Source organism: Gigantopelta aegis, chromosome 12 (assembly GCF_016097555.1).
Source record: "Gigantopelta aegis isolate Gae_Host chromosome 12, Gae_host_genome, whole genome shotgun sequence".
NCBI lineage: Eukaryota > Metazoa > Mollusca > Gastropoda > Neomphalida > Peltospiridae > Gigantopelta > Gigantopelta aegis.
In genome coordinates, this window is record NC_054710.1 from 37,942,585 (window position 1) to 38,086,763 (window position 144,179).

Sequence of the window (144,179 nt, forward strand, 5' to 3'; positions counted from 1 at the left end):
GAATACGGAAGACAAAATGATGTTAACGCTAGAACTCCAGTTTACCCCCCCCCACCCCATTTGTATCAGTAAACAAGCTTAGATTAAGTTGACAAGGTTTATTGGGGGGGGGGAGAGGGGGGTGGGGGTGGGGAAGGGGAACAGAAAAGATTGATTAAAAATTACCAACTGTAAATTAAATTACATTTCATTTTAAAATATGGGGTGAAATAAAAATTCTGAGGTATATTCAAAATTCTTAAACGGCAAAGGTAGACAGTTTTACCGGAATTGTTACTTATAATCAATAAAGCAATATACGAACATTAAAGTCAGAATTACACTGCAATTGCTTTTCCTTGGAAAGTAAAGGGACAGTCCTGAGTTTGATGTCATTGTAAAATGTTTTCAACTGGTGGAGGATTTTTTTTTATCACTAAAATTGCATACATATATTCGTGCTTATAATATCAATTAAATACAAGGCTTTTGCTGTCCTAATGTTTCTGTCAACACAAACCGGATTCTGCCTTCAAATAACTTCGTACTTCAGAAAAATATAATTGAAAAACGATTGCTACAAACAGTAGTACACTTACACTAGATATACAGACACGGGTATTCTAAACAAGAAAATGTATTTAATGTGTAATTTTAGTCAACAAAAATATTCTGTCGGAAAAATCAGACAATAAACTCAGGACAGTTTCTTTAATGACAGTATGTTAAGAATTGTTTTATTTATTTACACTGACAATTTTTAGAAAGAAACCCAAGAATCATAGTAATTGTAATAATAATAGGAATAGGAATAGTAATAATACTAAAAATAATAGTAAAAAAACAAACAAAAAAACAACAAACCTTATTTGGTAGAGGTCAAAACGTTTCGATATGTTTTAATATTCATTAATGCCAATTCATGAGTTCATGGTCAAATATATATATTAACAGAAAGAGATTTTGGTACAAGTTAATTGAAGTGATCTTACAGGAAAACGATTAAAATGTATTAGATCAATTAGATCAGTTTACAACAATGCACATTTTGTGTTAAACATCTAGGTATTCTCCCTCACTTCGTTTCAACTAGTGTTGGTTTAATGCAGGGAGATACTTATGTCCTGTACTCTTTTCTCTTTTGTTAGTATATGCTGATCAAAGGTTTTTTCTGAAAGTGTAGAAGGGTTTTAAAGAAATAATAAATAATATATTTTGTATTCCTCAAAACGAGTCTTATTCCTGCTTTTGATTTCACAAAATACCTAAAAAACATGTGTTCGAAACTTTATCCAAAAACAAGAATGTCTTGTATTTAACGTCATTTTAACTTTTATAAGATCGAACTATCCTTTATTGGAAATAAAAGCATATAATGTTATCTTCCGGTATTTGACTACGACTTGGCAAAGCACTTTTTTTTTGTCTGGTTAACCTTTTACTTAAAGGGGATGTCCAGAGATGTACGTTACTATGACATTTCTGGCTAATTCTCGCATCTCCAAAGACTAAATATATGTGCGTTTATTCAACTTTAAAGCTTTGAGCCCACAGTACATGTCTTTTGCTCATTTCTAAACTTTGCATACATTCAAGTTTACCTGTTAAATATAGAGATTACGTTCATTAAAGTGTTCATGAATGGGCACAGAGACACCTCTATTTTGCAGCGAGCAGTACTCGTATTTCCCCTAGTTGCAGTATTTAGGACAATCAGAAAAACATTGGATGTACAGACACTAATATTCAAAATAACGAAATGTATTAAATATGTTATTTTAGTCGTCAGTAAGTGTCTGTTAATTGGAAACATTATTAACCGTCTCTGTAATAGTGTTTGTGTGTTTCGTATGTACACATTTTAATAAACAAGTAAATATAACAAAATTTAAAAGCGCACGTTCGTCTAAGAAATAATGGTTAATGAGAGAAGTTGAAATTATTTTTAACAGTATTCCCCTGTTTAAACATCACAGACTTTAGCTTCTCTCTGTTACAATCATATCGAAATTTTGTGTTGCAGGTTTGTAGATTAACTAAACTTGGTGTCCATTTTTACGGGCTCAAACTAGGGTCTACGCCTTTAAGATAGTTTACGAGTTTTATTGCTCCTCTGTGTCGTTCATCGGTGGAACTTCTGTTTTTTATTTTTTGTCTGACGTCCGTCCATCAACGCTTATTTTAAAGTCGGTCTTCTTGAGTTCACATTGGATTGTTCTGAAACGTATGGTCCAGTTTCCACAAATAGAGATATTTCAAACATTTTAAATGTTTGAACTTTAAAAAAAATTAAAACAATTTAAATGGGCATTTAACACTGACACTTTCAAAGTATCTTTGCCTAGAGTATTAAAATGATATTTCTGGAACTCTGGAACAATTATTCCCTGGGGTATTTTTAAAGATTTTAAAGCCTCGGTTTTGATCGGATAGTTGTGAAACTTAATACTACGATTCTCTTGCAACATCCACAAACTAACAAAGTCATATTTTAGAAGTTTCAAATTTGTGATTTTAAATTAAAAAGAAAAAAACTAAATTGATTGATTGAAACCTATTTTATTGCTTTTTAAAGAACAAATGGATTAGGCACAGGTTATACAACTTACTAGGCCTTCTCCATAATACATACATTTTACGACAATAATATATTTTTGCAATTTAAATATGAACAGAAATAAATATCATTGAAAAAGAGAAAGAAGCTATAATTAGCTATAGATTAAGATGGTTTACAATTGTTAAACGTTGTATTACTGTTGTGTGTTCCACTGTGTTATCTCTGTTCCTTCAAATAAACTCAAAACTTGTGTTTGTCTTTGTCTATGAAGATACCAAACAAACAAATGAGAGAGAGAGAGAGGAGAGAGAGAGAGAGAGAGAGAGAGAGAGAGAGAGAGAGAGAGAGAGAGAGAGAGAGAGAGAGAGAGAGAGAGAGAGAGAGAGAGAGAGAGAGAGAGAGAGAGAGAGTTCGTAACGAACATTTTTTAATATGGAAAATATCAACCGAGTCTATGTTAAACGGTGTTTGTCGAGGCTCTGTTGAAACAAATATCGATTAACTAGACGAGGATGACATTTTACATAGCGAATTCTATTTATCCTATAACACTTCTGAAATAAAGTTTTTTAATTCAATTGTTTTAATAAATCACAGTACTAAAGTCGCCGCCATCGGTAATATAACATCATCACGATTAGCACAAATTAGTTTGACGTCAAACATTTTAACTACATTTTTGAAAACGTTATGCTCAGGTATACAGATCTTCTTGGCTTGTAAGCAAATGACCCATCCACAGCAACACATTACCTAGAGACATTGCAAATTTGCATACCATTATTAACCGGTTTATACACTAAATTATCACATGGGTTTATGAGAAAGATACAATTTTTTTATTTTAGAAGTGTTATAGAATATATATATATATATATATATATATATATATATATATATATATATATATATATCTATATATATATATATATGTCCCGATTCGGACATTTTCGTTTATATATATGTAACACATCTGTATGTTTCCGGTATTATTTCACTTGGTTAAAGGTGCTCTGTCACGGATGGTTGACCTAATTTATGACCTAACAAAGTATTATCTGAAAATATATACATTTGATTTGTCGCTAAAAGTACTTTATTTAGCCATCAACATAACTACCATAACCCACTTATTACTGATATTTTGTAAAAATAATTGATATGTCGATGGTCCATAATTCTGGAAAAAATAACGGCTATTTGGATCGAAGAGGTGTGACGTATTATTTTTGTAGTCACGTGATGGGCAACCCCGAATAACCGCAGTGTCAAAACGATTTGCCAAGCTCGTGTAACGAGAACGATTGACCGTCCTCTGCGACGTAGGATAAATCGAAAGAAAAACAATGAAAATAAGTTATAAAAAATTATATAAACATGTACTGAATGGTAATAATCTTATACAGAAGCATTTTAAACGGCGACGATCCCGACTAGTTAGGCCTTTGCATGTACAGGTAAATGTATCGTTTGTTGTACGCGGAAATATCTAAACTCCGCATTCATTTTTCACTTTGTCAAATTTATTATGATATAAAATGTGCCACAACCCCTTGGGTAATTATTACATGTTTAAAGATGGGACCAGTGAGATCAGTTAGGCTGACGTCAGACCTTCCACCTCTCGGAATTTGAATGGTACCGACTTGAATGTTGAAAGATACATCCAACAGCAAATCTTCATGGCTTTGTAAGACTTTTTCGACCATTCATTTACGGAGCCACCTTTCTTGCCCACTGGACAGGGTTATCCAGCTTTTACAAGTGCTAAGAAAATCCATCTGACCCTAGAGCTAGATAAATCTGTCCGACCCGAGGGCTAGACAATTTCTACATATGCGTGACTCATGGTTTTCAAAATTATGTTTGCTATTACACATTGTATCAATGTTTTAAAAATATTTAAACAAATTAATATTTTCAACTTTATATTTATTGGTAAGTTGTTACATACTTATGTCGTTGCATAAGGTGGACTATATTTTTCGGCATATGATTAAATGAGTTTTACAATAAACAAACCCTAGCTTACAAAATTAATGTTTTGTTACTGTAATTAAATGGACACGAAAAAGAATCAATCACCGGTGTGAGGTATAAGTAGTATAAGGGCCTGTATACATCGATGACCTTCTTTCCTGTGACCGTGACCTACTTTCCGGTGACCTAGACACTGAGGGTTAGTGACCTACTGGCCCGGCCCCCGTCCTACTGACCCGACCCCGTCCTACTGACCTGGCCCCGTCCTAATGACCCGGCCCCGTCCTTCAGGCTCCGTCCTACTGACCCGGCCCGATTTTGATAAGAACACGATAACACGAGGTATTATTTTTTAGAAATTTAGGTCCAACATATTAGGTCGGGCGTTTATTTTTCTTAGATGGATCGCTTCGCAATCAACACCATGGTGGACTCCTTCACGAGCAGTGACGACGTGCTTGCCTGGGCCAAACAATATGGTTTGGAGGATGACGAACACGTGAATTTAAAACTCATAGAGCTACTGTGTCAAGAAATTAAACAATCTGAAGAACTCGTTGCGATGGAGATCAAACAAGTTGAAGAAACCACTGTGTTGGAGACTCTTCCTGGTCCCGAGGTTGAAGACTTTTGGTCTCCCTTAACAGCTGAGGAATACGACGAATTGGCCAGAATATGTATAAACGATGGTGACTGGCAACTAGAGGAACCTGTTGCTACCTCCAAAGAAGACAAAGGGAAAGGGCTACCATGTTCGTTTTGCAGTGCCACGTTCAGAAGAAAGCCCGATCAAATGAGGCATAAAATAATTTGTGAACAGAGACCATCGCCACTGCCTTCACCATATACTTTTAACAAAGAAAGTGTGAGGATTCACAAAAAGATGGCGGCAATGGACACAACGTTCAAAATTAAATTTAAAAAACAGTGGCAAGGGGAAACCCCAAAACATCTACACCAAGATCTACATACCATGTTCGAAGACGTTTTGGAAAAAGCCACCATCACTCTACAAGGTAGCGACCTTGGACAAGTGATTCTTCATCATGATGCCCTGAACTCGCCGATCGTCGTACCCCTACCACCACTGTCTGAAATGAATGCCGACATCATCTTGGCTCACAACGAAAACGTCTTGCAAAGCCACGAAGATTTGCCGTTGGATGCATCTCTCAACATTCAAGTCGGTACCATTCAAATTCCGAGAGGTGGAAGGTCTGACGTCAACCTAACTGATCTCACTGGTCACAACAACTCAGTGCACAGGAAAAAGTCATTGGTAGAAATCGTGAACAACGACGATTTGTGCATGCCTAGTGCGATCGGTGTTGCCTGGGCAAAAGTCAACTGCATATCAAGCAAAGACTGGCAAGAGCTCGTGGGCGGTCCTTACCTCCAGACGCCACCGATGGACTTGATTCTACAACATAAGAAATGTCCCCAATCATTTTATGTTCACTTGAGAACCAAAACTCGTCGAGAGCAGAAGACACTGGCTTTGAAGTTAAATGAGTTGGCAGGAGTGCCCACCAACCGTCCATGCAATGTGAATGACATCCCTGCCTTCGAGAAAGTATTGGGATGTCAAATCCTTGTGGTGAATGCAGAACTGGGTAATAAATTCTTCTGAGCATCTTATTTTTGTCAACGCTGCTTAAAACCATACAACGACAAGAAAAATAATTCCTGCTCATTAACCTGCATCGTGTGGCACAGCCAAAACTGTCCAGAAACCGAAGTGCAGATGACGTGCCTCCACTGTCACATGACCTGTTGATCCATAGATTGTTTCCAGCGTCACAAGGAACAGAAGCAAGACAAAAAGGGATGTCCCATCCCCTCCAAGTGTGAGAGGTTTTAGAAATGCACCATATGCCAAAAAATGCTTAATAGAAGTGAGAGGGATCCTAAACTCCACACTTGTGGAGAATGGAACTGTCCTTGCTGTAACAACTACGTGGGTCAAGGCCATCTGTGCTACCAGCCTTCAAAAGAAATCAATGATGCCCATACCAAGTTGATCTTTTACGACTTTGAATGCCACCAGGAACGAGCTGTTACAATGCCAAGAAGGTTACTCGCCCAATGCAGTCTGTCCCACCTGCCCAGGACAGAGCTATATTCATCAGTCTCGGTGTCAACATTGCCAGCAATCGTGCTGCGGCAAACAACAACACTTGCCAAACTACCTGATGGTGCAGACGGCCCGTGAAGTGTGTAAACACCAACCAGTCACAGAAACATCCAAATGTCATGCAAGCGGGTCAAGGTGTCCATGCTGGAACAAGCGTGACAAGAAGAATAATTACCTGAAGAAACCATGTGAGCACACCTGTGGATTTCGTCAAGTCATCTTTCAAGGTGACGAAGCGCACATTCGGTTTTGCCAATGGCTGTTCCAAGACAATCACAAGGGTTTTTCAGCCATCGCCCACAACAACAAGGCCTATGATGCCTACTTTATCCTCGAGTACCTGATCGAACAATCAATGTATCCTCAAAAAGTCATTTACAATGGATCCAAAATTATGTGCATGCAAGTGGAGAAAGGTTTGAACATCAGAATTATAGACAGTTTGAGTTTTCTACCTATGAAGCTCGCTGCTTTCCCCAAGGCCTTTGGTTTAACAGAACTAAAGAAGGGATACTTTCCACATTATTTGAATACCAGAGAACATCAGAATTTCTGTGGACCGTTTCCAGAACCTAACCTGTATGGTGTTAACTACATGGGATCTAAGGACAGAATCGATGTTGTCTCTTATGTTTTTTGATGTGGCATGCCGAACAGCACAGGGAGTGTTCAACTTTCAGAAAGAAACGGAATGAATGAATGAATGAATGAATGAATGTTTAACGACACCCCAGCACAGAAAGAAATGGAGTACTGTGTCTCTGATGTCAGTCTGTGTGGGGTGTTCTGTGAAAACCTGATTTTAAAGTTTCAGCAGCTCATGCTGGAAGCCACTGTTGAAAAGCAAATCGACCTCGACACGTCCAGAGCAGTCAGCTACATCAATGGCATCGACCCTTTGCCAAGTATATCACCATTGCCTCGGTATGTATAAGCATTTTCAAAGGCAAATTTCTCAAGAAACACCAGCAGTCAAACTCACAGATGGTCGAAACTCCAGACTGGATGACGGTCAGAGCGATGGATCCATCCTGAAAATCACAGACTGATTGTGGGGGGGTGACGGTCAGAGAGGAGGGATCCATGCTTAAGGTGACACAGGCTGGTGGGGGGGACCGTAACAAGAATTAAGATGGGGATCAGGGGGGGACCATAGTGGGGGGAAAAAGATCAGTTCAGCAAAAAGTGTCCATCCAGTGGTTGAAATGGCTTCAACACCAAACTCAGAACAAGTACCAGATACTCTGAATGGGGGGGGGGGGGGGGGGGGACATTAGTACCAGGAACTCACTACCGACTGGATGGATATTGTGCTAAAACAGTCTTTGAGTTCCATGGTCGTTTATGGCATGGTTGTCATCAATGTTTTCCACATGAACGTTTTTCCACCATCCATCCTAGAACCAATCAGTCCATCGATGAACTTTATGCTCTGAAATGTAGAAAGAGAGAAGAACTGAAAGTTAAAGGATACAAAGTCATCGAGATCTGGGAACATCAATTCCACGACCTTCTGAAATCCAACCCAAAACTGTCTCAGTTTGTGAACTTGTTAGATCTTCAAGACCGAACTAAATTCCAGAGATTCTTTCTTTGGAGGAAGAAAGAATGCCAGCACGTTACATTACAAAGCAAAAGAAGGAGAAGAAATAAAATATGTGGATTTCACGTCTCTATACCCTTGGATCAACAAATATTGTCAGTATCCCGTGGGTCATCCTGAAATCATACACAGGAATTTCAAGCCATTGGATGAATACTTTGGAATCGCAAAGGTGAAAGTCATTTCACCAAGAAGACTCTACCACCGTGTTCTGCCTTACCATTCCAATGGGAAACTCAAGTCCCTCCTATGCAGAAGCTGTTCTGACCAAGAGGTACAGAAACCATGTCAACATACTGATGACAAGCAAAGCATCTTATATTGAAATTCTTAAAGCTGAGTCTACGAGATCTACCATTGGCCTGAAACAACACAGTACGACCCAGCAACATGCGAGGGTGGTCTTTTAGCCGAGTACATAAACACCTTTCTCAAATGGAAACAAGAAGCCAGTGGATGGCCAGCATGGTGTGTCACCGAGGAAGACAAAGACAAATATATTAGGCCATACAGAGACAAAGAGGGTGTACAGCTTGACAAAGAAAATATTTATAAAGAATCCGGGACTTCGTTCGCTGGCTAAACTGTGTCTGAACAGTTTCTGGGGGAAGTATGTATATGAAGCAGTCTGCCTTTATTCACGAAAACAATGCAGAAGTCTTCTTCCAGATGTTGGCTACCCCACCAAAGACGTCATCGATTTTCACGTGCTGATAGAGTCCATTTTGCAGCTTGAATACCAACACAAATCCACCTTCATACCAGAAGATCTGAAAACCAATGTTTTTTTGGCAACGTTCACTACCTGATGGGCGAGACTGAAGTTATACAATGTGCTGGATAAGATGGGCGAAAATGTGTTGTACTACAACACGGACTCTATCATGTTTGTGGCCAGAAACTATCAACACCCTCTGGGAGATTATCTTGGAGAACTTACTGACGAACTTGATGGCCAATTTATCACAGAATTTGTCAGTGGAGGTCCCAACAATTATGGCTACAGAACCAACAAAGGTTCAGAAGTGTGTAAAGTTCGGGGATTTTCCCTGGACTATGCCAATACACAGCTCATTCACTTTGAAACTATCCGTGATATGGTACCCTGACTGTGACTAACCTATGGAAAATTTCAAGAGAGAAAAGAAAGAGAAAGATTTGTAACAAAGTGGAAGAGAAAACCTGCAAGATCGTGTACACCAAATGCGTCATTCAAGATAACTTGGACACTCTTCCTTATGGCTATTAAAGTTCATGTCAGTTAAATCAAACTCAGTTTGAAACATCAAACTTGGTATTTATCTCCCAAAATCAAACTCGGTATGAAACATCAAACTTGGTATTTTCCCACCACTTCAGTCTCCACAAAAACATCAAACTTGGCATCAAAAATCAAACTTGGTATCCTTTCCTCCACTTCAGTGTCCATAAAAACAACAAACTTGGTATGTTCTTCAAAATCAAAATCAAAATCAGGGCAACACAGGACCACACTCAGGGCCACATTAGGGCCATTCAGTGCCATTCAGGGACACACTCAGGGACACACACGGACACATGAGGATCAGTCAGGGCTGCACAGGGCCACTCAGGGCAACACTATAAAGTAGTTGTGATTTGGACAGTAGTTTAGTTTGACAGATGCATTTGTGGCTATGGGTCGTGTCAGAAAAGATTGTCCGGTTCCAGGATGTCTGGCCAAGAATTTGTTGAGACCTCCTAACCATCTGTCTCAAGTACACAATTTGGAAAACAGAGTATTGTGGTTGAAAAATTAAACATTTGAAGTGATAAAACCGAGTCTACCTAAAAGTGCTATTTAGTGGAGTCCAGAAGCAGTGGTGGATCCCACACGTACTTGGTGGAAGACACAGTTTGGAGCCATTTGAACCTTGCTCGCGTATGTGTGTGTCAGGCCCAACGGGTGCTAGAAAGACTCAGTGGGTATACAGACTTCTGAAAAACCTGAATGGTATGTACGTCAAAGACCCTCCAAAAAAAATCATGTATTGTTATGGCGTGTACCAGCCAGTTTAGACGAGACTGTAGCTAACCTTATGGGGGGCAGGGTGTAGCCCAGTGGTACTGCGCTCGCTTGATGCGCGGTCGGTCTGGGATCGATCCCCGTTGGTGGACCCATTGGGCTATTTGTCGTTCCAGCCAGTGCTCCACAACTGGTGTAACAAATACTATGTACTATCCTGAATGTGGGATGGTGCATATAAGAGTTCCCTTGCTGCTAATCGAAAAGAGTAGCCTATGAATAACCGTAAATAAAATGTGTTGAGTGCATCGTTAAATAAGACATGTCCTTCCTTCTAATCTTACATTTCATTTGGGGTTACCTACACAGGTGGACATAGAATAAAGCTGATGGGCAACATGGACTCATCATTTTTCAAAATGAAGCTGCTCATAGGTTGTCATGAGATTCCCTCAATCGTGGTTCAATTGAAATGTTTTGGGCGATACAGTAGCGAGGTTTGGTGTTCCAAATTAATGTAATTGTCATTTATAATCCATATTTAGAGAAATAAGGCCCACTAAATCTGTGACTGAGTGCCTTTAATCAGATTCAGTTGCTGTCCTTTTTCTGAATTTTTTTTTCTGAATTTTATTCACCGTCATCTCTGTAAAGGCCGATGATGATGTTGTTTAGCTTAGTTTCAATAGTGCTAAGGATGAGTAATCCTACCAGTTCACACACATTTGCGCCATCATAACCGCCCATTGTAACGTCAAATGCATTCAGGTTATTAACCTTTTCCAATGGTTTACCTTCATTTTCAAATAGTAGTGACTTTCTAGGATGCATTATGGTTTTGCGTTCTAATTCTGTGATGTTGGTGTATAGCTGTGCCTATTATAGTGCTTTAATAAGGAGGTCTGCTGATATAGTTGGGTAGACATCTACACTGTCAAATACCAGGAAAGATACGTTTGTTTTATCTGGGAGGGCTGAGAACTTTTCCAGGACAGAGGATGTGTTTCTCCACTGGTTTGTTTGGAGCTGGTGTCGTATTGCTTTATTTACATTACTTACTTTTCCGAGTTCATATGAAAAGAATAAAACAAAGAACAGAACACGAACTATCATCTGATTTACCCCCCTCCCCCCTCCACACACACACACACACCTATATAGGAAGACTGTAAAAATAAATGTTGGAAAAGTATTCCTCAATTTCATATCCTGGCAGTTCCCACGTGGCCATAAATATCACAAAACGTTCAACAGAAATAACATTAATGTAAGTTTCAGTTGCATAAAAAACTTAGCTTAGTTTCAATAGTGCTAAGGATGAGTAAACCTACCATGAGAAAACACTGGATCAATCATAAGAAGACATAACTCCAAAGTCAAACAAAATCACCAGAGAATTACTGTAACTGCAGAATCAAGGAACAATGTCCACTAGGTGGTAAATGCTTAAAAACTCACTAGTTTACGAAGCCAACGTAACGTGACTACCTTCAACAGGAAAACGTTACCTTAATGCCATGGCCAGCAACGAGCCCTGACCTTTCCCCCACAGAGCACGTCTGGGACATGATCGGGAGACACCTAGACAGTGATACCTCTTGATACGTATTTAACTGGCTTTTATTTCCTACGTTCCTATATTTCCCTACTTCGACAGTGCCACCTAGTGCTGGAGTAAATCATCAAATTCGGGTAAAACCGATAGATTTATTCCGACAAAATATGCTAACCTGATACCTTTTCAACATGTATTTCCATCATTCTACCAGCATAATTATGTAGTTGTAACCCATGTGAAAATGCGTGGTGATTAGCACCCCAAGCTGTTTGGCAGTAATGATAATTAATATGAATAAATGTTGTTACCCAGATTCGAACATTTTCGTTTAATTCGGGCAAAACCCTGTCTGTACCCTACAAAAATGGGAGCCCGTACGCCTGTGAAGACATCAAGACTACTTTTTGTCAAATTTTCAAACCTGTAATCCTGGTTTTGTTCTCGTTACACATACAATAGCAAAAGCACACAAAATGGTGTGAAATGCGTTCACTACATGTTCAATCATGCTGCATGCAATGCACGTGAAATGTCAACACATAAAAGTCACGTAAAGGTGTCATATTCCTCGTCACATTAAGAAAGAAAGAAAGAAAGAAATGTTTTATTTAATGACGCACTCAACACATTTTATTTACGGTTATATGGCGTCAGACATATGTTTAAGGACCACACAGAGTTTGAGAGGAAACCCGCTGTCGCCACTACATGGGCTACTCTTTCGGATTAGCAGCAAGGGATCTTTTATTTGCGCTTCCCACAGGCAGGATAGCACAAACCATGGCCTTTGTTGAACCAGTTATGGATCACTGGTCGGTGCAAGTGGTTTACACCTACCCATTGAGCCTTGCGAAGCACTCACTCAGGGTTTGGAGTCGGTATCTGGATTACAAAGCCCATGCCTCGACTGGGATCCGAACCCAGTACCTGCCAGCCTGTCGACCGATGGCCTAACCACAACGCCACCGAGGCCGGTCGTCACATTAAGAATGCTACGACTCAGAGAAGAACAAAGGGAGCGAGCGTTGGGCATAGTTCAAGGGGGGACTTCGCAAAGCCAAGTTGCTAGGACCTTCAGAGTCCATCCATCAACTATTGGACGACTTGTTGGACGTCATCAACAGATCGGGAGTGTCCGTAATCGACCTCGACCTGGTCAACGTCCCGTTATGACCCCACGCCAAGATCGGCAGATTCGACACCACCTCCGTGACCGGTTCAGAACTGTGACGATGACAGAAAGCAACACGATAGGACGTCATTGAAGGCCTATCCATCCGATGACGGTCATCCGTCGACTCAGAACGGCTAGACTCAGATGCAGACGCCCGTACAACGGTAACATCATGACACCGCGACATCGTGCTGCGAGACTACAGTTTGCTCTCCAGAATGTAATCATCCACCAGCCTTTTACCGGAGCATTGTTTTCTCAGATAAGTCCCGTTTGTCTGTCTCCTTTGCCGATGGAAGAGCACAGGTGTACAGGAGACTCCATGAACAGTACGCTGACTGATGTGTGAGGGAACGTGGTCGGTTTGGCGGCGGTTGTCTGATGGTATGGGGGGCAATCAACTGTGATTTCATGAGTGATCTCATCGTTGTCCACAACGCCCTTACAGCCCAGCGTTATGTTGACGTTATTCTAACTGTTTCAACTTTTCGATTACGAATGCAATTCGATTACTGATGATAACTGGCCATGTTTCCATGTGAATGTATCTCTTGAATACCAGTCATTAATGTCATATTACATTATCCATCAATTCATTAACAGTTTGTCGTTATTTGCATTGAAAAGTTGTTTTTGCGTTTTCATTGTCTGTCAGTAAATATATATATATATATAATATATATAATATATAAATATATATATATATATAATATATATATATATCTATATATATATATATACATACATACACCAAGCGTAGTTGTTGTTTAAATTTGCTACGACCACAGGCCCGTAGGACGGATTTTCAAAGTGTGTGTGTGTTGGGGGGGGGGGGGGGGCTAATTTTTATGGTTGTTCTATCATCAGATTTCCGTATTAGTATTATAAAACAGTGTGAGAGTTGTGTGAATGGGTGGACCAGGGGAGTAGCGTGACCTGGACCTGGGGGGGGGGGGGGGGTTCGAATATGAAACCAGTAGATATAGTGGGACCTTTTTTCTATAGATTTCGGTCTTTTGCACCTCCAGAAACTCCATATATGTATAAACCTGGTGGAATGCCAAGGGAACTTTGGGGGAAGTTTGGAGGGGGATCGTAATAAAATGAAAATTAATATATAATAAAACTATAACTATCGCAAAATTTAGGGGGGGGGGCTGGGCCCCTGAGCCCCCTAGATCCGTCTCTGACAGTCGTGATAAATAAAGGGCATCTTATCTCAAGGGGGGGGGGGGTCGAACCCCTCGAACACACACACACCCACCCATACCCGCTACTTATGTCTAGAATGCCGAAACTTCAAGGGGTTCTGCCCCTGGAACCCCACCACGACTCAGCCCCTGGAACTGGCCGGGGGCCCCCTGGACTCCCGACAAGTTCACCCCATCCCGATCCAAGCATCCCCTTCCCCCACCCCCAACCTTTTGTCAAATATATCGTATCAAAAAATTACTATTAGATAAATTATGTTATATTTAGACCTATTGTGTACGAAGCCAAAACAAGGGTGGTAAGAGGTAAAAACTTTAAAAACAAACAATTTGTTCTGGATTTACGTGTTAATATTGTATTATTTTCGTAAAACTTGTTTGTCAGAAAAAAAAACCCATTCCGCTAGATTTTTTTTTTTTGTTTTAATTATTAAAAACATAACGCATGGAGGCGCGAGAGCACTCGTGAATTTCACGGAAATAGCCGAGTTTCGAACTCTGGCCAATTATAAAATAATCATATTAAAATAATAATAATTGTAATAATAATAATAAAATAATAATAATAATAATAACAACAACACGCACACATATATAATAATACACATTGAAACGAGTGGTGACGTCATTTGCACCATGACGTATCATGATCCCCTTTCTTTCTGCTTCCATATTGAAAAGGGAGAATTGTTCATTCCATTTATGAAAAACCTAAACAAGAGTGGAGAAATTGTGTTTCTCTTTAATACAAATATTATTTTCTATATTTCAGTTGAATTCTCTGCAAAACTGCTACACAAGAAATAACACAGTTCTGTCTACTCCATGGAATGGGTTGTTACTGATCACAACAGTTGTGTTCCAGTGTGACGTCACTTTGGTATGGTTGAATAGTTTACTTACTGTATCGTCTCGGTATGTATACTATTATTGCGCGGTATGTATTTTGGCGCGCTATCTTTAACTAGGTTGATTGAAAACATATTTTATTGCATATAATATATATATATATATACAAAAGGATTCGGCACAAGTTATCCAACTTACGAGGTCCTCTCCTAATTAGGCCTACAAACATTAAATTGTACAATAATGTCGACTGCAATTTTCAATACAATAGATAAATCAATCAATTAAAGTAAAAGTTTGTGAAAAAGACTGAATACACTGAAAGGACAGAAAAGGAAAAGAAATAGAAGTAATCGATGGTTTAATAATATTAATTATTAACATTATAAATAGCTACTGTCTGAACCAAAATGTTCTACCAAAAATTGCTGTCCTACCTTTATTTTTCGTTAGATTTTACTCACATTTTGTCCTGACAGAAATCTAGGAAAAACCACTGCAATGACACAGATTCCACATACTAGATGATAACCATGTCACCAATATCGACTTCGCAGAGATCGCATAGGGCAAAAAGCATGTAATTTTGTGCCAGCTGCCATTTTGACTTTTTATGGAATATTCTCCAAGAGGGGTGAAAAGATATGACTTAAGCTAGCAACGTCATAACATGTTATGATATAAAAGCAAATGTGATGACGTCATATTAATTTTTTTATGTATTTTTTTTGTTTGTTTAATATACCACTAAATATAATTTATTTTATATTAATTATGTCACATACTTTGGAGGCTTTCACCCCTCTTGAAGAGTATTCCATAAAAATGGCAGACGGCAGAAAACTGCATGTCTTTTGCCCAATGCTATCTCAGCAAAGTCGATACTGGCGACATCGTTACAGTCTCATATGTGGAATCTGTGTCACTGTAATGTTTTTTTCATAACTTGTGTGTGGACAAAATTTGGGAGAAATGTAACGGTAATTAAAGGTAGAAGAGTAATTTTTTGTAGTTACCATTTTGGTTCGGACAGTAGTAGTAGTGTGTGTCGTCAAAGAAAAGCTATGACATCAAGAAAGAAAGAAAGAAATGTTTTATTTAACGACGCACTCAACACATTTTATTTACGGTTATATGGTTAAGGACCAAACAGATTTTGAGAGGAAACCCGCTGTCGCCACTGCATGGGCTACTCTTCCGATTAGCAGCAAGGGATCTTTTATTTGCGCTTCCCATAGGCAGGATAGCACAAACCATGGCCTTTGTTGAACCAGTTATGGATCAATGGTCGGTGCAAGTGGTTTACACCTACCCATTGAGCCTTGCGGAGCACTCACTCAGGGTTTGGAGTCGGTATCTGGATTAAGACCCCCATGCCTCGACTGGAATCCGAACCCAGTACCTACCAGCCTGTAGACCGATGGCCTGCCACAATGCCACCGAGGCCGGTGTATATGACATCAAATGCAGACGTTTTTGTTGACGGAAGTATTTTTTATTGATAAAAATAAAGCAATGTCTAAAATTTGTCAGTTTGCGGTAAGTATAAACAATTAAAAATACCATGTTACTTGTAACTCAAAGTACTATTTTCCGTAAGGCACTTTTTAACATACATAAACATCTTTGTATCTCCTACTCACCTAATGCACGAGACATGTTCGTCTGCTACTAGTAAAATAAACACAAGATAATTAGACTATCCCTACGTCAATCTATTTCTATAGACGTTCGAATGAGTGCCCCGTCCTTATTTGACACGCACTGCATACTCGGTCAGGATTAAACAACGTTTAAGTGCATACTACATCTTAAAATAATATCTATTCAACATGACGTGTAGTGGACATTGTTTTGAATGAAGGGGGCGGAACGAAACCCAGTGGTAAAGCGCTCGCTCGATGCGCTTTCGGTCTGGGATCGATCCCCGTCGGTGGGCCCATTGGGCTATTTCTCGCTCCAACCAGTATGTACTACCCTGTCTGGGATAGTGCATTAATAAAAGATCTCTTGCTGCTAATCGAAAAAAGTAGCCCATGAAGTGGCGACAGCGGGTTTCCTCTCTCAGTATCTGCGTAGTCCTTAACCATATGTCTGACGCCATATAACCGTAAATAAAAAGTGTTGAGTGTGTCGTTAAATAAAACATTTCTTTCTTTCTTTTTCTTTCTGGTTTTAAATAATAGTAATAATAATCATCAAATAAAACACCTCGAAGTGTTGTTAAATTTACCCCACTCTATCAATGTACAAATACTTACTGTTTGCACTAGGATATATGGTTTACATGTGACGATAGGGTTAAATTTTTCATTTTAATGGTGTTATTTTTGACGTGTATTATTAATATGGAATGTATGGACCACCACACTACATTTCCAGTTGTTTGGAGTTACTTTTCTTGAATATTGGTCATTCAGTTCAAAATATATACCACATCAAAAAGGTGACTATTACATTATACACAAGTAAACTGAAATTAAAACTAAAAATCTGACTATAATTATATTGAATTTAATGTTTATATTTTTTAGTGATATATATATATATATATTTATATATATATATAATTGATATATATGTAGTCTATGACAACAATAACGAGAAAAACATCGTTATTTTTACACTATGCTAGATCGTTGCTTATCCGCGCCAAAACCCATATCGCGAGGATACATATTACATCTTCCCGTGTTTTCAGCCCTGAAGTTCAAACCACATCGTTAACAACTAAGATAAATTACAGAAAGAAAAGGGATTAGTTAGGATTAGGGTTAAGACAATCATACAGTAATGATAGTCATTAATTTTGTCAAAAGGTCAACTTAAAAAAATAAAATTGCAAAAACACACAAACTAAAAAAATGGTATGGCGACATTACCCTCTGGCAAAAACCCTGATAGTAGAAATTAATCCGCTAAAACAATAAAACAAAATCGGAGGTAATGTTTTCAAGACAGCGATGTATCTACGATGATCTCTTCTGCTGTTTAGCTTGAGATTCTGTTATATTTTAATTCCTTAAAGCTCTAAACTACATTTCAGAGGTGTTAATTTTTTACACTATCCCAAGCACTCCCTTCACCTCGTGCTGTTGTATTTTCAGTAGACCATATTCGTTTTCTTGGCAGGACATTCTTCTTTTGACTTGGTATCTAAAAAAACCTATAATAACAGGAACCCACATTTTACTTCATATTTCTAGCGCTGTATATCGACGTCGGTGAGATCTGAGAATAAAAACCATGTAATTTTTCGTCGCCGTCCATTTTGCTTCCTTTTTTATTTTTTATTTTTTTATAGAATACTCTTCAAGAGGGGTGGAAGCCTGCAAAGTATGTGACGTAATTAAATGACAGGCTGTTATTTTTTATCCTAGATCTCAGCGAAGTCGAAATAGGTGATTTGGTCACAATATGGTCTGTAAAAGCTATTTATATCTGGAGAAAATGTGAGGAAAACATAACGGTAATTAAAGGTAGCAGAGTAATTTATTGTAGTGATTAACAAATTTAGCAAGTTCCAGTTTTAAAGTTGTTTTGGTTTTGTTTTGGGGTTTTTTGTTCATGCTGTGTTTACACACTATCTTACCTTTGAATGTTTTAAATACACAGCAGTTAGCAGGGACGGATTATGCTTTAGGTAAGGGGGTTTCCGAAACAATATGTAAATATACAGCAGTTAGTATATGAACAATCGAATTAAAATTAGCTCCACTATTACATGTGGATCTAACAGCAGCCCGTTGGAGCTCATGTCCAGTTCACCTTTCCTTCGACCAATCAAAACCTTACTTACAAAATCATGCCAGTGATATGAAAAGAAATTGAAAACATTCTGGATTATGCCGAGGGTATACGAAATCTTCCGGGTGAATTACGAAGTATACCGGAAACTAATTTCAATGTAAAATTTTATATAAATTCTTTTCAAGACCCAAACCAAAAACGTGATGGTATAGCCATAAAATCTGTATACAATCCAGTTTATTACTGCACTTTTTCACTTATTTTTTCAATGTTGAAATAGACCAACAATTTCGCCTATTGCATAAATTCTTCTCTCTTCACTATTCTTCACTCTTCACTATCGATATATATATACATTCGAGTTTGACATCATTTCCATTCAAAAATACACCGCCCCACATATTCTTACGTCATTTAAATATCTAGTAATGGCGGACTGGAATTAAAGTTGAGTGTACAGTTTACAAAAACACGTTGTATTAAGCTTGAGATTATATGATAAAGAGATTATTATCCACGTGTATTTCGGTATCGTCAATATCATATATTAGGAATAAAAGTAATGTATTATGCTTGCCAGAGGCTCGAATAATACAATTTTTATTTCTAATATATGATATTGACGATACCGAAAAACACTCTGGTAATAACCTCTCTCTCTCTCTCTCTCTCTCTCTCTCTCTCCTCTCTCTCTCTCTCTCCTCTCTCTCTCTCTCTCTCTCTCTCTCTCTCTCTCTCTCTCTCTCTCTCTCTCTCTCTCTCTCTCTCTCTCTCTCTCTATATATATATATATATATATATATATATATTAATGAATGAATAATTATATTTTCATTTTTCCTTCCTTTCTTTTTCCACCAGGTATGTTGATTGGCTACTGCTAAAAAGTGACAAATGTATTGGACGTACCAAATCACACTGCTGTTGTTACTCTTTTGCCCCAAATATATACAAGGTTAGTTGTACAGTATCAATTTTCTTTGTTAATGTTTTTCTTAATTTTAATTTTGTGCGTTTGTGTGTGTTGTTGTTATTGTTTTGTTCTATTTTTTTGTTTGCTGTGTTGAGTGGGTTTTTTTCTGTGCGCCATATCATATTGACATAGAAGTTGTTTAATCAAGGTTATGACATTCAAAAACCCACTGTTTTTCAAAAACCCACTGTTTTTCAAAAGTGTTACGATACACATTTAGATACTTAAATGATGGCTGATGCTATACACTGTTGTGATTATATACAAGCCTTTTCATGTTTGTGGTGAAAATATTGTACCATTTTCCATTGTTAGGAGTAATGCAATAGATGTGACAACTGACGGATGTCAAAGTTGTGGAACAATATGCTCATCTTTTGCAAACAGTTGTTGTTACAGATAGTCCAGGGCCAGTTGTCAACATATAATTTAATGAAGAGAGCAGGCAACATACACCATTTTGAAGCTTAAGCCTTGGAGATTTAAAAAATGTTTGGTGCCATTTTGTTTTCTGACAGTTTCAAGGTCATATGTCACGGTCAAAGGTCAAGAATTTTTAAATTCAGAGGTTTGATAACAGAATCAATCCAAGAAAAACATGTATATACAATCTAATTAAAATTAGCTCCACTATTACATGTGGATCTAACAGCAGCCCGTTGGAGCTCATGTCCAGTTGACCTTTCATTCGACCAATCAAAATCTTACTTGCAAAACCATGCCAGTGATCTGAAAAGAATTTGAAAACATTCGGGATTATGTCGAGAGGATACGAAATATTTCGGGTGAATTACGAACTATGCCGGAAACTAATTTCAAAATAAAATTTTATACAAAATTCGTTTCAAAACAAAAACCCCTAAAACGTTGTGGTATAGACATAAAATCTGTTTATACTAGTATACAATCCAGACTTTATTACTGCACTTTTCCCCCTGTTTGTTCAATGTTGAAATAGACCAACAAGTTCGCCTATTGCATAAATAGTCTCGCCCGATATTTTTAGAATTTGTATGCTCCCGAATAACGCTATAAAAGGCGAAGTGTAATTGATCGATATACAATTAGAACGACCATCAAAATTGCGCAATATCACCCTCACCTCTTTCTTTTTTGGCATAATCCTACGGGACACTCAAATTTCCGTAGCACCAATTACACTCTGCCTGTTACCAATACTTGGACTGCTGGTGCTCCCTTGCACTTGACAGTGCAGGCGTCCCTTCTCTACCCCCCCCCCCCCCCCACCTTTTCCTGTCCTGGACAGAGAGATCCGGCCAAGGCCGGTCCCTGTGCCCAGTATAGGCGTGCGCTACAACAGCTTGCTCTGAATGTGCACGTAAAGTCCTTTTTAGCCTTAGATCGATATTTAAATTGTTACCAGTAGAGCTAATTTTAATCAGATCGATGTATATATTGAGTGAAATTAATAATAGGTGACTATTCTAAAATATTTACATATATCTATTTTTTTCCGATAACTTGAAGGTCACAGGTCAGGGTCAAAGTTCAATAATTTTTAAATACAGCTTCAGGGGTTTGATAATTGAATCAATCCAAAAAATAAACCATGTACATATTGAGTGAAATTAATCGTACATAATGTATTTATTCCTATCCTAACATATTTACATACTACATAGTATATCCATTTTTTTTCTGACAACGTCAAGGTCACATGTCAGGGTCAAAGTTCAAGAATGGTTAAATACAGCTTCGTAGGTTTGATAATGGAATCATTCCAAGAAAAACATGTACTTATTGACTTAACGTACAGAGCTAGCTGTGACACTCGCCAAATTCACGAATTGCAAACTTTAAAATAAGTTGCCGAATTTCATTTGGCGAAATAATTAAGTGTAATTATTGATATTGTTAAAAAACTACGGGTTTCTGCTATTTTGTCCTTGTTTGGTGAAGTTTTCTGCTCACCCACTGCTAACCCTAACTTAATAATACATGATGTATTTACCTCTATCCTAACATATGTACATATATCCATTTTTCTCCCTGATAACTCCAAGGTCGCATTTCTAGCACCAAGATCAAAATGTATTTACTTGTGTTCTAACATATTTACAGTGATACAAATGGTTTATAGCAATTAGGTTTATATAAATATATTTATCAAATAACATATGACCTGTTCGAAGTGTCATTAACTTTAAATAGAACATTAAATACTGCCATGACTAATATTGATGATACATTTCTCATGACTTAGGGTGACAACCATTACGCTGAATTAGCAGAGGCACACGCTTCCTGTTATATTAAAAAATAGCATATTCACACCCACCCAATTTTGTGATTTATTTGAGGCTAAGAATTTGTACATTATTTATGTTTAAGGTTTTAATGCTGATTAAAACGTTGCATGTGGTGGATGTCAGATTTGATTTGGTGGGTTATGCCCAGATATATAGCACATATATTAGCAAAAAGTGTTGTTTTCTGCCATTCAGTGTAAATAAACCATACCGAATGCTCACATGCAATATAGCTCACTCAGTTCACTCAGTCCATATATATATATATATATATATATATATATATATATATGTGTGTGTGTGCATGTGCATGTGTATGTGTATATATATATATATATATATATATCTCTGTATATGTATATATATATATATATATATATATATATATATATATATATATATATATATATATAAGAGATGGGGCGATTACTTAACAAAAGTAATCGATTATGATTACAATCACTTGAGAATGTCACGATTACGTTTACAAGAAAATTGAAAGTAATCGATTACGATTGTGAATACATTGTTCAGTAATCATAATTAAAATCATGATTACATTTCCACAAATACGCACACATAGTGAAATGATATTACCAACATGAAATTATTCACTTTAGGCAAGTTGCTAACTGAACAGGGAGACCTTGCTATGTACGGGAACCATGAAGTGGATTCACTGGTTGACCACTTTGCGCATATCCTGTCTTCTCAATGTGATGCCAGTGCGGTACATGGGGAATGGATGATGCTCAAGTTGTATCTTTCAAATCCTCACAAAATCATAACATATGTAGCAATCTGGGGGAAAATATTCACTGAAAACAAATTCTGTACTCAAACATCCTCCAACTTGTACAAATCATTTTGGTCTTGCCCGTTACTACATCACAAGTTGAAAGGCAATTCTCTTGCATAAAGATAATATTGGGAAACTGGTGAGTCAATTTGAAATTGAGCACTATGGAGCACTTTTTGCGAATCTGCTGAGATGGCCCAAAGCCAGTGGACTTTAATCCATTACCTGCCAGCAGTGTTTAATTTTTTCAAAAGGTTAACTTAAAAAAAAGAGAAAAATCTGCATACCCATTTTACCCATTTTACCCTCTGGCAGAAACCCTGCCTGCTGTGATGAGATGGAGCAGCAGCAGTGTTTCTCAAAAGAGACCAGATATGTCTTAATCTCCACCAAAGTTGGGTTTAACAACACCACTAAAAAGTTAAAAAATTGTTTTGTTTAATGATACCACTAGAATACATTGCTTTATTGATTAATGACCAATTTAACAGAATTACTGTTAAAAGTTGTTTTCTGGTTAAATTGACTTCCTTAAAAAGACTGCCTGGGTGCGCTTTGAAAATGCGTGAAAGTAGCCTTGGTCCTCTTTATTTCCTAGATTTTTAAAGGCTATCACAGCCTGCCCTTCTAACACCGAATTTCGAGGCCTGATATCTACAGACAGTAGAACAGCACATACTATGTCCTTTGATATATCAGACATGGGGGTACTAGTTTACAAAGTACCATTAAATTAAACATATTAAATCTCATTTTCAATTCAGGGTAAAGATAATGCAGTAGAAATAGACTAAATGTAGAACTGTGTGTGCTTTAGTAAACTAGTTTGAGAGTGACAGTCCTCTTTGTGACGATGCATATGATGCGACGAATAAACTTTGTGGTGATACAAGAGAGGTGAAATTCCTAGCAAATGATTTCCTCGGGAGTGGCTGTTCTCCTAGATAGAATGAATCAATGAATAAATGAATGAATGAATGAATGTTTAACGACACCCCAGCACGAAAAATACATCGGCTATTGGGTGTCAAACTATTGTAATGGTGATGATCAACATCAACAGAAAAATTCAAGATATAAATAAAAACAGTGTACAGAACTGTGCAAAAATACAAATACAAATATCAGAGATAAGATACTGACTTTTACTCTAAGCTTCAATTTGTGCTGTATTGGCCATTCTCAAAGAGAATGTTACACCCCTGCACCACGGTGAGGTTACAGCACGCGCAGGGGATTCTCCTAGATAGAGATCCATGGAATCATCCACTGTTTTGCCAAATGCCCATTCGACTCTGCTTTGTGCAGAGATACGGCCCTGATCATGTATTAAGGTCGTATCATTCAGATTACCTTGGATGTTCCATCAATTGCCTTAAAACTTGTGTCACAAAAAAAGAGTTAGCGTATGCCAATAAAGGTCGGCACTGGCTACCGGGGGACTGCTAATTTTAAACCCTGCAATTTGTTGTGTTGTTTGGTTTGTGTGTGGTATCCCTTGCTGCTAATCGAAAAGAGTAGCCCATGAAGTGGCGACAGTGGGTTTCCTCTCTCAGTATCTGTGTGATCCGTAACCATATGTCTTACGCCATATAACCATAAAATAAAATGTTTTCAGTGTGTCGTTAAATAAAACATTTCCTTCTTCTTCTTCTTTTTTGGGGCGTGGGTGGTGGGGTGTTTCTGCCAGTTTTCCCTTTTTCCATTTCAAAATTACATATTACATTCACACTGCTATACATCAGTACTTTTTTGTCTCCTCTCTCTCTCTCTCTCTCTCTCTCTCTCTCTCTCTCTCTCTCTCTCTCTCTCTCTCTCTCTCTCTCTCTCTCTCTCTCTCTCTCTCATGAATTGGAAACGATGGGTTACGAATATGTACTGAACTACTCTGGGGAATACCTTGACCTATAATATTTTCAATATCCTATCACAAAACATTCTCGTTGTGTGTCACACATAACAATTATTTGTCGACACCTGTTTTATTACTATTATTATTATTATTGAAATAAGATTAATAGTGTGGTAGGCCTGTGGCAGAATTAACTATGACCTAAACAAATTGGTACACAAGATTTTTTGCTGTAACACTATGACAAAGACCATATCTACGTATGGCAAAAGTTAGAAATGTGCGACAGCATCCTTTTTTAGTATTGATTTAAAGCTTCTGTCCCTGGAATATTTTTATTATTTAAGCATTTAAAATAGATTATTCAGTTCTGTTTGGTGCATATAAGGTCCACCACATCGCTATAGTTTGGCAATGCTCGCTTATCTACATTATCTAGGTCAACTACAAACGCAATGGTCAGCTTTGTGTTTCTTCATTTAGCGGGACGCCAGTAGAACTGGAACTGTACGTGATTTGCGCAGGCGCTGAGCTTCTCACGTGATTTTCAACACATTTAACTGTCACGATTGAGGGGTCGTCTCATATCTCAAAAAAATATTTGTATCCATGGAGATATGGTACATCTTTCCAGGGGTCGGTGGGGGATTTGCCTTGACATTTTAACAGTGGCCATCGGTTGGCATACGCGTTACATGTAAGGGGGTGTCAATAATTATGTAACGCTCTAGGGGGAGAGGAAGAGGTCGGTGTATTCGATTTACGTATCATTTATCAAGACTATTTGTTATTTCTATTCATTACTTAAACCTAAGAAGGTGTGTGTGGTGGGGGGGGGGGGGGTAATTGCGCGGTCGGTCTAGGATCGATCCCCATCGGCGGGCTCGTTCCAGCCAGTGCGCCATGACTGGTATATAAAAGGCCATGGTATGTGATATCCTGTTTGTAGAATGGTGCATATAAACGGTCCCTTGCAAAAACAATGTAGCGGGTTTCCAAGGCACGTGTGCATGGATTTTAACGGGATTGGGGGTTATAGACTGTTGAGTGAAGTTTATATGGCGTCATGCTCCCCCAGAAAATACATTTCAATTTTGTTTAGCTTGGGCAGGTAAGTGTTTCGACCCCCAATACCCTCCCTCTTCACATATACTCTAAGATTTTATGTGAAAATTACCAAATGTTTGACATCCAATAGCCGATGATTAATAAATCAATATGCACTAACATTGATGTCGTTAAACAAAACAAACTTTCCATACGAAAGAATATTTATTTGAATTTGTTGATTATAACACAAGTAAAATTAAGAAGTGAAAACGTCCAATGTCTGCTTTAGTATATTTTATATAAAATATATACATGCCCAATGTGTTATACAAACTAAACTTTGCAAGCTCTACTAACACTACATAAAATATTAATTCTGAAATAGGAAGGTACGATTGTCGATAACACGTTGTCAAGATCAAACCGGTTTTATCGAAAGGCTAGTACTCTATCTTCAACCGAACGTTCTTGATACAGCGCAAGATTTCTCATTTCATTTTTTTGGATGACCGCTACAATTTCAAATCCGCAAACGCACGTGTTGACTGAAATTGACAACAGGCTGTCGCTTGTGCTTTGTCGAGCAATGGAGGCACAGGCGACAAATCGAGCGTATACTTTTGAGGTTCTACGTTCATAGGGAACAACACACAAGTTTTTTAAAAGTGCATTTGAGCTTGTATTTCATATTTGTACATGCTGTTATAATATGGTAACCAGAGACTAACTTTAATGACGTCATTGTGTAAACAACTACCATCGACTTCGCAAACTGCGTTCGGCTGATGACCAAAACATGAATACGATACTTGCGGAAAGAATATTATATATTTTTCAATTAGGGTACATGAAATAAAATATATTCGAATCAGTTAACGAACAAACAAAAAAAATCAACAATATGGATGCAAAACGAATCTATTATAGTAAACACAAGTGTAACACCATCCAGTAAACAGGAAACGTGTTTATTAGATCAATTCTAGAAACATACATTTGGAAAAATAACCCTGTCACTCCTGCGCGGTTTGTCATTTTTAATTTTTAATACATTACATAAAATACATTTTTTTTCAACTAGGCACAGTTAACGAACACTGATAAATTCCGTTGGCCAAGTGTAATCAGTTCACCTCGTAACAATACAGACAGGCAGTACGTCCATACCAGTTGATAGTTTGTAAAATATCATTTTTCTAATGACTGATTCTTAATTAAAATAATTTATACACTCAGAATTATTTTTCATTGTTGTAAATGGACTATGTCTACTATTCACTACAGTAGGGGTAAAAAAATGCACCATACCTTTTGGAATTCGAATATAATAATTGAAAAACGTTCTAACAATAGGCCGTATAAAAGTCTTAAAACTAAATGATTTGGCCGTGTTGATCTGGCACGCATGAGGTCATGTGACACGCACCTAATGTTAATTCAGCTTTCTCCATTTTAAGTCAATTTCTTCTAGTCAAGTGGACCGAATATCAGTAATTTTAATGAATAAACTAAATTACTTAGTAAAATTAATCGTTTTAGGGGTTTGTAAAGTTTTATATTTAGATACTTACTTGTCTGAACTTTATTGTTAATGAAAATGTTCCAGAACTGTGGAGAAAAACCTCACAAGTGAACGACAAGCTTGTTTGTCCCAATAAAATAAAACGTCATGTGAGTCGGTGCGAGTGTGATGTACTAACAAAATGAACAGATGGGTGTCTTCTCCAACCATTGCAATAACATTGCTTTTTGCACACTCTGTTGCTGCAGTGACGATCTGCAAGTCAGTATCAGCTTTTGTATAAATGATTGTGCTTGTCTTTTCCAAAGACTACCAAGGGCACACAAGAGATGCTGCTTGTTCTTTGTTTGATAATAACTGTTGTTTTGTAGATCGGAGTATCATATGAGCACAAAATAAACAGCATTCCCTTTCCGTCCCATGGCATGCCTTAGGTGGATCATGTATGTTGTTGATGTCCCTGACATGTATCCTCCAAGAACAGCTTTAGAATCGTGATGGGTAACAAACAATGATGACATGCTACCAAAGGTATTTTTATGCCACGATGATGTATTCAGTAGTTGAAGTAAGGAGCCTTCACCAATTACTAACTGTACGTCATTTGGTACTGACGGACTGGGAGCTTTAACATTGGCAAGAACAAATTTCCAAAGCTCCATCTGCCAGTGTTGCCTTGTTTTATGTCACCAGGTATGGTATTGGCTGCTGTCATAAAGCGTTGCAAACGAATTTGCGGTCAACTGTTACTGGCTTGCCATCCACTTTGACAGATTTGTTTGACCCCAACGTCTGGAATTCCTAAGGGTAATCTCTGCTGCTGTTTGACCTTCTATGGCTTTGCCTTGTTAACGTTGACAGATGAATCTCTGATCACTCCAGTAGCAATGTTTTTAAGTGTGGAATTGTCAGCAAATGGATTCTATGTACAAATCGTTCGTAAGTCGCCAATATCCAGTGACTTCCTGCATGACATATCTAGGTTTATATCAGCACATGCTGGCATGGAAAGCAACTACTTTGCATGTTGTAACTCGGTTATCCCTGTCCCTCTAATGACGCCACCTCGCATCAGGGTCTGCTCAATAGTAAAGTCTGACGAAATGCCAGCCCAGTATCTGTTGCTTCGTCTCACAACATAGTGTCCATCTGTTAATCTTTTATGAAAAACGGTGTTGTTTTGTCAATTATTTCTTATCCTGCAGGTACAGATGGGCATATTTTGTATATAGGTTGTGTCCAGCTGCAGCAAGATATGGGCGCATCTTATGTATAACTGACAGGTGAAGAAACCAGCCTCCAGAAAGTAGTCCATTGTATCAACTATAGATAAATACTGAAGCCATAGTTCACTAGTTCCTCAAGTCAATGTCAGTTTCTTCGTATGCAGCGTTCTGCTGATCCTGGTGAGATAGTCATTGTGTGTCACAGAGCCTGGTGACTATTCACCCATCAACAGTTGTCGTGCAAGAAAGATATTATGGCAGCTGACATTTCACAAAGAACTGTTGTTATCGAACATGCTTGCTGTTAGCGGAAAGAGCCGGAACTGGAGAGTGGTTTGGTAACTGCCTATTTTTTCTCACTAATTTTGTAATAGAGGCTATACTGCAGGTGCAGGGAGGGAATCGGTTTCCAAAACCAGATTTATTATTCTTAAATTTGGATTATTGACGAAAAGGTACCCACAACCATGGGCATAATTATTGTATCAATGCATAAAATATATATTATTTTGTATTACTGAACTAAGCCATAATTAGTAATTGCAAACTTTCTTATCACTATTATTTGATTAAGAACACTGTATTCATCAAGTGGTTTTATACTAAACATAAATAAGATAGATACCATTATGTCAATGTGTGGGTTAATCCACTGGGGTGGGTGTGACGTAGTCCAGTGGTACAGCGCTCGCTCGATGCGCGGTCGGTCTGAGATCGATCCCCGTCGGTAGGCCCATTGGGCTAATTCTCGTTCCAGCCAGTGCACCACGACTGGTATATCAAAGGCCGTTGTATGTACTACCCTGTCTGTGGGATGATGCATATAAAAGATGCATTGCTGCTAATCGTAAAGAGTAGTCCATGAAGTTGCGACAGTGGGTTTCCTCTCAATATCTGTGTGGTCCTTAACCATATGTCTGATGACATAACCGTAAATAAAATGTGTTGAGTGCGTCGTTAAATTAAACATTTCCTTCCTTCATCCCCTGGGTTATATTCATTTCATAATCCAGTCATTATGACACCCTGTTTCTCAAGGCAAATGTTAGTTCTACTGTGAGAGCAGTAGACAATGGGAGATCTTCTTCTTCTGCGTTCAAGCTATAGTTGATCATGCTTTAGATTTGGTTGTGGTGATAAAAAAACGCTTTATCCTGGCTTCATTGTAGAAGGGACAGAATTGCAGGATGTGCTCTGGGGACTGTGTTCCTTTTTGACATGGACATTCATCAGTGTCTGCCAGTTTCAGGCGGTACATATGGGATCTGAGATTGCCTTGACCGGTTCATAGCCTGAAAATGGTTGTCTCTTGGTATCTCTCCAGACGATGTATTGGATCCTTTGTTGTAGCGTGAGTGCATCAGAACTTTCTCTTAATTATGTTTTTTGTCTCTCTGAAAGAGATTGGATGATTTGGATGTTCGATTGTGCATCCTTCCTTTGCCAGCCTCTCAGCATGTTCATTGCCTGCAATACCCACTGGACTACAACGTACATATTTAGGTCAGGCAGTCCCTGTTGAACTGCTATTACTAGGTTTTCTTCGAGTGACTGTGCTCTGAGTGACGGATTTGCAATCTGTCTGGAACACAATATGTGATGGAAGTGGATTATCCATTGCCAATAAAGACATTGTATTGTGTTGGGTGCCCAGCCATGTTGGCATCAGGGGTAATGAAAAGGCAGATCAGCTGCCAAGTCTGCTTTGGATTTGCCTCATGCCAGGGTTGGTGTGCCTTATACTGATTTTAAATATAGTATTAACCAATTTATCTTTTCAACGTGGCAACAATATTGGGACGGTGCGGTTGCGAACAAGCTTAATGCTATCAAGCCAGTCTTAGGAAAGTGGCAGTCCTCCTATAGACAGTTCAGGAAGGATGAAATAGTCTTGTGTCATGCTCGCATCGGTCATACCTACTTGACCCATTCATTTATCTTGAACAAAGATCTCCACCTCAGTGTGCACTGTCAGTGTACTCTAACGGTGCGCCACATTTTGGTGGAGTGTAAGTATTTGATAGAAACTCAGAAAGATATGTTTGGTCATAGAAATGTGATAGAACCATTTCGATTTCATCCAGAATTTATTTTACAAGTTTTACGTAATACTGACTTTTATTCTAAATTTTAATTGTATCTGTCTGTGATATTTGTATTTTATGCAGTTCTTTACACTGTGTTTTTATTTGACTATTGAATTTTTATATCGATGTTGATCATTACTATATTTGTATGCATTACCATAGTTTTGACACCCACTAGCTGGTGTATTTTTCGTGCTGGGGTGTCGTTAAACATTCATTCATTCATTCAAATTGATGATTCAGGTGGCTGAAGAAAGGCATTTGTTTCTGCTCTGAAGTTTGTTGACTGTTTTCCATCTGGGTATTATCTGGAAGTTACTCGTCAATCAGGAAATTGTACGTGGACACCACTACCAGCATTTTTGACTGCCTCTTCAGCTGGGCCATCTGTGTAGCCATGGGTCCACTGTGAGGTGTTGTACTTGTCTTGAAACATTTCCAGTGTGACAGACTTTATGATGGCATCTGACTGTTCTCCCTTTCTGGTGATTCCTGGAACATCCTCTACAATGGTTATGTCGTTTGATGATGTTATCCAATCCTTTACATCTACCAATGGTTCGTTCTTCATGTGTCCTTGGTAGGATATCAGAGTTTGTGTGTCCAAGCTGTCTGGCAAGATGGTTTATGCTGCTTTGTTTTAAAACTTTTTTCTTCTTCTTTTCTTTTTTCACTCTTGGAGTTGTTGATATGCTGGGTGAGATGGAAGCATCTTTAGTTTCTCGGCCGTGATTAAGAGTTTCTCCTCTCTGCGTGTGTCTAGTGGCAGCAGTCCTGTTTGTTCCAGTGCACTGATTAGAATGGTTTTCATACCACCTGTTATAAGGCACATTCTTGTGTTCTGTATCTTTGTCAGTCGGTTGGCGTTTGTCTTTGCAGTGGTTGCCCAGCCTGATGATCCATATTCCATAACAGGTCTGACAGCTCCTGTGTACACTTGTAGGATCTTGCTGTTTGCTCCCCGTGTGGTGCCGGCCTGCTTTTTCCTGAGAGAGACTTTTCTTGTGGCTCTGTTCTCAACCTCTTTTATGTGTGGGTTCAATGTTAACCGTTTGTCTAGCTTGATTCCGAGATAACTTGGGGTGTTGTCCTGGGGTAGCAGTTTTTCACTGACAGTCAACTTGAAGGTTTCCTTTGGAGTAGAGAGAGAAACAGGTGACTACAGTAGTTTTGCTGTTTACAGTGACATACCTGTCTGATGCCCATTTGCTGACAGAATTCAAAGCATCTTGCATGCGGATTGTGGCATTGTTGGGTGTTTTCTGCTACATTCCAGATTGCGAGATCATCTGCATGAAGTGCCCTGGAGACATGTTTGGAACGATTTTTAGTGATGTCATTGATGAAGACGCTATGATGTTTTTCTTCTTCTGAAAGGTATTTTCAATTGACTGAGTTAGGATTATAAGCCGGTCTTCAGTGTTTCTGTTCATTCTGTAGGTAGGCTGTTCTTTGCCGATGAGACCATTGCTTTCCAGATGCCATCTAAGCCTTCGGTTGATCATTCTCTCCAGAATCTTTCCCAGAACACTTAAAAGACTTATTGGTCTGTAGCTTGTTTTGTCTTTCCTGCCTTTGCCTTTTTTTCAGGATGGGGATAATTATGGCCTCCTTCCAGGGGGGGGGGGGGGGGGGGGGGGGTAGGGGGTAAGATTCCATTTGTTCCATAACTGGTTGTAAAGTTGCAACAACCTTTCCTTGGCTATTTGTCCCAGATGTTGGATCATTTCATTGGTGATACTATCTTTGCCTGGTGCTTTTTTTTCCCTTGAGTTTCCTGATGTCATCAGTCAGTTCCGACATTCCTAAGTTTTAGTTCATTGATGGGTTTGGGTTTTGATTTCTGGTCTTTTCTTGGAGACTGTCTTTGATCTTTCTGGTGAGATTTGGAGAAAACATTCACTTCGGAATGCATCTGCCAGAATATCTACTACTTGCTTTCCCGTGTGGGGCGTGCCAGCTTCTTCTATGATGGTATTCCATTGTGAGAGTGTGACATCTTCATTGAGCAACTTTGTGAGGCGCCATAGCTTTTCTGTGTCTCGATCTAGATTGAGAGAGGAGAGAGGAAATGTTCTCATGCCAGCTGCAACAGAGTTCCTTGATGTTTTCTTTTATGTATTCTTATGTTAACAGGTGTGGGTACCTGTTCCATGTGGGATCTTGCATCTGACAGTTTGTTGTGGATTTTCCTTAGTTTGCCAGGCCAGTATGGCTTGTAATCCTTTCTGAATCCACTTTTTTTTTTTTGGCTGCATTCAGAATGGCTTCTGTGAGGAGTTTGACATTTTAGTTGATGTCTTCTGTGAGATGCACTGTCTTGCAAAGTTGGTCTGTGTGATATTAGAAACTGCTCCAATTAGCTTTCTTGTAGTTCCAACTGGGTTCTTTTATTTTATATTCAGTATATTTCCTGTTAGTAATTTCCAAAGTCACTGGCTGGGAGATCAGTTCTACTAATTGAGACAGCACTCCTTCTGCTAGGCACTGTTACTGGACTTGATGCTAAGTTAAGTAAATAATTACGAGAATCATTAAAGTAATCACTAATTTACAATTACATTAGCAATGTAATTGATTACAATGGCGAATACATGGCATTCTCAAACATTGTAATCAATTACCATTACGATTATATGAAAACAGGTAAAATTACAATCGAATACGATATATATACATATATATACATATGTTTTGACCACTGACATCCTAGTAAAGTAAAGAACGTTCAGGTCTGTTTATCAACACACCGAAACACATTTCATAGTTTTCACGTGCATCACGCAGTTGCCCCGTACACATGCGTGGGGTGTCATTCTCGATTTTGACAATTTCCTGGAAGGTCGATATCACTGTGGAACATTATTTCTCTCAATCTTTTTAATTATGTTGATCATACAGTTGTTATTGTTTTGTTTTTAGCCCTTTTTATTGTTTGAATTTGCGATTTACTGATAAAAAACGTCAACTTTCAAATTTCAATTTTGACCGCAATAATTTTTCAAAATCTTTGGTGGTCATAAAACCTACTGTAATACTGAACTACCGGTTGTAACATTTGTCCAATTAATTCACTATTATCACAAACCATTCCCCTCAGCTAATATACCTTACACTTTTGGCAACTGTAAATTCTTATTAGAGTTCCCCTACTTCTTTTTAAGAATATATATCTTTATATCTATACATGTATATATTATATATATATATGTATATGTATATGTAATGTAATATATGTGTATGTAATGTAACTTAATGTGGCAATTTGTTGTAGTTTCAGTCAAATTTTACAAAGTCAAAGTTATATAGAGAAATGCAATTAAACTGTAATTTTTACAGATCTACTAGACCATTTCCAACTGAATTTCGTGGAAATTCGTGGATTCAAGAGAAACAAAATTGTAAATTTGGTATTTCTGATTCGCATCCACCATCCACATCCATGGGGCCAGAGGGGTCAGGGGGAAAAAACTAAGACAATTTTATAAAATATGAAGCCTTGGCACATGGAATAATAAATATGTTAATTTTGTCATTGTGCCTTTGCCATGATGCCTAAAAAATGGCAGTTACTTTATGGCTATGAATAACCGTTCCTTTTAGATATCTGCCGTGGTGCCCCTTTTGTGTATCATGTGTTTGGTTTTTTAAAACTTGACAAGTGTATAAACCTAACTTTTATTTTAAAAACCCCCACAAAAAAACCCCAACAACATTAACGAATTGGAAGTTCCTCGGTAGTGTTTGTATACAGTTTCTTGGTCATGTATTATAACTGAACATGGAACATAACAAATGATAAATTAGTTGAAACGTACAGCATTATCAAAATAAAAAACCCGTGAGTCGCCGTCGTACAGTTACGAAAAACCCTGTGAATTGCCGAAACAGATTCCCGCGGCACTTTTGTTTTTGAAATAAAACATACCTACAAGAAAACGAAGACTAAAAGAATAAGAAAAATCAGGAAAAGTGGAAAAAAAATCCAATTTTTCATTATTTCAGGTAACTATTATTATTATTACTATTAGATATTTAAATTTACCTGTGGTTATTTATATTCTTCATGACAAATTATTTTAATATGTTTATTAGTCTACCGGACGGACCCATGATGAAATCACCCAAATTAATGTATTCACAATTAATTGAAACACAAGTAAATATGAACTGTTTGTAGCTACTGCAATGGTTTAGATTTTATATGGTATATATATATATATATATATATATATACATATTATAATGTTTAATAGTCTATCGGACGGACCCATGATGAAATCACCCAAATTAATGTATTCACAATTAATTGAAACACTGAAGTAAATATGAACTGTTGAATTTTTGTGGTTATTCTTGAATCCATTCATTACTCATTCTCAGCAGTTCATATATATCACTGGCGTAGGAAGCGGGATGGGTGGGTGGGACTTTGTAGCTACAGCAATGGTTTAGATATATTTAAATTTTAGACATGCATATATATATGTGTGTGTGTGTGTGTGTGTGTGAGAGAGAGAGAGAGAGAGAGAGAGAGAGAGAGAGAGAGAGAGAGAGAGAGAGAGAGAGAGAGAGAGAGCGAGAGAGAGAGAGTGTGTGTGTGAGTGTGAGAGTGTGTGTGTGTGTGTGTGTGTGTGTGTGTGTTTCCATCCAACTCACTTTTTGGCACCTTTATACTCCCGTTTACATTAAGTGATATGTACTCGATACTAAGCAGTAGCCAACAACGAAAATTGTATCATGGCTTCTTCCAATGACCTTCAGATTTGCAAGCGGAAAAGGCTGCGATGACCTTGATTGTTTTGTTGAAATCGCACCTGCTGTTTTTGAAAACTAAACCGACAATGTATGAGATTAGTGGTGTTACGAGTATATGATATATTTTTCTCTGTAAGCCTACAATACTTGGCAGCTTGTAATGAAAGCCGTGTAATCGCAGAACACGTTACCGTACCATAATGCGATCTCGTTGGTAACCAGTTACCGTGGAACCTAATAAGAGCACAGGTTAATCATTCCAATTTCAAAGAAATTAGTTATGCTCATATCCATTCAACGTCCAGGCATGTCTAGGCTGGGTGCAGGACCTGACAACGCCAATAATTGAGTCCATGGCACGGGCATAAGAAGGTGCCAAAACGGGTGTGTGGATCCCTTAAAAACTTTTAAATACTCAATAAATACTGAAAACATACTTAAGAAAATAGACAAACGTGTCCTCTGACAATGTTTATGTTTTTGTGGATAAGGTCACATGACAGAATTGGATTTCCCTCTACTTTTTTCATTCTATAATTAAATGGGCCATTTGGGTAAGCCTGCTAAATAATTATGTTTGTTGGAGAAAAAGCTACAACCAAAATAATGTAAAGATAAAATTGAAAAAAAAAAAAAAAAATCAAAACCCAAATGATTTTGTTTGAACATTTATTTATTTAATTATTTTATTTCAAGTAATTTAACACTAAAAATGTAAGCCCTTTTCCTAAAGCTTCGATTGGATTATTTTGGAACTTTTTATTTTTTATTTTTTTTATTTTTTTATAAACGTTTATTACCCCCAGATCACTGGCAATGTCAAGGCCGGGGTGCCTTGAATCATCGTCTTACAATATACAACAATAATTATTATGTGTACCTGTATAGCGGTATGGTAAAGGTTTTATATTTCATATTATGTATATAAACAATATGTGATATGTATGGGAGTTATATTCATTACATTTCTTATCATATACTGCACAACCGTATTCATATACATACATATACCTACATACATACCTACATATATGCGCATTTTAAAATGATCTGAGGGCAAGTATGATAGGTGAAACGATCTTGCATTGGAGGGGGGGGGGGGGGGGGGGGAAGAAGAAAAAAAAGAGGTGGGGACCGAGAGGAAGGGGGAAAAAGAACATAAAGAAAGGTTTATCGACAACCGAAAGGTTTTGTTGTTGTTGTTTTAAACTGTTTTACGTGGGTGTCTATTTTGGAACTTAACACACAGATTCTCTTGGCAGTCTCCACAAATAATAAAGATGTCTAAACTTGTAAAAACTTTAATGTCATAAAATTGAAATAGAAGTCTTGATTGGTTTATTCTGAAACTTAGTGCCTGTAGGCTACAGCGATTCACTGGAGATACCTTCACAAACTAATAGATATATTTAACATATCTACTTTTATTATCAATTTTAAATTTTATTTCTATAACAGATCCCTTGCTACTAATGAAAACAAAAATGTAGCGGGTTTCCTCTCCAAGACTACGTCAGAATTACTAAATGTTTGATTTCTCGGTGAGCCCATTGGGCTATTTCTTGTTCTGGCTAGTTCACCACGACTGGCATATCAAAATCCGTGTCTGTGGAATGGTGCATATAAAAGATCTCTTACTACTAATGGAAAAATGTAGTGGGTTTCCATTCTAAGATTACACATCAGAATTACTCAATATTTGATATCCAATAGTCACTGATTAATAATTTATTAACCAATGTACTCTAGTGGTGTCGACAAACAAAACAAACTGTTTTATTACAGAATATGTGAACCAGAGAGTGGATAAGCGGATGCTATCAAGGAAGCTATAGATAGAAAGTGTTTGGACATGAAGCTGGATCTCTCCTCCTCGTGTGTCACAGTTGCAGCAGATGGAGCCTCCGTTAACTTTGGGGCCAAACGAGGGATCTTGAAGAAGCTGCAGAATGAGATGCCTTGGATAAAAAAGATACACTGCTTGGCTCATCGACTGGAATTGGCTTTGTCAGATGCTTTCAAGGGAACGTATTACAAAGATACAGTAAATAATATGTAACTTATTAATATGTTAAACAACGGACCTCGGTGGCGCAATGGTTAAGCCATCAGACTACATGCTGGTAGGTACAGGGTTCGCAGCCCGGTACTGGCTCCAACCCAGAGCGAGTTCTTAAGGGCTCAGTTGGTAGGTGTAAAGCCACTGCACCCTCTTCTCTCACTAACCAGTAACCAACTAACCCACTGTCCTGGACAGACAGCCCAGATAGCTGGCATGTGCCCAGAAGAGCGTTTTTGAACCTTAATTGGATTTAAGAATGGAAATAAGTTGAAATGAAAATGAAATATGTTAATATTCAATTATATCAACAGATTATGCTTACGTTTACGGATACTGAAGTTGTTTTGTGCAGTAGATCTACAACACTACAGGATGCTTTGTGGCCATGAACATAGAATAGTCTAGATAGTATGATACTTCAAATATTCATGTTTACGAAGAAATGCAAGAAAAATTAGACAGATCTGTAATAATGTAAAGATAAAATGTCATTATCTTTAAGTTTATTTTCAATCTATCAACATTTTACATTCTTAATTAACAATATTTCAAAATCTTAGGTAACCAGAGGTTTGTTGACATGATTTTTACAGATTGTTCAATATTCTGTATTATATTTAATATTACATAACCGCTGAGTGACAGTGTCCAAAAATCATCATAGAATGCACCAATAAAGATTTAGAATGTAATGTTTCATTGCATAACTGGGGTAGGATTGAGCTCAGTTGGTAGAGCACTTGTCCAAGGGCTTGGGTCAAAGGATCAAACCCCCTCGATGGATACATTCTCATTTATCAGTTTTCTCACATCACAACCAGTGCTCCACAATGGTAACACAATCTGGTATATATTATCCTATCTGTGGAATGATGCATATAAAGATCCCTTGCTGCTAGGCGAAATAAAAGTGGTGGCAGCAGATTTCCTTTCTTTCATTATCTGTGTGGTCCTCACCCATATGTCTGATCCCATATAACCGTAGATTAAAATGTGTTTAGTGTGTCATTTGTTTTACATATACTTTTATTTTACATACACTATGTACTTTTTATTCATTTTAGGTGGATGACTTGACGAGGCACCTTTATCAGCTAAGACGATCAGCTAAGAATCAAAAGAACTCAGCGCATATCTGAGTTGATGAATGAAAATATTGCCAAGCCAAGCAGGTCACAGGCACTTGGATCGATCATCGTCAGAAAGCATTAAAAGCACTTGAATGTGAGTGACTACAACTGCTTGGTGTGCCAGTTTGAAGGCATGGCGTCTGGGCAAGGAAAGGACATAATATCAAAGCAGCAGCTAAAGCAAAAATGAAGGGCTATCTAAAAATCCTTATATCACACAAATTCATTTTGCATGTTGCTAAATACCAATATTTGGTAGAAGACTTAGCTGCACTCTCTCTTTGTCTGCAAACACGATGATTTGGCAGTTTCAAATGTAAGAACCAGGAATGAAGCTGTTTGTCTATCTCTGAAAGCAAACCAAACCCAATATGGAAGACAGCTGCGCAACGTAATCAGTCAGACAGCTGAAGAGAATCAACACACATTCCGAGGTGTGACGCTATCCTCAGGTGATAACACCATGACAGACTTTGCAAAATATCATACGAAGTTAATTCTCGACATCACTGAGTGTATCGAATCTCGATTCTCTACATTTATTCAAGACAACATCTTCATGGCAGCTGACATATTTGATCCAGCCAACTTGCTAACTGAACAAGGAGATCTTACTATGTACGGGAACCACGAAGTGGATTCACTGATTGACCACTGTGCGCATATCCTGTCTTCTCAATGTGATGTCAGTGCGGTACATGGAGAATGGATGATGCTGAAGTTGGATCTCTCATAACATCACAAGACTATGACATATGTAGCAATCTGGGGGGAAATATTCACTGAAAACAAATCTGTATTCAAACGTCCTCCAACTTGTACAGATCGTTTTGGTCTTGCCCGTTTCTACATCACAAGTTGAAAGGCAATTCTCTTGCATAAAGATAATATTGGGAGACTGGTGACTCCGTTTGAAATTGAGCACTATGGAGCACCTGAGAATCTGCTCAGATGGGCCAAAGCCAGTGGACTTTGATCCATTATCTGCCAGAAATAAATGTTTGGGTATGGCACTATAAAATTGAATGCAACTACAGTGAACACGGTGTATGGGGGGCCTTCCCCAGAAACAAAATAGTTTATGTTTTGGGTTAGGGTTAAGAAAATAATCAGTAATGATAGGAGTAATTAATTTTTTCAAAAGGTTAACTTAAAAAAAGAGAAAAATCTGTAAAACATTTGGGTATGGCGCCATACCCATTTTACCCTCTGGCAGAAACCCTGCCTGCTGTGATAAAATGGAACAGCAGCCGTGTTTCTTCAATGAGAACAGCTATGTCTTAATCTCCGCCAAAGTTGTGTTTAACGACACCACTAGAATACATTGCTTTATTGATGAATGACCAATTTAACAGAATTACTGTTAAAAGATCTTTTCTGGTTAAATCAACTTCCTTAACAAGACTGTCTGGGTGCGCTTTAAAAATGTGTGAAAGTAGCCTTGGTTTCTACTAGATGTTTAAAGGCTATCACAGCCTCTCCTTCTAACGCCGAATTTCGAGGCATTATATCCACAGACAGAGCAGAACAACACATACCATGTCCTTTCATATATCAGTCATAGGGTACTGGTTGGAGCGTGTCTTGGTATTATTTACGTTGTATAAAGTGAAACGGCTGTTTTGTTTTTATTTTGTGAAACAAATGTGTGAATTTGGTCATTCTCACCACTACCCTCTCCCCACCCACCAGTCCATTCCTCCAGGGTGGGGCCTAAAAGGGAACATATAAGGAGTTTTTATTATTATTATTATCTACTTCTAGAAATGCTTGAATCATATATGTAAAAGTCATTAGATGCTTTATCAACGTTGTAAAATTCATCAATGTTGGGTCCCTGTTTCGGAGGTGTCAAGTATATATTGGTACTAGATCATTTTTGAACTAAATTTTAGTTAGAAGCTTCCTTAACACGTGTAAAAAGACAAAATCATAAATTTGGTCCTTGTGAAACAACACCCATCCCCACCACCCCAGGATAATGAGAGTAATGAGTGGTAAGTGGGCATTAACATACGAGTTGGGTTTTTTTTTATTATATAAATTATATTTTAAAATTATTTTTACAGGTGTTTCATGGCACATTTCTGGGTCTTCACCTTATGCAGTGCTTAACAAGACATTTACATTCACCTGTACAGTAACAGATGCTGAGGATCTCGTTGATGTAATAGCTTTTTATAAGACAACATCTACGTATGGTTCACGGTATCAGACTGGTAATACTTGTATACCGTTCTATGATCCAATGAGAGGCTACAATATATCCTGTGGAAGTGGCACAAACAGCAGCTCGTCCACCACTAAGATCTATAATTTTGTGATCTACCAAGTTGCAACACATGATGTAGGAGATTGGTCCTGTAGGCTATTCAGATCACTTAGAATGTCTACGTTTTCTTTGATCATTAGCAGTAAGTTTACTTCCTTTTATATATGATTTATTAGGCCTGAATGTTAACCTTTTTAAGTGCTACCTTATACAGAGAATAACTGGTTACTATCTTAACCCGTTTCCTGCCATTGACGTATATACACGTCAAGCTTCATCACAATGACGTCACTTAGCATTGCTTTCATTTAAAAATCATTTTCAAAAATAACTTGACATTTTTGTCGAAAACAAAGTAAGGAAATGTCAGTGTCTTAGAATGGCATATCCAAATATTTGCTAAATTGTTGTTGTACATCTTATGTGGGGTTTTTTTTGTTTTTTTTTAAATAATAGAAATGACCCGTCAAATGGTGCATGCTATTGTTTGTTGTTTTTCAGTAGTGGTTTCTTTTATCAGGACACATTTGTCATAATATATTATTATATAAGCATCACTTTTCATGTCTAAAAAAAGGTACGAACACAATCAAATTGTTATAATCAGACAGCATGTGACAAAACATTTCCCGCCATACAATTTGACAGCAGTTGTACACATTGCTTGCATGTGATGCTAACTGTAAATAATTACAACATGATTTCTTATAATACAGAAGTCTGGGGAATACCTTGACCTATATTATTTTCAATATCCAATCACAAAACATTCTTGTTGTGTGTCACATATAACAATTATGTGGCTGCAACGTTTTTTTATCATTATCACTGAAATAAGATTAATAGTGTGGTAGGTCTGTGGCAAAATTAACTATGACCTAAAAGAAAATGGTACACAATATTGTTTGCTGTAACACTATCACAAAGACCATATCTACATATTGCAAAAGTTAGAAATGTGTGTGACTGCATAAATTTGTAGTATTGAGTTAATGACGTCATTATGTAAACGACTACCATCTACGTCCCAAACTGCGTTCAGCTAACGACAAAAGCATGAATACGATACTTGCAGAAAGAAATTATATATTTTACAAGTAGGGTACATGAAATAAAATATATTCCAATCAGTTTAAAAAAAAAAATCAACAACATAGATGTAAAACAAATATATTCTAGTAAACACGAGTGTAACACCATTCATTAAACAGGAAAACGTGTTTATTAGATCTGTTCTAGAAACGTATCTTTGGAAAAATAACCTTGTCACGCCTGCACGGTTTGTAATTTTCAATTTTTAAAGCCACTACATGATAAAATACATGTTTTTCAACTATGCACAGTGAACGAACACTGATTAATATTTTTAAAAGGAAATATTTAGTTTGTTAAGTGTAATCAGTTCACCTCGTCCCCCCCCCCCCCCCCCCCCCCCCCCCATGATCTCTAACAAGACTTGCCAATACAATACAGACAGACAATACGTCCATACCAGTTGAAAGTTTGTAAAATATAATTTTTGTAATGAACTGATACTTAGTTACAATAATTTATACACTCAGAATTATTTTTAATTGTTCTAAATGGACTATGCCTACTATTCACTACAGTATGGGTATAAAAATGCACCATACCTTTTGGAGATCGAATATAATAATTGAAAAACATTCTAGCAATAGGGGGCATAAAAGTCTTAAATAATAAATGATTTGGCCTTGTTGCTTTGGTATAGATGAGGTCATGTGACACATACCTAATATAAATTCAGCTTCCTCCATTTTCAACCAATTTCTTCTAGTCAAGTGGACCCAATATCAGTAATTTTAATGAATAAACTAAATTACTTCGTAAAATTAATGGTTTTAGGGGTTTGTAAAGTTTTATATTTAAATACTTACTTGTCTGAACTTTATTGTTAATGAAAATGTTTCCGAACTGTGAAGAAAAACCTCACAAATGAATGACAAGGTTGTTTGTCCCAATAAAATAAAACGTCATGTGTGTCGGTACGAGTGTGACGTACTAACAAAATGAGAAGATCGGTGTCTTCTCCAACCATTGCAATAACATTACTTTTTGCACACTCTGTTGCTGCAGTGACGATCTCCAAGTCAGTATCAGCTTTTGCATAAATGATTGTGCATGTCTTTTCCAAAGACTACCAAGGGCACACAAGAAATGCTGCTTGTTCTTCGTTCTTCAGGGTAATCTCTGCTGTTGTTTGATCTTCTATGGCTTTGCCTTGTTAACGTTGACAGATAAATCTCCTTTGACTCCAGTAGCAATGTTTCTAAGTGTGGATTTGTCAGAAAATGGATTCTATGTTCTAATCGCTCGCTCGTAAGTCGCCGAGATCCAGTGACTTCCTGCATGACAGTGTTTATATCAGCACATGCTGGCATGGAAAGCACCTACTTTGCATGTTGTGACTCGGTTATTCCTGTCCCTCTAATGACGCCACCTCGCATCAGGATCTGCTCAGTAGTAAAGTCTGATGAAATGCCAGCCCAATATATGTTGCTTAATCTCACAACATGGTGTTCATCTGTTAAGCTTTTATGAACAACAGTGTTGGTTTTGTCAATTTTTTTCATCTGCTGCAGGTACAGATAGACAGCTTTTGTATATAGGTTGTGTCAAGCTACAGCAAGATATGGGCGCATCTTATGTATAGCTGACAGGTGAAGAAACTAGCCTTCAAAAAGCAGTCCATTGTATCAACGATAGACAAATACTGAAGCCATAGTTCACTATTTCTTCAAGTCAATGTCAGTTTCTTCGTATGCAGCTTTCTGCTACTCCTGTGAGATGGTCATTGTGCATCACAGAGCCTGGTGACAGTTCACCCTTCAACAGTTGGCATGCAAGAAAGAGATTACTTCAAGACGTTGAAATCACTGTCCTCGGGCTCACTCGCTACATCCAACGATATCCCTTTCACATGAAGGAACTCAAGTTTGAGAACTGGTTCCAGCTCTACCAATAACCTGACAGTCAGTCTCCTTGTCAGTGTTTTAGGGTATCTTCCTCTAGTAGTTGGCATGACAGTTTCCCATCTTCGTCGAGGATCTTTCTACACAGTTCACACAGCTCCATGATCTTTCAGAATACTGTTCCTGAAAAATAAAATGTACGGTTAACATGCAGGTTGAATTTAACATGCATGTGTGTACCTCTTCACACCCAACAAAGCTTCACGTGGGCCCTTCAACAGTTAAGTGACGCCCCATTATAACAGTTGGTAACATTAAGACTAGTTCCTGTAAAGTGTTCACTGTGTGTGTTAACAGCTACTCTTTTAACGGACTGACTGCATTAACTTTATGAATAACAACTACAGTAGAATCTCGTTGGCTCGACCTCGGAAGGGTGGAACACACCGCGACGCTCGAACCAAGAACGAAGTCCCGAAATTTTCGTTCGGTAAACCATTATACCAACTGCTAATGGATCAAACATGTCCAGGGTCGACTATAAGCCTTCCTTCGAATCAAATTATCGGTCCCGTCAGTGTAATTAGTTATATTTCTCTCGAACCGCTGATGCGTAAGGTATCAAAATACATGCAGCTGAAAAAGTGGTCCACGAGACGATATTACAACCTTCTGACTGATTATGTAGGCGGAATCGTAACAATAGCCATGCAATCTTTTCTTGACCACACTTGCCGCGTTGTTTGTTAAGAGGCTATGTGCAGTGATCTTTCAAGTACAGCTAGTATTACAGTAACTGTTAGATTAATTAACTTGTATCGTAATGCCAATCAAACAATTAGCACACGCCTGGGCCTCGGCTTAGAGATTAACTTTGAACATATCGCAAGCAGACCGTTTGTAGACTTACGGGCATCGAAACCCTGTTTTAATCGATTGAACTAATGGGTGACTTAATCAACTGTAATTACTTTAGCGCACACAGGGGCTTCAGCTTCACTCAATAATTTCTAATAAATATTTTCACTCAAACTTTTTCAGAAAATAAATATGTTAAAATTGTTTCTCAAATGAAATAAACAATTCCGTTTCGTTACATAAAAAATCCAGATTTAATAACTTTGTTGAGTATACCATTTCGTTTTGTGCTACGCTTTGTCTATTAACAGTGAACATTTTATTTCGTTTCAGTTTGTATACATGTATAATATGGATTACATTCGTATAACTTTTGTGGATGTTTCATTTCTTTTCGTGTTGTGCTATCTGTGTAATATTTATTGGACGTTTCATTTTGTTTTTTTCTGCGGTATGTGAACGTATGTAATATTTCAATTTGTTTTCGTTTCGTAATAAGGTATGCGTTTTTGTGAAATATTCAAATCGTTTAGTAATAAACTCACGTCTCATGTCTCATGTGAAGAAAGATTATGATTTTTTTTATTTATTTATTTTATTTTGCTACTCTTACTTTTAAAGCCACACACCCTAGTTCCATCCAGCGAAAATAAATTATAATTTGGTTAATCTACAAACCTGCAACACACTTAGATCACGTTTTTATCAAATGGAGTGAAAAAGCAGGTTTTATATCGATAAATACCATGGGAATCCCCATGTCCCAATTGCTTGAAATAATTTTGAAAGTTTGTATTCTGATGTCACCGGTAGATGTCGCTCGAAGCACAACAATGCCTACGTCACGACAAATTTCACAGACTTGGAGTGCGTTCTTTTCACCTCTCCTGGACAGGTTCCAACTGTTCTGTCCTGGTTGTATCCCCTCTCCAGATATCGTAGGACTTAACAAAATTATTGGTTTTAAGGGTTTGTAACGTTTTGTATTGAGATACTTACTTGTCTGAACTTTATTGTTACTGACAATGTTCACGAACTGTGAACAAAAATTCTCACAAATGAACAACAAATCGGATATTGATTGCGCAAACCGTGCACGAGAAAACAAACCGAACCAAAATGATAACGGTCACGTGGTGATACCAACGTCTGTGACATTGGTTTTTTTTATCCTGTCTAAAAATAGATTAGACCTTGTCTGCTCAAGTTTTTTATCTAAAACGTGTGTCCATTTTTCAGAAATACGAAAAATGCATTTTGTGGTATTACAAGTTTTCACGTGAGGAGACCAGGATTACTAAAAAAACACTTCAGGTGAATGGAAATGTATATTCTAAATAAATAAACGGTAGTAAAGTGCAATTTTATTTGTAAAAAATGGCTTTAATAGCGAATTGTTTAAACACGCCGTAATTTGTTAACAACTAGCCGTAACTAGGGTGTATCCCTTTAATACATAGCCTGCATCTTTTTCAACTTTCAAACTTATATCACGGAAAATATCCGATGGTTATTGTACCGAATGCTTAGGTCGAACTACCCGATGGGTCGAACTTTCTCAAAATTAGCATTACGAGGGTGTTCGAACCAACGGGATCTCAACTGTAGTACACAACGCTATTTTGGTTTGTTTTTTTTTCATTTTTTTAGTAAATTCTTACAACACCCCTACCTACCCCGTAACATTACGATTGCTGAAATAGCCCATCTTCTTTTTCAGAAATTAGTTTTCAAAGGAAACCATCACACATTGAGCTACAGAATTAGTTTAGAACAATTAATAATCGATAAACCTGTGGATTTGTCAAGAAGCCAAATCGTGAAAAAAAAACTTACTGTAACAATGACTTTAACTATCGTGGATTAAAAGCTCGTTGGTTAGTACATGTTCCCTCGTCTCAAATCACGGTCATCGCAATCTCATTAAATTCAGTATTTATGACCGTTTTGGGTACTTTGTGAAAGCTAAAAAGTATTTCGAATAATTCAACCTCATTTAAAGAAATTCAAGCACAAACTTTGTTTACATATTACAAAGTGCATTACCCGGTAACCATGTGCTATACATAGTAGCGTTGAATACGGTATAGTATCCGGCAGTTATATTGAATACGGAAACACACACACACAATTCACACATTCACAGCTGTATTTATATAGTAAGATTTAATGGGTATGTAATAAAAAAGCAGAACGAATAATTTAAACTTATGCAAGCAAATATAATTCCCCTGGACAACTGTAGAGCCTAATATATTGAACTTTAAATCAATATTTTAGCTTCAATGGACGGGGGTATCAGATGACCTTCCCCCTCCAGCCTATGCTATTTTGTCAAAGGGGTTCGTTTTGTAATTAAAGTCACATTCTCTGGTTACCATATTATAACATCATGTACAAATGTGAAATACAAGCTCAAATGCACTTTTAAAAAAGTCGTGTTTGTTCGCTATGAACGGATAACGTCAAACGTATACGCTTGATTCGTCGCCCGTGCCGCCATAGCTCGGCAAAGCACAAACGACAGCCTGTTGTCAGTTTCAGTTAACACGTGCGTTTGCCGATTTCAAATTGTATTGTTCGTCTCAAAAAATTAAAAGAGAAATCTTGCGCTGTATGAAGAACGTTCGGTTGAGAATACGGTACTAGAGTCTTTAGTTAAAACCGATTTGATCTTGACAACGTATTATCAATAGTCGTACCTTCCTATTTCAGAATTGATATTTTATAAAGTGTTAGTAGAACTTTCAAAGTTTAGTTTGTATACTAGTAACATTAATCATGTATATATTTTTTAAATAAAATATACTAAAGTAGACAATGAAATACGTAATTTTACGTGTTAAAATCGACAAATTCAAATAAATATTATTTCGTTTGGAAAGGGTAAAGTTGGGAGGGGGGATTGTTTAACGACATCAAAGATAAAGCATATTGATTTAATAATCATCCGACCCCATACAGTCGTAAATAAAATATGTTGAGTGCGTCGTTAAATAAAACATATATCCTATTCTTGCTTCCATCTGCCATATAATCTTAGAGAGGAATCGGGTGCATGTGCAGGGAGAGGGTATCTTGCCCAAGCTTAAAAAAAAATTGAAATGTATTTTTGGGGGGAGCATGGCCCCATATAAACTTCACTTAACACAAACTATAACCCCAACCCCGCTGAAATCCCTGCACACGCGCCTTGGAATCCCGCAACATTTTTTTTTTAGCAAGGGATTGTTTATATGTACCATCCCACAGACAGGATATCACATACCATGGTCTTTTTGTATACCCGCCGATGGGGATCGATCCTAGACTGACCGCGCATTTCCAAAAAACACCTTTTTAGTTTTAAGTAATGAATAAAAATAACATATAGTTTTGAAAAATGTTACGTAAATCGAACACAGTACCCTCTTCCTCTACCCCTAGAGCGTTACGTATTTAGTAACACCCCCTTACATGTAACGCGTATGCCAACAGCTGGCCACTGACAAAATTTCAAGGCAAATCCCCCACTCACCGACCCCTGGAAAGGCGTTGTACCATACCTCAATGAAGACAGTTAAATTTGTTCAAAAATTGCGAAATCTCACGTGATCTCTTGTTGGGGAATTCTATACTTGTGATAAGCCAATGAAAACCGAGATCAGTACGAGCCCGTCAAAAGTGTTCCACTTTCAAAATCATGGCTTTGTTTTTGACCTGGAGATAAGCCAGCGTAGTGAAACCAATGCGGAGTGCGGCGTCATATATGCACCAAACGTAATTGAATTTTCTCTTCTATATGCTTAAATAATAAAAAATATTCCAGGGAATGTAGTTTTAACTAGTATATAGAACATTTGATTACTAATCAAAGCCGCGTTTTCAGGGTAATTTAGTGTTGTATATGGTGGATGATTAATTTAATTAAAAAGAAAATAATCAAGAAACAAAAAATAATAATTAAAAAACTATATATAATAAAATAATAAAAAAATTCTGTGTGGCCTGTGTGCATGTTGCATCAGTAAATTATTTATTTATCATTTATTTGCGCATATTTAACACCATAATAACACCATAATAACATTTATAAAATAAATAATAATAATAATAAATAAGAGGGCGATATGTGATCACATCTGGAATATCCCAGAGCTAATAATAGTAACAGCTAAATGTTGATATCTAGATCTAAGGTCAGTCTTTTCTTTTTAAAATGGTACTCCACATGTTTTCTACAAACGTATATAACTGAAATATTATTCTAAATCATAGGATGCATTCACTTAATAGCCATCACTTGCATGTGTTTAATTTCTTCGCTATACTTTTGTATTGGCGTGTATAGGTGCTTTATTATTTATGTTTTTAATCATTCACAGATTTCCACCGACATTGATATACAACCTTTAAATAAGGTTGAATTATCCGAGAGACTGGTTTTACAAAACGTTCCAAGAAAGTCATAAATACAGAAATTGCACCCAGATGCAATGCAGTCACATGTTATTCTGGCGTGAATTTCACTACTTTAATGGCGGCCGTACGGTTACGCCATCTATCGACAACGTCATAAACTGCTGGGCGACAATCAGAAAAAAGCATCTATACCAAAGATAGATCTGAAGTGAAACTACCATAGGATATATGATATTTACTGTGTAGGAAAATAAACCGAAAGTGCCAAATCGATTGCTCTGTCCTCAACCTTCAAAAATAATAATAAAAAATTATAATAATTTAAAACTCGTCTGCAGTGGGTGTAAAACCCCGTAGACATGAAAACAGGCAAATCATGCAAAACACAACGATATAAGGAGCACTTACCAGTATTGTGACGAAAACAGCTCCAAATCAGAGAAGCACGCTGTCAAATCAGGTCAGCTTGCGATAAAGCAAACGAAATTGTAGGGCTGTAGCGTGGTGTCACAATTGCATTTTTTTTTTTTTTTAAATTTAAAGCAAATATATGATTATGCAGAGAATGTTTTGTAATTATTGTTGTATGGTGGATGACAATTTAAAAAAATCAGGCGTGTGTGCTGGGATTTTAGCGGCGGGGATGGGGTCTGGAGAGGGACGTTTATAGGGGATTTCAGTCATGCTCAAGCAGGGGCCGGGAGGTGGGGGTGGGAGTCTACCCACTCCCTACAGATGCGTGTGCAAATGTTATAAAGATAAAATAATAATCATGAGGTAAACTGCTGTTGTGTTTTGATAAATATATTAGTACCAAATCGTAAAATTGGAACGAAAACGATATAGATATTCGGGAAATTGAGCTGGCCTCAAACCCTTTCACCATGTACATGTACTATTTCCATCTTTCCTCCCACAATATTAGTTGTAATCCATGTAAAAATGTGTAGTCCTTCGTTTGAAACCCTATATTATATATATAGCTGGTTGGCAATAACGCTAAAATTAATAAATGCTGTTTTTCAGTTTTGGGTAATTTCATTTAATTCGGGCCAAAATTAGCCTTCCCCTCTCCTACTCCCACCCCTACAAAACAAAACGGGAGCCCGTACGCTTATGATTAGTATATCAGGCCTGTAACCTGTCACCGCGAGATCCAGTGTTTTTCCCACGCAAGTTATCGGCCGTTTTTTAGAACATCGACACAGTCCTTTTTCGTGTTACGGAACACCTCCCAAAACAATCACTGTAATTACTAAAAATTACTGTAGGATAATGGCTTGTAATAGATTAAGAGTAAGTAATCGAGTGTTTTATTTAAAAAATATGTTGATAAATAAATGTTAAAAAAAAAAGGAAAAAAAAAAGACCTCGTGCTTTAGCAGGGCGTGCGCTCCGTTGTGTAGGCAACGACCCGAAACATTGTTCAGTTGTTTTCAGTTTCATCTAAAAAAAAAATGTTAAACACATTATTTCATGCAAATAAAATGTTGCACTGAAGATGTACTAGTAATAATCACAAACCATCAAACGATAAAAATATCAAAGAAAAATTTCAAAACTTTCAAAGTGTAGTCGACCTATACCCAGTGAACCATTGGTCTTGGTGACGGGGACGTCTTATATGCGTGTTGGTTTGCAAGACGTCTGCGACACGTCTTAGAGACGTTTCACAAAAAGCCGACGTTTACAACACGTCTGCAAAACGTCTTGGTACAAAGACCACTTGAACAACTAATGGAGAAATGGGAGGAGAAATTAAAGACGTCACCAATACGTTTGGAAGACGTCTTCAATACAAAAGGCCGACGTTTACAACACGTCTGGAAAACGTCTTGGTACAAGACCACTTGAACACTTAATGGAGAAATGGGAGGAGAAATTGAAGACGTCACCAATACGTTTGGAAGACGTCTTCAATACGTCTTTCGATATATTACGATATCACATGACTTACATCCGGGTATTGCAGTCGCCATCTTCAGGGAAAGTTTGTTTGTGGAAAGACATTTTGTTGGTGGGGATTTCAGCCAAAACTGAGTAAGTATGAAGTGATAAGTATATTTTATGAGTGAGGATTTCGTCCGAGTGAGGATAGAACGTCCATAACGATGAATGACACATTGTTCTCCTGTCTGTCGCTCGAAATCTTGATATGAAAAGTGTAATTTCCACCACCCATTTTTCCGCCATAATGAGCATGGCTTATTAACATTGGAGACGTGTTCGGAACGTTGGAGACGTGCTGGGGCCGTCTCGCAAATGTTTGGAAAAGCTGTGGCAGACGTCGCCACAGCATGAACGGCTTTGAACTTCCTGCAGTTGTTGCAGATTTACACGTGTACTGTATAATCAGATACACATATATCACGAGTAGTAAACTGATTAAGGGCTTGGTATACATTTATAAGCATTTTTACAGAAAATAATTGAAGACGTCACAAATACGTTTGGAAGACGTCTTCAATACGTCTTTCAACGAAATTAATTCTAAAGGCTAATAAAATACTACATTGTGACTGAAACAAGCGTTTTGAATTAATGTATTTTTATCTGGATTTAAATGGGCGGTAAAACGTTGAATGGCCTTGGTAAAAAGTCGGGAATCTTGTCATTAACCCTTTTGAAAACGATCATATTATTGGACAGAGTCGACAGCTTTCCTCGGCGCTATATGGGCGCTATTAAAGTGCTCCAGAACGCGCCGAAGAAAGCTGTTGAGTATGGGCATATCATTGTGGTAGTTTTCACCTGGGACTTTTATTCAAACTGTTTAACTCATTTTATGCCATAATGGGATATTTTGCACCGTTTTTGTTACTTAGGAATGCAAATTCAATGAAGCCCATATATTATTAAAACCTAGACCAGTTTAATTTTAGATCTACTTACGTGAATGAAAATACCTTCTCAAAAGAATAAACTAACAATGATTAGACAAAGTATTGGGCTTAACTGGATCCAGCCAGCTGTTAAGGGATGAACCTAGAGTGGTAGTTCTACATGCAAATTTAGGCTTAGGCCTGTGAAACACGGTGCGGGAACTCATGACAAATTACTACTGAGTCTTCTATTTTTTGGTAAAGTGTGCCAAATTATGCATGACCGTGAGCAGGTATACTTTACAAAGAAATAGAAGAATACTCAGTAGTAATTTGTCACGAGTTCCCGCACTGTGTGAAATAAGTCTTGAAAATACTTTCATGACAGAAATAATCTTTGGCGCAACCATGGATTGGTGCAACACCAAATAGAATGTCTAATGTGCCATCTCACAAATTCGGCTAAACCTACATCACATTTATGCAAATTACCCCATTTTTTATGTTGAATGGAATTATATTGGTGGCCCTAAGTATTATATTAAATATACGTCACTGGGTATATACTACTTATGCTGGATGTATCGACCCTCATCTACACGCTGATGGATGAACATGCGCGCCACCTATCGTGGATAGCGATCTCGAGAAATTACGCTGGCCGAATTTATCTGCCGGCCGAATTTACCCGGCTCTCCCCTACATCATCAAAGCACTGTACGGTTTAATCAGTTTACTATCCGTGGTATATACAAGCACTGATTATATGATCGACTTTTGGACACTTGCAGATAACTATGCCCCCGAAATCCCGAGCACAGGAGGCACGCAGAAGAAGGCGTGTAAATAGGGAGATGAAACGTATAGTACTAATGGCGGCACAGGGTGCTACCACTTCATCTGATGATGTCTCGCTGAACCCATGGTACCTGTACAGGTGATGGCAGAGAATTCCGGCACAGCGCCCAGAGGTCATTCATCATCATCCCCAAGCAATTCTGACATGGTTATTGAAGAACACGAAGGCGAACCTGAAGCTAGATCTCAGCCTCGTGCATCACCTACAACGTGGCGATGTTGTACTGTCTGATGATACAAGTGTGAACTTTGAAAGTTTCTCTGACAATGCTGCTATAAATGCACATTCTGAGGATGGGCGTACAGATCCTGAAACTGATCACGCATTTCAGGGAAGACCTATTTCATCATTGGACCCATCAGAATCAGTTAGTGGTAGGAGTGACAATGAAGGAGATGATGGGGAACTAACTTTAAGGGAACGACTAGCTTTGTATGTAACCAAGCATGCATTATCGGTACAAGCTACTGCAGAGCTTTTATAACTTTTCAAAAGTACTTGTGTCCAGGGACTCCCCAAAGACAGACGTGCCCTTTTAAGAACACCACGTAGACTCAGGGGTATTGTTGACAAGTGTGGTGGACGTTACAAGTACTTTGGACTGGAAACAGGATTGTTAGATTTCTTACAGAATAACCCAACATTTGTGCCAGCTGACAATACTATATCATTCAATGTCAACATGGATGGAGTACCGTTGTATAAGTCGAGCAGTGGCCAATTATGGCCTTTGTTATGTCGTGTTGGAAGGTGTAATCCATTCGTTGTAGCTCTATACTATGGCAAGAAGAAACCAGACAACATCAGTGACTATTTAGAAGACTTCATTGAGGAATATCAGCAACTGTGTCAACTGGGACTGAGCTACCAAGGGAATCGTTATAACATTGATACCATCACACTATTTGCTGACAATGTTACTAGTTTGTAATCTTCATAGACTATAACCACGAATGTGCCGACAAAGAGTATACATACATTACATCATGGACATTTTATTGATTTACCGGTAGCATATACTGTTGCATGTTTGGCCGGAATCGGCAAGGGTATTTTATTGTGGAAGTATGATAATACATACTATTGTATTAATAAAGGTGATTTTGATAAATGAATCTATATATTTCCTACCGGTTCATGCTTTGTGAATATAAGGTCATTGCATGTCCCAAACACATTCCCACGGTTACATTCGATAAAACGCAGCTACTGTACAATAAAGTTCCAAAATGTGAATATTCGCAAAAACGCAGCCACGTGCAAACCATGTCACCACTGCACGTGCGTTGTATGCACGTGCAACATGAACACCGACAGTATAAAAGTGCAGGGTGTTCGCTTGCCTGGCCTCTGTATCTGGCCGACAGTTGACAATCCAGGACATGCCACGTCTCAGTGAACCGCAGAGAAACAATGCCATCGGCCGACTAGACGCAGGCGAATCCAGAACGGCCGTTGCCAGGGCATTCCATGTGTCCCCAAGCACCATCTCCAGACTGTGGGACCGTTACCAGCAACATGGATCAACACGTGACCTCCCTAGATCCGGTCGACCACGGGTCACTACCCCCGGGCAGGACCGCTACATCCGGGTACGCCACCTTCGGGAACGATTGACTACTGCCACCTCCACAGCCACAGCAATACCAGGTTTGCGCAGGATATCCGACCAGACCTTACGGAACCGCCTACGTGAGGTAGGAATTCGTGCCAGACGTCCAGTTCGAGGTGTCATCTTAACACCACAACATCGTCGACTCCGACTGCAGTGGTGCCAGATTCATCGACAATGGCCTCAACTGCGATGGAGACAGGTGTGGTTCAGTGACGAGTCCCGATTTCTGCTCCGACGTCATGATGGAAGATGTCGCGTGTATAGGCGTCGTGGTGAACGTTATGCGGCAAACTGCGTGCAGAAAGTGGGCAGATTCGGCGGGGGTAGTGTCATGGTGTGGGCAGCCATCTCAGACACTGGCAGAACTGACCTGGTCCACGTGCAGGGCAACCTGAATGCACCAGATCCTCCGGCCACACATCGTTCCAGTTATGGCCAACGCCAACGCAGTGTTCCAACATGACAACGCCAGGTCTCACACAGCACGTCTCACAACGGCTTTCCTACAGAACAACAACATTAATGTCCTTCCTTGGCCATCGACATCACCTGATTTGAACCCAATTGAGCATCTATGGGACGAGTTGGACCGACGCCTCCGACAGCGACAACCACAGCCCCAGACCCTGCCCGAGCTGGCAGCAGTCTTGCAGGCTGAGTGGGCCACCATCCCCCGGGACGTCATCCGTACTCTGGTTGCTTCAATGGGCAGGCGGTGCCAGGCAGTTGTCAACACACGCGGAGGCCACACCCGGTATTGACTCCAGATGACCTTGACCTTGGTGGTGTGTCCTATCACTTACTCACAATGGACTAGAGTGAATTGTGAACAATCCTGCAACATTTGGTAATTATCTGACTCACCATTCAATAATTAAATCAATTCTCCAAATGTTACGACAATGTGGTTTTGCGTTTCTTCTTTTGAAGAGTATATATACTTGTTTTCAATTGCATGTGCGCTTTATTTTGGTGGATGGTAATTTTAGAGGTGCACTCCAAAGACCGGACAAGGACGTGCTGGATTGGCGATCGAGGGGTTTATACCACGTCTGCGTCACAATCACGTTCAGGTAACGTCTTTAAAATGTGCTAAGAACGTTCCCTACAGGTCCAGCAGAAGTATTTCCAAGGTTTTATTGCAGTTATCAGCACGTTCCAAAGACCCAACGAAGACGTCTTTCATGTTTGAGGGAGGGATGAGGGTCACGTCCTGCACACGTCTGTACCACGTTTTTACGACGTCACGTTCTGGTGGAGTGTTAAAAACGTCCTAAAAACGTTCCCATGACAGGTCTTGAATAAGTACTTTTCGGGTCTTATTGCAGTCCCCAGCACGTTTGAAAAACCAAACAAAGACGTCTTACCTATGTAACACTTTTTGCAAATCCACACGTCTTCGCGACGTCTTAGGAGGAAACGTCCCCGTTACGTATCCCAGACGTCGAATGGTTTACTGGGTATTATCGCCGTTTGACCCAGATATCATTTGGAGATAGTACAATATTTCACGGGAACAGCTGCCAGTGATTTCTTCTTCTTTAAGTCCCTCTATAAACAATTCAGAAGAAGTTTCACAAATTATTCATGATCCCAATAATATCATGGTGACAAAGCATCTTTGTTTGTTTTGTTTCAACAATTATTTTACTTGTGCGGTCCATTTTCAACCGCCATGCGTCATGGATAAACGTCTTCATCAATTCCAACTACATTTTGTGCCACACATGAACAAATTCTGACCCCCTCTCCAAGGGCCTAAGCAACAGGGCCCAAAATGGAAAAAATTTATAATTAATAAACCCATATGTGTACGAGCTGCCATTTTTGTAGAGGTGCAGGCTGATATTTGCCTGAGTTAAACGAAAATCCCCGAATCTGGATAACAACAATTATTTATATCAGCTTTACTGCCAAACAGCAGAGCCGGTTTATCCTAGTAGCATATGTATCACGTGCTACGGGCCCCGCGCTTCAGTGGGCCCCGCAGTGATGTGTACATTTATTATCCCCAGGTCATGTTTCCATTCTCCCCGAGGGGAATGCAAAATATATATCCTGGGAAGGTGGACCCGCTGGTATTTGTGCTACAGGCCCCACGGATCCCTAAACGGGTCTATCAAACAGCAGGGACGTAGCTAGATGGAGAGGTAAGGGTTTGGGGGAGAGGCAAAGGTGTGGCAGAACGCAAGGTGGGAGTCAATTCCACAAACATCAGGTAAAAATAATAGCAAATGACGATTATTGATATTGGCCTTTAGAGCCTTTAGATTAGTAAAATGTCCGGGGATGGGTCATGCCTTTAGACCGCCTAGTGTTTATTTGTTATTATTATTTTTTAAATCCTACCTACAGCCCTGAACAGCTATATTGGGTTGCAAATGAATCGCTACATATTTTTACATGGACTAAATAACTAATATTGTGTAAGAGTAAAATGGTGGAAATACATGTTGAAAAGGTTTTAGGCCAGCTCTTTTGCCCGAAATGATATATCTGGATAGTATTCAAATATGTAAAGGCAAATGGATGACCAGTGTATATAATTTGTGAATGTCCCCGGGAAGGGGGTGAAGTTCATAAGAGTTATATAGAAAATGTATTTGGACCAATTTCTTGAGATCTACTAGAACATCTATTAGATACCCATTTCCTTGTGAATTTGGTCCTTCTAAGGGTGGGTCACAAATACGGGGAAATTAAGCCAATTGTATTGTCCAGGAATACCATAAAAATATCAGTTTTGCTAACTCCATTAATGTTGGTTCTCTCTCCCCCCCCCCCCCCCCCCCCCCCGGACCCACCCTTTACTCTCAGGGAGGAGATAAATTCCTTAAACCATCTATCATATAGAAAAATGCATTTAAACTGTAATGTCTTTCAGAACTATCAGACAATTTCCAAGCAAATTTACTTCGCAGTTTCTCTCACCGATGGAAAACCAAAATCATGAATTTGGGTCATTTTAATCCCACTAGAAAAATGGGTTCGTCGCACTCCATGTGTTTGGTAGTTGTGGTCAGCAATTTACTCAGGTGACCGTTCAACATTGGATGCATTCTATGTTGTTGTTTGTTTCTTTGGATTAAAACAAAAAATTAAGTGAATGGATATTTAAAAAAACAACTTTTCGTTACAATTTTGACGTGTTAAATAATTTTCATCTTGAGAAATGAAGCACTGCTGCAAGTATCGTGTGTCGTAATAAATTACTGAAATGCCTAAAATCATTTTTATTATTTCTAGTATTCTAATATCAGTGACCAGGGTTTCTGCCAGTGGGTATGAAGGGTAAAATTATGTATCCTAAAATATTGCGAATAGACTTCTTTCAAATTACACCGCGGATGTGCTAGTCGCGGAGCAACTCGTGGACGCTAACCGTGAACTCGCGCGTAATCTCGCAAAAATAGCCCTCTTTACAAGTTGGGGGCGGGCACAAACAATGGGAGGCCATATAATAGGAATGTGAATAGCTCCAGTATTAATTATTCAGTAGGGAACCCGAACATTTGGTTGAGATCCAACAAATACTTATTGGAGATGTTTGTGAATTATTGCTTATCACAAAATAAAAATATTTTGTTTTTAAGTGCCCCTTTGTATGTTGTTGTTGTTTTGTTTTGTTTGTTTTGTTTTTATCTGTCTTACCTAGTCAGATCCATTCTTGGAATATTTGGAATAGTGCCCTTTAAAAACAGTTATCAAAATCAAATTACAATGAAATATATGATAGTCATACTTATGTACGAAGCAAAGTTAATTCTATGGCTTTTTCCTGGGTCCCCCTCCCCGTTCTTCCGACCCCGCTCAATGCTAAAATTCACCATTTAGTGATTGAGATCTAAGAGTATCGAGTTTGAACTCTTCTGAATAATATGTTTTGGTTTTGGGTTATAAAACTCCAAAAGAGGAAGTGATCACTGGCTGAAAATGAGCAATTTTGCTATCGGGATGCCAAGGGGATAAAAACACATTCTTGGGTTATAATACTATGCAAAATAATGTTCAAAATAGTTTTAAAATTATTTGTTAAAAATTACTAATTTTGCGATTCAGATGCCAATGAAAGGCGTTTAAAGACATCCAGTTATAAAAATGTCCCCAGGGGAGAATGCCCTCGGACCCTCCTACACATCTCATACCATACTTAACTACCCTGATCATTAGCCCATCCCACTTTAAAGAAAATGCTCAGACGGTCCTCACAGCTCGTATAATAATATCTATTAATGCAGCTAGCGCTACAGATAACCGCAGGTAGTCATTTAGTGTACACTGTGATATATACACAAACGCATTCATATTATCTGCAAATATTAAAACTTTTATTAAGGTGCCCTTTTAACGAGCCAATGTGCCCTTTTTTTCTTGGTCCCCATCCCCATAAAATATGTCCTGGATGCACCCATGGGGGAGGGGGCACAATATGTAGTGGAGGAACAGTCAAACTGAGGGGGAGGGGTGGGGACAAAACCCATATATTAAACCGGATCTCAGACTAATGAAGTTACATAAAATTAGAGTATGTCGGGGAAACCGGAAACGCATATATATATATATATATATATATATATATATATATATATATATATATATATATATATATATACATACATACATACATCACCACAAGTTATAATAAAACCGTCCCAGTTTATTTTCAAAGACGCATTCCAGACGCATGTTTATTCCATTATTTCATCATCACCACGTCCTAGGTGATCTGGATGCATGGAATCAGTTATCCAAGTCAAACAATCCATCACTCATAATCCCGCCATGATCTCCGCTATCGTTCCCACTACAAGCCTCTTGTACAAACTGAGTGAAAATCACTTTTTTCTCCTGATCGTCTGGTGGAATTGTGGGAATGGCAAGAGTATATTTTGAAAGGTATACAGGACGCTTTGGTTCATTACAGTATATTCTCTCAGGCCGAAACACCATAGAAAATCCTCGTATGGCCAATCTACGTCACAATCAATGGGGTTTCCGTAAGCAGAACACGGTACGTTACTAACACTGGAGCCGTGTTAACAGTAGACAAGGACCTTACTATAGTGGAAAGATGAAATATCTCAATAACTTAATTATTGCGGCCATTTTATCATCTAAGTACATCAATATATCACTATGCGTCTAAACATTGATATAGTTTAGGTATTTGTTTTATTATTGATTTAAACCATTAACACGACTATCGGAATTAAAGTCTCCAAAATGACGTCATTATGATGTAGATTAGCCACACTGATATTGGGCAATCGGAAATCCTCGTAACTTCTGTCGAAACAGAACCGAGTGTAGTTATTTAGTTTATTAACTTTGAATATTCCTACAAGCGGAGAGATTTTCCCTTACAAACAAAACAATCTAAATTAGATATGCAGCACTAATTGTTTATTTTGATAACAAATAACTAAACTATGACAACATAATATCAATACGATAACCAAGAGAGTAACAAGCATCGCACCCCTATTTGGAAATTGGACTTGCCTGACATCAGACCTAGAAACAATCATGGCCGCCAAAGTTGTTCACTTCGAACGATCCAAAACGCTTTTTTTTTATATAGTAATAATGCACCTGTGTGCCAGTTATATATCCATTTCCGGGAAAAACCATTGCTACGCTCCTAAGCCATTACTCAGACATTTTGAGTATTGACTTCCAGGCAGGTGTGAAGAGACCTGCTGAGTTAGGAGGTGTTCTATGTTGCTGGATCGAATCCCAGTTCAGACAGTAAATTCTCTAACGTTATTATTAAATGGCAAAGCGAGTGGCAGGTCATGGCCTGCAAGCTTTTTCATAACACTACAGTCATGTTGATCTATAGTCCAGACCCATATTTGGTTGAACATTGAAATTTAACCTAACTTGATAATAACGGCCATTGGCTGTCAGAAGCTAGCGGCAGTGAGCCACTTACACTGACATATGACACCCACGTGTATGGAGTTCCTTCTCGTGTTAAAAAACATAACGAATGACGAGGCACTATCCCAATCAAGCGTGTCGATATCAGTTCCATCATTATGAACAAGACTAGTCTTCGTTGTCGCGTAGAAGCATGTTTTGAAAAGGGTTTTTTATGTGCTCGATATGTTGTTTCCTTGTGGCATTATTATGTAAAAACATGAGTGATTTTTCACTTCACACAACGCCGCCAGTTTGCAAATGAAATATCACATGACTTGCATCGAACTGAGCCGTATTCGGCAGTGTACCGTTGACACACAGGAATCCAAAACCGTACTGACCCGTAAGTGTGTTGGTCAATCCACATACATATATGAATTTAGATCCAAAACAGATTGAAACGTTTTGGTACCCGTTTTTGGTGTATCCTATCCGGATGAAAATGAATTGATGAGTTTTGAAGTTTGGTGTGTCAACAGTATTGGCAAGAAACTAAGATTTATATATAGCTTAGCAATGTTTTATGAATTTGGGCTCATATGTTTTCAATGATCAAGATGTGACTTCTCCCCGTTTTGTTTGTCTATCTTGAACCCTGGTAGTTATTTGTCCATTTCTAAAGGATGCTAATATGCTGCCACATAAACAACATGAAACCTCATGACGCAGGAATGCCTACATATAGGCGTCGGAAACGTGTGTGTGGGGGGGGGGGGGGGGGCAGACTCACTGCCCCCACCCACCCCACCCCCACCGACTCTGAAACTGGGGGGCCACAATATGAACTCGCAGTTACTACCATCTTCCGACGCCTATTATTATGGTAAAGTGGTTGAACTGATAATTCGACATACACACGAGTAAATACTTTCACAATTAAAGTATGAAATATTTTGTAGAAAAACTCTACAATAGATTAGATAAAGACAAAATAAGAAGCAAACTTCATTGTAGCACTAATGTGTGTTCACTGACCATCTGTGCAAATCTCATTGTGTAAACTGCTCGTATTGCATGCATGCATGGTAAGAATAAAAAATATAGTCTGTACATTTACTTTGTACTTACACACAGCAACAATTACTAACTCCAATGTATTTTCAGATGGACCAGGCAATATTACATTCAATCCATCACCACCAGCTAAAGTCATAGTAGGAGGCAACGTGAATGTAAACTGTACTGCTGACTGTATCCCACCATGTTCATACTCTTGGACACTGGAAAACAAACCGGTCGGTTCAACCTCATTATTAGCATTGAAGAACATCGGAAAGAAAGAAGCAGGAGGGTACATGTGTACAGCAAACAACACCATACTATTAAAATCTGTAATTAAAACTTTCAAACTGACCGTTGTCGGTAAGTATTATGTTTCACTTGTCACAAGTTAGATGTGATTTTACTTTTCTGTGAAATAATGTGCCTGTATTGACCCAGCTAGTACACCTGTGCCTTATACATAACAAACAGAACTTTACTGCTTGACACCTACAGGGTATAACATTGTTAGCAATCTAAAGCCTGGTTTTGATACATTATGTACAGGGTGTTTTTTTAGGCATACCGTGGATCAGAAAACAGGCCTGTTCTAAAAGGAAGTGGCACTGAAAATTTCCAATTTGTTAATTAAGAATTCGCGATATATGTCTGTTCTAATAAATTAATTTAATATTGGTGTACTGCATCATTCAGTACCTTGAAAAAATATCTATATTCTGACTAAATTGCGCATCTCATCAGACCCAGGGGAACCATACTGGATAAATCCTTGTTGTATAGACAAACAAGAGATTTCATGGGAGCATAATTCATCCCCGCGACATCATCTTCATATTAACTCTGAATTATATTAGTAAATTAATCTCACATTTTTGTGTTTAAGAAAGAAATCATTATCATATCGGTTTGGTACCCGTTTTTGATGAGTTTTGACGTTTGGGTCCCTGTTTCGGAGGTGTCAAGTATATATTGGTACTAGATCTTTTTTGAACTAAATTTGGTTAGAAGCTTCCTTGACACGTGTAAAAAACAAAATCATAAATTTGGTCCTTGTGAAAACCCCACCCATCCCCACCACCCCAAAATAATGAGAGTAATGAGTGGTAAGTGGGGATTAACATACGAGCTGGGTTTTTTTTATTATATAAATTATATTTTAAAATTATTTTTACAGGTGTTTCATGGGACATTTCTGGGTCTTCACCTTATGCAGTGCTTAACAAGACATTTACATTCACCTGTACAGTAACAGATGCTGAGGATCTCGTTGATGTAATAGCTTTTTATAAGAGAACATCTACATACGGTTCACGGTATCAGACTGGTAATACTTGTATACCGTTCTATGATCCAATGAGAGGCTACAATATATCCTGTGGAAGTGGCACAAACAGCAGCTCGTCCACCACTAAAATCTATACTTTTGTGATCTACCAAGTTGCACCACATGATGTAGGAGATTGGTCCTGTAGGCTATTCAGATCACTTAGAATGTCTACGTTTTCTTTGATCATTAGCAGTAAGTTTACTTCCTTTTATATATGATTTATTAGGCCTGAATGTTAACCTTTTTAAGTGCTACCTTATACAGAGAATAACTGGTTACTATCTTAACCCATTTCCTGCCATTGACGTATATACACGTCAAGCTTCATCACAATGACGTCACTTAGCATTGCTTTCATTTAAAAATCATTTAAAAAAATAACGACGTTTTTGTCGAAAACAAAGTAAGGAAATGTCAGTGTCTTAGAATGACATATCCAAATATTTGCTAAATTGTTGTTGTACATCTTATGGGGTTTGTTTTGGGGTTTTTTAAATAATAGAAATGACCCGTCAAATGGTGCATGCTATTGTTTGTTGTTTTTCAGTAGCGGTTTCTTTTATCAGGACACATTTGTCATAATATATTATTATATAAGCGTCACTTTTCATGTCTAAAAAAAGGTACAAACACAATCAAATTGTTATAATCAGACAGCATGTGACAAAACATTTCCCGCCATAAAAATGTGACAGCAGTTGTACACATTGCTTGCATGTGATGCTGACTGTTAATAATTACAACATGATTTCCTAAAATACAGCAGTCTGGGGAATACCTTGACCTATATTATTTTCAATATCCAATCACAAAACATTCTCGTTGTGTGTCACATATAACAATTATGTGGCTGCAACGTTTTTTTTATCATTATCATTGAAATATAATTAATAGTGTGGTAGGTCTGTGGCAAAATTAACTATGACCTAAAAGAAATTGGTACACAATATTGTAAATAATAAACGGTAAGTAAAGTGCAATTTTATTTGTGAAAAAATGGGTTTAATAGCGAAAAACAACGCCGTAATGGTTAACAACTAGCCGTAACTAGGGTATGTCCCTTTAATACATAGCCTGCATCTTTTTCAACTTTCCAACTTATATCACGGAAATATCCGATGTTGACCGAATGCTTAGGTCGAACTACCCGATGGGTCGAACTCTTTCTCGAGCACCGAGGGTGTTCGAACCAACGGGATTCAACTGTAGTACATTGGTTTTGTTTGTTTGTTTTTTCATAACGTTAGTAAATTCTTTACAACACCCCTACCTACCCCGTAACATTACGTAATTGCTGAATAGCCCATCTTCTTTTCAGAAATTAGTTTTCAAAGGAAACCATCACACATTGAGCTACAGAATTAGTTTAGAACAATTAATTATCGATAAACCTCTGGATTTGTCAATAACATATCGTGAAAAAATAACTTATTATTAACAATGCAAATAATAATAATAATGCTTTCACCCATTTGGTCAGCCATACATTTCCCTCTCACAAATCACGGTCAGTTTCAATCTGGTTGCATTTTCAGTATTTATGACATTTTGGGTACATTTTGTGAAAGCTAAAAGAGTATGTCGAATAATTCAACCTCATTTAAAGATTGTAGATTCATATCAAAGTTGGTGGAAGTGTGTTAATCATTACAAACTATACATATACATATCCATATACATATACATATACATATACATATACATATATATACACACACACACACACACACACACACACACACACACACACACACACACACACACACATACATACATACATACACGAATACAAAAGCATAGCGAATAATTTAAACTTATGCAAGCAAATATAATTCCCCTGGACAACTGTAGAGCCTAATATATTGAACTTTAAAGCAATATTTTAGCTTCAGTGGACGGGGTATCAGTTGAGCTAACCCCCTTCCAGCCTATGCTGTTTTGTCAAAGGGGTTCGTTTTGTAATTAAAGTCACATTCTCTGGTTACCATATTATAACATCATGTCCAAATGTGAAATACAAGCTCAAATGCACTTTTAAAAAAGTCGTGTGTGTTCGCTATGAACGGATATCTTCAAATGTATACGCTTGATTCGTCGCCCGTGCCGCCATAGCTCGGCAAAGCACAAACGACAGCCTGTTGTCAGTTTCAGTTAACACGTGCGTTTGCCGATTTCAAATTGTAGGGTTCGTCTAAAAAAATTAAAAGAGAAATCTTGCGCTTTACGAAGAACGTTCGGTTGAGGATACGGTACTAGAGTCTTTAGTTAAAACCGGTTTGATCTTGACAACGTATTATCAACAGTCGTACCTTCCTATTTCAGAATTGATATTTATAAAGTGTTAGTAAAACTTTCAAAGTTTAGTTTGTATACTAGTAACACATTAATCATGTAGATATATATATATTTTTAAATATACTAAAGTAGACAATGAACGTTTTCACTTCTTAATTTTACGTGTTAAAATCGACAAATTCAAATAAATATTATTTCGTTTGGAAAGGGTAAAGTTGGGAAGGGTGTGTGTGTGTGTGTGTGTGTGTGTGTGTGTTTGTTTAACGACATCAAAGATAAAGCATATTGATTTAATAATCATCCGACCCATACAATCGTAAATAAAATGTGTTGAGTGCGTCGTTAAATAAAACATATATCCTATCCTTCCTTCCATCTGCTGTTGGATGTCTAACATTTGGTAATTTTGACATATAATCTAAGAAAGGAATCGGGTGCATGTGCAGGGGGAGGGTATTGGAGGTCGAAACCCTTACTTGCCCAAGCTTAAAAAAAATTTGAAATATATTTTTGGGGGGGAGCATCGCCCCATATAAACTTCGCTTAACACAATATATAACCCCAACCCCGCTGAAATCCTTGCACACGCGCCTTGGAAACCCGCTACATTTTTTTTTTAGCAAGGGATTGTTTATATGTACCATCCCACAGACAGGATATCACATACCATGGTCTTTTTGTATACTCGCCGATGGGGATCGATCCTAGACTGACCGCGCATTTCCAAAAACCACCTTTTTTAGGTCTAAGTAATGAATAAAAATAACATATAGTCTTGAAAAATGTTACGTAAATCGAACACAGTACCCTCTTCCTCTACCCCTAGAGCGTTACGTAATTAGTAACACCCCCTTACATGTAACGCGTATGCCAACAGCTGGCCACTGTCAAAAGTTCAAGGCAAATCCCCCACTCACCGACCTCTGGAAAGGCGTTGTACCATACCTCTATGGATATAAATATGTTTTGGAGGTATGAGACGACCCCTCAATCAAGACAGTTAAATTTGTTCAAAAATTGCGAAATCTGACGTGATCTCTTGTTGTGAAATTCTATACTGTGATAAGCCAATGAAAACCGAGATCGGTACGAGTCCGTCAAAAGTGTTCCACTTTCAAAATCATGGCTTTGTTTTTGACCTGGATAAGCCAGCGTAGTGAAACCAATGCGGAGTGCGGCGTCATATATGCACCAAACGTAATTGGATTTTCTCTTCTATATGCTTAAATAATAAAAATATTCCAGGGAATGTAGTTTTAACTAGTATATAGAACATTTGATTACTAATCAGAGCCGCGTTTTCAGGGTAATTTAGTGTTGTATATGGTGGATGATTAATTTTTTAAAAATTTAAAATTCAAGAAACAAAAAATAATAATTAAAAAAATATATATAATAAAATAATAAAAAAATTCGGTGTGGCCTGTGTGCATGTTGCATCAGTAAATTATTTATTTATCATTTATTTGCGCATATTTAACACCATAATAATTTATAAAATAAATAATAATAATAAATAAGAGGGCAATATGTGATCACATCTGGAATATCCCAGAGCTAATAATAGTAACAGCTAAATGTTGATATCTAGATCTAAGGTCAGTCTTTTCTTTTTAAAATGGTACTCCACATGTTTTCTACAAACGTATATAACTGAAATATTATTCTAAATCATAGGATGCATTCACTTAATAGCCATCACTTGCATGTGTTTACTTTCTTCGCTATACTTTTGTATTGGCGTGTATAGGTGCTTTATTATTTATGTTTTTAATCATTCACAGATTTCCACCGACAGTGATAGACTACCTTTAAATAAGGTTGAATTATCCGAGAGACTGGTTTTGCTTTTACAAAACGTTCCAAGAAAGTCATAAATACAGAAATTGCACCCAGATGCAATGCAGTCACATGTTATTCTGCCGTGAATTTCACTGCTTTAATGGCGGCCGTACGGTTACGCCATCTATCGACAACGTCATAAACTGCTGGGCGACAATCAGAAAAACGCATCTATACCAAAGATAGATCTGAAGTGAAACAACCATAGGATATATGATATTTACTGTGTAGGAAAATGAACCGAAAGTGCCAAATCGATTGCTCTGTCCTGGACCTTCCGAAAAAAATAATATTAAAACTCGTCTGCAGTGGGTGTAAAACCCCGTAGACATGAAAACAGGCAAATCATGCAAAACACAACGATATAAGGAGCACTTACCAGTGTTTTGACGAAAACAGCTCCAAATCAGAGAAGCACGCTCTAAAATCTTCATTGGAATCAGGTCAGCTTCCGGTAAAAGAAACGAAATTGTAGGGCTGTAGCGTGGTGTCACAATTGCATTTTTTGTTTGTTTTTAAATTATGGTGGATGACAATTTAAAAAAAATCAGCCGTGTGTGCTGGGATTTTAGCGGCGGGGGTGGGGTCTGGAGAGGGACGTTTATAGGGGATTTCAGTCATGCTCAAACAGGGGCCGGGAGGTGCGGGTGGGAGTCTACCCACTCCTTACAGATGCGTCTGCAAATGTTATAAAGATAAAATAATAATCATGAGGTAAACTGCTGTTGTGTTTTGATAAATATATTAGTACCAAATCGTAAAATTGGAACGAAAACGATATAGATATTCGGGAAATTGAGCTGGCCTCAAACCCTTTCACCATGTACATGTACTATTTCCATCTTTCCTCCCACAATATTAGTTGTAATCCATGTAAAAATGTGTAGTCCTTCGTTTGAAACCCTATATTATATATATAGCTGGTTGGCAATAACGCTAAAATTAATAAATGCTGTTTTTCAGTTTTTGGTAATTTCGTTTAATTCGGGCCAAAATTAGCCTTCCCCTCTCCTACTCCCACCCCTACAAAACAAAACGGGAGCCCGTACCCTTAAGATTAGTATATCAGGTCTGTAACCTGTCACCGCGAGGTCCAATGTTTTTTCCACGCAAGTTATCGGCCGTTTTTTAGAACATCGACACAGTCCTTTTTCGTGTTACGGAACACCTCCCAAAAAAATCACTGTAAAAAGTTTGTTAAGTAAAGTTTGTTTTATTTAACGACGCCGCTAGAGCACATTGATTTTTTATCTTATCATCTGCTATTGGACGTCAAACATATGGTCATTCTGACACTGTTTTTAGAGGAAACCCGCTGTCGCCACATAGGCTACTCTTTTTACGACAGGCAGCAAGGGATATTTTATTTGCGCTTCCCACAGGCAGGATAGCACAAACCATGGCCTTTGTTGAACCAGTTATGGATCACTGGTCGGTGCAAGTGGTTTACACCTACCCATTGAGCCTTGCGGAGCACTCACTCAGGGTTTGGAGTCGGTATCTCGATTAAAAATCCCATGCCTCGACTGGGATCCGAACCCAGTTCCTACCAGCCTGTAGACCGATGGCCTGCCACGACGCCACCGAGGCCGGTAAAATCACTGTAATTACTGAAAATTACTGTAGGATAATGGCTTGTAATAGATTAAGAGTAAGTAATCGAGTGTTTTATTTAAAAAATATGTTGATAAATAAATGTTAAAAAAAAAGAAAAAAAAAGACCACATGCTTTAGCAGGGCGTGCGCTCCGTTGTGTAGGCAACGACCCGAAACATTGTTCAGTTGTTTTCAGTTTCGTCTAAAAAAAAATTGTTAAACACATTATTTCATGCAAATAAAATGTTGTACTGAAGATGTACTAGTAATAATCACAAATCATAAAACGATAAAAATATCAAAGAAAAATCGCAAAACTTTCAAAGTGTAGTCGACCTATATTATCGCCGTTTGACCCAGATATCATTTGGAGATTATTATAATATTTCACGGGAACAACTGCCAGTGATTTCTTCTTCTTTAAGTCCCTCTATAAACAATTCAGAAGAAGTTGCACAAATTATTCATGATCCCAATAATATCATGGTGACAAAGCATGTTTGTTTTGCTTCAACATATATTTTACTTGTTCGGTCCATTTTCAACCGCCATGCGTCATGGATAAACGTTTCACATTTGTTACTTGTCAAAAATGTCTTCATCAATTCCAACTACATATTGTGCCACACATGAACAAATTCTGACCCCCTCTCCAAGGGCCTAAGCAACAGGGCCCAAAATGGAACAAAAATAAATAATAATAAACCCATATGTGTACGAGCTGTCATTTTTGTAGAGGTGCAGGCTGATATTTGCCTGAGTTAAAACAAAAATCCCCGAATCTGGATAACAACAATTATTTATATCAGCTTTACTGCTAAACAGCAGAGCCGGTTTATCCTAGTAGCATATGTAACACGTGCTACGTGCCCCGCGCTTCAGTGGGCCCCGCAGTGATGTGTACATTTATTATCCCCAGGTCATGTTTCCACTCTCCCCGAGGGGGATGCAAAATATATATCCTGGGAAGGTGGTCCCGCTCGTATTTGTGCTACAGGCCCCACGGATCCCTAAACGGGTCTATCAAACAGCAGGGACGTAGCTAGATGGAGAGGCAAGGGTTTGGGGGAGAGGAAAAGGTGTGGCAGAACGCAAGGTGGGAGTCAATTCCACAAACATCAGGTAAAAATAATAGCAAATGACGATTATTGATATTGGCGCTTTAAGTATGCAACCTCCCTGAAATGACTGAAAAATGGTATTTCAGAGCCTTTAGATTAGTAAAATGTCCGGGGGTGGGTTATGCCTTTAGACCGCCTAGTGTTTATTTGTTGTTATTATTTTTTAAATCCTAGCTACAGCCCTGAACAGCTATATTGGGTTGCAAATGAATCACTACATATTTTTACATGGACTAAACAACTAATATTGTGTAAGAGTAAAATGGTGGAAATACATGTTGAAAAGGTTTTAGGCCAGCTCTTTTGCCCGAAATGATATATCTGGATAGTATTCAAATATGTAAAGGCAAATGGATGGCCAGTGTATATAATTTGTGAATGTCCCCGGGAAGGGGGTGAAGTTCATAAGAGTTATATAGAAAATGTATTTGAACCAATTTCTTGAGATCTACTAGAACATCTACTAGATACCCATTTCCTTGTGAATTTGGTCCTTCTAAGGGTGGGTCCACATAAAAATACGGGGAAATTAAGACCCAACTTGTATTGTCTATCATATAGAAAAATAAACCATGTCTTTCGGAACTATTAGACAATTTCCAAGCAAATTTATCGCAGTTTTTGCTAACAAAATCATGAATTTGGGTCATTTTATCCCACTAGAAAAATGGGTTCTCGCACTCCATGTGTTTGGTAGTTGTGGTCAGCAATTTACTCAGGTGACCGTTCAACATTGGATGCATTCTATGTTGTTGTTTGTTTCTTTGGATTAAAACCCTACTTTTCGTTACAATTTTGACGTGTTAAATAATTTTCATCTTGAGAAATGAAGCACTGCTGCAAGTATCGTGTGTCGTAATAAATTACTGAAATGCCTAAAATCATTTTTATTATTTCTAGTATTCTAATATCAGTGACCAGGGTTTCTGCCAGTGGGTATGAAGGGTAAAATTATGTATCCTAAAATATTGCGAATAGACTTCTTTCAAATTACATCGCGGATGTGCTAGTCGCGGAGCAACTCGTGGACGCTAACCGTGAACTCGCGCGTAATCTCGCAAAAATAGCCCTCTTTACAAGTTGGGGGAGGGCACAAACAATGGGAGGCCATGTAATAGGAATGTGAATAGCTCCAGTATTAATTATTCAGTAGGGAACCCGAAAATTTGGTTGAGATCCAACAAATACTTATTGGAGATGTTTGTGAATTATTGCTTATCACGAAATAAAAATATTTTGTTTTTAAGTGCCCCTTTGTATGTTGTTGTTTTGTTTTGTTTGTTTTGTTTTTATCTGTCTTACCTAGTCAGATCCATTCTTGGAATAGTTGGAATAGTGCCCTTTAAAAACAGTTATCAAAGTCAAATTACAATGAAATATATGATAGTCATACTTATGTACGAAGCAAAGTTAATTCTATGGCTTTTTCCTGGGTCCCCCTCCCCGTTCTTCCGACCCCGCTCAATGCTAAAATTCACCATTTAGTGATTGAGATCTAAGAGTATCGAGTTTGAACTCTTCTGAATAATATGTTTTGGTTTTGGGTTATAAAACTCCAAAAGAGGAAGTGATCACTGGCTGAAAATGAGTAATTTTGCTATCAGGATGCCATGGGGATAAAAACACATTCTTGGGTTATAATACTATGCAAAATAATGCTCAAAATAGTTTTAAAATCATTGTTAAAAATGACTAATTTTGTGATTCAGATGCCAATGAAAGGCGTTTAAAGACATCCAGTTATAAAAATGTCCCCAGGGGAGAATGCCCTCGGACCCTCCTACACATCTCATACCATACTTAACTACCCTGATCATTAGCCCATCCCACTTTAAAGAAAATGCTCAGACGGTCCTCACAGCTCGTATAATAATATCTATTAATGCAGCTAGCGCTACAGATAACCGCAGGTAGTCATTTAGTGTACACTGTGATATATACACAAACGCCTTCATATTAACTGCAAATATTAAAACTTTTATTAAGATGCCCTTTTAACGAGCCAATGTGCCCATTTTTTCTTGGTCCCCATCCCCATAAAATATGTCCTGGATGCACCCATGGGGGAGGGGGCACAATATGAAGTGGAGGAACAGTCAAATTGAGGGGGAGGGGGTGGGGACAAAACCTATATATTAAACCGGATCTCAGACTAATGAAGTTACATAAAATTAGAGTATGTCCATTATTTCATCATCACCACGTCCTAGGTGATCTGGATGCATGGAATCAGTTATCCTAGTCAAACAATCCATCACTCATAATCCCGCCATGATCTCCGCTATCGTTCCCACTACAAGCCTCTTGTACAAACTGAGTGAAAATCACTTTCTTCTCCTGATCGTCTGGTGGAATTGTGGGAATGGCAAGAGTATATTTTGAAAGGTATACAGGACGCTTTGGTTCATTACAGTATATTCTCTCAGGCCGAAACACCATAGAAAATCCTCGTATGGCCAATCTACGTCACAATCAATGGGGTTTCCGTAAGCAGAACACGGTACGTTACTAACACTGGAGCCGTGTTAACAGTAGACAAGGACCTTACTATAGTGGAAAGATGAAATATCTCAATAACTTAATTATTGCGGCCACTTTATCAGCTAAGTACATCAATATATCACTATGCGTCTAAACATTGATATAGTTTAGGTATTTGTTTTATTATTGATTTAAACCATTAACACGACTATCGGAATTAAAGTCTCCAAAATGACGTCATTATGATGTAGATTAGCCACACTGATATTGGGCAATCGGAAATCCTCGTAACTTCTGTCGAAACAGAACCGAGTGTAGTTATTTAGTTTATTAACTTTGAATATTCCTACAAGCGGAGAGATTTTCCCTTACAAACAAAACAATCTAAATTAGATATGCAGCACTAATTGTTTATTTTGATAACAAATAACTAAACTATGACAACATAATATCAATACGATAACCAAGAGAGTAACAAGCATCGCACCACTATTTGGAAATTGGACTTGCCTGACATCAGACCTAGAAACAATCATGGCCGCCAAAGTTGTTGACTTCGAACGATCCAAAACGCTTTTTTTTATATAGTAATAATGCACCTGTGTGCCAGTTATATATCCATTTCCGGGAAAAACCATTGCTACGCTCCTAAGCCATTACTCAGACATTTTGAGTATTGACTTCCAGACAGGTGTGAAGAGACCTGCTGAGTTAGGAGGTGTTCTATGTTGCTGGATCGAATCCCAGTTCAGACAGTAAATTCTCTAACGTTTTTATTAAGATGGCAAAGCGAGTGGCAGGTCATGGCCTGCAAGCCTTTGGGTTTTTGCAAAAGGAAGGTATGTGTAACTTTTTCATAACACTACAGTCATGTTGATCTATAGTCCAGACCCGTATTTCGTTGAACATTGAAATTTAACCCAACTTGATAATAACGGCCATTGGCTGTCAGAAGCTAGCGGCAGTGAGCCACTTACACTGACATATGGCACCCACGTGTATGGAGTTCCTTCTCGTGTTAAAAAACATAACGAATGACGAGGCACTATCCCAATCAAGCGTGTCGATATCAGTTTCATCATTATGAACAAGACTAGTCTTCGTTGTCGCGTACAAGCATGTTTTGAAAAGGTTTTTTATGTGCTCGATATGTTGTTTCCTTGTGGCATTATTATGTAAAAAAAGAGAGTGATTTTTCACTTCACACAACGCCGCCAGTTTGCAAATGAAATATCACATGACTTGCATCGAACTGAGCCGTATTCGGCAGTGTACCGTTGACACACAGGAATCCAAAACCGTACTGACCCGTAAGTGTGTTGGTCAATCCACATACATATATGAATTTAGATCCAAAACAGATTGAAACGTTTTGGTACCCGTTTTTGGTGTATCCTATCCGGATGAAAATGAATTGATGAGTTTTGAAGTTTGGTGTGTCAACAGTATTGGCAAGAAACTAAGATTTATATATAGCTTAGCAATGTTTTATGAATTTGGGCTCGTATGTTTTCAATGATCAAGATGTGACTTCTCCCCGTTTTGTTTGTCTATCTTGAACCCTGGTAGATATTTGTCCATTTCTAAAGGATGCTAATATGCTGCCACATAAACAACATGAAACCTCATGACGCAGGAATACCTACATATAGGCGTCGGAAACGTGTGTGGGGGGGGGGGGGGGGGGCAGAATCACTGCCCCCACCCACCCCACCCCCACCGACTCTGAAACGGGGGGGGGGGGGGGCCACAATATGAACTCGCAGTTACTACCATCTTCCGACGCCTATTATTATGGTAAAGTGGTTGAACTGATAATTCGACGTACACACGAGTAAATACTTTCACAATTAAAGTATGATATATTTTGTAGAAAAACTCTACAATAGATTAGATAAAGACAAAATAAGAAGCAAACTTCATTGTAGCACTAATGTGTGTTCACTGACCATCTGTGCAAATCGCATTGTGTAAACTGCTCGTATTGCATGCATGCATGGTAAGAATAAAAATTATAGTCTGTACATTTACTTAGTAATTGTTGCTGTGTGTAAGTACAAACTCCAATGTATTTTCAGATGGACCAGGCAATATTACATTCAATCCATCACCACCAACTAAAGTCATAGAAAGAGCCAACGTGACAGTAAACTGTACTGCTGACTGTGTCCCACCATGTTCATACTCTTGGACACTGGAAAACAAACCGGTCGGTTCAACCTCGTTATTAGCATTGAAGAACATCGGAAAGAAAGAAGCAGGAGGGTACATGTGTACAGCAAACAACACCATAATATTAAAATCTGTAATTAAAACTTTCAAACTGACCGTTGGCGGTAAGTATTATGTTTCACTTGTCACAAGTTAGATGTGATTTTACTTTTTTGTGAAATAATGTGCCTGTATTGACCTAGCTAGTACACCTGTGCCTTATACATAACAAACAGAACTTTACTGCTTGACACATACAGGGTATAACATTGTTAACAGTCTAAAGCCTGGTTTTGATACATTATGTACAGGTTTTTTTTTTAGGCATACTGTGGATCAGAAAACAGGCCTGTTCTAAAAGGAAGTGGCACTGAAAATTTCCAATTTGTTAATTAAGAATTCCCGATATATGTCTGTTCTAATAAATTAATTTGACATTGGTGTACTGCATCATTCAGTACCTTAAAAAAATATCTATATTATGACTAAATTGCGCATCTCATCAGACCCAGGGGAACCATACTGGATAAACAAGAGATTTCATGCGAGCATAATTCATCCCCGCGACATCATCTTCATATTAACTCTGAATTATATTAGTAAATTAATCTCACATTTTTGTGTTTAAGAAAGAAATCATTATCTCATGGTTAATTTTGTTACGTGTTTTATGTTGTGCTTCCCGCTAAAATATTAACATAATGTGTTTTTCGATGAGAAAAAGGTCAGTTACAGTTTTAAAAAAAAAACCTGACTGTTTTAATGTGGATAAATGTTTAGTTACAGAAAAGTACATTTAAGACAAACACAAAACAAATTACTGCATAGAACGAACTGGTCATAAAGTTCTGGGGTTTTTTCGTTATATATTATCAATAACTTTCTATGTATAAAAAGAACCGTGCATAACCAATTAACCCTTAAAATTAACCAAATATTTTGTCAAAAATTGTGGATTCCATTGTAAATTACTGTGTATACAACAAACCGAGCATAATTTAAATTTTACTTGAAACAAAAACTGCAATGCAGCAATCACCGCCACACCGAACGAATCAAAGAATATTTGTGTTTACTTAGTTGAGTGATGTCAGTTAAGGGATTAAGTATGAGAACGTTCTCACTTCAATGCCGGTGTTCACTTTTAATAAATTGATTTCGTTTGTTGCCATTTGAACAGTATCCAACAATAAGCCCGACATGTCCAACTCTCTGTCCCACTGCCTACCCCGAAATCTCTGGACTGAAAAAATATAACCATGGCCTTTTTACACTCAAAACAAAATAAATAAATAATAATAATAATAATAATAAATAATTAAAATGCCTGATCTAGGGGATTATTTCATATTTAAACAGCACTACAGGAAGAAATAATAAGCGACATTATCCATCCATATGACAACACAGAATAACACTCCACCTGATATGAGTTCACTGACCACCTGTGCAAATTTCACTATGTGTAAACAGCTTGTATGGAATGTATGTTAGGAATATATATAAAAAATAGTCTGCACATTTACTTAGTAATTGTTGATGTGTACACGTACAAACTCCAATGTATTTTCAGATGGTCCAGGCAATATTACATTCAATCCATCACCACCAGCTAAAGTCATAGAAGGAGCCAACGTGACAGTAAACTGTACTGCTGACTGTGTCCCACCATGTTCATACTCTTGGACACTGGAAAATAAACCGGTCGGTTCAACCTTGTTATTAGCATTGAAGAACATCGGAAAGAAAGAAGCAGGCGTGTACATGTGTACAGCAAACAACACATTTACATTAAAATCTGTAATTAAAACATTCAAACTGACCGTTGTCGGTAAGTATTATGTTTCACTTGTCACAAGTTAGATGTGATTTTACATTTTTTGTGAAATAATGTGCCTGTAACCTAGCTAGTACACCTGTGCCTTATACATAACAAACAGAACTTTACTGCTTGACACATACAGGGTATAACATTGTTAACAGTCTAAAGCCTGGTTTTGATACATTATGTACAGGAGTTTTTTTTAGGCATTCTGTGGATCAGAAAACAGGCCTGTTCTAAAAGGAAGTGGCACTGAAAATTTCCAATTTGTTAATTAAGAATTCCCGATATATGTCTGTTCTAATAAATTAATTTAATATTGGTGTACTGCATCATTCAGTACCTTGAAAAAATATCTATATTATGACTAAATTGCGCATCTCATCAGACCCAGGGGTAATAATAATAAATAATAAATAATTAAAATGCCTGATCTAGGGGATTATTTCATATTTAAACAGCACTACAGGAAGAAATGATAAGCGACATTATCCATTCATATGACAACACAGAATAACACTCCACCTGATATGAGTTCACTGACCACCTGTGCAAATTTCACTATGTGTAAACAGCTTGTATGGAATGTATGTTAGTAATATATAAAAGAAAATAGTCTGCACATTTACTTAGTATTTGTTGCTGTGTACAAGTACAAACTCCAATGTATTTTCAGATGGACCAGGCAATATTACATTCAATCCATCACCACCAGCTAAAGTCATAGAAGGAGCCAACGTGACAGTAAACTGTACTGCTGACTGTGTCCCACCATGCTCATACTCTTGGACACTGGAAAATAAACCGGTCGGTTCAACCTCGTTATTAGCATTGAAGAACATCGGAAAGAAAGAAGCAGGCGTGTACATGTGTACAGCAAACAACACATTTACATTAAAATCTGTAATTAAAACATTCAAACTGACCGTTGTCGGTAAGTATTATGTTTCACTTGTCACAAGTTAGATGTGATTTTACTTTTTTGTGAAATAATGTGTCCTGTATTGACCTAGCTAGTACACCTGTGCCTTATACATAACAAACAGAACTTTACTGCTTGACACATACAGGGTATAACATTGTTAACAGTCTAAAGCCTGGTTTTGATACATTATGTACAGGGTTTTTTTTTTAGGCATACTGTGGATCAGAAAACAGGCCTGTTCTAAAAGGAAGTGGCACTGAAAATTTCCAATTTGTTAATTAAGAATTCCCGATATATGTCTGTTCTAATAAATTAATTTAATATTGGTGTACTGCATCATTCAGTACCTTGGAAAAATATCTATATTATGACTAAATTGCGCATCTCATCAGACCCAGGGGTAATAATAATAAATAATAAATAATTAAAATGCCTGGGGCCCGTTTCACAAAAGTTCGTACGAACAGTTTTACTCTTAAGAGATAAGGTACGAACAAAATGCGTTTCACGAAAATAAATTTTCTTAACTTACGAAAAAAATTGTTCGTAAGTCTAAGATAACCCCAGCGTTCTCTTAATAAGTTTATTTTCTTCGTAAACATGGCCGCCATAATTTATCAAGCGTTGATTGCACGACAAATTCGGAGAGAAAGAATATTCAGAGACAGATCGTATTTGTTAGAGACACTGCAAGACAGTGATTAAATTCCAAGATATCGATTTCCTCGGACAACAATATTACAACTGACCGATTTGATAAGAGAGGACATCGTGAGACCGAGTTGCAGAAGTCTAACCACACATTCAGGTAGGAAACGCGGCCGGTGAAATATGAAACTGTTACCTTTGAAAACGTATATATTTATCTCCCTTAGATTATACGGTGCTGTTAAAATTGTGCGCTTTGTAATATTTAGTAACCACATTTGTACTTGAATTCAGTGATTTTTTCAAATGTACTTGTAACGAAAGATACTACAAATGTATCACTCCTAACTATTTCTATAATCAGTCATCAAAGTTTATCAGTGAATTATAAGCATTTTTTAACAGCAATTTACAATGAAAATAATAAAATTATATATTTCAAATATTGGTGGCAACATTTACATAACTTAATTGTGTGTGTGTGTGTGTGTGTGTGTGTGTGTGTGTGCGTTTGTGTGTTAATTTTTAAATGTGAAGTAATTTGGTTTACTGCAGTATGTTGCGGTAGTAATATATATTATTGAAAACGAGAGAAAACAAATTCTGATGTGAAATGCACATAATGAGTAATAAATTATTATTTAAAATCAACAAAAGTTCCATTCATACTGAAATTCATAGACACTAAAGAGTCCAACACACACTCAGTATTAAACTGATATAAAGTAAGAAAGTGGCCTGTACAATTTTAATATCTTACACAACATTTACATTTTCTGTAATAAACTTTTTGTTTCTTACAATACGCACACACACATACACACATACACACTGACTTCATGCATATTTCTGTACATAATGGAACTATCCTGTATGAAATGCCTTCATATATTGTCTGTATGTTATCATGTTATCAACATGTGTGTATGCACACACGTGATTATATCAAGGTCACAAAATTAATTAGTGTTAATTCTAATTAAAAATTACTTTTCCGGTGATGGTTACTTTAAGATATTTAGCTAAAGGTGATTTGTTGTCTGAAGTTGCAGACGTACATGGCATATCAAAGTCATCGGCATCCAAATGCATAAACAGTGTATGTGATGCTATGTGTCACAGACTTAATAATATACACTTCCCACGTAACAATGCTGAAGTGAGAGAAGTAAAAGAGAAGTTTTACTCGTTGGCATCCTTTCCAAATGTAATTGGTGCCATAGATGGTACATTAATACCAATTCAAGGTATGACAGGAACTGATGAAAATCTGTATGTTTGTCGCAAAGGGTTCCATGCTTTAAACATCATGGCAGTGGCTGATGGAAAAATGAGGTAAATAAAAACATAATGCATTAATTGAAATGTAACACCTATTACTTTATTAAGTGGGTTTATCTAAAATTTTAACAATGAAAACAAAATACTATTTTTATAATATAAACATGAACAAATACTTGAAAGATTTGTAAAATCCAATAAATCCACAACATAATGTATGATACAATGTTACACTCATTCATCATAATTATATTAAGGTTATGTGATACATGGTTTTAAGCCCAACATTATTTGGTATTATTGAGTATGAAATGAATAATATTGCACAGAACTTCAATATGAATAACTTAAAATGTGACATATATGTAAGGTTAAGTGTAAGGAAATTATAATGTATTGTTCCCACAGATTCATCAATATAAATACAAGATTCCCTGGTGCATCTCATGATGCATATATTTTAATGAGTTCCAACATTCACCGAATGATGGAGAACTTGCCAGAAGGAGGGTGGCTTGTTGGTGATTCTGGATACCCCTTGAAAACATGGCTGATGACACCCCTCATTCATCCAACAAGTCACAAAGAAATATCATACAACAGGGCACATTGCAAAACAAGAGTCGTCATTGAAAGGGCATTTGGTGTCTTAAAATCCAGATTCAGGTGAAATGTTTCCCTTACAACTGCATTGCATTCATCATTTGAATCATTAACTTTTAATATTATTGTAAAAATGAAAACACAGTTTCCCCATGTTTGAAAGTCCATTGGTAATTGTGTATTAATTTTAAGGAATTAGTACCTTCATTTGAATAGTAATAAATTACATTAGTACATTATTTTAACCACATCATGATTAATTAAAAAGAAAAGAAAAAAAAAATGTAGCATTTTGATCATCTTTAAATAAAATTCATGTCAATAAATATATATTATGATTATGCTGATGAAATATTTAATACTTTTACTTAGTATTATGGTGTTATTGGAATTATTACATAATATAACATTGCAATTAATGTCATTACACACATAACAAAGACGTGAAAAAAATAAATGCACACATGCACATGTAAACATGCACTCACATACAGAAACACATATAAACATGAAACTCCAAAATGAAATTGAAGTAACTAAACATATGTAATAATGTCTGTTTTCAGATGTATCCATAAAAGTGGTGGAGCATTACCATTTTTGCCGAAAAAATGCTCACGAATAATTGAAACAACCTTCCGTCTGCATAATAAAGCAATAAATGAAAACATTCCTCTGCTACATGGTGGACATATACTGCAAATAAACAACAACCACATTTGCAGAAATGTTCCTGATAGACAAGCACAAACAATTCGCCAGCAACTAATTGCAAGATTTTAAAAGCATAAAGCCAAATATGAAGATACATCATAAATTGATTGTATTGCATTACTTTGGTGTATGAAAAGTTATTCAGCCATAACATAATGATTTCTTATCTCAAATGAATATATTTTCCATTTCACAATCAATATTGAGAGATATGAAGACATGTAAATAGGTGGCATTATGCATTTAAAGGCAAAGTTTGAACAATTTATTACTTCATATATTTTTCATATGAATACAATTCAGCTACTATTAATAGAGTTTAGTCACAATATTGGATACACTACTGTATGGTTGGGCTTTACCATGGAGTATCAAATATTACAACATATATCAACACTGTTCAACCTGCATGATTATGCATATACCTGGAACTATTATACAGATAATATAATATTTCCAGTTCATTTGTTGAAAGTGGAAAATATTAACTAAATGAATGGTTATCATTTATAGTTACTTTTTTTCAGCTGAAATAAACGGTTACACTTCACATATGCAATGAAGAATGGGGGGGGGGGGGGGGGGGGGGGGGGGTGATATTTCTCTCGACACATATTTCATTAACATTGTAAACATTGATGTTACAGCTTGTTAATGATTATAACTATATTTTCAACTGGAAATGTAAATGTTTCTTTTAAATATTATGCAATCATTTATATCTACATCGGTTAGTAAATTTTTAATGATGTAGATGGTGATAAATAATGGGATGATCAGTTTATTACATGTTGATTTATTTATTACAGTGTATTTGATATATCACAAAATAATTCAAATATATTAACTTTAATTGAAGACATTGTTCATGGTACATATTTCAAATTTTCAAATTTGTTTCTGTTAAATTTTAAATTCACAACCTACACTCATTCCTACAAGTATATAAATGCCATTTTATGATTATACATAACATAACTTACTGTTGTATGCTATGCAATCATTTATATGTGAATATGTATTAAAAATGTTCCAATGATATGATTGGTGATACAGAAATGGGCGAGTCGTTTCTTAAATGTTTTTCAATTGATTTGAGTGAGTTCGAAATTTCACACAATAGTTCAATTTTTGTTTGTTCTAATTGTATGATTTTTTCATGATACAACTTCTCATTTTCCAATTTCTCTGTCTTCAATTTCAAAATGTCCTCACAGAATTCATTATTTGAAAAAGTAATTTGCAACATTGTAATGTACTTAATACAGTATGAATTACAAGTGTTTTATGACTGCATGAATTATCAAAAGAGTGAATAAGCATAAAATAAGCAACATCAAAAATTGACATTTTATATTGAATATTGAAATATATTAATATATGACATACAGTTAATGTTGCAATGGTAAGTAAGCCATTGATTTCATCTTCTAATACACTATATACTTGTAAATGAAGAATTGTGAAATTCAAGCAACAATAGAAAGGACTACTTGATTCAAGCTCTATTACAATTTCTGAAGGCATGTAATGATATATAAAATATAATAATAAACATGATGTCATTCCTTTATCATAATTATACGTTTAATAACATACCCATTGTCCTTTTATTCTTTTTTCCGCTTGAAATATGTGGAACATTTGATTCTGTAGTTGGGTCTCCTGAAAATCAAAATTTCCATCAGTTCTTAATGTATGTAATTTAATATTGAATATAACGAATTATATACTTGTTGCATACATATAATTATGTATATGAACATTACACACTGATAACATGTGTCATATGAAAAATTGTATGTAACCTGTATCTATATATTGTAATAATCAATATCATCAATTGCAATACACAAGTATGCAATGGACATTATAATTATAATCATTACCAATTCATAAATAAGAAATTAAGTGACTTTTCTATATATTTGTAAAAAGTAAAATGTCAATTGACATGACATATCACTTAAAAGTATGCAACAAATTCTATGTATTATATTTGAAAACCAAATAATTACCTAATGTATTATCTTCATAGCTGGGCCCGGATTCACAAATGTACACTGTTGTTTCTATATATAAAAGTAATGATAACAATATTAATGTTAATAAATGTAACAGTGTACAAATCAATCAAAACGACAATATTATCACTGATAAATATTACTGTAATGGCAATTAATAATAGTCATTAATAATAGTAATTGACAATAATACTAATGACTGAAACAAAATGATGATGACAATGATAATGCTAATGATATTGATGATAATAATAACAATAATAATAAAAATAATAGAAATGATATCAATATTTATATCAATAATGACAGTAATAACAATATATATATCAATAATATTTATATCAATAATAATAATAATAATCATAATAATAATAATAATAATAGTCAGTATTAGTAATATAAAAACATAACAAAAGCAATAACAACAACATTGTACAACATGGTATCAATTACCTTCCACACTGTCATTGTTGTTGATGTCTGATGGAACAGCTGCAAAGAAATTAATGTAATAAATGAGTACAATATGTTTTTTGGTGTTAATATCATTAGTCAAAGTCTATGAATTAAGTGATTTTGTTGTTATTATTACTATTAATATGACTGTGTGTTCAAAATACCAATGATGCATCATTTGCAGCTAGTGTTATACAAAAATCTAAAATGACTGCTATGCAATAGATTGGTGTAAAAGATTATTATCTTTATTTTGTAATTGTCATGAAAATTGACTGAAGGTAAAGTATAACAAACAATTACACAAATTTGTGACAAGTAATGATACCTTGCACTGATGGAACACTTTCTTCACTTGTATCGACAGCACCAGGAATTCCTGATATTGCGGTTGGTGAAAGTGTCTGTAAAATCTGTAAAATGACATTTTGAAGACACTAATAGTACTAATTTTGTACACAAGTGTGTAAATATCTGTCTTCATTTCTTTCTCCATATGTCTGTCTGTCTTTCTGTCTATCTCTCTCTTTCTTTCTATGTCTTCTTATCTTTATCTTTATATATCTAACATTGATATATAGGTACGTATATATTTATATACATGTGTTTGTATGTGTGTGTGTATATGTATGTGTATGTATGTGTCTCATACTGTGTGTATATGTGAGTTTGTGTATGCACATGTATCTGCATATTTATTTGTAATAACACTCACTGACAACTCCCATTGCTTAAATATGACTTCCAATGGTGGACCACCACCAGTTTCTCTCATTGATTTCAATGGATTGCTCTCTTTCTTTTTAACAATGCTTAAGCTGTCGTGCCATTTTTTTTTAACTTCTTCTACAGACCTTCCTGCAGTACTGACAGCGTTGATCCTAAGGAAAGAAAAATTCATTAAAATTTCAAAATTTTAAGAACATTAAAAAAGTAAGACATGAAATATTTCAATATGATTTATTGTATTTCACTGTATACCTGAATAACACATCTAAATTGTGTGTATTTGTCACTGAAATCCATATCACACCTTATCCATTCATTGCATATGCATACATGCCTGTCTATGTCTGTATGCGTGTGTGTATGAAAGAGAGATACAGAGTGGGTATGTATAAATACAGAGAGTGAGAGAGAAAAAGAGAAAGAAATTGAGTTTAATTCACTCTTGTATGTACTTTAAGTTATAAATATAGTTATAATACAAATGTTTGTAATCAGTTTGTAATCAGTTGCTCGAGAATAATAATTAGGAGTAGAAAAAAACAACAACACATATACAAAAATGTATATATATATATATATTTAAATGCGGACACTTCTACTAGTTAGGCGCGGATACCATGGGGGGTGCTGGGAATGCACACCCTCCCCCATCAAGATGTCAAGTGCCCTTTTTTTTTCAGTTTTGTTTTTTCAGAAATAGGTGCCCCTCTATTTCTTAATTTTATATTAAAAAATATACCTGCAACATTTAAAAAAAAAGAAATTTTAGTATTTAAAAAAAACAAAATATCATTATTTTTTAACTAATTAATTTATAATTTTTTTTTTTTTTTTTTTTTTTTTTTTTTTTTTTTTTTTTTTTTTTTGGTGCTCACATTTTGTCAAGCAGACATATAAGCTACTCCTACTGCCCTTTTTGTCCAACACTCCCTCCTTACAAAAATCCTGCACCCACCCATGGCCCTGCATATGACTGCATTTACTTACTTTTCTCTTATTTTCATCCATACACTCTGGTTTCTTTTCATGGGTTAATGAGGAAGAAAATTTCCCTCTGATAATGTTAATGTCGCACACCACAGCGTCTGCTAACACTTCCAATTCATTTTCATTCCAGTTGGCCTTCCTCTTTTTCGTTTCCATTGCCATGTCTGCTGTCATTTAGCTTTACTGACGTAACGCAGCGGCATAATTGCAGACGACAAGTAGAACGTGCAAAAAATATGCGTTCAACATTAACGATCGATACTAACGTTTTTGAATAGTTCTTACACGCTTTATTCTGTAGATATGAGTATGCTACAAAGTGTTAACAAAAAGTTACTGACAAAACACTACTACCGAAAGTTTACGTTGTCATGAATTATTTTATCTCATCTATATAAGAGTGATAAAAATAAAAAATTCGTAAATTAACAAGTTCTTAAGATAACAACTTTCTTACGAACACTTTCGTGAAACGCACCGTTTTTATTCTTAAGTTTTTTATTATCTTTTTTTCTTAAATTTTTTTCTTACCTTAACTTACGAAGTTTTGTGAAACGGGCCCCTGATCTAGCGGATTATTTCATATTTAAACAGCACTACAGGAAGAAATGATAAGCGACATTATCCATCCATATGACAACACAGAATAAAACTCCACCTGATATGAGTTCACTGACCACCTGTGCAAATTTCACTATGTGTAAACAGCTTGTATGGAATGTATGTTAGGAGTATATAAAAAAAATAGTCTGCACATTTACTTTGTAATTGTTGCTGTGTACAAGTACAAACTCCAATGTATTTTCAGATGGTCCAGGCAATATTACATTCAATCCATCACCACCAGCTAAAGTCATAGAAGGAGCCAACGTGACAGTAAACTGTACTGCTGACTGTGTCCCACCATGTTCATACTCTTGGACACTGGAAAATAAACCGGTCGGTTCAACCTCGTTATTAGCATTGAAGAACATCGGAAAGAAAGAAGCAGGCGTGTACATGTGTACAGCAACCAATACATTTACTTTAAAATCTGTAATTAAAACATTCAAACTGACCGTTGTCGGTAAGTATTATGTTTCACTTGTCACAAGTTAGATGTGATTTTACTTTTTTGTGAAATAATGTGCCTGTATTGACCTAGCTAGTACACCTGTGCCTTATACATAACAAACAGAACTTTACTGCTTGACACATACAGGGTATAACATTGTTAACAGTCTAATGCCTGGATTTGATACATTATGTACAGGGTTTTTTTTAGGCATTCTGTGGATCAGAAAACAGGCCTGTTCTAAAAGGAAGTGGCACTGAAAATTTCCAATTTGTTAATTAAGAATTCCCGATATATGTCTGTTCTAATAAATTAATTTAACATTGGTGTACTGCATCATTCAGTACCTTGGAAAAATATATATATTATGACTAAATTGCTCATCTCATCAGACCCAGGGGAACCATACTGGATAAATCCTTGTTGTATAGACAAACAAGAGATTTCATGCGAGCATAATTCATCCCCGCGACATCATCTTCATATTAACTCTGAATTATATTAGTAAATTAATCTCACATTTTTGTGTTTAAGAAAGAAATCATTATCTCATGGTTAATTTTGTTACGTGTTTTATGTTGTGCTTCCCGCTAAAATATTAACATAACGTGTTTTTCGGTGAGAAAAAGGTCAGTTACAGTTTTTAAAAAAACCCTGACTGTTCTAATGTGGATAAATGTTTAGTTACAGAAAAGTACATTTAAGACAAACACAAAACAAATTACTGCATAAAACGAACTGGTCATAAAGTTCTGGGTTTTTTCGTCATATATTATCAATAACTTTTTATGTATAAAATGAACTGTGCATAACCAATTAACTCTTAAAATTAACCAAATATTTTGTCAAAAATTGTGGATTCCATTGTAAATTACTGTGTATACAACAAACCGAGCATAATTTAAATTTTACTGCAATGCAGCAATCACCGCCACACCGAACGAATCAAAGAATGTTTGTGTTTACTTAGTTGAGTGATGTCAGTTAAGGGATTAAGTAAGAGAACGTTCTCACTTCAATGCCGGTGTTCACTTTTAATAAATTGATTTCGTTTGTTGCCATTTGAACAGTATCCAACAATAAGCCCGACATGTGCAACTCTCTGTCCCAATGCCTACCCCGAAATCTCTGGACTGAAAAAATATAACCATGGCTTTTTTACACTCAAAACAAAATAAATAATAATAATAATAATAAATAATAAATAATTAAAATGCCTGATCTAGGGGATTATTTCATATTTAAACAGCACTACAGGAAGAAATAATAAGCCACATTATCCATCCATATGACAACACAGAATAACACTCCACCTGATATGAGTTCACTGACCACCTCTGCAAATTTCACTATGTGTAAACAGCTTGTATGGAATGTATGTTAGGAATATATATAAAAAAATAGTCTGCACATTTACTTAGTAATTGTTGCTGTGTACAAGTACAAACTCCAGTGTATTTTCAGATGGTCCAGGCAATATTACATTCAATCCATCACCACCAGCTAAAGTCATAGAAGGAGCCAACGTGACAGTAAACTGTACTGCTGACTGTGTCCCACCATGTTCATACTCTTGGACACTGGAAAATAAACCGGTCGGTTCAGCCTCGTTATTAGCACTGAAGAACATCAGAAAGAAAGAAGCAGGCGTGTACATGTGTACAGCAAACAACACATTTACATTAAAATCTGTAATTAAAACATTCAAACTGACCGTTGTCGGTAAGTATTATGTTTCACTTGTCACAAGTTAGATGTGATTTTAGTTATTGTAATTAAAACATTCAAACTGGCTGTTGTCGGTAAGTATTATGTTTCACTTGTCACAAGCTAGACGTGATTTTACTCTTTTTTGTAAAATAATTGGCCTGTATTCAGCTAGCTAGTACGCATGTGCTTTATAAATAACAAACAACACTTTTCTTTACGGTATAACATAAAGCTAGATGGTCTGAAATGCATGTTCTTGCATTCTTCAAGTAAAGTTAATCATTACATATACTGACAAATACATTTTTAAAATGCTTTTTTTCACAATGTATAATATTTATATGAAATCATACTTTGAATATATAAATACAACTGCAAATTCCAGTTGGATTATTACTGAGTACCCAGTAACAAAGGATGAAATTACTAATTTAGTATGAAGGGCTTTGTAGTAAAACGTAACTGGACTCTGGTTTGACTCCTTTGGTGGCGTATTTTCGTCATTTCTAGAGTGACTTGAGATCGGGTTGATCCATTCGCTGAAAATGTTGAAAACTTTAAGTTCTACAATACAATTTCCTACTTTCTGCTAGTAAAATGCATCATGGCAAACATCAATATTTTAAATATGTAACGCAAACTTATACTTAACTGACAAATACAAGTAAAACAAAATATCTGGAATGCGCAATTGCTTGGCCCCACTGCAGACTGATGGCGGTGGTGTGAATGGTGATCATAGAGAGTAAAGAAGAGATACTACTACTAACTGGAAACATTTAGGGATTATAAGAAGAACAACTGATTCACTTTCCGGATTTCGGTATAAATTATGATAATAAAAGTTCAGTGCATTATTCATGATTAATTTCTTCTGTGAGTTTGTTTTGGTGTTTTTTTTAGATGTACAGTTAAATGGAACATGATGTATGGTACACCTACATTTTTAACAAAAGAAACCATGACGAGACCGGAAGTGGAGTATAAGAAACATAAATGTAACATATAAGTTATAAGCTGAATATTCAACTCATTATGCACCCCACTCCAAATGCCAGATTTAGTATTTGAGATGCATGTATTATTCTGTTTTCAGAGGAACCACTGTTTTTTTTGTCTGGGTCTTCATCTTATGCAGTGTTCAACGAGTCATTTACGTTCACCTGCACAGTCACACAGGCGGCTGGTCTTTATTATTTAGTAGATTTTTATATTAATGATGCATTAGAGTCTACGTGGGCCTCTTTGGAACAGAAAATATCTTCATGTGATATAAGGAAATCCGCACCACCAGGTTACACTGCATCCTGTGGTAGTGGAACAGACAGAAGCTCGTCCACCACTAAGAACTATACACTGAGGATTAACAGAGTTGCAGTCAGTGATGACGTGATCTGGTCGTGTAAACTGTCTAAAGCTGGAATACGCAGCCATCATTTTAGTCTGCCAGTTTACAGTGAGTTATGATGTATATATCTACACAGACGCACGCACGCACACGTATATATTCTTCAAAGAAAGTACTGGAACTCTAGTGAGAATTTAAAATTGCCAATATTGTAAAGTATAGTAGCTGTGGAGAATGGTTATATGATAATAGTGAATTAATTGGGCAAACATTACAACCGGTAGTTCAGTATAACAGTAGGTTTTATGACCACCAAAGATCTTAAAGGACGATTGGGGTCAGAAGTGAAATTTGAAAGTTGACGTTTTTTTATCAGTAGTGGGTGATATCGCCACAATGTGTCAGACATTCATTGATTCGATGAGGCAAACTGCGTATGAGTCTCCCAATGGCCATTTGAGGGAGTTGTTCCACTCCTCTTGCAGCGCCTGACCAAGATCCGCTAACGTGGTCGGCGGTCTTTGACGTTGACGCACCCTATCATGTCCCAGACGTGTTCAGTGGGGGAAGGTCTGGGTTCATTTCTGGCAATGGCATTCGATAGATGTTGTGCTGCTGGTGGAGAGCACTGACGATTCGTGCACAGTGAGCCATACGCCTAGCAAACGAGACGACAAGGCTGTCGGTATGTTGTCTTGGTAGTATTATCCAATTACCCTTCCTTGCACAATATGGAGGGGGGTTCTGTCAGTCATAGTGATACCAACACACACCATAACCGATCCACCGCCAAATCTGTCATGAAATCGCATTGTGGCATTGCGTGCCGATCATTTCCTTATCGACAGAACCGACCATGACTGTCAAGGACGTCCAAAGTGAATAGGGACTCATCTGAAAACATGACACGTGACCACCGACGAATACCCCAGTTCTGACGCTCCCTACACCATTCACGTCTGTGGGCAATGTCAAGGTAGGCACAACCCGGGGCCGTCGAGCATGAAGATGGGCTGCATGAAGATGATTTCTAATCGTCTGACACATAACTCGGACACCAGTAGCCTGATGAAGGTTTGCAACAATTTATTTGCCGTTTGAGCTTGATTTGTTAGAGCCTGGTTACGGATGAATCGATCCTGTACTCCTGTCGTTGCCCTGGGATGACCTGGACGGGGACGATCGTCAACATTTTGGGTTTGTTGGTACCTGTTCCATAGTCTGCTAATCACTTACTTTAAAACATTGAAGGTGTTGGCCACTTCACGCTGACGCACGAGCATGTCAACAGTCCGTAGACGCTCATCGCGTTGCATATGCCGCATCGCAAATTCAAATAATAAAAATGACCAAAAACAAAACAATAACAATTGTATGATCAACAGAATGAAAAAAATTAACAGAAATAATGTTCCACAGTGATTAATCGACTTTCCTAGAAATTGTCAAAATCGATAATGACATTCCATGCACGTGTACGAGGCAACTGCGTGATGCACGTGCAAACTATGGAATGTGTTTCGGTGTGTTGATAAACAGACCTGAACGTTCCTTACTAGGATGTCTGTGGTCAAAAACGTATGTTCGGTCTAATAGTTGATATTAACATTAATATTTCAGGTTTCCCTACTTTTTTTTATATATGAAGGGTCCAGTTACGGGAATAACGTGTTATGTCACACTTGTGGTATCTTGAGATAATTGAACTATGTGGAATATTTATACCTACATGTAAGTAAGCATACTTTACCAACAACCTTAATGGTCTACCATAATATATTTTTTTATTTTGTTGTCATTATGATCTTGACACGCAGAACATTTACTATATGGAGACTCGTAGGTTATTCCGTTGTTTTGTATCTTTTGGTAATATGACGTGGTTCGCAACAACTTTTATTAAATGCATTTTGAAATATATATATATTTACTTTTTTTCCATCATTCAAACATGCTTTTCTGGGGTCACAGTCCAGAAGCCTGGACAAATAAGAAGGATGCGAATTTTAAAGGTAGAGTCAACTCAAACAAGAGCCTTATATGTTGGAAAGATGCATACCCGGACCACCAACACATACTGACACTTTAACAAATGAAAAACGCGTAATTTTAGAGTTAATAAAAAAACATGATTATACCTGCTAACTGTGGGCAGCCATTTTGTTTCGTTTTTGTGACTACCGGTGGTATAGCTTGGGGCGAAGTGACGTCAGCTCCGTCCATCTCTTCTATGCACAGTGTAAACAAATGCTCTAATTTACGACAAGGCGCTTCGCTTTCATCAACCTGACTTCTAAAACAACATAAATGACTTGATAGTATAATAAACTATTTAACTAAATATATTTCAGTTTGCATCAATAGAACCAAATGGAGCTATAGTATTTTTATTTTTTTAAAAATCCAAAGAAAAAATGCATATTATTAGGCCTATTGGTAGGGTACGTTCGAGCAAAAACGACCACTCACGATACCAAAGCGATACTTTTCTTTGGGACGACGTAATTGGTCAGTTTTGTGATTTTAGATGGGAAAGTCTTCTTAACCAAGATGTTTTTGCAGAATTACTTACAGTAATAAAGCAGGACGGCTGATAATGCCCATTACGATTTGAGGGGTATCCATGCAGTTACCACACAATACCCTGTGATCTTAATAAAAGAGGCACGTCTTTTTAGTGTGTCTATCCACAGTGTCTGGGGACTACGTTTGTAACAAAGACAGTATAGCCAGATACGCTCAGTTAGGTAACATTGCTGTTGGTGATTTTAATAGTCGTACTGGAAATATCTGCCCATGTTTTATCAAATGTTGTAGAATATTTACCTGATACTGATATCATACAATGCAACAATGAAGACAAAACTATAAATCAGTTTGGTAGAAAACTCTATCTCTCTGTAAAACATGTGGGCTACGAATTTTAAATGGTAGACATCCTGGAGATAGAAATGTAAATATCACGTTTTATAATGCAAATGGCACCAACCTTATATATTATGTACTTGTAAACAATTCATGTTTTGACTTAATTCAAGAGTTTGAGTCGGGTAAATTAACTGTTTTTCGGACCATTCACCTATTTGCTTTACAATATGCTGCCCTGTTAAAGAAGACAATAATTATATATTTGATGAACAGACACATAATATTAATGTAAAATGGAATGAAGAAAACAATCAGGATATAATCGTTGAAATTGCTGAACAGATGGACAACTTGATAAATATATGTACGCTAAAAGAAACCAGTCAGGAAAACATAAATATATGTGTTGACAGATTTACAAATGAATTAATTAATAACATTATTTTACCTTTTTGCTCTGTTAAAACACAAAACTAGTGCAAAAGGTAAAGTATCATCTAAAATTAAAGGTAAAGATAAACCTTGGTTTAATGATATGTTGAAACAAAGGTACCACGAATACAGAGAAGCTATTCGAATTTTCAACGCTAATAAAACAAGTGAACTTATTCGAGTGAAAAAATTATATAAAAAATTAGAATTTAAATTGAAAAGACAACAGGGTAACATGTTAAATTATTTACGTAAATATAACCTAAAGCAATTCTACAAACATTTTAAGAAACGAAAACAAAATCACCGATCGGAGTTAAATAATGAAGACTTTTTTAACCATTTTTGTAATCTTGTTAGTAATAAACCTAATATCAACCATGAAGTAGATGATTTTTTATCGAAGTATAATGTACATACTAGTGACTCATCATTTAACGCATTAGACTAAGACATTACTGAAAAAGACATTTCTGAGGCTATATACGGGTTAAATGACTATTTTATCAATTATAAGGATGTTCTAATGCCATGTCTACTCTTGTTGTTTAATAACGTTTTTTAATCTGGTCATTTCCCGTACGCTTGGTCAGTTGGTTATATAGTTCCTGTCTTTAAAAAGGGAAATACAAACGATACAGATAATTACAGAGGTATTACTCTAGTTAGATGTTTTGGAAAACTGTTCACGTCTATCTTAAATAACAGGTTGATAGATTTTGACCAAAGACATAACGTGATTACTGATGCACAGTATGGGTTCAGAAAACAGATGTCCACTATTGATGCTATTTTCATTACTTAATAGATAGAACACTCAAGAATAGAAAACGTTTTTATTGTTGTTTTGTGGATTATAAAAAAGCTTTTGATTTTGTTAACAGGCAAAACTTATGGTTTAAGTTAATCCAACAGGGTGTCGAGGGGAAAATGATTTCTATTATACGGTCTTTATACAACGATGTCAAATATTGTGTCAAATATAATAGCGGTTTATTTCAAGGAGAAGTGTTGTCACCCATATTATTTTCTATGTATGTCAATGACTGTGAGATGCAATTACTATCAGATAATTGTCCGTCTGTTGAAATACAAATGTTAAATATATTTTTAATAATGTATGCTGATGATATGGTGCTGTTATCTGAAACATCAGAAGGACTGCAATTAATGCTAGATTCACTATCAAAGTATACCTATAAATGGGATTTAACAGTAAATACAAATAAGACTACGGTTGTTATTTTTAGAAATGGTGGCAAAGTTCGATATAATGAAAAATGGTTTTATAATGGTTACCAGTTAGAGATTGTAAATGAATTTAATTATCTTGGTATATTGTTTTTTTTTTTTTTATAACAGCAAATTTAACCGTACTCAGAAAAGAGCCGCAGAGCAAGGTCGTAAAGTATTATTCTCAATACTTGGTGTGTGTAATAAGAATTATTTTGATATTGAAACAATGTTATCTGTATTTGACACATAATAATGTTAATAGTGTTCTTAGTTACCGAGCGGAAGTGTGGGGTTTTCATCCTGCTCAAGACATTGAAAAGATCCATTTACAATTTTGTAAAAAAAATACTAGGTTTACGAAAAGGCACATGTAACGATTTTGTTTATAATGAATTAGGACGATTTCCATTGTGTATTATAAGAAAACTAAGAATCTTTAAATATTGGATAAAACTACATACTACTAATAACTCTATATTAAAAGCTATATATGAGGAAATGGAGCAATATGGAGATAATTGGTTAATGAACGTTAAAAAAGAACTTATTGCACTTTGTCTAACATATATATGGAACTTAACACATGTTGATGACAGTATTTATAATGTACTTAAAGAAAGGCTATGTGATGTGTTTAAGCAGCAATGTTATAGCAGAATAATGGCAACGTCAAAAGGAAATTTATATCAATATTTGGTAAATGAATTTAGTTTACAGACTTATCTTTAAAAAAAACATCAGACATTTGTTATTTAAAAGAAATAGCTAAAATTAGAATGTGTGCCCATAAGTTAAATATAGAATTGGGTAGATACAAAAATATTAAAAGATCTCAAAGAATATGCACACTTTGTGATAGAAATGAAATAGAAGACGAGTATTACTTTATTCTCCAATGTCTTTGATTCAATAATGTAAGAACCAAATTTATAAAACATTATTACCAAAGACATCCAAGCGTTTTTAAACTTGTTCAACTTCTAAGTACTGGTAATATTAAAGAACTTAATAACCTCGGAAAATATTTAGTACGAGCAAATAATGTAAGAAATAAATTATTGGAATAAATTGTTTTATGCTGTACAATACAGAACCTGCACCTGGTAGCATAAATGTATACTTTACCTCTGGCATATGCTCAATAATGACATAGCCAACTAATATATTAATTAGTAAAACTGATATGTTGAGTGTGTGTGTGTGTGTGTGTGTGTGTGTGTGTGTGTGTGTGTGTGTGTGTGTTTGTGTGTGTGTGTGTGTGTGTGTGTGCGCGTGTGCGCGTGTGTATGTATGTATATATTATGTATTCAATAAGGTAAATCACTCTCCACCATTATCTTGTACATTATATATTTATTTTATGTTTATGTTTGTATAATGCTGATAAGTTGTAAAAACTTAAAGTAATAAAGAATTTGAATTTGGGGACCGTCTGAATATACACCTGCCAATCAGGAACCACAGGTATAGGCCACGGAAAGAAAAGACCAATTAACCAAGAAAACACTCCGATTATTATTAATTTATGTACAAAACATAATACAGTTATTTCAACACTTTGACAATGGTGGTTTATTTTTTATTGAAAAATAATATATAATTGTTGCTGGCTTACTGGGATGGATATATATATATATATATATATATATATATATATATATATATATATACAGTAGAATCTCATTGGCTCGAACACCCAACGGTCGAACCTACCGGTATTCTCGAACCAAGAACAATGTCCCGAATTTTTCCTCTATTAAACCCTTTTATTTTGGTGCTGATTGGTCGAATACCCCTGGGGTCGAACAGTTTATTTGTCCGAACGGTAAAATTAAATATATTTAGCTCGAACGACTAAGTCTATCCGAAGAAATACAAATAATTATTTATGTACGAATTTTTCATCAACCCTTTCACGTCAGTCACAAAGTAAGTTATTATAACTTCGGAAGTGGAACGAATTAATCCTAGATCATATGCCGGCTTATCATGTTGTTTATTTAGCACCTATCAGTAATTATCTTTCTAGTACAGACAATTGTACTACGATAATCGTTAGCTGAATGAACCTTGCATGTAACACCAATCAGTTGGTGAGCCTAGGCAGGCCTCGCCGATTTACTTTAATCATTTTAATCACTACTCTACGCATGGGCGTCGGTATATTTTGTTTTTAATTTGAAATACAGGAGAGATCAATGCAATGTAGTGATTGCAACAATAACAGGTAAAGGGCCTCCACCTGTGCTTCATGCACTTTCATTTTTTTCTCAACGTTGTCAATATGTCGCAAAAGATTCTACAACATCATAATAAAGAACGATTTTTAAAATTAATAAATATTTATAAATACAGACTAGCAGTGTGTTTGTTTATTTAACAGTGATAAATAATAGTTACAAATATGTATCTCATCCGACATTTGACGGCGACTTCTTTACTCATGAGTTAATCGGACAATCTCGCTCAAGCCATTTTTACGGAAATATGCGAGGTGTTCCGATTGGTTTTTGTGTTACAGAAGCACCCGACAACGGCCGAATGCATGGTTCGAACTACCCGATGCGTCGAACAGACTTTGATGCACCGACAGTGTTCGAGCCAATGAGATTCTACTGTATATATATATATATATATATATATATATATATATATATATATATATATAGTGAAACCTGTCTAACCTGGACCCTGAACAAACTGTCAAATCTGACCATGTTACATAATCCCAAACGCTCTAAATTCTAAAACGCTACCTTCTAAACATCGGATCCTGTTTAAATCGGATAAATATTAGGTCCACGACATGACCCGGTTTAGACAGATTTCACACGACATGATCCAGTTTAGACAGATTTCTCTGTGTAAATACAGTAGAATCTCATTGGCTCAAACACTGTCGGTGCATCAAAGTCTGTTCGACCCATTGGGTAGTTCGAACCATGCATCCGGCTGTTGTCGGGTGCTTCTGTAACACAAAAATCATTCGGACAACCTCGCATGTTTCCCTAAAACCGGCTGGACGAGATGGTCTGATTGACTCATGAGTTGATTGGATTTTACTTGCAAGGTTCATTCATCTAACGATTACCTGTACCTGAAAGATAATTACCGACAGTTGCTAATTAAACAACACGATAAGCGTGAAAGGGTCGACGAAAACATTATACGTAAATTATTTTTTATATTTCTTCGGATAGACATTGCCGTTCGAGCTAAATATGTTCAATTTTACAGTTCGGACCAATAAACTGGTTCGGGAGAAAGCTTCTGTTCGACCCCAGGGGTATTCGACCAATCAGCACCAAAATAAAAGGGTTTAATAGAGAGAAAAATCGGGACTTTGTTCATGGTTCGAGAATACCGGTAGGTTCGACCGTTGGGCGTTCGAGCCAATGAGATTCTACTGTATGTTAAAACAAGCCTTTAATTGATCCCGTGGATGTCTGGTTTAAAGGGGTGTCACTGTAGATATATATATACAGTGAAACACTTCAAAATAGGAAACCTCTTTAAACTGGAATTCTGTCAAAACCAAGCAGACATTTTTCACAATCCCTTTTTATACATATTGGTACAAAGCAGAATCCCTCTTGACGTCTAGCAGCCAAACAGGATGCATGTGCATCAGGGTACTAGCTCACGACATCGTGTACATCAGGTACTAGCTCACGACATCATGTACATCAGGTACTAGCTCACGACATCATGTACATCAGGTACTAGCTCACGACATCATGTACATCAGGGTACTAGCTCACGACATCGTGTACATCAGGTACTAGCTCACGACATCATGTACATCAGGGTACTAGCTTTCGACAAAAACTGTTCTAAAGGCACCAAGACAAAACATATGTATGTATGTATGTATGGATGTATGTATGCACGCATGCATGTATGTATGCACGCATGCATGTATGTATGCACGCATGTATGTATGTATGCATGCATGTATGTATATATATATATATATATATATATATATATAATTAAAATATGTGTACGTCAGTGAGCTCAGGGCACCTCAACCCTAACACTGCCAAATAGTTCTGGGGACAATAATTTTTATTTTTTTTAACAAACTCGCATTGCCACTGCTGGACCAATGGTATGGCTTTAAATTGTAATGAATATAACAGAAATTTAATTATAAATATAATATTAAAAAATAATTAAATTATTTTTTATGACTTCTAATTTTCAATTATTATGAAGTAACATGTCGGTTGTAGACATTTATTAGCCCCATGCTTCTGTGTTACCATAGCTTCCTTGTCTTGTGTCTGTGTCCCTGATCACGTATTTGACACTGCCGTCATGTACTTAGTATTACTGTATTTAATGATAATAATAGTTTGTTTTGTTTATCGACATGAGTACCATTGAAAATATTGCTTGCTACTAAATGAAAAGAGCCCACAGGGTGGCAATACCGAGGTTGGACTTACATTATATGTAACAGAACAATCAACCTCCACTGAGGGGATTCGAACCACGGACTCTCAGTGCGAGAGTCCAGTGCTCTACCAACTGAGCTAATAGGGAAATTCCCACAAGCTACTGCCAGTAGGAGCATTTTATACCAACACTACTACATACTCCCCCCTCAAGTGAAGCTACGTTCCGGAGCTGTGGGCCACGGGCAGTTGAACTGTTACGGGTCCTGACTGGGTTATAATTGTATTCTTGTGTTAAGAACACACCCAGTCCCTACGTCGGCTCCAATGTTACCGAAGGTTCTAAATATAGCACAGAAGACTTCAGATGGGTTTACGGTCTTTATTCGGGGATCACCTGGAGGGATGTGAAGATCCCGATGTACATGTATAACATACATCAACATAAATAACGACCCTAGAATAACAAAAGGACATAAAATCAGTTACATTTTCCAGGTTACAACATATATTATTTTACCATACATAACGCTATTTGCCAAGTACAAATTACTACAATATTATATTACTAATGTACATTTAACACCAACATTTCAATTCAAAGAGACTCAAATCAAATATAATTATAATTCAAAGGTTAATTTAATTTTCACATCATTGCTATAAGCATGTGTTAAGCACTTCCTAAAACTATATAAATACCTGTGGGTCAAGTCGTTTGAATAATGATGCTGGTTGTGCTACATCATTGATAACCTGTCAACAAAATACCACTTATAAATAGCTCATAAAATATACACAGAATATATCCATATAGACACTTAATAATAAAGTAGATTAATAACTGATTTAGTTATTTACTTATTTGTATTATCAAACCTAATCAAATATTCGTCTTACAAGACAAATATCCCTATATAATTATAAACATTATTAAACACTACGTTCGCTATAGAATAAGTTTAATCAACTGCTTACACATGCTAAGTTCTAATTTAAGGCTTATCATAAAATATGCATACACTAATCTATTTTACTACTTAAAATATATGGTTATATCTTAAAATATATGTTTGTATTTACCTGTGCGGTTAATAACTGCTGTGCAGAACTTGATCAACTATAAAACTTGCAATGCTGAAAAGCACCTGTCTTGCTTGAATGTTTAAACGTCTCTGACTCCAGAGAACACCAGGTAACAAAAGAAACAATAGATGAGCTTACTACTGAACGATTACCTGGCCTGAACACTGAGTTGAGGGTGAACACAACCCACGCTGACAATACCAAAGACACAGGAAAACAATAGAAACAAAATAAGAAACAGCTTTGCACTATTAGAGTTAAAAGTAATAAAATATATGTAAACCGTTTTAAAATTGTAGTGTATGTGATATGCAATCTAAAACATCCGGTTACATATATGTCTGGCCTGATGTCATAAAACAGTGGGTGAAAATGTATTGAGTGCATCATTAAATGAAACATTTCTTTTGTTTCTTCTTTTCTTGTTACCTTTCAGCTCCTGTGTACAATGTCAGTATTGAAATATTTGGATCAATGACAGGTGCAGTTATCATAACGGAAGGAAGATCAATTAACATAACAGAAGGAATTTCGGCTATTTTCACTTGTGTAATACAAGGTGCCAAACCAGCTCCAAAGGTCGCGTGGTACAGAGAGTTATCCCTAACTGATGCCGAGTCAATGACAGGTAAACTAGGAAACCAGACCACTTTTGACAGAACCACATCAATCAATGTGACATACACGGCTAACAGACAACACCAGGGCCAGAAGGTGTACTGTACTGCAATAAACAGCTTGATGGTCAACCGGGGTATCCATGCTCTTAGCTCCAGTAACAAGATATTACTGAACATCGAATGTAAGTATGAAGATTTCATCTGATGTTATAATTATAATGTGCGATATTATGATTCAAAGGAAAATAATGTGATAAAAGGATGGACGAAACATTGAGGGAAGGCTGCCAAAACTTCATGCAGATTACAGAGTTTGCCAGATTAGTATTTATGTCACTGATGTAAAGGGAATTTATGTCCTGTAGGAATACAAGTCCTAGGAAAAAAACTACTTAAAAATAAACCAGATATGGAAGTCCGGGTAGTACTATTGTTCCTAAGAAATAGGTCCGATAGGACTACTATCTATGGACCTCGGTTCCTACGGACCTGCATTCTTCATCCACCGGTATATCTGCAGATGGCACTTGTACCTGTCACGACCTTGTCTAAATGTCCCTTTGATATTGGTCGTTTAGGTGAAACATTGTAACAGTGTTAATTATTATATATTTTTAGATGCTACAGAGCACACGTCTGCTTTAACATTACGTACATTTGCTCTATCGGGAATTGGGATCGCTGTTGTATTAGCTGTAGCTATTCCTGCTGTTTGGATACTTTGCAGGAGGTAATCGAATCATATATATATATATATATATATATATATATATATATATATATATATATATATATATAATCTCTCTCTCTCTCTCTCTCTCTCTCTCTCTCTCTCTCTCTCTCTCTCTCTCTCTCTCTCTCTCTCTCTCTCTATCGATGTAAATTAATTGAGGTCACGATACTACGTTTATTAACATTTAAGTAAACGTACTATGGTGGCACTTCTTAATTAACGTATGCATTCGCAGTCATAAAACAAACACATTTCAATAGCAACTTACACTGAAAGCTGTCCAGTGTTCAAAAAAAAAAAAAAAAAAAAAAAAAACTTAAGCAGTAGTTTATTTTTATGTAAGAATATCCACATATCACATATTCTTACGTTATTTGCATATGGAGAATTAAAGTTGCAAATACAGTTTAGAAAAACACGTTGTATTAAAGTGCTGTTCCAGATGTATGATGTATTGAGCTATATCAATCAAGATATTATTTAATATGATTAAAAAATTATAAAAATAAATGTAAAAATTTTATATACCGGTATATTTTCCATTTAAAAATATTCCCCTGAAAAACAGAACCAGCTGAATTCGTTTCGGGAATTTCCGTAAGATTTGATCCGTGACGTCATGAAGGGAACTCCTTTCGATAGTCAGCGCCATTGTTCATTGCTTCTTTTGTGTTTATTATGGTTAAACGGCGTGTTGGTGGCGGCTGTAGCAATACAAAAACCGATAAATTTAGTCTTCACGCATTTCCTAGTAATGTTGCTGTGAGAAAGCTGTGTGTGAATTTGATTAAAACAACGTGGAAATACTGGACAGGAAGAAAATGCCGGAGACCGTTGCAACAGCAGACACTTTAGTTGCGATTCATCCTAACTGGCTTGTCGGCTTAAGCGAGATATGGGAATACCATGTGTTATGGCTTTTAAAAAAAGATACCGTACCAACAATTTTTCTGCGACACAAAACAAAGCCGACGCCATCCACACCGAAACGACCTTGGGGTGCATATCGTCAATGTCCCAAATTGCGTTATGCTTTCAACTCCGGTCAGTTTGTTTTCTCATGCACGGTTCGTGCAATTATCGAGATCCGATTTGTTGTCGTTTGCATCTCGTTCATTTGTGAGATTTTTCTTTACAGTTCGTGAACATTAAAACAATAAAGTACAGACAAGTAAGTATCTATAGCCTAGTCCGTCCCATCCTACAAAAATGTAGGGTTTTTTATGTAAAAAAAAAAGAAAATACATTAAATTAATTTTACTATACCTTCCCACAGAGAAAACCTTTTTTCATACTATGGAATGTGCTATAAGTTACTTATTTCTGAACAGACTGTTTTCACAACTGCACACAAACAAATAGTATTGTTTTGTTATTTCTAAAACACTTACTTTTTTTTTTTACGTCAAACTAAACTGAAATTATTCACACAAAAAAACATCTTCATAGATGGATGGGACGGACTAAAAGTCGTTTAGGTTTATTTTTTAAAATTAAAATAAGTTATTTATTTCTGAGCAGACTGTTTTCACAACTGCACACAAAAAAATAGTATTGTTTTGTTATTTCCAAAACACTTTTACTTTTTTTTTTTACGTCAAACTAAACTGAAATTATTCACACAAAAAAACCATCTTCATAGAGGGATGGGATGGACTAAAAGTCATTTTTGTTTATTTCTTGAAATTACCGATATCGGGTCCACTTGACTCGTAGAATTCAAGAGTTATTTATCATCTTTTCTACTACATCACAAGTATTAGAATATACAGTGTAGTAAAATAATTCGCACGAAAAGCTAAAGAACAAAACAAGAATAAAAGTTGTAAATTAGTGGTAAGCTGTCTCCACGACCATTTTCATCGTCAATTGTCAGGCCGGTGGTTCGTCGTAATATGTTCCAGGTTCAAACTGATAAGGCATTATTTGTTGTGTTGCACAAATATTAGTCCAGTCGTCATTACTACACTATTCATCATCGAAAGAAGAATCGCATGATCAATGAGCTTGGCAGTCGCTGTCGGTCCCACTTTCGCTTGCGCTGGAAGTCATCTCGTGGTAGGTTTCAGTGAAGCGCGTTCCCTTCGTGACGTCACGGCTATTTACAGGCAAATGTTTTTACCGAGAATTTTACTCGGTCGTTTCCGGCAGTGTTCTACGGGAGTGATGTTTTAATACTTTTATGGGGCATTTTCGTAATTATTGATTTTACCTATAGGTGTAAAATATTATTGCAATGAATTAAGAAAGCATTTAATTATGGAATTTGAAATTTTAGTGTATGGTCTGGCACAGCACTTTAAGCTTGAGATTATACGATAAAGAGATTATTACCCTTGTGTGTTTTGGTATCATAAATATATATTAGAAATAAAAATAAATACAAGTTTTATTTCTAATATGATATTAACGATATCGAAACACTAGGGTAATAACACACACACACACACACACACACACACACACACACACACACACACACACACACACACATATATATATGTATATATATATACATGCACGTAAGCGGGATCGACCGCATATCTTGTAGGTCATATGCATATGGTTGAGTTACAGAGCATCTTTTTATGGATGTCTCAATAGCTAAGAACGTATCGTGGCAAATTTGGGAGTTGGCGATTCGTTGCCACAAGTTCGAATCCCAGCAACAGCATGGGACAATTTGTGAGGTCAGAAAGGATTTAATTATCCCTTGTGCCAGTGTGTTAATATCTATGTATGTAATAGTAAAACCCGACAGACATACAATATATAGATATTCATACTGCAATACATACATACATACATACATACATACATACATATATATATATATATATATATATCCTTTTGTGTTCTTTGAAAGTTTTTTTTTTTTTTTTTGTGGCCATTTCAATTAATTTTAAAACTGCTTATCGACACATCTATTCAGTTCTGATCGTCATATTAGTTAGGGGTCAATAGTAATTATTCATGACACAAAGTATTTAGTACATAAACCTATTTATTTTACTTGTTTATGTCTAAATAAACTTCCTATCACACATTCACACGTTTGAGCTGAGTTAGCATTGGTTTACATTGAATGTAAGCATTGTCACGGTTAATAAAATGTTTACATCCAGATAAAATGTCACGTTAGATGGTGCTTGGTTAAAAAGAATAATACATATTTTCTGACCCCAACATTTTGGGAATTCATGAAATGTGGTGAATGGATATATACATTTTTAACTGCCTAGTTTATCAACATTTTTGACGTTACATAAATTGGTAGCAATACCGTGTATAACGTCAGCCAGGGGTCGAATTTTACGCTATTCCGCAAATAGTAAATTTCGAAACGGAATAGTAAAACAATTCTTTCAATATTCCGTCATGAAAGTGAAAATAAAGCACAGAATACCAAAAATCGCCTGCAACTATTCCGGTTATGCTATGTTTGGAGTGAGTTCGTTTGTAATTCCAGCTAGTACGCAGTAATGCATAGACTGGTATATAAACAATTGTTCGTTACGCAATGTTGTACAGGGCGACATAGCACAGTCAGGAAAACTAGTGGTACATTATTAATTGAAGAGATAGTACATTTTTAGATAGAATAAGTGTTTTTTGAAATTCACTATTCCTTTGGGATAGTGGTAAAAAAAACAATTCGACCTCTGTCAATGCATTCAACCATCTGTAATTAATGTTTAAAACTGTGTTAAACCATCTGTCTATGTTGGTAAATTTCCAGATTTTAAACTCCGTTTACGTAGAATGTGTCTATCATCGGTATCTTCACTCTCAAATCATCTTTGTGGAAGAAGAAAGATGTTCATCTCATTCGCTTTCTACTTCCTTCAATATATACTTAGTGTATTCTGTGCTGAAATAATATTATTCATGATTAAAGACATTACTGCCAGTATTGAAGAAAGTGCCAATAAAGATAACTGTTTTCTTTCTTTTTTAAACATATTATGTAGGAGAAAGTGAGTAAAAGAGAACGTCATAACAGTGATTGTTAGTTTATGTCACTCGTAAAATAAGTTTCGATCGTCATTCACTAAGGCCAAACACTTCATAACTGTTAAATAATTTATTATTCTCTATTTAATTTGTTATTTCAATGCTAATCTTTGCTATCATAACACATTGATAATTTGTTATCACAACACTAAAAGAAATACTACACTGTTATATCATTTAACATTGGGAATACATCATAGATTATATTTACTTACAGAAAAACAGAGAACAAACCTCAAGAAGCGCAGAACATGCTAACTACATTAAACCAAAATCAAGCTGACAATCCAGTATTTTTCCGTAACTAGTACCAGAATATGGAAGACAGAATGATGCTAACACTAGAACTCCTCAGCTTTTTTCCCCCTCGATTAGTATGAAACTATCAGTAAACAAGCATAGATTTTATTTATATGGTTTATATGTTTTATTATTTAAACAGTTTCTTTGTTTCTTACAGATTGTGTTACCTTATAGATTGTAACTAAAGTTGCAGTACAGTAGTTAGAAATTCAGTATTTCACTAATTTTACATTTAGTTGTGAAAAATAACAATAGTTTTGTGGGTTTTTTTGTATCAAACAGTAACTTATGAATTGGCATGTAACTGTATAATACATTATTTTAAAACGCCTATAAAAACATTAGTTTTAAACCCATAGCAACTCTTATAACAGTTTCACACACACACACACACACACACACACACACGCACACGCACGCACACGCACACACACACACACACAACTGATAAAATTCCTCAGCTTTTTTTTTTTACTCGATTACGATTAGTATGAAACTATCAGTAATACCCCAGTCACACCAGAGCTACGTTGCCACTGAGCTCCCGCTGCGACCAAAAAATGTGGAAAGCGCGGGCAAAGCGCAGTAGGATCTCAAAGAACGTGTTGGGAGTACTGACGCTATCTAGAACGTGAGAGGATCCCCATGAGCGCCAGACTTCCGCGTTTGTTTTGAGCAGGCTCAAAACAAGCGCGGAGGTCAGGCGCTCTGGCCCAAATCGCACTGGGAGCATAACGGGAACTACCTGAGCGCAACATGAGCGCAATGCAATCTGAGCGTGTCGACAGCGTAGCAAGACCGAGTTGGTATCGCCTTCTGCCCAATCTGCGACTGAAGTACGTCAGAAGTAGGACCGCTGTGCGCTTGTTCACGCTTACACTGCGTCCACACGGGGCTGCCAGTGTGACTATGTCGCTCCTGATGCATCCATGGCGTTCTTACGAAGCTTGCTGTAGGTTCAAAGAGCGTTTATAGAGCGTTCTGACTTTGACATGCGATCTGGTCACGCGCGCACACAAAAATGGTATAAATACAACCTCATCATCAGTGTCACCTCCTCTTCACCATGGCTGCAGACTGTCAGAAGTTGCTAATAATTGGACAACAGATCTGAACATCATCAGAAGAAGGCGAAGAAGGAGGAGGGCAAGGCCGAGGAGATGTTGGGTCCGACCATGGCTAGGTGAGAGGAGAAGAAGTCAGTTTGGCCACTACGACCACCTGATGCCCGAGTTAAGGCATGAAGATCCTGCATCCTACTTCAAGTTCCTGAGAGTAGCACCAGAAATGTTTGATGAGCTCTGACTTCAGAATTCCATCGAATACCATGTCTGTCATAGTAAAGGAAGTCTGCTAGGCCATTGTAGACGAGTACAAGGATGAAGTCATGAACTGTCCAACCACCCCTGCAGAATGGGCTCCCATTGCTGACCAGTTTGAATGTACATGGAACGTCCCTCATGCCTGTGGAGCCCTTGATGGGAAGCATGTCGCCTGCAGAAAGCCATCGAACAGTGGAAGCATTTATCACATCTATAAAGGCGTCTTTTCCATTGTTCTGATCGGTCTGGTAGACGCAGATTATAAGTTCCTCTGGATAGATGTTGGAGGCCATGGACACATGTCAGATGCACAGATCTACAATGAATCTGAGCTGAAGGAGTGCTTAGATGATGGGTCCATAGGTTTTCCTGTCCCAGCCCCACTTCCAAATGACGACAGAAACACAAAATATTTCATTCTCGGAGATGATGCCTTTGGGCTGCGGACATATCTGATGAAGCCCTACTCACAGCGCCACTTGACCAAGGAGCAGAGGATCTTCAACTACAGGATATCCAGAGGGCGTCGCATAGTAGAGAATGGCTTTGGCATCCTGGCCCAGCGTTGGCAGTTATCCTGGGCACCATGCAGCAGGAACCTGACACCGTACGGCTCATTGTGGAGGCATGCGTCTGCCTCCATAACTTGATGCGAATGCGCTATCCTTCCCTTCAGAATGCTGCTTTGGGTCAGGAGGATGCTAACCATAATACCATCCCAGGTGCCTGGAGGGCTGTTGCCAACATGCACGAAATCGACCAAATGAGAGGGCCCAATCGTGACAGCACTGCCGCCAAGAAACAACGTGAATACCTGAAGCTGTACTTCAACTCAGCTGCAGGGTCTGTACCATGGCAAGACAGGATGATATAGAAAGACCCAAGTGTGTTTGTCAGTGCTTCAGAGACAGTGTGTTTGTGTACCAGAGACACTTTATCAGACAGGTTATCAGTGCTTCATATTCAGAGACAGTGGGTGACTTCAGAATTCAGTGTGTGTTAGATGGTGTGTGTACCAGAGACAGTTTATCAGTGCTTCATATTCAGAGACAGTGGGTGACTTCAGAATTCAGTGTGTGTTAGGCGTTACGTGTCGTCCTATATTACTTTCATACAATTAAACTAAACATTGTGCCCCTTTAATAAGTTTGGGACCTGGGAGTTTGCATAATAATAGAACACAACGAGATATATTTCATCTACATGAAATGAAAACATATTTATTTGTGAAATACAATACTGTGTAGTGTTGAACTTTACTTTAAATTATATCCTTAGAAACTATCCAGCTTGGGGGAGGGACTGTTCATTGAATCACAAATGTCTTTGGCCCATAGACTGTTCACAGATCATCCCCCTTGTTGTTGTTGTTGTCACCAGGCTTGTTGGACTCTGGCCCTGCGAGTGTAGTCTGGAACGAGGTGGACGAAAGGTCACCAAACTGTCCCAAAATCATGTTGAAGGAGGACGACGCCTCGGAGGCAGGAGTGCTGTGTTTGGCACTGGCGGCCGACGAGAGAGGCACCTGGCGTTGATCAGCTACACTTCCCACAGGCTGTAGTGTTGTCAGCTGGGGCTGATGAGGGATCTGCATTTGGCTCTGCGAGCCCCACACTGAGGTACCTGACTGGATTGCAGCTGGCCAAGATTGCGGTGGTGGCTGCCATATAGCCGATGACGAGTACTGCTGCTGTGGAGGAGCCTGGAACTGCTGCTGAGAGGGACCTGACAACCTGACCTGGTCGTTCCTGTCCAGGAACCTGTATAGGAGCTGGGTGTGTGCTGCTGGAACTGTCGCCATAACGAGGGGTCCAGGTCCTCCATTACTGATTTGGTCCAATCAGCATAGGCTGACCTCTCGGTGACACGAATAGCCGGCTTCAGCATCTCCAACATCTTCTCTTGGATTTTGATGGATTGCTGCCCTCGCTCCTCCATGCCAGCCAGGATATGCTCCTCCTCAGCTGTGGCCTTCGCTGAGGATGACGACCTCTTCGGGCGGACATCCATTATGATGGGCTGTGTGGACGAGCCAGGATCAGCAGCGAGGGCCTGGACCTCCTCATCCCCCGTGTCAGCACAACCAATAGCAGCAGCAGCAGGAACACCCAACTTGGCCTTGATCTGCAAAGACAAAAGAAAAGAAGAAGGTAAGTAAAATTTATAGCAAATTATTTCACAAAGTGCATGAAAATTATATTTAATTTATTACTTACACTGACAACAGTGCGTGCCTGCACTTCATATATGTGGTCCTTCAGGAAGTGGAACTTGGCCAAAATCCAACTATCACGCTCTGTGACCTCTGCTTCTTTTTCAGCAGACGCCCATACCTCGTACGGATGGACCTGTACCAGATCTGCAGCGTCTCCACAGTCTTGCCCATCTCAGTGGCCTTGTCTGCCCACATTTTGTCTTTCTTGGCCTTGTTCTTGTAGCTAAACAACTTTTTGTTATACAGCAGCTGGTTCTCGGCCAACCATTCTGCCATGGATTCCTCCTCGTCTGTGGACAGATTGGTCATCTTCTTCACCTTCTTTGCCTTAGGTGATGGACTTCTGGAGGATGCTGGAGATGATTTACATGAAGGCTGATCAGGAAGGTCAGACTGGGTGCTGGCTGCAGGGCTTGCAGACCTGGAAGGAGTCTCAGACTCAGGTGTGGGGGGTGGTTCAGGCTGTGAACACGACCTAGTCGACCCTCGACCCCTGCCTCGACCTCTCTGCACTGGAACCTTGCTGCCCTTAGCCTTTGGCATGGTTATGTGAGAGATGATGCTTCTAATCGTAGCGGCACAACTGGACTGATCTCCTGAGCTCGAGGTCGAGCTCGCTGTATTTATAGGCGGAGCGCGAGCGTGATCCAAACGTAGGAGAACGTAGTGGCAACGTAGTGAGAGCGGAGTGAGATCGTAGCAAAAACGAGATCGCATAGAGCGTAGTGGGGGGGGGGGGGGGCAATTTACTGTTATTTCATTTTTAATTCAAACAATTCAACTCAATCAAACATTATTGTATTCTATTACATTTTTTCCCCATAAATAAAATCATTCAGTAGAACTTGTGTGTTCAAGGTGTTATATGTGGGTTTTATTTAGGAAGGAGTCTTTTTAGTTTCTGTTCTTTTATTTTTATTATATGGGGCGGATGTAGCCTAGTGGTAAAGCGCTCGCTTTAAGATCGATCCCCGTCGGTCGCCCCATTTGGCTATTTCTCATTCCAGCCAGTGCTCCACAACTGGTGTAACAAAGGCCGTGGTATGTACTATCCTGTCTGTGGGATGGTGCATATAAAAGATCCTTTGCTGCTAATCGAAAAGAGTAGCCCATGAAGTGGCGACAGTGGGTTTCCTCTCTATATATCTGTGTGGTCCTTAACCATATGTCTGACGCCATATAACCGTAAATAAAATGTGTTGAGTGCGTCGTTAAAACATTTCCTTCCTTTATTCTTATATGTTTTTAAGGATAACTTAATAATAACATTATGATCTATGAGCCATATGGTTTAAATGTATTTTACTATATATTTTGTATTCCCAGGTCCGTCTAGGATCGAGCCCCATCGGCTCATTGGAATATTTCTCGTTCGACCTAGTGCATCGTGAGAAGTATATCAAAAACCAGCGATTAATAAATCAATGTAAAATAAAATAAACTTTAACTTTGTATTTCCAATAACAAGTAAAAAGTGTAATTGCTACATTTTGCTTTCGCGTAAGTGCTGCAAAGTCTTACAAAATATCAACAAAATACGTTCTAAATTATATTCGAAAGCAATCAGTATGCACTATACAGTAGATCTAACAAATTATATCACCATTCCAAAGCACATCATATCAATTACGTCACTATTCAAGATTGTTAACTCTTAGTCTTTTTTCATTTTAGCCAAAAACTAATTTTATTACAGAATTTGCAATAATTTATATAAAATTGACTACAACTTGGCATCCCCCCCCCCCCCACCCCCCTTACCAAAACACCAACATGTTTCTGGTTTTAACTGGGAGTGACAGTGGCGATGCAAAAGGAATAAAATCTCCAGTAAAAGGTCTCGAGAGTGGCTATGTTATAGAGATGCATGCAGTCATCCGCTATTTTGCCAAATGCCAATTCGACTGTATACTGTGCAGGGATACGGCCCTGATCATGTATTACGGTTTTGTCATTCAGATTTATCATCAAGTTAAGCATTAACTTAAAGGAGCTGTCGATGATTTGCCCTCATTGTAATGTGTGACTAATTTACACAAATACTAAATATAATTGTAGGTTTTTTCAACTTTAAGGTACAAAAAATCATTTCGTATATCAATTGATTTCTTAATGTATCTAGGGAAGTTTTTCATGGTTACATATTCTTCACACGAACTTTAGATGATTTACATTTTTGGGGAAATTTTCTCATTTTGTCCTACTTGAAATAAATCATTTTATGCATTTTTACTATATCCCGCTAAGTTCAGAAATTTAACAAAAGTGTACTTGTGTGACTCGGAAGGGGTTAATATTCATCAAATACTATTGAATTGGAATGTGTGGTATCTACCTCATCAATAAACATTGCCACAAGCAAATCGAATGTTTTTGTATGAGTACTTTACAAGAAATGGAGAAAAATTTACATTTTTTAATATTTGAGTGTGAAAAAAGTTTAGTATCTGGAATTCATCAATGTATGCAAATGACCACCCCCACCACCCAAGTCATGAAGAGCTACCCTTGGACAACATAAAGTAGCAAAGACAATAAACATTTTACGGTACATCCAGATTCCACAAAAAAATCAGCCTATAGCTCCCGGACCAACTCCAGTATTTTACCTTTCATTGTTTCTTTATCTAAATAGTGTTGTTGTCGTTTAAATTTTAAAATAGTTTTCAAACTATATATCAATGGCTACATTTCACAATTTGACATAATTTTATTGAAGCATTTCATTACATATATCAATTGCTTTCATAATGTATATAGTTAAGATTTTTCATGGTTATGTATTCTTTAGATTGACTTTAGATGGTTTACGTTTTCTTCTTGTTGCACTGTGGGTTTATTCTTGGAGCCAAGCGTTCATTTTATTAGTCCCCAAACGGTCCAACTTTAGGTTTCATTTCTGTTCTTCCTTCTGTATGTCCTCCTGTCTGTCCCACATACAGCTTTTTGGATGTTTTTTTCACAATGCCTTTATTTATATTGTTACAGATCAAATATGACTTTTCTAATTGCAATGCCTCAAGATATTGCACTGAAATTTTGTGTATAGCTTTATCATGTTCTGTGATAGGTCAAGTGTAACTTTCATTGCAGTTACCAATTTTTCAGTCTTATGACCCTTAAATTTAGGAGATACGACAAATTGTTTGGCCCAGTAGGGGAAATGTATTGCTTTAGCAGTATTGTCAGAATGCTTGTTAAATTTGTTTTCTCATTTCTCATTACTTGCATTTTTTACACATCCCATTTAGGGCCATGTTAGTTTAACCAGAAAGGGGTTAATATTTATAAAATGGTATTGAAATGGATTGTACGGTACCTACCTCATAAATAAACATTGCCACAAGCAAAACGAACGCCTTTGCTATGAGTACTTTACAAAAAATGGAGAACAAAAATCCACATATTTTAGTATTTAGGTGTAGCTGTGTTAAAAAAGGAATTACCCACGGGTTGCATGCGGTCTCCCCTCTCCCCGCCCCTCATCACGAAGAGCTACACCTAGACAATATCAAGCTGATGATATGGCTCCCAGACTAGCCCCAGTATTTTACCGTTCTTTGTTTAATAAACCCTTTAACTAAATAGTGTTTATATCTTTTGTGTAGATATTTCAATAACAAGATTATATTAAAATTGTTAACGAATATTGCAGTTATACAATGTGTTAAACTTGTTTTGTTACTTCAGCTTACTTTGACTGTTTAGAGTATTTGTGATCGTGCTAATGTCTATCTCAATACAGTACGTACAAGACAAATATATATTTGCAAATATAATATTAAATTAAGGTAGTTTAAGAGTTGTATTCAGTATTCAGTCTGGCGTCCGTCTTCTCATTGGGTCTAGAACAGATTGTCCTGAAACGTGGTACAATGATGACATGGGCCAGTCTGCGCAAAATAACAAGAGCTATTTCAGAAATTTATTGTTTTGAACATTTCTGTTTTAATTTAAAACATTTAAATAGACTTTAACACTGAAACTTTCAAAGCATCTTTAACTAGAGTTTTCAAGTGATATTTCTGAACCTCAGGACAATGATTCCCTGGGGAAGTCTTCATAAACTAGTGGAGATATAATTTCTAAATTTTGAATTTGTGAATTTGTATTCTGATTTGAAGCACTATTTTGCCCTATAGTTTTGATTGGGTTGGTTTGAAACTTGGTACAAGGATCCTCTGGGACACTCTTCACAAACTGAAATAGAGACGTTTAGAAAAAGTATTTATTTATTTATTAAACAATTTAAATTGAAACTTTTAAAGTCTACCTTCACCTGATCATATAGTATACTACGATTATCTTGCAGCATACACGAACAAACAAGGTATAGTTTGGAAGTTTCGAATTTTGTGAATTTTTATTAAATGTTTAATATTTAATTAAAACTATAACACTTACACGTCTCTATCGATTATCATTTACTAGCAACAAACTTGAAAAAATATATACCAGAGCTCTCTAGACAAACCCCTTGTTTATTTAAATAACAAATTCAACTTAATGGTTCTTGTATTTTATAGATATTCGAATAAACGATCTGAGATTAGCTTTAGATTAAGACTGTTTACAGTTGTTAAACGTTGTATTAATTTATTGTTGTGTTGTCTACTGTGTTTTCTCTTTTTTTTCTTTAAATAAACCATAATCTGTAATAGTGTTTGTCTTTGTCTATGAATATACCAAACAAACAAACAATGCTTTATTTAGATAATTTTGAAGAAAATACAGCTACATATATTTCGAATAACAGCATATTCATACGTTACACCCATACCAACTTAAATATAATTTGTATGAAAATTATTGTGTAAATAAAAAAGTCTCTTTACAAATTAGCATCAAATTATGTAGATAAATCTCATTTTTAATACACGGGTGAAGATTAAATGCTAGAAGAGCTCCACTTGCATTGTCTCGAAATATATAAACTTCTCAAAACCGGACGCTGAAAACCGAACTTATTTCATGGTCCGTGTTTTACGCAGTTTTGAATGAAATTTACCCCTATAAATGGAAACCCTTTTCGCACGTGAATTATGTGCCATTGATGGACAAGATGTGTTTGTCTGGGGCTCCGCATTTTTTTCTATAATTTGGAAGACTTCAGTGAAAAAAACCCGGCTGAAACTTTCAGTGAGTTTCTGTTTTTGTATACCTCTTAGTGTATTTCTGGTTCCAACCAGTGCACCACGACTGGTATATCAAAGATCGTGGTATGTGCTATCTTGTCTATGAGATGGTGCATATAATGGATACCTTGCCACTATTTAGTGGGGTTCCTCTCTAAGACATCCAATAGCCGATTAATAAATCAGTGAGCTGTAGTGGTGTCATTAAACAAAATAAACTTGTGTGTGGATAAAAACTTTATGTCGCCAAGAAACAAATTTGAAAATAAGGGTGAATCGGGTGGAAACTCAACACAACGTAACACATGTCTGAGAGGTAATGAACAGAGTGATACTTCAGCAAGTTTTTTAAAGCTCTAATAGTGAATGGTTTTAATCAGTACAATAACTGGCAGCCCCATCGGGCATATCAAAATCCCTTGCGCATACTGTAACATCATCGTGGTGCGGGGTTTACAAGAAAATATTAAAAAGAAAAAATGGAATTTTGACAAAGTGGGTGGATTTGGGGGAACAGAGTGCTTATGATAAATTCGTAACTGTAATATAGACTTCAAATAAAAAAATTAATAGATAGTGTTATAGAAATTGCTAATAACACTATACCAATTTCTAATTTTAGTCTTAGAAAAACACTGAATTGAGAAATAAATATAGAAATAATTAAAAAAAAACAAAAAACAATAATGTAAATGTTCAAAACTAAAGAAGCTAAAAGTAATTTGGCTTTACACATTTTAACAGCTAAAAATGCATCATGGGAGAAGTTCTGCTATTCTATTAATAGCAGATCTTCAACCAAAGAGGTCTGGTCAAAGACTAAAAGAACGAATGAATGAATGTTTATCGACACCCCAACACGAAAAATGAATTGGCTATTAAGTGTCAAACTATGGTAAAGAGTGATGAGCAACATCAGTATAAAAATTCAACAGTTAAATTAAAACACAGTGTAAAGAACTGTGCAAAAATACAAATATCACAGATATATAAAATAAAAATTTAGAATAAAAGTCAGTATCACGTAAAAATTGTAGTAAATGTTCTGGATGGAATCGAAATGAGGAGGATCTTTCTTCAAGATAAATGAATGGGTCAAGTAAGTATGACCGATGCGATCATGACACAGGACTATTTCATCCTTACTGCATTGCCTATAGGAGTACTGCCATTCTCCCAAGGTTGGATTGATAGCATGAAGCTTGTTCGCAACCGCACCGTCCCAATCATGTTGCCAAGTCAAAAAGATAAATTGGTTGGTTTAAAATCAGTATAAGGTATACCAACCCTGGCATGAGGCAAATCCAAAGCAGACTTCGCAGCCAAATCTCCCTTTTCATTATCCCTGATGCTAACATGGCTGGGCGCCCAACAAAATACACCATCTTTATTGGTAGTGGAAAAAACCCACTTTCGTATCACCATTCCAATTAAAGGGTGGTCCAGCTTCAAATTGCTTGGAGACATGAAAGTGAGTGGGTAAAAATAATAAATTTGGATACAATCGAGTCTTTGATTTCTTTTAAGGCTTTAATGACTGCCCAAACTTCAGCACTAAAGATCGATGCAGAGTCAGGCAGTCTCATGGAAAGTATTGTGTCTGATGGAAAAACTGTAGCACAAGCCACAGAATTCCCATCCTGTGATCCGTCTGTATAAACAGGAATGTAATCACGGTACTTGTCTTGAATTTCCATGAAAAATTGCTTGTACAGAAAAGCATCTGTACGATCTTTCGTCAGATGTGCAAGATCAAATACAATTTTAGGTGGTGTAATACACCAAGGTGGTAAAACAAAATATGAAGGAGTTTCCAAAGTGTCAGTTAACTCAATGTTGGAAAGCGACAAAAAATGCTGAATGCGAAGACCAAATGTATGAATAGCATTTGGCCTTGCATCAAACAATTTCATATATTTGTTATCAAAACACGGCATCATGTGTAGGATGCACCACGACAAAGCCTACGTCCCTGGTTGTGTATAGGATCTAGCATCTGCAAATAAGACTTCCGTTGCGACTCATATACAATGCATCCATAATCAAGTTTTGACCTCAAAAGAGATCTATATAGATGGAGCATAACCTTTCGGTCTGCTCCCCATTCTGTATTACCAATAACTTTTAAAATATTGAGAGCTTTTAAGCCCTTCTTTTTAACATATTTAAGATGGGGCATAAACGATAGCTTCCTGTCAAATATAACCCCCAGAAATTTGATCTCCACAACTGAAATTGGATTTTTATCCAAAAACAACCGTGGATCAAGTGGAGACCTCTTTTTTGGCAGATATGCATAGAAACCGTTTATGCCTTTGAGACTCTAAAGCCATTGCTAGTTGCCCATTGATGAAGTTTATTCAAACAAAGCTGCAAGTTCAATGAAACTCATGTTGGACGATCTGTAACAAATCAGAAAATCATCAACATATAAGGAGCAATCCACACCAGGTGTTAAACACTGGGTGATACTGTTAATTTTCTAAGAAAATAGAGTTACAGACAGGATACTACCTTGAGGCACACCCATCTCCTGTGGGTGAATGTCAGACAAAGTCGACCCCACCCGGACTTTAAAAGATCTATATTTAAAAATTGAGATATAAAACCAGGAAGTCAACCTCTAAGGTCCATGTCATGGAGGTCATTTAAAACCCCATACTTCCACGTGGTATCAAAAGCTTTCTCCAAATAAAAAAACATTGAAACCAAGTGTTGATTATAGATGAACGCTTCCCTATAAAACGTTTCAAATCTAACAAGATGATAAATCGTGTTACGTCTAGATCTGAACCCACATTGCATGTTAGTAAACAATTTGTGGGATTCAAGATACCACACAAGTCTACGATTGATCATTCGTTCCATGGTTTTACAAATGCATCTTGTCAAAGCAATAGGGCGATAATTATTAGCATTAGTTGGATCCTTACCAAGCTTGGGAATAGGAATAACAATTCTTTACTCCAATCGAAAGGAAGGTCATCAGGAGTCCAGATGTTATTTAAAATATTTAAAAGAACCATCAAAGATGATTCAGGTAAATATTTCAATAACTGATAATGAATTTCATCCGGTCCTACTAAAGTATCATGGGCTCTACGAAGAGCATCCTGCAATTCCTCCATAGAGAAATGCCTGTTGTATACTTCAGCATTTTCGTAAGAAAAATTAATGGACTGCGTTTTAGCTTTAGTTCTGACAGATGTAAAAGCATCTGTACTGAAAGCAGAAGGTGAATTATGAGAAAAGTTGTCTGCCAATGCACTGGCAATGTCATGATGAGACGTGACATCCATATCATTGGCAGACAAATGATGAACTGTATTACTAGATTCTTTACATTTGATTTACTGATCCTATTCCAGACAAATTTCACTGATGTTTGTGAATTCAACTTGGAGACAAAAGTTCTCCAAGATGTTTTTTTACTCTGTTTGATCTCTCTACGAGCCTTAGCCATAGCAAAACGAAATGCATCCAGGTTATCCGTTATAGGTTCACGTTTGAACCTCTCAAGCGACCTGTTTTGCTCTTTGAACTATGGTTTATTTAAATGCTTTGGTACTGCCAAAGCCTTAGGAATAGTTTCATCTGCAATGTCCTTCAAGATGGAAGTGAACAGACATGGGATCATCAGCATCAGTAATGGCAAATTGTTGATGTCGAGTGCATCTGAAACTGACCCCAATTTGCTGTCGCCAATTTCAATCTTTGAACCTTTTCAAGCGATGGATGTCCATCATTCTCCAAAATAATGGAACAGTGGTCACTACCACAAAGGTCTGAACAAACTTTCCAGGAGAAATAAAAAAAAAGCGAAGGACTAAAAAGGGATAAATCTATAGAAGTGAAAGAACCACTGGCAGAATGAACATATGACTTTTACCATTGAATAAAAGTAAGTTTTTTTGAGAATTAAGTCTTCTAATTGTTTTCCTCCAATATTAATATCCTCGCATCCCCACACAGTGTGGTGACCATTAAAACCTCCCATAACAATGAAGGGAGTAAGGAGCTTCTCAATAAGACCTTCAAGGTATCCAGGATTAAAATTAAAATCATTACGAGGTAGCAAGTAAACTGGGAACAGAGTAATAGTTTTATGAGCTGTAACCTTTACAGCCACAGCTTGTAAATTAGTAGTTAATGTTACTAAACTCTTTTCATTAACAAGAATGGAAACACCCCCAGATGCTCTATTTTCAGTTTCTTGAAACTTGTGATAGTGGTTAAAGCCTCATATGGTAATATGATCAGTGTCCCTCAAGAAAGTTTCCCAAAGACACACTACAATAGGATTATGTTTTTAAATTAAAATACTTAATTCACACTGCAATAGGATTATGTTTTTTAATTAAAGACTTAATTCATCAAAACTGGGCCTAAGCCCATGCCAGTTCCACTGTATGACTGAATTTGTCATCAGGGGGAAATACAGAAGTTCTCTTTAACTTACTTTTCCTTTGGATGTGGTTTGGATTTTGGTGAATGTATACTGTTTTGAGTATAATCATTTATATACATAGCATCCACATCCAGAGGATCAAATGGATTGCTTACTGGGATTGAGCGTTGCTCAATCTTTTTTAGACTCCCAGAAGAGCAGTTCTTATTAAGATATTTGGTGTCTTTTACTGGCTGAGGGTTGCTAGGACTTGGATACTTGGCATTTATACCTCTTGGCGGCTTCTTTGAGCCTAAATACACCTGGGTTGTTTTAATCATTTGTTGTTGAGAAGCTTTTGTTTCTTGACGTTGAACCTTTTCAATATCAGAAACGGTCTTAAATTTATCTTAGGATTTCCCTACTGCCACATGAGTCAGTTTCTCTACAACTTGTTTGGCCTCAGTAAAAGACAGATGCTTTTCCACTTTTATCTGCTGAACTTGCTTTTCAAACTTCCACCTTGGGCACTCCCGCAAGTACGCAAAGTGTTTTCTCTTACAATTGGTGCCTACCATGTCATTCTGTCATGCCTTGTTGTCATGGACAAATTGACCACAACGGGCACAGGTCAGTCTGCCATGACATGTATTTTGTCCATGTCCAAACTTCTGACATTTGAAACACTGCCAGGGGTTTGGAATATATGGCATAACAGATATATTTAAATAACCAGCCTTAACTGATGAAGGGAGCAAAGGTTCATTAAATGTAAGAATCAAAGTATTCGTCAAAACAAGTTCATTATTTCAATGAACCTTTATTCTCTTGACGAAAATAACACCTTGTGAGGAGAGATTTTCACAAATCTCAACCTACGATACTCCGTCTAGGTCCTTAGATCTTATGACTCCCTTTGACGAGTTAAGTGAAGTGTGTGGAGTATTACACAATACAGTAGATTTTAGCAGGTTTCTGGAATGACTTTGAGTAGCACATTCTACTAATAAAGACCCATTCCACATCTTCTTAACATTTTTGGGCTCTCCAGGCCCTTTTGTATCGCAAATGGAGATAATTTGTGCAAGGCCTCCTCATCAGATGATCCAATGACAAGGAACCTTGGCCATGTTTGCAATACATTTACTTTTGTTGTTTTAACATGAATAGACTTGGGCTCTTCATCTGATGACGAAGAGTCTGAAACCTCAGTATGCACCCTTTTCAGGGTTTTAACATTTTTGGATTTGTTTTTACCCATATTAAGGTCACAGCAATTCATCGACCATGCCCCCACCCACCATGGAGTCCAACAGGGAATATGGTGCTGCAGATAACCAGCAGACAACCATGCCAGGGATACATGGTTTATATACTTGGGCAATAAACAAACAATAAATCACCCAGTTGACTCTAGCCACCGCCCACAAGAGCAACAAATACAAATGGCATATAAACAATGTTTGTTCTTGACAAAATTAACAAAACAAAGGTTGTTTGCTCTGGAGCTTGGCATGACCAGCCGATTGATCAGGTCATGCCTCCCTGACGACGGTCCTGCCTGGCTGAACTCCAGGCCAAAGTGGTGTGTTGCCAGGATCCCATTATCCAGCATTACGGGATGCACCTCACGGCTAACAAGGTGCCCCAAAAGGGGAGTTGTACTGTATTAGCCATTCTCAGGGAGAATGTTTGAACCCTGCACCATGGTGAGGTTACAGTACTTGCAGGGGACGATTAAAAGAATGCAGGGGAAAGCAAGCTTTAAAAACGATATTTTGAAAACAAGTAAAATTTAGAAAACTAATAAACAAAAAAGCAGATATCCTAGGCACTACTTTAAAGCATAATTCGACATCTACTAATTATTCAACTAGTAATTAAAAAAAAAGAAGAAAAAAAAAGAAGAGGAAAATAATGTTAAAACTACCCTCGATGCTAAATTCTACAAACAAGGAACAGACTAATTTTCCTCTCAAAATTCAGGAGATGATTGATGTGTTTGGTGGGCATAAGGGATCTGCGCTTGGTCCAGATATATTCAGTTGTGTCTGTTTTAAACTCAAGCCATTCAATACACTCGGTCTTTTCCTTGAATTATTTAATCTAATTTGGAAACGGGGCTGATGTTTTTTACCTCTCAAAGAGGGGGAAGGATCTCTGTGACCCTAGCAATTATATACCTATTTCCTTAACTTCTTGTGTCTGCAAGACCATGGAAGGAATGGCTAATAATAGGTTTACCAACTATTTAGAAATTAATAATTATATATCAAAATGGGTTCGGAAAAAAACATTCCACTACCAACGATTTTGTTCGTCTACAAACCGAAATTAAAAATGCATTTAGGAAGGGACACAAGGTGGCTGGTATTTTTGTGGACAAAGAAAAAGCCTATGACATGGTCTGGCGGCACGGTCTATTAATTAAAATGTATAACATGGGCATTTCTGGTCCCATGTTTAACTTTATAGAAAATTTTGTGAATAATAGAACTTTTACAGTAGGTGTAGGAAGTCATGTCTCAGACATCATGGAATTGGAAAATGGATTTCTTTAGGAACCTGCCACTGCGCCCACAGTTTTTAGTATTTTTATAAATGATTTGGTAAAAGCTATGGCAGAAGATAAGGATTCAGTAAATACTACATTTAACATTAAGATCTTGCTTACACTGGTCTATAATTCTCTGTTTTATTAGTGGCAGATAAAAATGACCATTTAATGATTCTTGATTGCACCACAGTTCATAAAATCCTAATGAACACAGTATTAGCCTTATTCGTCTTGCCCAGTTGTTAACTATATATCTACCTAATTCAAAATATACCGTGATAGTAGTAGTGGAACTTTTAAACATTTAGAAAAATTTTACAAAATTCTAATGTAAATTCTCTATGCTATTTACGATCTCGAGTAACACATCATTGTAATACCATGTTTCATACTAATACCGGCACACACCCTTTCTGAAAACCACTATCTTCGTTTCTTCAACACTAAGACACAAACTTCATTTTGTATTATACTGGTATAAAGTATTTTAAAATTTTGAAGAACTTCAGCAATTTTAGAAACAAAAAATCACCGTATCATTAGCATATAGTAATAAAAATTGGCTAAGTTCATTCAGCTCGTAATCCGGGCACGCGTTATCAAAGAATGCATTTTCTATATCACTTACATAAAAATAATACAAAATGGGTGACAAAATTTCCCCTTGCATTAAACCAATATCATTACTAAAGAAAGGAGAACGAACTCCCCCTATACTAACACAGGATTTGACAGATTTATATATATATATATATATATATATATATATATATATATATATATATATATATATATATATATGTAACCTCGGGATGGTTGTCGAAAAATAAAACAATGCTTGGTGGATTCACATTGTTGCAAGTTGTTTATTCATTCCGTTCCATCAAACCAGCAACATCTCAAAGTGGTTTTCACCAACCTGCACTAAATCTCAAAAAAAAATTCATATGCCTGCACTAAAGGTGCGACATATGACTTCCAGTCTGTCTTTTGGTTTTCATCCAATGTAGCTAGCATCTTGATAAGAGTCTGGTTGAATCGCTCTGCTGGTCCATTTCCCATTGGATGGTAAGGTGTTGTCCTAGTCTTCTGAACATTTGCAAGCTTACACAATTCTTTAATCACCTTGCTTTCAAAATTTCTTCCTTGATCGCTGTGAAGCTTTTCCGGAAAACTATAATACAAGATGTAATGCTCATATAAGGCTTTTGCTGTAGTATGTGCTGACTGGTTACGACATGGAATTGCTTGGGCATATCGGGTAAAGTGATCCGTTATCACCAGTATGTTTTCAAAACCTCCTTTGGATCGCTCCAGACCTAGAAAATCGATACAAACCAACTGCATTGGTCTTGTAGTTTCGATGGGAACTAATTTGGCGGTTGGCTTCACTGGAATCTTTCTTCGAATGCAACGGCCACAATGCTCTACCTTTCGGTTTATGTACTTTTCAAGCCCTGGCCAATAAAAACGTTGCTTGGCTAACCAAAGCATTTTCTCTTTACCTTGATGACCCGCTTCATCGTGAACACCCTATATTGCTGTCATTTTATGTACTTCGGGTACCACCAACTGCCTAATGGTCTGTCCTTCCAAGATAACTCTCCTGTACAGAACTCCATCTATTAATTTGAGACATTTCCACTCTCTCATAAACTTTCTCACAGCTGGCAGCTCTGTGTGGATTCCTTCCCCTCTTCGCAAAAGACCATGGCTGAGAATAAAAATCACTCTAGCAATCACTCTGTCACCATTCTGCTCTCTTTTCCAGTCTGTACAACTGATGGTATCCCCATGAGTTTTCCCGTTCTGTAAGATAATGTCAAGTTGTAGTTTACCAAAGCAGCTACCCATCGATGACTTTTTGCATCCAACTTGGCTTTAGTCAAAACGTATGTGAGTGGATTGTTGTCGGTCAAAACATGAAAAATATTACCATAAAGGTAATCATGAAAATTGTCCGTAATGGCCCACTTCAAACAAAGGAACTCTAACTTGTGAGCAGGATAGTTGCGTTCACTGGGGCGGAGACCACGACTGGCATAGGCAACAACTCTTTCCACACCCTGTTGCTTTTGATAAAGAATGGCACCTAATCCTGTTCCACTTGAATCGGTGTGTACAATAAAAGGCAAAGTATAGTCAGCATATCCCAAAACGGGAGGCTCCGTTAATAATTCCTTCACCTTGTCAAATGCAAACTGCTGTCTATCTTCCCATTTGTACTCAGCAATCTTCTTCTTCTTCTTCTTCGTGGAACGTTTCGCTGCTGGGTTAGTACCGCGTCCTTCCAGTTCATTCAATGGTTTTACTATCTTTGCATAGTCCTTTATAAAACGACGGTAATATTCCGCAAAACCCCAAAACTGACGAAGCTCTTTGATATTTTGAGGCACAGCCCAATCCTTCACAGCTGACGTCTTCCCTGGATCCGTTGATATTCCATCTGCCGAAACAACATGCCCAAGGTAGGTAACAGATGTATTAAATAATTCGCATTTTGATGCCTTCAGTTTCAAATTGTGCTGCTCAAGCCTGCCAAACACAGCCTCTAATCTTTTGACATGCTCCTGCAAAGTCTTGGAAAATATCAAGATGTCATCTATGAAAATCAAACATGTCTTCAGATGCATTTCACCCATGCACTTTTCCATTAACCGTTGAAACGTTGCTGGTGCATTGGTCAAACCAAATCCCATCCGGTTGCATTCATAGAATCCTAATTTTCCAACTGAAAAAGCTGTTTTCTCCTTATCCTGCTCCTCTACTTCTACTTGTCAATACCCTGACCGCAGATCTAATTTTGAATAGAATCGTGAGCTATGCAAAGTATCAATCACGTCATCAAAGAGAGGAAGCATATAACTATCCTTATGTGTCCTAGAATTTAGAATTCTATACTCCAAACAAAATCTCAAAGACCCATCCTTTTTCCTGACCAACACTATATTTGAAGAAAAGGGACTGCTGGACTCTCGGATCACCCCGACATCAAGCATTTCTTTCACGTGTTGACGCACTTCATCGTACATACCTGAAGGTGTCTTTCTATAAGGAAGTTTGAAAGGTTTGTTATTTTCCAACTCAATCTTATGTTTCACCAAATCCGTCTTTCCTTGATCTAATGGTCCTGTCGAAAAAGCATGTTTCCACTTTTCAAGTACCCGTCGAACTTCAAATAACTCAGTTTCACTAAGGTTATCTGTGCCAATCTTTACTCCCAACTCTTCTGGGTTAGACATTTCCTGGCCTCTATCAGGTAAATCACATTCTGAAGCAAGACTATCCACCACTTTAACCTCTTGAATGCTACAGATTTCAGATCTGGGTCTAATAGTGATTGTCTTGGCAAACATATTACAATTGTTTAAAGGTATCCTCAAAGTAGATCTTGACTGATTTAATTTGACCACTCGAGGGCATACTGTAAAACCTGAAGAATGTAAATCTTCTGTAACCACTTCTAAAACATCCCTGTCAACTCCTCTCACAATCCCATCAATGACAACTGTTTCATAGGGACCCACTTCTAAGGGTTTTCTATTTAGAGACTTCACCTTAAAAGTGTTGCATGCAATACTGTCAAAAGCTGTTTTCCATTCAGGTGGAATATCACAATCACCCTTTCCTGAAGAAATATCCTTGCACAATCAAATAATATTCGTTCCGATAATCACAGGACAATGTCGCATAAACTCAGTGTCAGGCACCACTAAAATTGGCACAAACAACTCTGTTTCAGACATAAATGGAACAACAACTATACACTCTATGTACCCCAAATAATTCAAACTAGAACCATCGGCAACAGATACTTGCAACCCCAAAGTGTCCAAATGAAACAAAGTCAGCTTACAACTATCTGGTAAGTTGTTATACCATGACTCTGCAATAGTAGTCACCATTGACCCACTGTCGATTAGAGCTCTGGTTGTCTGTCCATTAGCAACGATCATCCCCTCATTGGATGAACCAACGAGTCTCTTCATAAAATGGTGGCCTTGATCATCATAAGAACCCTGATGACTTCTGATCTCTGACTGGCCATTATCAGAGATCATTGTGCGTTTAAATCGCCATTGTTCTCGTTACCATTGCGCCGACCATCATATCCTGGACCACGTTGATAGCGATTCCCTCTACCATGATAGTCATTTCCCCTATCATTGTAGAAGTTCCCTCTATTGTTGTTGGAAGTTCCTCTACCACGTTGTAGGTTGTAACCCCTTCTACCACGAACTGGTTTTGCCTTCCCCAAGAAAATTCTTGGCCAGCTGAATGATCTGGTTGAGGCCCCTCAACATTCAAGCGATCCAACTTCTTTAAAATAAGATCAAACTTATCATCTATTTTTTCATCTAACTTCCTTTCCAAATTCTCCAACTTCCTATCGAACTGCGACTGTAATGCACACATCTTATCAACCCCAACCGTTGGCATCGCCTGTTGATGAACCCTCTTGTTGGACATATTTGTTACAGTTGTCATACTAAGTTCTTTTTCAACTTTCCTTATCTCCCTTAACAAATCATCATACTCCCTGATGGTATCGTATTTGTGTCTAGTTTGTGATTTCAACTTCTCACAATTCAATGATGTCCAAAACTTATGCCACAGCAAATCATTCTTTGAATGCCTATCCAAATCACCACAATTAATTGCTGCTTGCAACATTGTTTCCAATCTGCATCCAAAAGCAGTAACGGACTCTCCTGACTTTTGACTAGCATTAAAAAATTCTTGCATGATCATGCCATTTGTAAGAACGTCACCAAACAAAATATCTAACTTTGATATAATATCTGTAACTGTTGCCCGTTCACCAAGTGGAATTAGCATTGACCTTGCAGTACCACGCAGTTATTTCCGGACTGCTTGCAACACCATAGGAGGTTGCATCTCAGGATCTGTCATTAAACATCTGACTTCAAAACACCATTCCATAAAAGAAGAACCTCCCTTCTGAGGTGGATCATCAACAGAAAATGGAGAAATCTTAGGAATATAAGTCGACGATGTTAAATGCTGACCCCTTTGACTATCTGATCCTCCCATATGAGGCATATTCAAAACATAACTTTCTTTCTTTAGACTTGGAGTAGATGTAATTGCACCCTTGTACTCAATGTTGTACTTTCCACTAGCATTCAATGCATCTACCATGTCTGCCTCAGACAAACGTCGCGCCATTGTTACAGTTTATCAACAATATAAACCGCTTCCGAAAATAAAATAATCTTGACAAGTGTCACAATCCAAAATAAAATACACTATGATTACTAACGACAGTAATCAATGCTCATAAAATACATCCAATCACATGAAACAATCAACTCTGGAAGAAACACAAAACTGTCAATCTCCAACACTCAATACCAATAACATTAGTTTCACCCTGACTATAACAGTTTGAAAGCTCTAGCTAAACCATAATTCATCAAACAGGAAACAGATGTAGGTATACCAACTATCACATTTGGTTATAAACACAATATGATAGACTATATATACAACCTAATAACCTTCATGTGCATAAATTAATTGTAATGCATGTATTTATCCCCACATCTAAAGTGATTTCATTTGTAAACAACTAAATAGTGAAACACCAAATCTCAATAGCTTAACCTGAAATAAAGTTATTAACTATCAGTTACAGCACTACCTAGCCACTTTTCAAATGTACAATCTGAAACAAAGTCATCAGTCAGTTATAGGCAATGAAAAAATAAAACAACGCCTGGTGGATTCACATTGTTGCAAGTTGTTTATTCATTCCGTTCCATCAAACCAGCAACATCTCAAAGTGGTTTTCACCAACCTCGAAAACACAGCCTATAGCTAAGTTGACCATATACAAAAAAGATGTGTCCCTCTCTCTGAGATCTTGGGAAGTGCAAGGAGCAGGAAAAGCATGCATGACCCCGGTCAGTCAGGTGGTTACTGTCAGGTCATGTCATGGCATACTTGTATGTCAACTTAGAGTCAACCAAACTATAATAATATGACTATTTTGGATTATCAATAAGACTAATTAAGTTAATAAATTAAGGGGTTTCTGTAAACAATTGTTAAGTTAATAATATGATATACTGAACACAATGTATATGTTTAGTTCAATAATAACTTTTATCCTTAATAATTAAACTCAAAATATACAATTATTTGAACGGCTAGATAAACACATGGTTACATATATATATATATATATATATATATACATATATATATATATACATGTATATATATATATACATGTATATATATACATGTATATATATATACATGTATATACATCCACACGCAGGGGATTTTGATATGCCTGATGGGGCTGCGAATTAGTCTACTGATAATTCTTTAAGTGCTGATTAAAACCATCCAATATTAGAGCTTACAAAACCTGCTGAAGTATCACTCAGACATGCCCCAGTGACGCTCGGCAAACACGGGAAAGCCAAATTACCGTGTGCCGAGTTTCGACCCGATCCACCCTTATTTTCAAAATGTTTTCTTGGCGACATAAATTTTTTCTCCACACACACAAAGAAGTTAGTTTGTTTTGTTTTGTTCAATAACACCACTAGAGCACACTGATTTATTAATCATCGGCGACTGGATGTCTTAGAGAGGAACCCCACTAAATAGTGGCAAGGTATCTGTTATATGCATCATCTCACAGACAGGATAGCACATACCACGTTGATATACCAGTCGTGGTGCACTGACTGGAACTAGAAATACACCAAGAGGTATACAAATACACAAACTCACTGAAACTTTCAGCCGTATTTTTCACTGAAGTCTTCCAAATTATAGAACACAGCCCCAGACAAACGTCTTGCCCACCAATGATTCACGTGCGAAAAGAGTTTTCATTTATAGGGGTAAATTTGAGTTTACAACTGCGTAAAACAAGGACCATGAAATAAGTTCGGTTTTCAGCGTCCGGTTTTGAGAAGTTTATATATTTCGAGACAATGCAAGTGGAGCTCTTCTAGCATTTAATCTTCACCCGTGTATTAAAAATGAGATTGATCTACATAATTTGATGCTAATTTGTAAAGAGACTTTTTTATTTACACAATAATTTTCATACAAATTATATTTTAGTTGGTATGGGTGTAACGTATTAATATGCTGTTATTCGAAATATATATACGCTGTATTTTCTTCAAAGCCTATGATGACTACACCACTGATGTTCCTTAAAAAAAAAAAGACTAATGTTTAGTTAAGCCATTCTCCAGTCGCATAGTATGAACATTATAATTAATGTCACATCTATAATTAATAGGTAAACTTGATCGCATGCCATGTTTGCATATGACCAAAAGACATGTACCTTAAAGTTGAAAAAAAAAACACAATTATATTTAGTATTTGTGTAAATTAGTCACACATTACAATGAGGCCAAATTATCGACAGCCCCTTTAATTTAATGCTTAACTTGATGATAAATCTGAATGATAAAACCTAATACATGATTAAGGCCGTATTCCTGCATAACGTACAATTGAATTGGCATTTGGCAGAATAGTGGATGACTGCATGAATCTCTATAACATAGCCACTCTCGAGACCCTTTATTGCATATTTCATTCCGTTTGCATCGCCACTGCCACTCCCAGTTAAAACCAGAAAAATTTGGGCGGGGGGCGGGGGGGGGTTGCCAAGTTGTAGTCAATTTTATATAAATTATTGCAAATTCTGCAATAAAATTAGTTTTTGACTAAAATGAAAAAAGACCAAGAGTTAACAATCTTGAATAGTGACGTAATTGATATGATGAATTGAAATGGTGATATAATTTGTATGATCTGCTGTTTACGCGAAAGCAAAATGTAGCAATAACACTTTTTACTTGTTATTGGAAATACAAAGTTAAACTTTTTTAGTAGCAGTAGTAACGAACATTGTTGAAGCTGAAATTATGTTTTCATTTCCAAAAAAGGCGATTTCAATTTTATATAAATTATTGCAAATTCTGTAATACAATTAGTTTTTGGCTAAAATGAAAAAAGACCAAGAGTTAACAATCTTGAATGGTAACGTAATTGATATGATGAAATGGTGATATAATTTGTATGGTCTGCTGTATAGTGCATACTGAAAACATTAAAATGATGTCAAATATAAGGCGTCGTTGCTTTCGAATACACTTTAGAATGTATTTTGTAGGTATTTTGTAAGACTTTGCAGCACTTAGGTAGCAAAAGGTAGCAATAACACGTTTTACTTGTTATTGGAAATACAAAGTTAAAGTTTATTTTGTTTATCAACACCACTTTAGCACATCTATTTATTAATCACTGGTTTTGATATACTTCTCGCGATGCACTAGCTCGAACGAGAAATATTCCAATGAGCCGATGTGGATCGATCCTAGACGGACCTGGGAATACAAAATATACAGTAAAATGCATTTAAACCATACGGCTCATAGGTCATAATGTTATTATAAAGTTATCCTTAAAAAGATACAAGAATGAAAATAAAAGAACAGAACATTAAAAATACCCCTTCCTAAAAAAACCCACCCACATATAACACCTTGAACACACAAGTTGTACTGAATGGTTTTATTTATGGAAAAAATTGCAATAGAATACAATAATGTTTAATTGATTTGAATGGGTTGAATTAAAAATGAAATAACAATAAAAGTTATAAAAACAACCATTAAAAATTGTAAATCATCTTAAAGAAGCTGTCAAAAGACTAGAATAGATGTTTAACGATATCCCATTAGCTCTGTGTGTATGTGTGTGTGTGTGTGAGAGAGAGAGAGAGAGAGAGAGAGAGAGAGAGAGAGAGAGAGAGAGAGAGAGAGAGAGAGAGAGAGAGAGAGAGAGAGAGAGAGAGAAACTGTTGTAAGAATTGCTATGGGTTTAAAACTAATGTTTTTATAGGCGTTTTAACATTATTTATTATACAATTACATGCCAATTCATAAGTTACCGTTTGATACAAAAGACTAATTGTTATTTTTCAACTAAATTTAGTGAAATCTGTAAGAACCAAAGAAACTGTGTTTAAATAATAATCCATATAAACCATATAGATATAATCTACGCTTGTTTAATGATAGTTTCATACTAATCGAGGGGGGGGGGGGGAGCTGCGGAGTTCTAGCGTTATCATCATTCTGTCGTCCATATTCTGGTATTAGTTACGGAAAAATGCTGGGTTCTCAGCTTCATTTTGGTTTAATTTAGGTAGCATTTCTTGCAAATCTTGAGATTTCTTCTCTGTTTTTCTGTAAATAAATATAATCTATGATGTATTCCCAATGTTAAATGACACAATATAGTAGTATTTCTTTTAGTGTTATAAGAATAAATTATCAATGTGTTATATATCAAAGATTAGCAATGAAATAACAATTTAAATAGACAATAATAAATTATTTAACAGTTAACAAGTGTTTGGCCTTAGTGAATGACGATCGAAACTTATTTTACGAGTGACATAAACTTTGTAACAATCACTGTTATGACGTTCTCTTTTACTCACTTTCTCCTACATAATATGTCTAAAAAAGAAAGAAAACAGTTATCTTTATTGGCACTTTCTTCAATACTGGCAGTAATGTCTTTAATCATGAATTACATTCGCCTATATTATTCCAGCACAGAATACACTAAGTATATATTGAAGGAAGTAGAAAGTTTAATAATGCGAATGAGATGAACATCTTTCTTCTTCCACAAAGATGATTTGAGAGTGAAGATACCGATGACAGACACATTCAACGTAAACGGAGTTTAAAACCTGGAAATTTACCAACACAGACAGATGGTTTAACACAGTTTTAAACATTAATTACAAATGGTTGAATTACAGGGGTCAAATTGTTTTTTTTTACCACTATACCAAAATAAATATGTTTATGTACTAAATACTTTGTCATGAATAATTACTATTGACCCCTAACTAATATGACGATCAGAAATGAATAGATGTGTCGATCAGCAGTTTTAAAATTAATTGAAATGGCCACACACACAAAAAAACTTTCAAAGAACACAAAAGGATATATGTATGTATGTATGTATGTATGTATGTGTATGTATCGCAGTATGAATATCTATATATTGTATGTCTGTCGGGTTTTACTATTACATACATAGATATTAACGCACTGGCGCAAGGGATAATTAAATTCTTTCTGACCTCACAAATTGTCCCATGCTGAACTTGTGGCACCTAATCGCCAACTCCCAAATTTGCCACGATATATATATATATATATATATAGCTATATAATCTCTCTCTCTCTCTCTCTCTCTCTCTCTCTCTCTCTCTCTCTCTCTCTCTCTCTCTCTCTCTCTCTCTCTCTCTCTCTCTCTCTCTCTCTCTCTCTATATATATATATATATATATATATCCAGTGTAATCAAATTATGTGATATTTTTCAAATCACATACTATCAGAATTTGATAAGTTTTTAAAAAGTAAATAAATCGAAGTCGAGGAACAACGTTTATTGACATTTACGCAAACATACTATGGCGACACTCCAGAATTGACGTATGTATCAACAGTCGTCAAGCAAAACGAATGTTAATAACAAATTTACGTTGAATGTTGGCCAGCTATCTGACACCCCCCCCCCCCCCCCAAAAAAAAAAAAAAAAAAAAAAAAAAAAAAAAAAAAAAAAAAAAAAAAACAGAAAAAAAAAAAAACCCACAAGAAACAACCCAACGTCATACAGTAGTTTATTTTTATATAAGTATAAATGACTCTGTTCCCATTCAAAACGATACTGCATCACATATCCATACATAATTTGAATATCGCTTGATGGCTAACTGGAATTATAGTTACATATACACGCCATAGAAATATCTAATAAGTTTGAGATTATATGATGAAGAGATTATTACCCTCGTGTGTTTTGGTATCATCAATATCATATATTAGAAATGAAATAATGTATTATGGTCACCAAAAACTCGCATAATATAATTTTGATTCCTAATATTTAATACCGTACCAAAACACACTCTGGTAATAACACCCCCCCCCCCCCCCCCTCTCTCTCTCTCTCTCTCTCTCTCTCTCTCTCTCTCTCTCTCTCTCTCTCTCTCTCTCTCTCTCTCTCTCTCTCTCTCTCTCTCTCTCGCTCTCTCTGTAAATTAACTGAGGTCAGGGCACTCTCTCTCTCGTTCTCTTAACATTTAAGTAAACTCTACTATCTCTCCTCTCTCTCTCTCTCTCTCTCTTAACTCTCTCTCTCTCTCTCTCTCTCTCTCTCATGTAAATTAACTGAGGCAGGCACTACGTTTAAACACATTTAAGTAAATACTATGGTGGTACACTTAAGCTATCGTATGTTCGCAGAAAAAAAAAAAACATTTCAATAAACAACTTAAGCAGTAGCTTCCAGTGTTTTTTAAACAAAAAGAATAAAATCCACTTAAGCAGTCACTTTTTCTTAAGTTATATCAATATTCTTACGTTATTTGAATATGACGAATTAAAGTTGCATATACAGTTTATAAAAACACGTTGTATTAAGCTTGAGATTATACGATAAAGAGATTGTTACTCATGTGTGTTTTGGTATCGTAAATATATATTAGAAATAAAAATAAATACAAGTTTTATTCCTAATATGATATTAACGATATCGAAACACTAGGGTAATAACACACACACACACACACACACACACACACACACACACACACACACACACACAATCACACACACACACACACACACACACACACACACACACACACACACACAAACACACACACAACCACATATATATATACATGCACGTAAGCGGGATCGACCGCATATCTTGTAGGTTATATGCATATGGTTGAGTTACAGAGCATCTTTTTATGATTCAATTATGATTATGATACAATTACCTCCTGCAAAGTATCCAAACAGTAGGAATAGCTACAGCTAATACAACAGCGATCCCAATTCCCGATAGAGCAAATGTACGTAATGTTGAAGCAGACGTGTGCTCTGTAGCATCTAAAAATATATAATAATTAACACTGTTACAATTCTTCACCTAAACCACCAATATCAAAGGGACATTTTTACAAGGTCGTGACAGCTACGATAAATGCCATCTGCAGATATACCGGTGGATGTGGAATGCAGGTCCGTGGGAACCGAGGTCCATAGATAGTAGTCCTATCGGACCTATTTCTTAGGAACAATAGTACTACCCGGACTTCCATACCTGGTTTATTTTAAGTAGTTTTTTTCCTATGACTTGTATTCCTACAGGACATAAAGACCCTTTACATCAGTGACATAAATACTAATCTGGCAAACTCTGTAATCTGCATGAGCTGCTAGCATGACACGAGAAAAAAGTTTTGGCAGCCTTCCCTCAATGTTAGGTCCATCCTTTTATCACATTATTTTCCTTTGAATCATAATACCGCACATTATAATTATAACATCAGATGAAATCTTCATACTTACATTCGATGTTCAGTTCTATCTTGTTACTGGAGCTAACAGCGTGGATACCCCGGTTGACCATCAGGCTGTTTATTGTAGTACAGTACACCTTCTGGCCCCGATGTTGTCTGTTAGCCGTGTATGTCACATTGATTGATGTGGTTCTGTCAAAGATGGTCTGGTTTCTAGTTTACCTGTCATTGACTCGGCATCAATTAGGGATAACTCTCTGTACCACGCGACCTTTGGAGCTGGTTTGGCACCTTGTATTACACAAGTGAAAATAGCCGAAATTCCTTCTGTTATGTTAATTGATCTTCCTTATGTTATGATAACTGAACCTGTCATTGATTCAAATATTTCAATACTGACATTGTACACAGGAGCTGAAAGGTAACAAGAAAAGAAGAAACAAAAGAAATGTTTCATTTAATGATGCACTCAATAGATTTTTCATCCACTGTTCTATGACATCAGACCAGACATATAATGTGAGTGCAACCTCGGTACTCTAGTCGTGTCGTCAAACGAAACAAACTATTATTGTCATTAAATACGGTAATACTAAATATATGACGTCAGTGTCAAATACGTGATCAGGGACACAGACACAAGACAAGGATGATATGGTAACACAGAAGCATGGGGCTAATAGATATCTACAACGACAACATGTTACTTCATAATAATTGAAAATTAGAAGTCATAAAAAATAATTTAATTATTTTTTAATATTATATTTATAATTAAATTTCTGTTATATTCATTACAATTTAAAGCCATACCATTGGTCCAGCAGTAGCAATGCGAATTTGCTCATTTCTCGATGAACCTAAAACTGTGGAATGAATGATTAATGACAAACTCGTCATAAATTGCTTAATAGTGTTATTCAGATCTAGACAGCACAGTTGATCATCTTGTTATATATGAAACGTTTTACAGGGAAGCGTTGATAAAAAAAATCAACATTTATTGTCAGTATTTTGTTATTTCGAGAATGCTTTCGATACCATGTGGAACTATAGGATTTTAAACGACCTCCATGGTATGGGCATAAGGGGTCGTCTTCCTAATTTTAATTTCTCAATTTTTAAAAGATAGATCTTTTAAAATCTGGGTGGGGTCGACTTTGTCTGATACTCACCCACAAGAGATGGATGTACCTCAATATATCATCATGTCTGTAACTTTATTTTCTGTGTGAAAATTAACAGTATCAACCAGTTTGTTAAAACCTGATGTTGATTGCTCATTATATGTCGACGATTTTGAGATTTGTTACAGATCATCCAATACTAGTATCATTGAAATTCTGTTGCATCTTTCTTTGAATAAAATTCAACAATTAGCAACTGACAACGGATTTAGGTTCTCAAAGTTAAAGGCTGTCTGAATGCATATCTACAAGAAAGGAAGGCTCCACTTAGAACCACAGCTGTTTCTGAACAAAAATCTGATTCAAGTGGTGGCGGAAACAATTTTTCGGGGGTTTATATTTAACTATTTAACAGGAAGCTATCCTTTGTGTCCCATCTTCAATATGTTAAGAAGAAGAGCTTTAAGGTCCTCAAAATCAATTGGTAATACAGAATGGGGAGCAGACCAAACGTTTATGCTCCACCTGTATGCATTGGGCATGGGTCGGCATGCAAGTCTTACTTGTAGATGCTAGATCCTATACAGAGCCAGGAACTTGGGTTTATGTCTTGATGCCTTTAGAACAGTTCTTGTCGAGAGCTAGTACCCTGGAGCCTATTTCGCTAAACATCGAAAATTTATGCTTACGTGTAAAATTTACACCTGTCGTACGTCTACCTCTACGTGTATGTTTACTCCATTTCACGAAGCCGGTCGTAGAAATACTACTAACTTACTTTGCACGTAAATCTACGTCTGTTTTCTTTTGCAACTCATTTAGCAGAAATTTGACATCTAAAGCCGATTATTAATCAATCAATGTGCTCTAGTACTGTCGTTAAACAAAACAAACTTTTAAAAGAAAGAACGAATAAACTTGATAAAGTTTGGAAATCACCGTTTCCGGTATACCGACACACGGTTGTACTGTACCAAATAAACCCCTATAGGCGACAATGTTAACCTATGTAGTTAAAAACACTATATTATGGGTCAATTCCCTATATTTGCTTTGGTAGTGCGTGTGTGTGTGTGTGTGTGTGTGTGTGTGTGTGTGTGTGGAGGGGGAGGGGGGCACTGATGGATCGGGTACAAACTTTATATCAGATTTTGGGTTACAATGGTAAAAATTAATGTGATAAAAAAAAGTCTCACAAGTGTGTGTGTGTGTGGGGGGGGGGGGGGGGGTGAAAGTATGCACTTTTAAAAACAACAACAAACAAACAAACAACAATTTTTTTATGGTGATTTCAATTCGTGTTTTCCAACAAAGTAGTAGATATACATATTGCAAAAAGGGTCTGGATTAAGAAATGTTTTTTTTTTAAATGTCATGTCCATCCCATGGTTCGCAACAAAACTTTTCCCAGGTCATAAACGAGTTTATTATTTGTGTAGGCAAAATGCAAGATGACGTTTGGGTGCAGTGGCGTAGCGTGGGTTGCCAGCGCCCGGGGCAAGGCAAGTATTGCGCCCCCTAACCAGTGGACCGTTAGCACTCACCGAGTCCCTTCCACCAGTCCAGAATTTTGCGCCCAGGGCAACCGCCCCGGTAGCCACTGTTCAGGTGTATTTTGGGTGGGTTTTTTGTTTTTTTGTTTTTTTTGTTTGTTTGTTTGTTTGTTTGTTTGTTTGTTGTTGTTGTTTTTTGTCTAGACAACTTTCACCCCAATCAAAATAATAGTCAGTTGACCAGGCAGTCATTTGTGTATGGATATATCTTTTATTTCTAAATTGTAGAGAAAATATGATGTTGAATTTTAAAAAGATGAAAGTAAAACATGGTCCAATGCGTCAAATATAAGTTTTAAAATAATACATTTGATAGCAGGGGCGGATCTAGACATTTGTGAAGGGGAGAGGGGTGTCACAGAATTGTAATAGGAGCAAGTTGAGTTTGTGCAAGGCAAATGAGCCGAGGTCCGAAATATTCGTAATGAAGACAAGAAGAGACGCGTTTTCAGGACAGTTTACCACACACACGTCCAGACCACGGTACGGCCCTGCGTTTAAAGGGACATTCCCGAGTTTGCTGTATTGTAAGATGTTTCTGACTAATAAAATATTGCTATGATTAAACTTGCATATTAAATATATTTTGTTGTTTAGAATATCAGTGTCTGTATATTCAATGTGTTTCTGGTCGTCTTAATATTTGTAAGAAGCCCAAACTGGATTTTGTCTTCAAATAATTTCATACCTACGAAAAAATCTTTTTTAGGAAATAAAATGAAATTTAACCTAGTACAAGTATTAGAACGACCAGAAACACGTTTAATATACAGTCACTAATATTTTATGCAGAAAAATATATTTGATATGTAATTACAGTCGTCATTAAGTCTCCGTTAGTCGATAACATCTTAAACATTTCAGCAAACTCAGGAATGTCCCTTTAATGGAAGCTGGTACAGGAAATAGGTATGGGGAAATATATCGTCTGTTTTTTTGCTGCATACATTTGCATATATATATTTAAAAAATACAGATTCGTCTTAATACAACGCTATCAGCCTATTTGAAAAAACAAAAACAAACATTGAGTATTAAAAAAAAACAAGTTTTTGTTTAACGACATCACTAAAACACATTGATTTATTATTCATCGGCTATTCGATGTCAAACATTTGGTAATATTGACAAGTAGTTGTTAGAGGAAACCCGCTACATTTATTTCCCAATGCAGCAAGGGATCTTTTATATCTACTTTCCCACAGACAGGAAAGCACATACCACGGCCTTTGACCAGCTGTGATACACTGGTTGTAACCAGAAGAAAAACAAATCAGTTGAATGGATCCACTGAGGTGGTTCGATCCTGTGACGCTGGCGCCTCAAGCGAGCACTCGTTCGACTGAGCTAAATCCAGCCCTAAGTGAATCAAATGACACAGGTAACAAAACTGACTATCACTGGATTAATAAAGGGAGTTAATTTGTTAGACACTTTACAAAAAATAAAGTGTTACGATTTTATGAATTATCGAAGTGGATGTAGCAATTTACGTGTGCGACTAGTTGTGGTCGAGGGCACTCTTAGATTTACGTCTAATTTTACTCGTACCTTACGTTTACACTTCTTTGTGAAATGCTCTTCAGTCCTATATTTACGTTTACGTGCAAAACGTAACTTACGATGTTTAGTGAAATTGGCTCCTGATGCACATGATGTCGTGAGCTAGTACCCTGATCCACATAATGTCGTGAGCTAGTACCCTGATGTACATGATATCGTGAGCTAGTACCCTGATGCACGTGCATCCTGTTTGGCTGCTAGACGTCAAGAGGGATTCTGCTTTGTACCAATATATTTAAAAAGGGATTGTGAAAAATGTCTGCATGGTTTTGACAGAATTTCAAATTACTGAGGTTTCCTATTTTGAGGTGTTTCACTGTATATATATCTACAGTGAAACCCCTCTAAACCAGACATCCATGGGATCAATTAAAGTCTGATTTTAATATATTTACTCACAGTAAAATATGTCTAGACTGGATCATGTCATGTGAAATCTGTCTAAACCGGATCATGTCGTGGATCTAATATTATTTATCCGATTTAAACAGGATCCAATGTTTAGAAGGTCGCGTTTTAGGATTTAGAGTCTTTGGGATTATGTAACATGGTCAGATTTGACAGTTTGTTCAGGGTCCAGTTTAGACAGGTTTCACTATATATATATATATATATATATATATATATATATATATATATATATATATATATATATATATATATATATATATATACTGAACAAAAAAAGAAACTTCCGATTTGTACATGTAGTATTTGTTGTGTTAAAGAATTCATTGTGTAATGAAATTATATAGGTAGTATTAGCCTTGAGCTGTATTAGCATTTTTAGTATGCCAAGAATACCCAATAATTAACGCGAACGGGCGATTGGCATGCTTGATGCTGGCATGTCGACAGAAGACGTTGCAAGGCATGTTGGGAGTTCTAGTCGAGCGATACGAAATCTTCGCGTACGATTTCGAACGACAGGAAGCACCAACGACTTGCCATGTCGTGGACGTCCGCATGTTACAACGCGTGGTCAAGACCGCTATATCATGAACACGCATTTGCGGAATCGATTCCAAACTGCCACTGCTACTGCTGCTAACACACCTGGGCTTCATAATAACCGAATCAGTGGGCAAACTGTTCGTAATCGTCTGCGGGAGAACGGTTTACATGCACAACGTCCTTACGCCGGATGCATTTTAACGCAATGTCATAGTCTAAATCGTCTTAATTGGGCACGTGTACACATTCGTTGGATACGGCGACGCTGGAATATCGTTCTTTTTTCGGATGAATCCAGATTTTCTTTACATTGTGGTGATGGCAGGGTGCGCATCATCTTCATAAATCAAGACTAATATTCGTTCCTCGTATTCAGCCTTGATACATGTAGTCAAGAAATCGTGCCACAAAATGCTTAAATTTCATTGGATGCGATGAGATCTGATTGCAACGCTCCTTATAGATTCAAACAAAGACGGCAGCGTCAGCGTCCGGCGGTTAATTTTGTATATTGCTTTCAAGATTGTCACATGTTACCGATGCTGTGATTGGTCAGCGATGTCATCGTGTAAGGGACATAATCGGTGTTAGAAATTTTCTTCCAATAGAGGGCGCTAGTAGTAGATATCAGTAATCTTGACTACATGTATCAAGGCTGAATACGAGGAACGAATATTAGCCTTGATTTATGAAGATTGGTGTGCATCTACCGAAGGAGAAATGAACGCTATGCTGACTGTTGTGTTCTTGAATGAGATCGTTTCGGGGGTGGGGGTTGTGGCATGGTCTGGGCAGCCATTGCCCATGGTTATCGTTCACCACTAGTTGTCATTGATGGCAATTTAAATGCTCAACGTTACCGCGATGACATTCTCGCTCATCACGTCATTCCTCTGTTCCATAACAACACCAACATCTCGATTTTTCAGCATGATAATGCCACCTTTCATACAGCTAGAGACACTAAATTTTCTTAGGACAAATAACATTGATTTCATTGATGACTGGCCCGCTAAAAGTCCTGATCTCAACTCCATCGAGCATGTCTGGGATAGTCTGGAAAGACGATTGAGGCGTCGTCCCAACCCACCCGCTAACGTCAACGAATTTCGTCAAGCGCTCATTCAGGAATGGAACAATATTCCACAGGCAGAAATCAACACTTTAGTAAATTCTATGCGCCTGCGATGCACTGTAGTGGTCAATTCAAGAGGTGGTCATACCCGTTATTAAGTGGGTGGGGTTTTTTTTAACCCCTACCACACTTGGTCAAAATTTCTCCCAGTTTCTGTTAACCTGTGGCCATGATTTTTGCACCAAACGATGCATCATGGAATACTCTTTAAACGCATATATAACAATTATTCCCCCGGTTTGTTTTCATCAAGTTATGTTCAAGCAAAGTTAGCGGAAGTTTCTTATTTTGTTCAGTATATATATATACATACCCAGAATAATCTGCGAGTCTCCATATAATAAATGTTCTGTATGTCAAGATCATAATGACAACAAAATAAAAATCTATATTATGGTTTTCGTGCTGAGGTGTCGTTAAACATTCATTCATTCATTCATTCATTCTATATTATGGTAGACCATTAAGATTTTTTGCTTACATGTAGGTATAAATATTCCACAATTGCATTACCACATAGTTCAATTATCTCAAAATACCACAAGTGTGACATAACAGGTTATGCCCGTAACTGGGCCATATATATATATATATATATATATATATATATATATATATATATATATATATATACACACACACACACACATACACACACACGCACACACACATGTATGCACGTACGTGTGTGTGTGCGTGTGTGTGTGTGTGTGTGTGTGTGTGTGTGTGTGTGTGTGTGTGTCCATAACTCACTGTAAACTGGCAGACTAAAATGATGGCTGCGTATTCCAGTTAAAGACAGTTTACACGACCAGATCACGTCATCACTGACTGCAACTCTGTTGATCCTCAGTGTATAGTTCTTAGTCGTGGACGAGCTGCTGTCTGTACCATTACCACAGGATACAGTGCAACCTGGTGGTGCGGATTTCCTTATACCACATGAAGATATTTTCTGTTCCAGAGAGGCCCACGTAGACTCTAATGCTTCATTAATATAAAAATCTACTAAATAATATAGACCAGCCGCCTGTGTGACTGTGCAGGTTAATGTAAATGACTCGTTGAACACCGCATAAGATGAAGACCCAGACAAAAAAAAACTGGTTCCTCTGAAAACAGAATAGATGTATTTCATTAAAGGACACACAAATACTAAATTTGACATTTTCAACATGGGAGGTGGGGTGGGGTGCACAATGAGTTGAATATTCAGCTTATAACTTATATGTTACATTTATGTTTCTTATACTCCACTTCCGGTCTCGTCATATTTTTTTATTATTTTTTAAATGTAGGTGTACCATACATCATATTCTATTTAACTGTACATCTAAAAAAAAACAAACCCAAAAACCTAAACAAAACCAAAAAAAACCGGAAAGTATATCAGTTATTCTTATCATGTGTTGATTCGAACAAGTGCACACTGCACGACTATGTTACTAACACTTTCTGTCACGTTCACATTTGTCAAGTTCGGTTCCAAGGCATTTTCTTTCAGATCTTTCAACACTTTACTATAGTATCCATATTGGAGGAATGTAGAGGAATTTGTCCCTTGAAGTACACATGGTTATACATGTCCTGCTGCAATAATAAACTCTTACATCTATTCAAGATATCAAACATTAATCTTAAGATTAACTTTTACTGCTTTGGGCCATGTCCTTTAGTTTTAATACAAAGCCCTTCATACCAAATTAGTAATTTCATCCTTTGTTACTGGAATTTGCAGTTCTATTTATATATATTTACGGTATGCACTTCCATACAAATGTTATACATCGCGAACTTTTTTTTTAAATGTTGCATTTGTCAGTATTTGTAATGATTAACTTTACTTGTAGAATGCAAGAAAATGCATTTCAGACCATCTATGTAAAGTATTTGTTTGTTATTTATAAAACACAGGTGTACTAGCTAGCTGAATACACGCAAATTATTTTTACAAAAACCGTAAAATCACATCTAACGTGTGACAAGTGAAACGTAATACTTACCGAAAACAGCCAATATAATAACTAAAATCACATCTAACTTGTGACAAGTGAAACATAATACTTACCGAAAACAGCAAATACAATAACTAAAATCACATCTAACTTGTGACAAGTGAAACATAATACTTACCGAAAACAGCCAATACAATAACTAAAATCACATCTAACTTGTCACAAGTGAAACGTAATACTTACCGAAAACAGCCAATACAATAACTAAAATCACATCTAACTTGTGACAAGTGAAACATAATACTTACCGAAAACAGCAAATACAATAACTAAAATCACATCTAACTTGTGACAAGTGAAACATAATACTTAACGACAACAGCCAATACAATAACTAAAATCACATCTAACTTGTGACAAGTGAAACATAATACTTACCGACAACAGCCAGTTTGAATGTTTTAATTACATATTCTAATGTAAATGTGTTGGTGGCTGTACACATGTACACGCCTGCTTCTTTCTTTCCGATGTTCTTCAATGCTAATAACGAGGCTGAACCGACGGGTTTATTTTCCAGTGTCCAAGAGTATGAACATGGCGGGACACAGTCAGCAGTACAGTTTACTGTCATGTTGCTTCCTTCTATGACTTTAGCTGGTGGTGATGGATTAAATGTAATATTGTCTGGACCATCTGAAAATACATTGCAGTTTGTACTTGTACACAGCAACAAATACTAAGTAAATGTTCAGACTGGGTTTTTTATATATTCCTAACATACATTCCATACAAGCTGTTTACGTATTGTGAAATTTGCACAGGTGGTCAGTGAACTCATATCAGATGGAGTGTTATTCGGTGTTGTCATATGCATCGATAATGTCGCTTACCTTTTACTCCTGTTTAAATTTGAAATAATCCTCTAGATCAGGCTTTTTTTCTTTCTTTTTTTTTAATATTATTATTTTTATTTTTTTTGGAGTGTGAAAAGGCCATGGCTATATTTTTCAGTCCAGAGATTTCGAGGTAGGCAGTGGGACAATGAGTGGCACATGTCAGGCTTATTGTTGGATACTGTTTAAATGGCAACAAACGCAATCGACTTATCACAAGCGAACAACGGCACTGAATTGAGGACGTTCTCTTACATAATCCCTTAACTGACACCACTCAACTAAGTAAACACAAACATGCTTTGATTCGTTCGTTGTGGCAGTGATTGCTGCATTGCAGTTTTTGCTTAAGTAAAATTTCAATTATGCTCGGTTTGTTGTATACACAGTAATGTACACTAGAATTCACAATTTTTGACAACATATTTGGTTCATTTTACGGGTTAATATGTTAAACATAGTTCATTCTATACATTAAAATTGATTGACAATATATAGTGAAAAAAAACGGAACTTTACGACAAGTTCGTTCTATGCAGTAATTTGTTCTGTGTTTGTCTTAAATGTACTTTTCTGTAACTAAACATTTATCCACATTAGAACAGTCGGAGTTTTTTTAAACTGTAACTGAGCTTTTTCTCACCGAAAAACACATTATGTTAATATTTTCGCTGGAAGCTCAACATAAAACACATTATGTTAATATTTCAGCTGGAAGCACAACATAAAACACATTATGTTAATATTTTAGCTGGAAGCACAACATAAAACACGGAACAAAATTAACCATGAGATAATGATTTCTTTCTAAAACACAAAAATGTGAGATTAATTTACTAATATAATTCAGAGTTATTATGAAGATGATGTCCCGGGGATGAATTATGCTCCCATCAAATCTTTTGCTTGTTTATACATCAAGGATTTATCCAGTATGGTTCCCCTGGGTCTGATGAGATGCGCAATTTAATCATAATTGAGATATTTTTTCAGGCCACTGAATGATGCAGTACACCACTGTTAAATCAATTTATTAGAACAGATATATATCGGGAATTCTTAATAAACAAATTGAAAATGTTCAGTGCCAGTTCCTTTTGAGAACGGGCCTGTTTTCGGACCCACAGTATGCATGAAAAAACCCTGTACATAATGTATCAAAACCAGGCTTTAGACTGTTAACAATGTTATACCCTGTATGTGTCAAGCAGTAAAGTTCTGTTTGTTATGTATAAGGCATAGGTGTACTAGCTAGGTCAATACAGGCACATTATTTCACAAAAAAGTAAAATCACATCTAACTTGTGACAAGTGAAACATAATACTTACCGACAACGGTCAGTTTGAATGTTTTAATTACAGATTTTAATGTAAATGTGTTGTTTGCTGTACACACGTACACGCCTGCTTCTTTCTTTCCGATGTTCTTCAATGCTAATAACGAGGTTGAACCGACCGGTTTATTTTCCAGTGTCCAAGAGTATGAACATGGTGGGACACAGTCAGCAGTACAATTTACTGTCACATTGCCTCCTTCTACGACTTTAGCTGGTGGTGATGGATTGAATGTAACATTGTCTGGACCATCTGAAAATACATTGGAGTTTATACTTATACACAGCAACAATTACTAAGTAAATGTGCAGACTATAGTTTTTTTATTTTATTCCTAACATGCATGCAATATGAGCAGTTTACACAGTGAGATTTGAACAGATGGTCAGTGAACACATATTAGTAGAACAATGAAGTTTGTTTCCTATTTTGTCTTTATCTAATCTATTCTAGAGGTTTTCTACAAAATATTTCATACTTTAATTGTGAAAGTATTTACTCAAATTGTCAAATTATACGTTCAGTCACTTTACCATAATGTTGGCATCCTTTAGAAAGGGACAAATAACTACCAGGGTTAAAGTTAGACTAACAAAACGTTGAGAAGTCACATCTTCACAGTTCAACACATATGAGCCCAAATTTATAAAACATTGCTAAGCCATATAACTCTTAGTTTCTTGCCAATACCGTTAACACACCAAACTTCAAAACTGGTCAATCCGTTTCATCCAGATAGGATACGGGTCGTGACACACCAAATACAGGTACCAAACCGTTTCAATCCGTTTTGGATCTAAATTCATATATGTATGTGGATTGAGCAACACGCTTACGAGTCAGTATGGTTTTGGATTCTGGTGTGTCAATGGTACACTGGCGAATACGGTTCAGTTAGGTGCATGTCATGTGATATTTCATTTGCAAACTGGCGGCGTTGTGTGAAGTGAAAAATCTTCTTTTTTTAAATATAATAATGCCACAAGGAAGCAACATATCGTGCGCATAAAAAAAAACCTTTTGAAAACATGCTTGTACGTGACGACGAAGACTAGTCTTGTTCATAATGATGGAACTGTTATCGACACGCTCGACTGGAATAGTGCCTCGTCATTCGTTATGTTTTTCAGCACGAGAAGGAACTTTCCAGTGTCCCACAACCCTGTAGAATGTATGGTGTGCCTCGGTCTGTTTTGATCTGCATTGAGGGGCAGTTGTGTCAGTGGCGATTCCTACGCACTGAAACGCATTGACACGCATTGGAAAGAACCGTACTTGATGTGTCAACGGTATAAGTCACATTCATAAAACGATCGAATTGTATATCAAACTTTAAGACAATGTGAATGCTTCTAAATCACTAACAAGCTGCTAAGTCATTTGTTTCTTGGGATGCCAGGTAGTAAAAAAAAACATTTATTCAACAGAGAACAGAGAAAACCCTCCCTCTGTCCACGCACTTGTATAAGACTGCAAATGAATCACCAGACATTTTTCAATGGGTTACGTTACAAATAATACTGAGGACTGAAGAAATATGAAAAATAATTGGTTCCGACCAACAATCC

General features: G+C 36.8%; 4 protein-coding genes and 1 long non-coding RNA gene across 18 annotated transcripts in view; 2 read left to right on the forward strand and 3 right to left on the reverse strand.

Annotated features, from left to right (window-relative positions):
* The first annotated feature begins 14,864 nt into the window (after positions 1-14,864).
* On the forward strand, positions 14,865-104,115 carry LOC121386250 (hemicentin-2-like). 8 transcript variants are annotated; one of them, XM_041517086.1, is made up of 15 exons: positions 14,865-15,098; positions 18,413-18,501; positions 19,644-19,737; positions 40,581-40,925; positions 61,301-61,558; positions 62,373-62,717; positions 73,939-74,196; positions 75,645-75,902; positions 76,570-76,827; positions 85,069-85,326; positions 86,779-87,036; positions 88,121-88,480; positions 98,831-99,196; positions 99,633-99,744; positions 103,979-104,115. In XM_041517086.1, exons 3-15 carry the CDS (start codon positions 19,677-19,679, stop codon positions 104,067-104,069), a joined length of 3,228 nt encoding a protein of 1,075 aa, XP_041373020.1. In that variant the 5' UTR covers positions 14,865-15,098; positions 18,413-18,501; positions 19,644-19,676; the 3' UTR covers positions 104,070-104,115. The 8 variants fall into 8 exon arrangements, with proteins under 8 accessions (XP_041373020.1, XP_041373022.1, XP_041373026.1 ...); XM_041517088.1 differs by having other exon boundaries at positions 14,865-15,063; XM_041517092.1 differs by lacking the exon at positions 86,779-87,036.
* Positions 80,670-83,025, reverse strand: LOC121386251. Its single transcript, XR_005959617.1, has 3 exons — positions 82,873-83,025; positions 82,542-82,580; positions 80,670-82,136 (listed from the first exon to the last, which is right to left on the reverse strand). It is a non-coding gene; the product is annotated as an uncharacterized LOC121386251 (long non-coding RNA).
* Positions 104,116-105,451: 1,336 nt separating the features above from the next.
* LOC121386033 (putative nuclease HARBI1) lies at positions 105,452-106,036 on the forward strand. Its single transcript, XM_041516830.1, has one exon. It carries the CDS (start codon positions 105,452-105,454, stop codon positions 106,034-106,036), a length of 585 nt encoding a protein of 194 aa, XP_041372764.1.
* A 1,607-nt stretch (positions 106,037-107,643) lies between these two features.
* LOC121386495 lies at positions 107,644-108,627 on the reverse strand. Its single transcript, XM_041517412.1, has one exon. It carries the CDS (start codon positions 108,316-108,318, stop codon positions 107,644-107,646), a length of 675 nt encoding a protein of 224 aa, XP_041373346.1. The 5' UTR covers positions 108,319-108,627.
* Positions 108,628-128,245: 19,618 nt separating this feature from the next.
* Positions 128,246-144,179, reverse strand: part of LOC121386892 — a 157,117-nt gene continuing 141,183 nt past the window's right edge. For all 7 annotated transcript variants that reach the window (XM_041517923.1, XM_041517928.1, XM_041517926.1 and 4 more), the window contains 2 exons: positions 131,569-131,680; positions 128,246-128,937 (listed from right to left, as the gene is read on the reverse strand). In XM_041517923.1, the coding sequence (XP_041373857.1) occupies positions 128,847-128,937; positions 131,569-131,680 (203 nt within the window). In that variant the 3' untranslated portion in view covers positions 128,246-128,846. The remainder of the gene's footprint in view (positions 128,938-131,568; positions 131,681-144,179) is intronic.

Excerpts from the sequence above, each read along its gene's own strand:
- LOC121386033 (XM_041516830.1), top strand. The coding sequence starts at position 105,452 with ATGAACTGTCCAACCACCCCTGCAGAATGGGCTCCCATTGCTGACCAG.
- LOC121386250 (XM_041517086.1), top strand. The coding sequence starts at position 19,677 with ATGTATTGGACGTACCAAATCACACTGCTGTTGTTACTCTTTTGCCCC. Across the intron at positions 62,718-73,938 it reads GTTTTCTTTGATCATTAGCA|ATGGACCAGGCAATATTACA; the intron begins GTAAGTTTACTT and ends ATGTATTTTCAG. Across the intron at positions 75,903-76,569 it reads ATTCAAACTGACCGTTGTCG|ATGGACCAGGCAATATTACA; the intron begins GTAAGTATTATG and ends ATGTATTTTCAG.
- LOC121386495 (XM_041517412.1), bottom strand. The coding sequence starts at position 108,318 with ATGCGATCTCGTTTTTGCTACGATCTCACTCCGCTCTCACTACGTTGC.